At 38.4% G+C, this 144,179-nt stretch overlaps 2 protein-coding genes across 4 annotated transcripts; both read right to left on the reverse strand.

Moving 5' to 3' along the window:
• Window positions 1-1,149: 1,149 nt before the first annotated feature.
• CadN2 (Cadherin-N2) lies at window positions 1,150-93,698 on the reverse strand. 3 transcript variants are annotated; one of them, XM_065868985.2, is made up of 14 exons: window positions 93,647-93,698; window positions 81,174-81,886; window positions 33,323-33,466; window positions 27,982-28,097; window positions 26,221-26,385; window positions 23,398-23,535; window positions 19,447-19,867; window positions 17,595-18,503; window positions 13,483-15,808; window positions 12,436-12,606; window positions 8,298-8,539; window positions 2,897-3,118; window positions 2,646-2,819; window positions 1,150-2,028 (listed from the first exon to the last, which is right to left on the reverse strand). In XM_065868985.2, exons 2-14 carry the CDS (start codon window positions 81,226-81,228, stop codon window positions 1,709-1,711), a joined length of 5,403 nt encoding a protein of 1,800 aa, XP_065725057.2. In that variant the 5' UTR covers window positions 81,229-81,886; window positions 93,647-93,698; the 3' UTR covers window positions 1,150-1,708. The 3 variants fall into 3 exon arrangements, with proteins under 3 accessions (XP_065725057.2, XP_016936589.3, XP_016936581.3); XM_017081100.4 differs by lacking the exons at window positions 81,174-81,886; window positions 93,647-93,698 and adding exons at window positions 40,636-41,095; window positions 58,930-59,040; XM_017081092.4 differs by lacking the exons at window positions 81,174-81,886; window positions 93,647-93,698 and adding exons at window positions 40,636-41,095; window positions 58,913-59,033.
• A 42,692-nt stretch (window positions 93,699-136,390) lies between these two features.
• LOC108013365 (uncharacterized) lies at window positions 136,391-136,510 on the reverse strand. The gene has a single exon (XM_017079230.2). The coding sequence runs from the start codon at window positions 136,508-136,510 to the stop codon at window positions 136,391-136,393; it is 120 nt and encodes a 39-aa protein (XP_016934719.2).
• Between the last annotated feature and the right edge of the window lie 7,669 nt (window positions 136,511-144,179).

The following is a 144,179-nucleotide window of genomic DNA, read 5'->3' on the forward strand; positions in this document are numbered from 1 at the left end:
TTTCCCCTGGTAAATCCGCAGAGAAAGTGGACTAAAAAAGCGGCAAGCTGAACCGAAAAATCTCAAAGGTCACTGCTCAACGCTTTTTACGGCCTAGAAGAAAGCTCATCCAGTCGGCTGACAGCTTCTGGTTTTTCGAAAGAGGCAATGCATGTTGCCCTGTCAAACGCTCTGTTGAACTTTCAGCTTCTGGAGAGGCGCCCAAAGTGGCTTCCTTTCGGCGGCTTCCATCTGGACACCTTTGCCGGGACTTAACGGCGCGTTTAGGCCACCAAATGCCGCAATGTCTGGCCCGGAAGCGGAGGCTCCAAGGATCATTAGGCAGTGTCAACAAGCGGATTGCCAGATTGGCTGACATCCAGGAGTCGTTGGAAAAAAAGAACACTGCATATTGGCATGGAAATTACTTTTTATGGAATTGTATAATTTCGTTTTTATTATTTTTTTTTTTTGGGGCTTTATTGATTTTTAAAAAATTATGCTTAGATGCTAACTACTAACAAATTGTCCATTAACTAACGTAATTGTAATTAACCATTGTTTTCGTGTACGACTCATAATTTAATACATATTACAATGTTATTATTAATACTTTCATTTTCTGTTCTGGTTGTGTAGTTGCTAGTAAATGCAGAAATATGAAATTGGTTTGATCAACACTCGTATTTGGTTTCGGCTTCTGTTAAGTCGGTAATTAAATGTAGGTTTAATTGTAGTTAATTAGTCTATTAGTTGTTTTCTTTTCTTTACGTTTCTTCGCTATGATAGCCATTCATTTAATTGTAGAATTACAGAATTTAATATGTACAAAATTATGTTACAGTAGAGTCTCCCCCAATTACCTTTAATTTTCACCAAAGTTAGTTATGATTTTTCCTCTTATTAAATTTCTACTTTGCTCTGCAAACTTTTGTGGCTGCATGGGTTCGGTGGCAGCATTCGGCGTTGGCTTTTGGGTTTTCAGGTGCCACCTGGTCGGTGGCAATTGGACACGTTCCCCTGTCGGTGGCGCACAAAAGTTGCAACGCTCAACATTTTCTGAGAGGATGGGCAAAATTTCGGTTTAGTTCGGTCCAACTTACGTGCTAGAGAGCTAACGCCGTATTTATACAGGGTCTTTAACTAATATGTAGCAAGTTTTATAAACTCTTTTTCATTGTTGTGTAGTATGCTTAATCATATAATTTTATTCATTGATTTCTCAGTTGGTTCAGTTGAATATCATCGAGCAGATGAGACTTGAAGGGAAGACACAGAAAGTCTTGTGAAAGAAACTGGCTTGGGCAGGTTATAGGTGTACCTTTCCCGTGGATTTTAAAGATCTTAAAATGAAATGGAAAAATTTATATCAACAACCAAAATAATATATTTAAAGGAACAGCATATTAAAACTAATAACAATAAATTGTTCTAATTTCCAACATATATGTATTTAAAATCCATAACCTTTAAGTATTAACAAGTAGCGAAAGTAACATGGGTTCTTCATTGATAACCCATTCTTTATTTGAGCCCCTCAATATCTTATATGTGAGAAAACACCTAAAACCTTAAGTTAGTCTTAAATTCCACAGTTAGCCACATGTACATACAATTAACTCTAACCAGACACAAAAATACACAAAACACCTGTTTCGGTTAGAGGTTTCCACCCTCCATAGTGCTTACAGCTGAAACATCATTTTAACTACAACTTAACTATTTATCTTTATAATACAACTTTGTCGACATCGGGCAGTATCATTAACCCACTGGCGCCTCCGCCGCCTCCAGGACCTGCCCCACTGCCGGTTGCCACCACCGCAAGGACATCGCCTGCAATCCCGGCTCCACCTCCACCTCCACCTCCACCTCCTCCTCCCAATGGCGATGATGATGAGGCTCCTGGTCCTTCCGCAGATCCTCCACCGCCGTCCGATGGAAGCTGCTTGGCTTTCGCCTTATCGTGCACGTACATGGCGGCCAGAGCATTGAAACGTGGACCCCAGTTCTGTAGATAGTTAAAGTCTTGATTCTCATCATCAGTGCCTGCAATTGGACAAGGGGGAGTAGAGAGTTAAAAGGATTTCTGCGAAAAGTGTGGGGAGGAGGTTGGAAATGGCCATCAAATTTAGGGTATTTGATTGAACTAGGAAATCTAGTTTTCACTCAAGAAAATTTCAGTTCTAAGGGGGCAATTTAAATTTTTATATTAAACTTCGACTTTTGTAAAGAATTTTTATTTTGAACCTTTAAAAGAATTTTAATTTTTTGATATACATAGAACTTGCTTAAAATCATAAATTTATCTTTTAAAAGATGTTAAGATGTTATATTATATAAAATATTTAACATCCTGACTATCTTGGTAATCCAATAACACAAGAATAAATTGGTTATTCGCATGGTTAACTTTTAAGTTATAATGTTTCCTCATTTTAAAAGTGCTTTCTAATTGGAAAATAAATGAAGGACCAAGATAGTGCCTTAAATTAGTATGGGTTAGAGTTTTCTGTAAGAGAAAAAAATACGATGGAGATCATATCGTTTCCAGTTAGAATTGAGACTAAATTTCCTTCAAATGACCATCATATCTTACTAAATTTCGTAAGTTTCTAGTTTTGGCCAATTCCCAAGATTTCTATTAGTGTAGAATATATGCTTACCGGAGGCCAGCGAACTCAGCGACTCGGCGATGCTGCCGCTGCCCTCGAAGGTGAAGTTGCGCAGGTCGTCGAAGGGCGGTGCGTTGTTGTCCTTGTCGATGCGCTGCTTCCGCTCCTCCATCAGATAGGCCACGTTCAGCTCCTGGCCAGGTGGCAGCAGCGTCATCACGGGGTCTAAGTGCAAACAACCGCCCAATTACTTGGCCATGTCCCAATGGGGCTGGCGGCACCTCTTTGCCGTGTTTACTCACAGATTATGGGCATCTTGCAGGCGGCGATGTCCGGCGGTCCTCCCTGGGCGCTGATTGGTATTTGCAGTGGCGTGATGTCGAAGGCCGTCATGTCGTCCTCGCCGCCGCCCTCGTCCTCGTAGCTGATTACCGTCTCCCGGACATCCTTCTCGGGGCCCGAGCGCTTCTTCTTCTTGGTCGTCTTGCGTTTGCGGCTGTATATCACGAAGATCAGGGCGAGAACTGAGAGGTAGATGGGTAGTTTTAGTAAAATATTCAATTTTTTATCAGAAAAGGTATTCTATCAATTCTAGAAATAAAAGATGTTTGCATATTACTGGTCGACAGTGTTTTTGGTGCAGGCCATTGGGCATTATACTTATGCATATACTTAGATTTAGATCAGTGGTCGGCACACACATATCATCACAAGTTTGCCTTGCATTAGTGTGAGTGTAACAAACACGAAGTTTGCGCGCGGCGTGCTGTAGCGAGACGTTTCTCTGCTTTGCACTGAGATCCTCTGCCACAGCAACAAAAAAGCGCGCCGAAGTTGAGAAAAAATGACCCGAAGACCCATGCCGAAGTCACACGAACATGTACGTTATACGTGAGCGAGCAGAGGATGGGCAGAACACTTCCCTATGCTCACTAGATAGGCCGCTGCCGACCACTGATTTAGATCCTAAAGTCTGGTATTTGTGAAATCGCTGTTTGATAAAAATACCAACATTTAATTTTTGAATAAATATATCTTCAAGAGTTTGTACTCGATTTTATTGATATCTAGGCAAATAAATTGCTTAGATGCCTGATGTCTGATCATATCTTGAGTCGATCACAATTTTTGGTTTAAGTAGTATTTAAGTAGTCTGTTCAGCCCTATTTACAAAAAATTGTATGTGGTGAACAGGCCTTAAAAATACCAAGAAAAGTATGAGCCCCAAAATATTTTACATGCATTTAGAGAATTTTTTTCACGAATATTTAAGATACTAAACACCATTGTACGTCAAAGGATGGAATTTATAGAATTTTTTTCTAAAATGTACTAATTTATTTGCATTGTTTCTCTACCGCTTTTCATAACTAGTTATATGGGTTGTTCAAGAAATTTAATTTCATGTTGAAGTAGTTCCCAAATATTTACTCAAGCGCTATCCTACTCCTCTCACAGTTTGTCCAAATTGTCTCCTTTTTTGTGGAACATTTCCTTAAATTATACCCATTAAAATGGCCCATAATTTTTCCTGCTCCATTATCAGAACCTCTTTTTTCCTACCATTGTGTTTTTTTGAAAAGGCACAAACAACTAGAACGGGAAAAACTTGTACCTAAAGCAAGGCTGGGAGTCTGTTGGGTGTCTGTTAGCTGTCAGAGCCATAACAACAACTCCATTTACATTTAATGAAGGTAATTAAATGTTGGGAAAAATGTTGTTCTTTTTTGCTTCCACACTTGGAAAATGAGAGGAAGTGAAAACTTTCCGCCTGCACTGGGTGGAAGTACTTTAAAATAAATGTAAGTTTTAATTGCTGACTGGAAACAGTATAAAATAATTTAAAAATAGGTATTGCGGCTGAACTATAATTATTTTTACTAGCCTAAGAATAAATAAATAAGAAAATCAATAAGCTTATGCAAGGGGTTAAAAACAAACAAATAAAGCACTTGGAATTTAAGAAGATAATGATTCCAAGGCCGCGTCCAGTTGGCAACAATTACGAGAAATCAACTCGCCAGTGAAGAAATGTTTTATGCTCTTTTCTTATAAATGAACTTTTGTGCCTGTCTCTGCGAAAGTCAGCTGGCAGTTATTGCAACTAATGAATCCGCTTAGCCCAGAAGAAATGCTGGGGCATTAAAAACCAAAAAATTAAAAAGGCAAGGGATGCAGAGGGTGGTGCATCCCCAGAGAAACATTCTTGGCTGGCTTGTCGTTTTGAAGAAGTCGAGCCAGAGTTTTAATTATTTTTACTTAGCTGTTTGCTTAACCCCACTGTGCCGGAGTCAAGTTAATATTCCTGTCAACTGAAGCGCAAATGATAAAATGCAAGTCTACGAGAGGGATTCTCATTCGGCAGTCCTTTTTATTTTTGTGCCGTCGAGCAAAAGTCCTGTTTACCCGACAAACAGAATGGGAAGGGGGCTGGGAATTTTCCGAGAATATGTTGCAGTGGTTGAGTGGAGGGAAACTTATTAATAACTTTATGCTACTTAAGCAAACTAAAGTAAAACGGCAAACGCAGAAAGGACACAGAACTTAACAAGTTTTCATGCTACGACGATTCGGACGACACTCGAAATGTGCATTTGGAATGTGAATGTTTTTGGCCGACTTGTAATCCGCTTAGTTGCCAAATGACTGTCAATGTGGGGGAGTCTAAAACACCCATTATCCACTAGCCACCATTCACCCCGATTCGAGTTGTCCTGTGTCTTTGGGAGCTGGAAAGTTTAATGCAACAATTACAGCATAAAGTTGCAACAGCAGCAAGACACAAAACCCAAAGCCACAACCGAGTACCGAATTGAACCGAAAATAGTTTACTACTGGTTCTTGGCCATGGCTTGAAGTGCATTAAATTTGTCTCTCGCCGCAGAAAGGAGCGAGCAAACTTTCTAAATTATCTTGCCGCACAAGTTTTGCTATTAATGTGCCCCCATCCAAAAACAGCCAGAAGAAATCTTCGATAATTCGTCTTAAAGCGAAGAACACAAAATCTGTTCCTAAAACTTTCTGAAATCAGAAAATTTCATTAAGTTTGATTATAAATCAGGGTTATTTTTAGTAATTTTGACAGAGGTAAAAGTAAACATAAGCTTCAGTAAAGAAAAACCCAAAATAAAGGAGAAAATATGATAAATAAGTAAAGGATTGGTTATGCTTAAATATAAAGATTATTTCTGTAGAACAAAAAGGTTGTTTGCATAGTGAGATACCACTTCCAATAACCCTTTCTTCAGTTATTAAAATTCAAAAATAAATTGTTTAGGGGTTTTTGGCTAAGAAACGTTGAAAAATAAATTCCTTGGTAAATATTTTCTGCCTGAGAAAAGTTTTGGATTGAATTTCCCATTGAAACGTGCTCGAAAATCCAACTGCAACAAAGCACCTAACTTAATTATTTGCCTAACCAATTTGCACTAAAAATACTTTATCAAAGCCCATTTTAAAGGCTGCAGTCTGTGGATAAAGTGCACAATATTTGGCTAAGCAGGCCAGGGCCAACTGTTCATTCATCAACCTTTAATCAACATTACCACCGACCGACAGGAAAATAAAACAAGAACAAGTTGAAGCCCGAAAAACTACACAACAGCTAGAGGAGAACATGAACTAACCTACATAAAAACTTGCAAAAACAAAGGCAAAAATATCCAGTAAGATGAACAAAAGCCGGGCCGAAAGCTCTTTAACGGCCTTTGTTTGCACTTAACTGTGGAGGACCAAGGACCAAGGACCCGGGTAATATCTTGTTGCTGGCCTGAACTTGCTGACCAGGTCAGCTCATCAAGTCCGTAGTTGCTCCACTTGGACACTTGAAACTTTATGCTAAAATACAGTTCAGCGATTCACAGATTACACAGGAGCTGGCCAGTAGCGGCCGGCAGGACCTCCACAGACAGGACATGAAAAAGCGTTGACTGTAAATAATGTTGGATAATTATTTAGTTTGTCTCTCGCCCCCTGCCCTTAAACTTTACGCCACTTTACGGCGAATCAACACAAACACCGAGGACAAGACAGCGGCTGTCAGATTTTATGTTTTTCGGTTCCTGAGATATTTGCACATCATAAAAAAGCCGGACGAGATGAAAGTACTTTTGTGCGACGGACTTCCTCTCCTTTATTTATTGCGCCTATTTTGCGGTTTAGCGGTTTTATGGCCACTTCCAGTCTTTGTTTTTCCGCCCCGCAGCCAACTGTGTAATTATCTGCCTTAGCTGCGACTAATTAGCTTAGAGCCTCGCCTTTTGTTCTTGCTCCCATCTGCAACTATGGCCAAAGTACTCATTAAAGTCGGCCCAAAGGCCGGATAAATCAGCGTCACTTTTAAATATGGCCCCAAAATAAGCTGGCCAGAACTCGCACAGAAAGGCGTATATAAAACCAGTCTGGGTAAGGGGCCAAATGTTGCGCTAATTGAAAATCCCTTCAAATCCCAGACGAGCTGGCGAAACGAAAATAGATTGTAGCGCATTGCGTGCGAGAAAACGCATTGGGCTGGGAAAAGCGGCATGGCCAAAATATCCAAATGGCCAAAGCCACTTAACACTCGTTCGCAAAATCCATTAAGTGCTCTGAGCTTTCCTAAAATTTTATTCCATTTTCTGCGATTTTTTCCAGCAGTAAAATACATAGCTCTAATTGGTTTGGACAATTCGGTGAAAGTATATTTGTCCTTTGGCTAGAGTAAGATCAATTTAAATTAATTTTTTATCAATATGTCGCGATTTTATTTGTTTATTTTCAGTTTTAATCCGTAAAGGTTTTTAATTCCTTTTTGTTATTAAATCAAAAATATTTTAAAACAGGAAAAAACACAAGTGCCTCGTCCATCAGATACCCATTATTACTCTTTAAATAATAATGCGATTGGTTCGATTCTCATCATTTAAATAGGTATCGATCAATAGAATCAACTTCAATTTACTATAAAAAATCTTTAAAGTTGTGGGTATATATTTATTTAAATTTCATTTAAGCTGTTAGATAAAAATGAAGTGCCTGGATATGTTTCTCGTTAAACTAGAAAACATTACATTTATTAAAATTTCTGAAGTAAAAGTCTTTATCATTGGCTTACAATGGCTTACTTCTTGCTTAAAATGAAATATTTTGTTCCCAAAAATGCTACATATAACTACAGAATTTAATTTCCTAAAAGTCTTGCCAAAATCGTGTAAACTTGTCTCGTATTTTTCCCCAAGCTTAATTAGCCGCTATGCAAATATTTTCGTCGTCCTTTTTTTCAGCTAATCCAACAAATTGCCCCTGTCTGAGCATAAAAAAGTGTGGCAAAAATAAAGCAACGAATACAAGATTTGTTGCCACTTTGTGTTGTTGAAAATGCAGGGGTCCTCCCATGTTAACCCGTTGCCACTTTTATTTTTTTAGCCCCACACGGTCGCGACTGTCCAAACAGATGTCAGTGTCGTGTCGTTATATTTTTTTGGCTTTTTTTGGAGGGGGGAGGAAGGTGGCTTTTCCTACCCAGCAAATTGCATTAACATGGGAAAACAGAGTGAGGCAAGTTTGCATGTGGTGGGGAGTTGGAGACTGGGGGCTTGGAAAGGAAAAATGTTGCTGCTTAAGCCGCTTAATTGACACACATGAATGGGAAATTTCACGGGGCAGCTTAGCGATACAGTGGGTTGATGGGGCGTCTTCACTTGCGGTTGACGACTGTGGACTTACTCAGTATGATAATCAGGCAAACGAATATGGCCCCCAGGGCGCCCATGCTCAGCTTCAGGCGCTGCCCCTCCTGGACCAGTTCGCAGTTCTCGCCCCAATAGCCCTCCGGACAGATGCATCGATACCGCAGCCGGGGCTCCAGATTGATGCAGGTGGCCCCGTTCAGACAGGGCAGGTCCAGGCACTCGTTCCTGTCCACACAGCCCTTGGTGTCCGAGGACATGATGCGACCCTCGCTGCAACTGGAACGAGAAATCGGAGGTTGGTAGAGTTATAACGAATTCAGAGGCGATTACGGCAATGGGGAGGGAAATGTTTGCTCCCACAACGATTTCTCCTATTCTTTTTGCCCTTACACTCGGCAAAAAATGGTCATATAGAGTAATAAATTGTAGGTAATCAGTTGACATTAATGAAAGGGATACATAAATTTCTTTAAGTCCTTCATTTATTACACTAAGCAAAAGATTCAGGTATAATCATATCAGTGGCGGATTCAAAATTTACTTGTAAGGTGGTTATAAGAAAAATGTTACATATTACATATTAACGAAGGAGGGATCTATCCATCATATCCCCCAGTACATCCGCGCAGGATTCATATATATTACTAATTTTTAATTAAAATAATTTTATAACCTAAGAAAATATAAAAAAGGTATTTTATATAAAAAAAAGACTTTCTTTATAAATACCAAAAAAAAAACATTTTCTTGGGTTATATATAAGAAAAACCTTTAAAAACACAACTTATACAACATAAAATTCTAAGTGACCAAATTTAAAAAAAGGAACTTAGAATAAAATTCTAGTTTTGGTAAAGTGCACTCACGTTTGGCAATTTTATTTTTTCGCCGAAATAAAACTTTTTTATTTTCACACAGAGTTGGGCAACCAAGGGGATAGAATATTCCCCCATGAGCTACGCGCCCCTCTCAAATATTTTCCGAAGCGCATTAAGGGCGTGAAGTTTTGGGTTAGACTGCAAAATCCCTGGACAACTCAGCGATGGGGAAATTAAAGCTTTAAGAGCGGGAAAAGTTAAAGTTTACCCCCTGCACACATTGTGCACATTTAAATTGAAGTCATTTCGTATTCCAATTGAGGACAGCTCCTTGTCCGACATCTTAGTGTCCTGGCTGAGTGACACAAATTCCTGCAGAGGCACTGCATTAACTGCTGCCCACAACCGGCAACGAAATTGAGGCTAAAGTAAGCATAATTTATGACACGTCGCCACCTGAAGGCGAAGCGTGTGCCACTATTTAAATTTATCTTGAAAAAAAGGAGGACCTGGCGAACACGTGTTAAGAAGCAGCAGGCCCAGATGTTTCTGTTCCCGAAAGCAAATGGAGCGAGAAGCTCACAGCTGGGGGTGCTTAGTCTTTCTCCTCCAAAAGGAGCAGAAGGAGCAGGAGGCACAGGACATGATGCAGTGCCAGATTGGGTGTCCTTGCTGGCTGTCGTCGGCCCTCGAATGGAGTCACTCCGCAGAACTAATGATGTGGAAAATGTGCTCTGCTCTCGGGCGAGGCAACTGCCACTGCCACCAGCACGGCGACCCATCATCGATGAGGTGTTGCAGAGCAAAAGCACCAGGATCAGGAATCGTGCCCCAGATTCCCAGGCTCCCAGCCAGGGCAGCCAGGCAAATGTAGATATTTCCATGTGCAAACACTCGGAAAATACACATTTTTTCCAAACAATTCGTTTGAGCACAAAGGAAATAATTCTCCTGCTTCCTGACCATAAATTAAGCTTAACTTATTTGCATTTGAAAAATTTAAATACACCCAACTAAAAAATAATACAACAAAAATAGGTAATAGGTAGGTTATAGAAAATTTTATGAAATATAATTTAAAATTGTCGTTAATAGATATTTAAAATATGTTTAGGTCGTTGGGGATTGGTCTTCACTAAGTTTATTTATATATTTTATATTATTTATTTATATTATTGGCTATAGACCAATTTATGAAAAACATTTTTAAATGACAGTTGGTAATATAGATTTAAAATATATTTTGGTGTGATCCCTACTAAGCTTTTTTCATATATGTTATATGATTTATTATACCCGTTACTCGTAGAGTAAAAGGGTATACTAGATTCGTCGGAAAGTATGTAACAGGCAGAAGGAAGCGTTTCCGACCCCATAAAGTATATATATTCTTGATCAGGATCACTAGCCGAGTCGATCTAGCCATGTCCGTCTGTCCGTCTGTCCGTCTGTCCGTCTGTCCGTCTGTCCGTCTGTCCGTCTGTCCGTATGAACGCTGAGATCTCGGAAACTATGAGAGTTACAATACTGGGATTAGGCACGCAGATTCCTGAGATTCCTGCGCAGCGCAAGTTTGTTTCAGTAGAGTGCCACGCCCACTCTAACGCCCACAAACCGCCCAAAACTGTAACTCCTACAGTTTTGATGCTAGATAAAAAATTTTAACTGAAATGTATTGTTCTCATCAATACCTATCGATTGACCTAAAAAAAAGTTTGCCACGCCCACTTTAACGCCCACAAACCGCGAAAACCTGTGACGCCCACAATTTTCATGCTAGATAAAAAATTTTAACTGAAATGTATTGGTCTCGTCGATACCTATCGATTGATCCAAAACAAAATTTGCCACTCCCACTCTAACGCCCATAACGCTTAAATCTGTATTCCGCCGGTAGGTGGCGCATTTTAATCTCGCTTTGCTGCTTGCATATCTCCATATAGCTGAGTAACGGGTATCTGATAGTCGAGGTACTCGACTATAGCGTTCTTCCTTGTTTTTATTATAGGTTGTAAAACATTTTATAAGGACACTTAATAATAGAGACTAAACAAGGAAGAACGCTATAGTCGAGTACCTCGACTATCAGATACCCGTTACTCAAAGGGAAATGGAGATATGCAAGCAGCAAAGCGAAATTAATATGCGCCACCTACCGGCGGTAGACAGATTTAAGCGTTATGGGCGTTAGAGTGGGCGTGGCAAAATTATTTTTGGATCAATCGATAGGTATTGACGACACCAATACATTTCAGTTAAAATTTTTTATCTAGCATGCAAATTGTGGGCGTCACAGGTTTTCGCGGTTTGTGGGCGTTTAAGTGGGCGTGGCAAACTTTTTTTTAGGTCAATCGATAGGTATTGATGAGAACAATACATTTCAGTTAAAATTTTCTATCTAGCATCAAAACTGTAGGAGTTACAGTTTTGGGCGGTTTGTGGGCGTTAGAGTGGGCGTGGCAGTCTACTGAAACAAACTTGCGCTGCGTAAGAAGCTCAGGAATCTGTACGCCAAATCTCAATAGCCTAGCTCTCATAGTTTCCGAGATCTCAGCGTTCATCCGGACGGACAGACAGACGGACAGACGGACAGACGGTCAGACGGACAGACGGACAGACGGACAGACGGACAGACGGACATGGCTAGATCGACTCGGCTAGTGATCCTGATCAAGAATATATATACTTTATGGGGTCGGAAACGCTTCCTTCTGCCTGTTACATACTTTCCGACGAATCTAGTATACCCTTTTACTCTACGAGTAACGGGTATAAAAATATGTTGGTCACAGATATTAGATTTTTACTAAGTTTATTTTTATATTCGTGTTAAATATTTTTATTTCGACTAATGTGATTATCTAGATCCACATTTTAGTGTTTTTTTCTAAGTGCAACTTTTTACTTTTGCGGTTTTGGTTTACATGAGCCAGGACAGAAAGACAATAGCAATGATATTATTTGTTTTGCATTCCGAGTCAATTTGCAGTTTGACATTGTCTGTGTGCCTGAAGCTGGAAAATGGCAGGGAGTCCTTCTCGGAAATATGTTTACCAATCCAGATAGCTCTTACGATGATGACATTTTGACACACAATGTTATGTCCGTGACTCTACATAACCTATTTAAGTACAAAGCCTTACAACTTTATCTGTGAAATAATTGCGTAAATTCAATCTCCTATTGCCAAAGAAATAATTATTGATAGTTGCACCGATTTAATTACACCTTTTGGCCTTCTGACCTCAAAGGCAATCAAAGGGGGGCTGTAATTAAATCGAAAACCCAATAAACTACCATGAATCCGTACACAAAGGAAGCGGCCAGGAAATGAAAATGAAAAGGTGTACTTACGTGCACTCGTATTCGTTCCACAAGTCGACGCAGTCAAAGGGATCCGGGCAGATGACATTCGAGCAGGGCCTATTCGAGGGGCAGTTGCGCTCCAGGTTGCGGGCCATCGTGGCCTGGCCCCACTGGGTGCCGTTCATGGCGGGGGGCAGGGGTAAGTGTTTTCCATCCAGCCTGCCGGTCGGAAAAGCGGGGAGAAAGGGAAACTATGCATGAGTACCGGCAATCGAGGAGCTCTAAAAATGTGTCCCCTTACTGTTTTCTTTGATTAGCAGGGGCAGCTGACTACACTGACAAAAGGTGAACACTTTAAATCAATATCTACAAAAAAAATATATCATTTTATAATGACTTTTTAAAGTAAATGCAAAAACAGCGTTTTATACAAAACTTATTGAATGTTATGATTTAATCTTAAAGTATTTAAATCAAGGTCCAATGTAGTAGATATATGATAGTATGACAAATTAAATTTTTTTTAATGTTAATGAACAAGAAATTTATATAAAATCAAAGTTTGAAATCGTTAAACTAGCTATATCTATATTTAAATTAAATAAATCCTGCAATGGATGAAAATTAAAGCGAAAATATCCAAATGTGATTAATGTGTGTGTTAGTAATGGATTTACTACGTTTTATTGGTGCATGAAAAATAAAATTTAAAAATGTTGTTCTTTGACTTTTATTTTGATATTTTGCCGTTAACTTTATTAACTTTGTAACCTAATTTAAATTACATTATTCTTTAAAATTTTTTATCAAAATTGGTTGAAAAAGTTTCAAAATCAATCAAATCAGAATTAGAATACTTAATGATAAATGAATATGTCAAAATAATTTAATAAAAAATAAGTAAAATTCAAATAAGTAATGTATTTTTCTCTACTCTCTTTTTCTGATTGACTACTTAAATCTATTTTTACTTTTAAAGCTGAAAACATTTTCTTGAAGGGTCCACTTAGCTCCCAAAGTACCTTAACATCTCCCAACAAGAGTATCAGCACAGCACCCCTAGAATGACCCTATTCAATCGGCATTAGCCCTCACCTGATGTCGTCCAAGCAGCTCCTTTGAAAGTCGGACTGCACCTCAAAGGTCTTGATTCCCGTATACTCGGCCTTGCCGCCCGCATAAACACCCTCCTGCTTGTCGATGCTCAGCCACTGATGTCCTGCGAAGTGAAAGGACTCGTTGTACCGCCTCGACTCCCCGCCATCCAGTTCCATTAGAGCCGCCGATCCGTATCGACTAATGCGAATCACATGCCACTGGCCATCGTTCACAGTGATGGCTGTTAAAGTCAGCAGTTGCTCCTCGTTTCTGAGCGAGTTCAGGTTGTAGCGGAATTGAAGATGGCCCCGGCGTAGCTCCAGGATGGCGTACTCCCGATGATGTTGATCACTAACCCGGAAGAGTTCGCCACCCTGCTCGCGGGTTCGAAATCTTAGCTGCAGTTGTGTGGAAAATCGGTCTGGCTCGAAGCTTAGGGCGAATTTCACATAACTCTGGGCCTTGAAAGTCGTCGGAATGGTGGGCACATTGCAACCCGGACCCATCCAACCCGGCTGACAATGGCACTTGGCCTGAACCAGACTGGCCACACAATTACCATGCTCCCAGCAACGGGCTGTATGTTCGGTCTTCAGGCAAACTTCATCGGTTTGCGGACAGGCGGGAAAACTATTCCTGGCCAAGGCGGGAAAAGCCAAATCATAGTGCTCGGAATTATGGATAACATTTCGGATACAACCATCAAAGCCCTTGGAGCTAAAAGCGTACTGCCAATTGTACAGGGTTTGGTCGAAGTGCTGCCTATAAAGGCCACCCAATTGAAGGGGTTGATTCAGATTGAGGGCCTCGGAAAATGGGGGAATTAGTCCCCTCGCCTGACAGGCATTATCATCGAATTCCGGCGGAGTGCCATCCTCCATTTCGCTGACCAAGGCAGTGCGACAAAAGTCCACAACCATCCTGACATTTTCGGAGTCCCAGAATATATCCAAACGATGCCACACGCCATCATCCAGAGTTTTCTTGGTCTTCGCCCTCAGTTCCAGTGTTCCCGAGCCGAAATCGATGAGGAGTCGTGGGTATCCCTGCTCCAGTTCGATGGCTATAAAGTCGCTGATCACGGTTTCTTCAGGTTTAGGTGGGACTATGGGTCCATTGTAGAGTATCAGGCCATCGGCCACACGAGTGATAAACTCCAAACTGAGATGGGATTCTTGGCATTGCTGGAGTGGGGGATACCAGGCCCAGCCATTGCCGCGAAAACTCCGGGTGGACTGCTGACATCGAGGACCATTGTAGCCCACCGGACAGGCCACACATTTGGGACCATTTCGGGTCTCCACACAACGTCCTCCATTATAGCATAGATGGGTTCTGCAGTTGTGATCCTGATTGGTAAAGTTCCTGGCCTTGCAAACACATTGAGCACTGATATCCAAACGAACGCCAACCAAAGCTGTGCGATTAACACTAACCGTATAGGGTTTTTTGCCCAACTCCACCTTGGAGGTGCAAGAACTAGAACCGCACTTTCCCTTACCCTCATGCAAGCACTCATTAATATTAACCATGGTGATATTCAAGCCAACTTCGTGTTCAATCTCCTCCCTATGCATCTGTACCACACCATTTAAGCGAACTGCTTTGAAATATGGTTGCTGAGTTGCAGAACGGGCTGCAAAATGAACATCGGTTAGGGGATAGGAAGAACCCTCCTTAAGCTGGACACTAAATACATCCACGTTATCTCGATCTGTGTACAGCAATTCGGCGAGTTTGTTACGAAATCTTTCCAACTTAGATGGTTCCACTTGATTCTTAATTGGGTTCCAAGTTCTCACAAAGTCCTCATCCGTTATGTGGGCCAACCTCATGGAACCGGCTTGCTGAACCGCCTCTGCTGTTATGTCGCGCACTGTAACGCTCAGATTGGCGGGTATATCCTCTTGGCCATGTTCGCGATCGTAGACCTTGAATTTCAGCTGATAGCGCCCTCTTCTGGTACCCGCTCTCATCGTTAGAATTCCCGTATCCGTATCAAGCTTAAAGCGCTGGTGCTCCTTGATCTCCCAGTAGTATTTCTTATCCGGAACATCCCAGTCATCCGGATCGTTTACATAGACCCTGCCTATCTGCGTATCCTGGGACTGTCCTTGGTAGTTGTAAACCAGTACGGATTTGCTGCCCGGCTGCATTTTATTATCGTTTACATCACCGATCGTTATGGTCAAAGTACTGGTACCCGTCATCGCAGGAGCTCCATTATCCTTGATCTCAATGGGGATGGCATAGGTCTTTTGCACTTCGCGATCAAAGGGACGAAGGGATGAGATGATAGCCACACCATTTCCATTGTCACCTCCTGAAAAATAAAAATAAATCTTTTGGTAAAATATACGTATTTACAAACCTTAGTGGGTACAAATTAAAACTCCCTAGATGGATGACCCCCATTCAGTGCAGATCTACACCACTGCACTTGGCCAAACTAACCAGAAAACGCTAAAATCAAACAACTTGCAATTCAAAACCGAACCACTTCGCCACTTTCCCTCTGCTTTCGGGCACTCCACCCAATTCAGTTCATTCATTCAAGGCAATTGCCACACAATCAAAGTCGAAATCAAACGCTAAACCAAACTGTGTTTGCATAGTAATGGTGATTGAATTATGTTTCAGACAATCAGCATCATCAGCATTGTTTGTGCCACAAAGTTAGTAACCAAAAAAAAAAGAAAAAACGCCTGCGAAACCCAACTGAGAGATAGGGAAATTGGTTGCAAAGTGCCAGGGAATCAGAGATACAGAGAAGCGACGTTACTGTGGACAGAACTTGGCCTCGAGGCTTCGTTTCGGTTGGCGCAGTTGACCATGTCCGGCCGGCTTTTGTTTTCATTGCGATTTGGTGTTTTCCTTTCATGGGCTTTTCCCTAGAGTTAGGGTATGTGCGCAAAAATAAAGTTTTTCTTGGAAATACAGGGTTTTAGAAACACGAGTGGGAATTTTTAAAGCAATGAAGAGGGACAGTCTTGTATAGAAATTTTATTCCTAGAATGTTTATTCAAGCGACTATAAAACTGTCTTTCAGGTATCTTATTTTTCCATTTAAATACATTTATTAATATCATTAGAAATGTTTATTCTGACGCACATTGTTTAATTACCCATACTTCTGTTAACAAAAAAAATATTAATGGGCACATGGAGGTATTGAGAAAAAGTGTGTTACTTAAGTCGGGCTTGGAATATAACTACTCTCTCAATCTTGATTTTCAATTTTTTTCTCCACTCTCCTCTTTTGTAAAATGGAAATTGCTCAACAGTTTTTTGTGTGGCCATTGTTGGGAGTTATTTGAAACAAAAAACCCGAACAAAAACCTTAAAAAAGGAAAACTTTGGAGAGCACCCCAATAAAATCGATCAAATGAAAGAAAATTTGAGGTGTCACTTGAATGCTGCTGCTGACATTGGCAGCAAGTTTTTCAATTTACTCGACCAGTTTTTCTGCCCTGCCAGTTTGAATTTCAGGGCACACTTCTCTCTTGTATCTTAGGGTCCATTCTCATTGATGTGTTTTTATCACTCTTCCTCTAATTTTTTCCCAACCTGGCACGTGTTTGGGTTTCAAGTGTCTCTCCTGTAATCGAATTGACCCAAACGCCTTTGGGGTATTAAAATAAATAATTGATTTTCAAACTCTGAATTAATTATTTGGCCATAAACAAATGGAGAGTCTAAATAAATAAAAACTAATACGCATATTCGCTTGATATTAATTTGCATAATTACTTAAATGAGATGCGTAATTGGTATAAATTGGTGCGACATATCTCTTTGCATACATTTTTAATCAAGCTAATGCATTAAACATACTCCGCATTTTATTTTATAATTTTTCCAAGTGATAGCGATTATTTTTCATTACTATTTTTTTTTGGCACCAATTTGACAGATGTTGGGCTTAGTGAGCGTTTAAACATTTTTTGCATCATTAATTATGCAAAGCGATTTGCCCTCGGCTGAATTTTCTACATGTGTTGCCGATTTCGATTAACATCTAACTATATTTTATTAATACCCAAAGGTGTTGGAAATTAAACTGAATATTTTAAATATTTAAATTCTCATTAAATTATTTAAATACTTACTGCGATCATATTCCACTTTAAAGCCTGCTCTTATTTCATCGCTCGCCAAAGGATCCAATCGAAAAGTAAAGGGCCCACCATTGCCTCTTTGTCGATCATCTGCATCTTTGGCAGCCACCTCTAGAATTTTTTTACCAGACACATTCTCCGGTAATGTCGGCTTGTAGTCCTGGGCAAAAGTGGGTGCATTATCATTCACATCCTTAACTATCACGTTTAGGGTTGCCGTTGCAGTGCGCGCAGGGTTGCCATCGTCAATAGCAAGGATCTGAATGTGATGTCGATCCAGGGTTTCCCTATCCAAAGGTCTTTGTATGCTCACAGCTCCTTTGTCACTTATGGCAAACTGTCTTCTGCGGTTCGTGGATCGAACTATTTTGTAAATCACTTTGGAGTGACCCCCCTGATCGGCATCAGTGGCCTTGAACTGCTCGAGTATAGTTCCCACTTTCGTGTCCTCATAGATGGAGACCTCAATGTGCTCCCGATCGAACTTGGGCACATTGTCGTTAATATCCCGCAGCTTAACCACCACCCAGGAATAGGCCACGTGGTACTTGTCACTTCCGCCGGGTCCATCGTCACCCTTATCGTTGACCTGAATGCGAAACCGGAATCCACTACTTTGTAGCGGATCCTCGTAGTCCAGTGGCTGAATGATTTTCAGCGAACCCGTTCCATCGCCATTCCTCACCATCGCAAATTTGTCCGCCCCGAATCCACTATTGGGCACCACTTTGTACTGGAACGTGTTGGTCTCGTCCTCATCCTGAACGGTCACCGTGAGGATGGGCGTCTCTGGGATGTAAGTGCCATTCGTTTCGTCCACCTCCGTAAACCACTCGTCCTTGGTGAACTGCGGCGGCATGTCGTTGAGGTCCTTGACGCGAATGGAGGCGGTTCCGGTGCCTGCGAAATGGGATGGTAAACAGAACAGACAGGGTGCATCAGATGGCCGTCGATTACAAACAGATGCAGTGGGAAAAATGGGGCCAATGACTGGCGAAATTTGATATATTTCGATAATTTTGATAAATTGCTTGTCTCTCATATAAGTTGGCCATTTAACATTCTCCCTGGCACATTTATGTGGGAACTTGTTTTTATGTCAATAAGATAAATGGTCTAAGGTTGGTCGCAGGTTAGCTTGGAAAATTCTTATCAGTCTTTGTATAATTTAAATATTTTATTTTTTGAGTTTTTCCTAGGCACCGGGTTTCAGGCTTTGCTTTCTTAAGCAATACGGATTTACATATTAATTTTGATTAATTTGTGGGTCCCGACAAACCTTCTATTGCCATAAATAAATATATGTTTGTTATCAAGACACCTAAAGACACGTAAAGGAAATAGACATCAAAATTTTCAAAGCCAAATCTTTTAATACCCGCAGGCATCTTAAGCGGATAAGCGAATCAAGGAAAAAATTCTGTCATCTGAGAATTAAGAAAAATTCTGGGAATCGCTTTTCCCCCACAGCTGTGGTTTTATGTCAAGTTTGTGGTAAAAATGTAATTTACTCTACCCACCATTATGTTTTATTTTCTTTCCAACGAAAAACTGATATGCAAATTAAATATAATTGGTTCGTGGTTTTTGGTACACCATCTTTTGCAATTAACAAATCAATATTTGTGCTCAAGGCCTAAAGGGAATGAAAATAAACAGCAATATTTTGAAAGCCAGACATCTTTGGGCAATCGGATTAAGGGAATCAAGAAATAAATGCCGTCTTCTGGGCATCACAAATGTCTGATAGAGGCCATTATCAGCCACAGCAGTGTCACAGCTAGACAAACAATCTGGCTGATTGGGTTCGAACCCCCTACCCAGGTGTATCCATCACTCTTACCTTTTAGGCCACCGCCATCCATCGCCACCACCTGGATGGAGTAGTCGGGGGTGCGCTCCCTGTCCAGACAGCAGACCGCCGTCTTGATTAGACCCGTCTCCGGTTCGATTTCGAAGATGGGCGCCCCCGTCTCCTCCTCGATGACGTTCTTCTCAATCGAGTAGATTAGCTTGGCATTGGTGCTCTCGTTGGGATCGTCATAGTCGACGGCGGACATGGTCATCACCGAGCTGCCAGCGGTGCCGTTTTCGGTGACATTGCCAAAGTAGATGCCCTGCGGAAACTGCGGCGCATTGTCGTTGATATCCTTCAGATTGACCTGGATGTCCGCGTAGCCCACCAGGCCCTCGCCGCCCTCGTCCTGGGCGAATACTGTGAAGCGCCACTGTGGCCTGCCATTGGGCTGGTCTCGGTCCAGGGGCTGTGGATTGGGGATTACATGTGAAATATTAAGTTATCATATCTTGAAATGGTTATAATTAAAGCAGATTTCCAATTTCCAGTCCTGATTAGCTTAAATTTGTTTTTCTTTATAAGAAGACCATTAAAACAACTTTAGAAACAATTTGTATTAATTTAAATGGTAATGAAATATTAAGAAATGTAGTAATTTAGCTCGAAAGAGTTTTTTTTTTTAAATATATAGTGATGATTTGCTTGAGAATAATTTTTCTTTTTGTAAATAGACCATGAACTTGTTGTCAGATGCCTTACTTTTATATACAAAATTGTATAAACAAGGTATTTTCTTTTAAAAATATAAAGAAATCAACTACTCTTACTCAAAATGATGTTATTATTAAAATACTTATGCAATGTAGACTTTTAAAATAATACTATTGGGCTAAAGGCGTAGTAAATCTAGTTTTCTCCCTAATAAACTATTATTTTCCCACAGTGTCGATTGGGGATTTGATTTGGCAGCTGTTTGTTTGTTTGCAAATTATTTTATGCCCCTTGGTAAACAGTAAAGGAGTCTGAGCCGCAGACCCTTGAAACCCTTGAGCCGTAGGCTATCGCCTGTTGTTTGTTTCTAACCTGGCTTTGATGGCTTTGCGTTGGTAGGTGGTCTTACACACAAGTCCGTTATTAGATTTCTCATTAAATGAGTTATCCACACGAAATTGCATTGGCAATGACAAAATAAAAGCCATCCATCCGATTGAAATGTCCTTCAGTACTCGGTGGTAGTGTTTGTTTTTGCGTTTGTCAGTGTGTTGGCCCTGTCAACCTTTGGTCTTGGCCTGGCCCCTATTCAAATTACCCTTACACATTGCTTGCTCAGCTAATGCATATAGCATACACTCTTACCTTAACGAAATGTATTCAATGTGTTGGTATCTGTGGTCGGTCTGAAGGACAATTTGCTTTTACGATGAATTAATTCTGTAGTCCTATTGAAGTAAATGAAAGCTAAGTCTTGTATTTATTCTAAAGATACAAGAAATGTGTGGGTTGGCTGAAACGAATACTCGAACCACATAAAATGCGATTTCCAAGAGAATATTTGAGTGGTCAAGAAGGTCATGGGAATAAAAGGAGATATAAAATAGGTTTAGGTAAAAATTCCCAGTTTAATAGCTAGTAATTTTATTCGTATCTTCTGAATAAAATGTTTACACTTCAGGTCAGCAGAAAAATGTATCTTGTTACCATCTTTAATTAAAAGATATCTTCGTAAGTAACCTCTATTCAATGTTTTTCTTGCTTTAAGTACTTAGTTTTGTATGACCCAGTTAATGGCTCACCTTTATTTGCCACCCAGATAACCAATTTGATTGCCATTCACACAGCTGTCGGCAAATAAACTTTAAAACCCAGTTCGCTCAATTAAAGCAGGCGAAAAAATGGTTTCACTGCCACGTGACACGTAATGCAATCGCAATTACAAATTAAATGGCGGCAGAGAGACGGCAAGTGGCATCAGCCAAACGAAGAAGCCCCCTCAACCACCGAACTCCAATACTCTGAACTCTTTTTTTACCAAACACCCATTTCCTCGCCTGATTTTACACACAATTTTATGCCAGCCAACCGCGCACCAATAACGAACGACGAACGTCATTTACATGTGGTCGGTTGTAGAGCGTCAAAACCACAAATGCCACATGCTGTCGCTGTTCCGCCCACAGCCACCCACCGCCCACCGCCCACTGCCCCACCCACTGTGCACCCTGCCACTTTGAACCCTATCGCATCAGTGAACTGCCCTATCCGCCGGCAATAAAACAAATAAAGCAAACCGCCAGAGGCAACATTTGAACATTTTATGCAGAATGCAGAATCGGAGGGGGTTTTTTGAGCCTCGTAGTTCGAAAGGCCCGGGATTCCCAGTAGTGCTGACAACTATTTGCCGGATGCAATGGCTTGCCTTTAAATTATAAAATAAGTAAAATGTAAGGTAGGTCTATAGGTTTGAACCGATCTTAAAGCACGGAAAACTTGTATTCCCTTTTTATAATATTACATTTTTATAAAATTAAATTATATGAAATAAGGTAGGTATAACCATCTATAGGAAAACTTTTATTCCCCCTCTTAAAGCATCACTATTCATGATATTACATTTTTAGAAAATTAAATTATATGGTGTAAGGTAGGCATAACTATCTTTAGTTTTGAATCGATATTAAAGAATGGAGAACTTTTATTAACTCTTTATGATTTCATCTTTTTTAATTTTTTTATTTTACGTGTTGATCTGTTTTTAAAAAATAATGTATGTCCGCATTTTAATTTATTATTCGTTGGACCATAGAAATTTTTCCAACCAAACTTACTTAAATTAATTAGGAAAAATATCATCGAAAAAATTACTATTTTCTTTATTTCCACCCTCTCAAAATAAAAATAAACTCCAAACAATGATATTTGATGCTACCACACTCAGCTCTTCTTTTGCAATCCATAGTTAGCAACACTAATGTCCTCTCGCTCGTTTTGTGCCACTTTGACTCGTTAGTTTTTATGGACTTTGTCTGAAATTAATTGGAGTCCATGTATCTGACAACCAATGGTGGCAGTTTTTTGCATCTAAATGACATTACTTTCCGTTGGACCATGTTGCAATGGGTGTGGCATTTGTGCGAGTGTGTGCGGTTTGACACAGTTTTAAATTAATCATACGCCACCGAACCGCGCGGAAAGCTTTACAATTTACAAAAGTCTCGCAATCGCGGGTGGTTGGGGATGACAGCAATCAGAAGCCGACAAAAAGCGTTAAATATTGAACACGTTTTCAAGTCCTTCCGGTTATGAAAAGAGTGTCGCAGTGACAAAGTTAAAATCGATGTTAAGCCGCTCCATGCTTTTTGTGGGCATCTAGTATAAACAATAATGTCAAACATCAAATGATTTTAAAATAGTAGTGGCAAATAATATTTTTAAAATATTAAAAGAATACCAATGAATACTTTTTTGTTGGGGGAACCCAAATTATTTTACCCACCTTTTTTTTAAGGGTCTATTTTTATCAGTAATCATTTAAGTACACTTTTAATTCCCATAAAAAACATAGCGCCTCCCTTAATTTGCTAAAATACTCTGTGACAACAAAGCTCGCAAGGTCATTCCACCCACATGAATTTGGGTAGACCAATTTCAATGGCACTGGGACCCCCTCTTTTTTTAACTGTTTACCCGTCGTCACACAATATAAACTGCGCCTTTGTGCGAGCATAAACTGTGGCTCAATTGTAAACGGCCAAAGCGAAAAAGCCCCCTGTCACAAAAATAGCCCCCCGGAGCTTATAGAGTACCCCCAGCTGGAGCACAAACGAAAAAGTTATTTTCCTGTTTTTGTTTCGAATTGCGCGCCATTTGCACGGTTTGCTTTTTTTGAGGGGGGTCGGCGCGAATTTTCAACTGGCTTTCATTACGCCCGTTTTACGAGGGGTCTCGAAATTGGAATCTGTTTAAAAACGCTAAAAGGCGAAACGGGCGCTCACTTACCTTGAGTACAAAAATATCGCCCGTGGTGCGATTTATATCAAATTTACTATTCGCTGGATTATCAGGGTCAATGCCCTGGCCAGTCAGGAAATATACAATATTTATTGGTCTATCTACATCGCCATCGGTGGCTGTGACCTGCAACGAGATGGAAAAGAGAACGAAAAGCGGTTGGTAACAAAAAATGCATTATAAGGTGGGTATATATATATATGGAACTCGGGTTTCGGGGGAAAACTGGACGCTGCTTACAATATTGGAGGCTATAAATCAAATATGCAAATGAGCCAAATGCTTTAAATGTCCAATAAAGGGCAACGTGAATGTCGAAATGGGGGGGAAATTCGGAAGGGCAGCTGAAAAATCTGGACGGTGGGCGTGGCTGGTATTTTTCCTTTTCCACGCCAGATTGCTTGTAAATTTATGCTTCGTTTTTTTCACTCCTCTATTTTTTTACACAGTTTATTTCGGCCCTCTCGGTTTGACCGCAAAATATTTTCGAACAAATGAAAAAAATGGAAAGAAATGCTAATATTACAGAGATTTATGTAATTATTCAATCCGATTTCGATTCTTCCTTTGTTTTATTTTTATTTTCGCCTTGAGATTGGTAAATTAAATCAGCATTTAGAGGCATTTTATTGCAATATTTGATTGTATCGAGTTTGATTGGGTTCAATAAGCGGTTGGGTAAGTAAATAAAATAAAATAAATGTAAGACCATTGAAGATTGCTCTTAATCTGAAACAACATAAAAGTGCTTGAAATATTTCTATAAATTGCTATGGGGATTTACATGTTTTTGGCTTCTTTGAAGTAATGGCAACAATAAGAAAGTGATTATATTTTCCTGTAGGGCTTATAAGCTGAATGAAAACTTACAAGCTCTTGTAATCGCTTCTTAACAGCACCAATGCAAAGTGAACATTAAGAACAATATTCGTACACACAAAAAAATAATTCAAAATCATAAGCCATTTAATCAAAAAAATAGTTTGCTGCCTGAAAAACAAATTGAAAAAATGGTTTTAAAATTGATTAATTAAACAAATAAGTAACTATAAATCGCCGTATAGAAAGAGATATATTTTTTTTGAAGGTCCTTTTTATTGCTGTGCAGAAAATGAAAATCCCTTTACTAATGGAGAGAACAACGGAATGGAAGAGCCTTCAAACAGTTGTCGTGTCAATTAAAAGCAATAATTGCCTTGTTCAGTTTGCATCTCATCTCCCACTTTGTATCCCTTTTATCCTGTGCAAAGTGGAGTATCTGTGCGGATTGGCAGTGTGGAAACAAAACGAGTTATGCATGTGTGCAACCCATTTTCTATCATAATGAAAGAAAAGCGAGTTTCAGTTGACAATTACAAGCAAACTTGTAGCAATATCCCCTGGGTTCCCCTGGTCCATTAAATCATCGTCACGTGTTAAGTGCCTGCCATTTCCAACCATACCCGTTTTCAACGGCCATCCGATTCCCCTTGCACATTTACAATGCGACAATTTACGTTAAATGTTCAGCACAATTTGATATGACAAAAGAGTTGTCTACGTGCCATCATTGTGCCCATTATTATTGCCCCGCCCATTTTGGAGGCGGAAGCGAGCCTTCGAGCTGCGTGCGCCATTGTCCTTTAGCCAGGACATACGTATATTCCCGCTCTCTACATTTATGGCCATAATTTAAAAGCCTTTGCCACCATAACCCATTCACAGAATCCTCGCAAGTGCAGCGCTTTTTGTAAAAAAAAAATATTTGTATTTCATTTTCCAAGCACAGAAATCAATTTGCATCCGAAGGTGTCGGCGACAGCAAACGCATTCCATTCACCTTGTATCCTTGTATCCTTGTACCACCATAAAAGGGGCATATATATACTCAGAAATATCGTTCATTATGGGACCCGCCGTGACAATGCTCCTCCGGTCGCACTTTGTCCTGCCTTAAATGTGTAATTAAAATTTCGCCCTGTTATTTCATCGCTCCATTTTTATTGGTTGGGGCTACGTCTGCTGAGCTGTGCAATTTTAATTTGTATTTAATGTTAAGAAAACATTAAACAGTTGACACAATTTGAATACTCTTTAAATGTCTTTCTATAAAATTAGTGAAGTGTATGAAAAAAAATATTATATAGGGTAGAAAAAAATATCTTTTAATTGCCTGGTTTTAAGTGCCTGCCAGCATTACTTTTTTCCTATTTATCCAACCATGTCCCGCATTTTTATCTATAAATGGCAGTTTCCATAATGCATCCGTCAAAGTGTATTTAAATGTTGATGTGGTCATAAACTTGGCTTTCTCCTTTCTGGCCTTTATGTTGGTAAATGATGGCATAAATAAAAGTCGCCTGTACAAATATATATGTATAAATATGTAAGTGTTTTTCCTTACATATATGCATGTCTGAATACGTACTCATAAAGTGGTTGTATATATTTGCGAATGTGTACGCTTTTTTTACTGCCGTTGCGAAACTATCACGTTATTATTAATGAATGAGTATTTATTTATATTTACGGCTGAATTGCTCCACGCGAGTGAAGAACTTTTCTTCCAACTTTTTTCCCATTTTCCTCATTTTTCTACCCACCATACATTCGCCACTTAAGTTTCACTGTCTGATGTTCGCCTTCGGCCAGCCTTTCTCTCGTTTTTATTGTTAATTTTTTTGGCTTTATACGCAAATTGTGAGTATTGCATACAACATTGTTTTCTTTTGCCGCTGCTGGTATCAATATTTAAGTTGGGAAAGTCAAAAAAAAGGCATTGAGTGTTGCCCTGAAAAGTAGGCCACATATTCTTAAAAACCGAAAACTTACCTGCAGTATGCGTTTGGGCAAATTGCGATCGTCTTCCTCAGTGATTTGTGTGCGATATGTTTGACGATCGAAAACCGGTGGATTATCGTTGACATCGCGAACGTTGATCACAACGGTGGTGTAATTGTTTTTGCGATTTCGAGTTGCCTCCAGGCGCAGTTCGAACTGAAAAAATTAATATTTACGATATTAATATTTTCAATAAATGTTTTGAAAGTAAAATCTCAGAAATAAATATTCATAAATATAAGTACATACGACACGTATCAAAGCATCATAACTAAATAAGTCCATATAATATAATAAAATTTATTTAAACTGTCAAAAGCAGAAAAGTGTATGCACAAATAAGTTTCTACCTAATCTAGCAAAAACGTTTTAAAAGTTAAAACTACATTTATGGATATTTCCAACGGAAATTTTCGAGAAACGAAAAAATATAAATGCCATCAGCAAAGGAAATTTATTCCGGCCCGACGTTTTTAATGCGCCTGATGCCGACGAGGCTGTCCCGTCGCAATTTGGGCAACAAAAGCCAAATTCGCATGAATGGTCAGTGGAACTTTTTTCAACGGGTAGAACAAAACAAAGTGGAAAAAAGTGGCGTAGAAATACGAAATTGGCAACACATGTTCCGGCTGCTGTGGCTTGTTGTTTTGGCCGTTGTGGCACTGCAGAGCTTGTTGCATGGCTGGATATTGACAGCTACACGGATTTCCAGTCCTGTGGGGGTGCCAAAACAAGTTGCGTATAGGTGATGACTACGCGATGCAGGATGTTGGGGAATTTCTACTTGGATGTCAGTCATGCACATGGAAAAACTTTCGAAAATTGTACGCTTTTCATATTTAAAAAGTTATCTATAAGTTATCTTTCTTCATATAAAATATCTTCTCATCAAATAAAACAAAAATTACTTTGAACAAATTATTTTATTCAAGAACTAAAAGTACTCTATATATTCGAATTATTTTTTAGAAGTGCACATTTTATAAGGCGTTATTTTTACAGACATTTTTGCGGTACAACTTTGCATTTTTTATTGGAGTTTGTATATGTTTCAAAATAGTTCTTCTACCTTTTTTTTTTAGTGATACACAGTGCGTTAGCAATCACGCTAAAAATGCGCATTGGGAAATGTAACGACAGCTGTAGCTGTCTATATCTACATATATCCCTTGTACCCCTCCGGTTCTCTGAGATGAAAATGCTTTCTGCATGTAAGCGAATTTTCCTTTTTTCGGATTAATTTTTTTTATACGCCTCGGCTTGCCTGGTCGAAAGTTTTGCAAACCCCCCAAAAAAGTTTTGCATAGTTTTACATATTTTCCTTTTTTGTTGTTCATCGCCAAAGCAGAAAAATATATAAATTATGCATGCAACAGAAAGTTAGGACCGAGCTAAAAAATAGGACTAAGAAAAATGTGCATCAACTTGTAGACAAGTGGATACACAAGAAGAAATGCGAAGGATTAAATAAATAATGTATATGCAATTTTTGTGAGTTTTTCTTGCTTAAATATAAACAAATGCTCTTGCTTTAATTTAAGTTAAAATTTTTACTGATAAAAATAAAAATGAGTAATATAAAAAAAATGTTAAATGTCGTATGTTGTCAACAAAATGTTTAAATATTTACTCAGTTACCATGAAAAGTAATTTTTAATGTAAAAGATATTTTTCTTTCAGTTGAGACTAGTAATTCAGTTGAAATGAGCCTGTCAGCAGTTGTAGACAGTCCCTGAGCAGTCGACTACTTACCCTTGGCCGCGTTTCGTAGTCGAGTGGACTTGCCACGTAAATGACACCGGTGGTATTTTGTACGGCGAAGGCATTGCCTATGTTACCGCCTGTGATCTGGTATCGAATATTCGTCGCTGCAAAGAGGTAATGAGGGTATGATGTTAAAAGAGATTAAAGGTAATTCAAGGGGGTAATTAAATTGATTTATTAAGGGCAAGGGGCGCACCCGGCGTATGCGTAATTGCAATTAATCAAATTTCGCTCTATTAAGTATTAAAAAGAAGCTGAACAGGGTTGTCAGAGGGCAGAGTTAATGTCATGGCTACAGTGTTATTAAACTGGTAGGAATCTTTGTTAATTGGGTGTATAAAATGTTGCAAAAGTTTAGTTTAGAAAGGTTATTATGCATTCTTATGTAAATATAACTTTTTTTTTAAAATCGTGTTCTGTTTTATTTTTCATTTCTTAAGAATAATAAATACTACAGTACAGTAGAATAAAAGTACATCATATATTGACATGGTTTTTAACTATTATCTTCATTTAAATCAATCATTTTCTTAACTTTTGGTATCATAACAATTTTAAATAAACTTTGCTTTTCAATATCCCCATAAGGAATGGGAACGCCTACCAACTCAAATTTCTTAACGTGCCCCAAGATCAAAAAACCATGAACAAAGTCAAAGAGACGAAAAAGCGGCAGCCAAGGAGGCAGCTGAAATAATTAAGTCCATTAAAAAACATTTTGCACCCACGGGAGAGAAGACAAGGACATGGCCCCAATGTTTCACGAGAATGCCAGGCACAACAGGATGCCATATAATTTACTTATTTCGTGTTTAAACAGCCTGCGAAAGTGTTGTCTTCGCTGGCAAAATATGGAAATGCTCTCATATGTGTCAACCAGGACACGTCTGAAGGGAAACTCGTCTGTGGAAAATGGGGCACAGAATGGGGGAATGGGCGGAAAACCAGGGGCTGATGTAGCCACATTGTCTGTGCATTTATGCGGAAATGTGAAAGGCAAACATTAGCGTAAATTAGCGACGCGTAAATCGCTTAACCTGCTCTACTAGCTAAAGATGGCAGGGGACTGGATGAGCAGGATGTCAGGAAGCTGGAGTTCTGAGGCATTAAAAGTTGGCCACATTTGGCTTTTGCTGTTTGTGGACCCTAACAGCTTTCTGCGCAATTAAGTACTTAGCTGGAGAGCTGGATGAAAAGTTCTTGAAAACATATTTATTTGTAATGGGGATTTTTAAATGAATTTAGAAAGGGATGTTTAACGAACATTTTTTTTGTGCCACATGTATTCCCAATTTTACCACAATCTATATACTTTCGGATAACAGTATTTTGCATAAAGGAACTATAATCTTTTATTAACATAAATAATTTCATTAACAAATTTGTCCACAACTTAAAAATCCATCAACATTTGTAGGCACTCATGTCAAATAACTGGTACTTATTCCACTTTCTCGCTGCATTTGATCGTGAGTGAACTTGATAAATGTATCATATTGCTCTGCCATTTTCTGGGTCAAAGCCACTTCATATTCCTCCCGAACTCTGTCTTCACATTGCTTCATCATTCCGGCGCAAATGGACTGCAACTGTTGAAAGCTAAATAGATTTGTATTATCTTTAATGATCTTCTTTGTTGTATGGATCTGCGATAACTGGAAATCAACTTCCGAATCACTTGAATCGGTATCCAGCAGTACGGGTAAACCTTTTAAAAAATCTTCTGGAACCATTGAATGCTTGTCCTTTTTGGGTGTATCTTTTGGATTGTATTTTCGTTTTGCCTGAAAAAATATAGTCGAATCGTCCTCGAAATATAGGCGGCGCTTAAGGGATGTGCAATTTATTTCATTTGGGTCAATTATGTCTGGTAATTTTGTTGATTTCCTCTCCTGGCGTCTTCGTTTTGCGGAAAAAGTATCCTGCTGATCGTCCTCCAATGGTAATGAACGCTTAAGGGATACGCAATTCATGGCTCTGAAATCTTTTTATACTTTTTTTGATTGAAATATGGTTGATATATTTTGGGTCTGTTCACTTTGATTTCTAAAACGAACTGACCATGTGTTAGAGAAATAAATCAAAATTAGTTTTATGCCTACTGTATAATGTCAGCAGCTCAACTGTTTAGCCTTATGGTTTTTAAAACAGCCCCTCGCTGAAAATATTTATTTACATTTTTTTCTTTACTTAAATTATCTCTCACCACATGAAGAAAACCTATAAAACGCGCTCTCGCCAAAACATATACTTGTTCTTGTTTTTGGTCGTTTTTTATGTTTTCACCCAAACTCTGGCAATAACAACAACAGGAACATTGAGAGTAGCTCAGGCGAGTCTTGTTAAGTAGTCCCCAGTCTTAGACAATGACGTTTACAATTTACGATGTCATGACGCCATTTTTAAATCACTGATAATGATAATAAATTAATATACAGACACCAGAGACCCAGGCACACATGGGAGCAGCCAAGGCAGTAAAAGTCTTTCTCCCTGCCCCTCAGATCCACTGTGTACTTATTTAGCATGAAAAGTCATTTTTGAAAGTGGTGGGGAAAACATTCTTGCTTTTTGCCCTGCTTTTTGATCTTTCTAGGTCTTCATGTGCTTTTTTTTTGCATTTTATTTGAAGGTTGGGGTGTGGGGCTAAGTGTTTTTATGGCACACACCGAAAGGTTGTCAGACTTCTTGTTTGTTTCACGACCACCTCCTTGCTGGGGTCTTTAAAAATGAGCTCTTAAAGCAATGGGATGCCAGGGAAATAAATGAGCATCGTTTGTATTGGCCCAGAAGAAGTTCTACTTCGAACTTCAAACTGGTTCGAATGTGAAAACATTTGGCCAACACATGGCAACCACTCGCGCACACTCAAATAAATAATCTTTTCGGTCATAAATTCGCAATGTGGCCCGCAATGGCACAAAAGTTTTACAGCTCCATTCGTATTTCGAAGTAGAGACAAACATGGCAACGCAAGGGATCGCATAAAAGATTTGTCCTGACCCTGTTTCGTTAGTCTCAGCCTTCAATTCATATTCTATGCGACTCACACATGGAATTGAAATCCGCTCCATTCGTCGAGTAGTTCAAAATTTTCGTGTGCCCATTTATTTTTCCGTTTGCCGGCTCCGTTTTCCTTTTCCTAGAGAGATTACACTGGGCTGCATTTTATTTTTACTAGGAAATATGGGAGAGTTTCTTGCATTTATTGAGAAAATTAAAAAGATTATATTTCACCTTGAAGAACCTACATCTAGATTGATGCTCCCTAAAAAATTAAAACTATTAAGTCTTGAGATGACTTTAAAAATTGTAAGTAAACTTTATCAAATATGTATTACTTTGATTTAAAAATAAAACTTTAATTGAACTTACTATTTTCGGTTTTTTATAAAGTTTTCTACTACCAGTAATAAATTTTTTTTTGTAATATTTACCATTTTTTAATTTCAAATAAGTGTATTTTGATTAAAAAATACAATTTTGAATTGACTTTACAAATTTCTTATTAACAAACTATTTTTGGATTGTTTTTGATTTTCCAAAAAATATATTTTTATATTAATATTCACCCTCACTTAATTTTATTTGAGAAATATTATTCAAGTTTTATGCAAAACATGATTTTGTAGCACTGTGTTGTTGTTGTGCGAGCTGCTCTGCTTTTTTCCAATTCGGGTTAATGCTTTTTTCGCAGTCGTCGCGCCGGCGACAACAAGGACTCGCAGTTTTCTCGGATGTCCTTTGCGAGCTGTTGCTGTTGGGGAGACTGAGCCAAGAAAAGACAAAGTTGGGCGCTTCCATCGGTTGGAAAAAAAGTTGTTAAACGCTTTCAATGAGATTTTGAATGTTTTTCGTGCTGCAAATCGTATCTGCCGCGAAGAGCCGCAGAAGAACTTTCCCCATCCTATCCCTCGCTGTATTAACAATAATAATTTCCGCATGGGAATCAATAGAGAGATATACAAATACGCATATTAGATGCTCACTTGCTCTTCATTTGTGTTTGTCTTCGGATTTTATGGATTTATGCATGACTCTGAGCTGTATCTTCCGCTGTGTATCTTTGGCAACAAAGAGCCTTTATTTGTTAATATTTCGTAAATATTTGCGGTACATGGCCGCTGCCTAATAATATTTGACAATGGCTGCACACTCGCACACATATATTGCGAAGTTATAAAATAAATAAATGTTGTAAATGTCTATTATGACCGCGTGGTGGGGAAAATATTCTGAATCGCCGCTTTAATATTTATGCATAAATTTTGTCTGTGTCCCCATGAGGGAAATGGCCAAATTGGTTTTTCTAAATGTTTATGACATCGTATATATATTTTTTCCCGCATACATTTTTTGTGTGCTTTATGGAAGGAAGTCGTAGAATTCATGACTGAAACTGACTGAAAATGTCGTTGTCGCATGAGTTGGCAAAAATCATGCAAGCAATTATTCTCCGATGACTATGTTATTGCTTTTACGTAACTAAAGGAGGTAAATCAATTCCGGAATTAGTTATCAATGCCCATTTTATTTACATACGAATTTGTTGCTTAATTTATTTCAGACTTTTTATGATTCGTTGAGTCATTTATGAGTATGTGGCTCAAACCGTTTGTTCATCATTTCACAGTTCACTAAGTAACTTAATTGCTAAAATTCAGTTAGTAAAATCAATACGCAGTAAATCAAGAAATCTTTGCAAATAAAATATATTTTCAGTTAATTGTTTCTACCTTATGTACAACTAAAATATTCATGAAAACCATTCTATACTTTTAGCTAATTACATATTAAACAGTCAAGGCGTTTTCTTTATTTAAATGTATTTAGTTGACTTTTACAAATTTGTTTACCATTTGCGAATGGCATGGAATTTAATATGTTATGTTAAATTAACAAATAATGTAGGCCAATTAGTAAAAGCTAAGATGTAGATAGAAGTTACATTGCTATTTTAAATGACTATGTTTAAAATAAATTACCAGTTATTTGTGCCTAATTGCTCAAACAGTTCTTGCATATATATTTACTTAAAGTTCACTGACTTTCAATCCCTGAAGCAGCTGTCTGCATCCAAATATCTTTCAAATGCAAATCGTTGTGACACAAGCACACGCACACACACTCTCCCTTGACAATTGCAATTAAAGAGACACTTAATTAAATCAATTGGCAATTTATGCGATATATATTCTTTTGCTCGAGCGATTAAGTACGAATGCCCATAGCTCGGGCAGAAATCCAATTTAATAGAAGGACAAGAGCACATTAAACTAGATGAAGGGATGGCTTATTGTTTATGTCTGGAGCTTGGGTTGTTACTCACACTCATCGTGATCCTTGGCGTTGACAGTGAGGACTGTGCTCTGCAAATCGGCATTTTCATCGATTTCAGTCTCGTACAGAAATCTATCGAAATATGGCGGTGAATCGTTTTTGTCGGCAATACCAATGCGTACAAATTTTGTAACTGCAAATGAGAAAAAAGAAGGCAAGCCATGATATAGATACACGTACTATTTGTATATAAATAGATTGGTTGTTTGGTTGCATGCTGTTAGTGTATGAAATGCCAATAAGTAGCATTAATTATGGCAAATTTATTGATTGACAAATGGGGCGCGTGCCTGCTTTGCGGTCGAGGCAGTCGTAAACTTATTCGTTTATGTCCAAAACGTGGCAGGCATAAATGAGGGAAATCCCCCCATAACTAGTTCCCATACACCGACAAATATCAGATTTTCTTGGATTTAATAAAGCATTATTTTGAAATAATAAAAAAAACATAAATAACACAAGTTAAATATTACCATTTTTAAGAATATATCTATAAATAAAACAATATTTCAAATAAAAAAATGTAATTAGTAATAAATGTGCAATGCTTTTAACTAGTTTTCTGATAACTATTTTTGTGCAAGCCTATTTTTTTAATAGTGAATACATTCTTAATTCCCGAAAGTTCCTCGGCTGTTAGGTAAATTGTATGTATGTTATCCCTTTGCCAAACCAGACAAAGTCGTCGCTCAAATAGAGCGAACTATGAGAATATGCTGCACAACTAGAACCCAACAAAAATCGCAAAACCATCTACTCAGAGTGAAAAGTTTTTGTCCCCCTTTTGCAGTCGAAAGCAAAATAAGTTTTCACAAAGTGCACAGCGAATTGAAGGTTTTCCGCCGCTCCCTTCGTAAAATGCAGCAGCGTTTGTTTGCCCCGCTTATTTGCTTATTTCCTGCTAATGTCTTGCCAAACAAAACTTTCTGGATAGTTGTGTAGTTTAGTTTTCGGAGCGGGAACGTGCGTTAATGAGTTTTATTCGAGCAGGGGACCCCAAGGCAAATACGGAAGGAAACTGCACTTCACAAATAAGCGTGGATTTTTGCCAGCCCCCCATTCCCAGAGAAACTTTATAAAGTTTGGTAAGCCTGACAATTGTTTTTCGAAAAATATGAAATCCGCCCAAAAGTCGTTCCATCACCATAGAAATCCTCTCAAGCTTTTAAGTTTTCCCTAAATAATTAAGTTCCTGTTCACTGCCTGCAGATTTTCAAGAACCATCTTTTTGTCAACATAACTACCAAAGTGTTTTTAATGTTCAATTTTCCCAAGAGGGCCTCGGGATGGTCCTTTCCTCTGTTTTTGTATCGGTTCCCATGCGAAGGAAGTAATAATCTGCTTTTACAAAAAAGAACAGATAGCAGGCCCAACTTGGGCATAAATATAAGTACGATAAAATGTGTATTTTCAACAAGAGTAAATGTTCTTTAACAGCAAGAGCAAAGTGTTTCAGTCCGGCATTCACACATTGCAAAGGAGAGTGGACGGAAAAAGGAGGAAATAATATGGCCAGCAGGCGCCCATTGCGTATACGTTATATTGAAAAGACGACAGTTGCTGGGGCAAGCCTTTCGGCTGCAAAAGCATTGTATTAAATGCACTCAACTCTTTGCAATCGTTAATCGTTTTAAAGCTGCTTTAAAAATATTGCAATCTTACCAAGAAAAATATGGCTGTAGTATTTCGTAAAAGTGCAATTTATTTATCTCTTAAACTTTATGTAAACAAGGCAAAGTTCTGGCTATGATTGCCTTCGTATTCTTTTGCAATTTTTCGGCAGATGACATAAATTGGATATACAATTTTTGGCAGCCAAGCGGAAGTGTTGAGCAAACTTTCGATATTTGACTGGGCCAAACTCTGCCAAATGCCAAGCAGAATCTGTTAAACTGTTTAATCTGTTTGGCTTTGTTTGCTTAGCTTGCCTTGCTTGTAACTTAATTGAATTTTGTCAAAACTTTTCTGGCAAAGAAAAGTTTAGAAAAATTAATTAAATATTCGAGAGAAAATTAGAAATGCAATATGCTTTCACCCTTTGTCGGTGAAGTGTGTTTATGGCAAGGCCGCTTAGAAATTTCCACTCAAACACATCATTCATTCGTGTGAATGCTCATGTCAAACTTAAAAATTCCTTTCATTGAAAAGCGAGATGAAAAAAATGAATGAACTCCTTGCCTTTCAGGTCTTTTATACTGAAGTGTGGGTTAAGACAAATAGAATCTAATTTAGAATTTAGCCCTTTGCTTTATTTAGTTTGCAGGTAACTCTAGCACGTAATATGGTCCCTTTTTGGCACAGAAAATGAAAGAAAATGAGAAATGAGCAAAATAAATACGCACACACTCGTTTTTCCAAGGCATCAGCTCGGGCGAAAAGCTCGTATAAATAAGACGCCGAAAAAGAAGGGAAAGCGAAATGAGTGGAAAGCGTTTATGTTGGAAAACTCCAAGGACCTCAGCGAATGTGTGCAGCTACAATACACTGAATAAATACAAACACACCCGCAAACACGATGAACAAACATTACTGGCAGTTGAAATTGCATTTCGTTCTGCTTTTACCTTTGGCTCTCAGCTATCTTGACTTAATTTCTTGGCACTCTGGCATTATGGCCAGGTAAACGGAAATCCTGGCTAGGGAATGGACTGGGCAATACTAAGAGATTGAGAGTTACCTAGTTGCAATTATATCCATAGCCAGAAAATATTAATCTTTCATTATTTCTTTATTTTTATAAATATATTTAAGATATAGATATTAATAATAATAATTGTTAGTAAATATATAGTCCATTACCTCCATTTAACATAAGATTCCGATAAACTAAGTTCAAAGTAATACCTTGTTAAACAATTTCAGGTTTTTAAATTAGAAAATATGTCCTAAAAATGAATGTTCTTTGTATCAAAAATATTAAAAAAAAATAAAATCTATTACATTACGATTTTTTCCAAGGTCTAACCTTCTTCTCCTTCAATATTTTCGTTTTTCTTGAATCCCTTGATGTACCCCGTAGAAAAGCTGTGCTGCTGTTTGGTTAAAGTGGCTGCCTTTTTTGTTGGTGTTAAATTGAGCAGCAAAGTGAACTGCGCCCTAGTCATCAGCCAGTTTTTCCGCTTTTCCACCATTTTCCCCCATTTTTCCCACCATTCGGCGGAGGGGCAGTGAAAAGGCTCACTTTAAACTATTAACGTTCTGTTGGTGGCTGAAAGGGGGCGTTGGGGCATGGGGGCGTGGCCCGAGGGCAGTGGCAGGTGAGCTGCCGTCAGCTATTTATGGCCGCATAACTGGCACACTAACAAGCCCGGCCACGCCCCCTGCCCGCACCGCCGCCCACCTGCTGGTGAGCCATATGTCAGTCCATGAATGACTGGCAGCTGGCACTACTCCTTTCTTTTTTCCCTCGTTTTTTTGCACCCCCCGTAAACATTTCTCTATTTTATATGCTGCTTTAGAATTCGTTTTTGTTGTTCCTATTTTTTAGCCTTTTTGTTCAGCAAAGCAAAATAAATAAAAGGGGCGGTGGAAAGGGAGAAATGTGTGTGCAAAGTGGCGTCAAATGTCAGAGCTGTTCAAATCAGCCATGGCAAACACACAGATACACAGATACAGAGACGCAGACTCTTTCGCAAAGCCAGAGATAGTCAAAGTAGTTTTTGCGGAGCTGGAAAAAAAAGGAGGAAGCTACATTTTCCAAAAGGCAACAAAGCGCATCACATTAAAAATGACAGGATGGAGGGGGAAAAAGTGTGGGGCCTTTTCCTTTGACGACTCAAAAGCTGCAGGGTTTCGCTGGGTCTAGATTATCCTACTTTTGGGTGGCATTTTCATACGCCCTTGCTCTGCTATTATATTTAATGTTCGCTTCTCGATGGATCAATTTTCACGTCACGTATAATAATATAAAACCTAAAATATTGGTTTTATATTATTTATTGATTGTATTCGCCTTGTTGAAGAGCAAAATAATTTAAGCACTTCAAAGGCATTATAAATTAAATATGAACGTATATAAATAAATAAAAAAAAGATTGGTGTTTAATGACACCTCTTCACACAAATAATATAAGTTTAAATATTTGTTTTATATCTACACTTATCAAGGCTAATTAATTTTACAATTAGGTAAATTTAACGAAATTTGTTTTGTGTATAAAAACACTTAAAACCCTACAGAATATTTATTATTTAACTTGCTAATTTGTTTTTATTTAAGTACCTACCTAGTTTAAAATGCCATGAAGTTTCAGCCATTTAAGATGTAGTTTCTACTCAAATAGATACATAATTTAATGTTGCTCTTGGCAAGAAAAAACAGCTTAAACTCAAGGATACCCCCATTTAACTCATTAAGTTTCAGCCACAAACTTCAAAGGATATTTGCATACAAAGAAAACCAAAATTGTCTTATTAGTTACCTCGGGTGGTGTATGCTGCCCCTCGGCATAATTCGGTTTGCTGGAAAATCTAGTTAAACAAATGCCTTCACAGTTATGCCGCAAATAAATAAATTACAAGTTTTAATTTGCTAATTAGTTTTCAGGGCGAAGCGCTTGACAACAAAGCAAACAAACAGATAAATAAACACAGTCGAAAATGTACAGAAGTGGAGTGCGCATAAATAACGAAATTGTTTGTGCGGCTGGATTTTAATCCTCAAGGCGTTTAACGGGGCTTAGTTTATACAGAACCGCAAAAAACAATAAATTGTAAGTAAGTTTATGATAATCTCATGTTGTGTTTACCAATGTATGTTGGATTAAGTTTTCGCCACTGCTTTTCTGTGTAATATGCAAAAAAGTTTTCGTTTTCCCAGAGTCTAAACTAATATTGACGGAGATCGATGGTGGGGCTAGAGCGGAAAATACCCCCCAATTGAGCGTGTTAAAGTTGTTATTAGTTTAACGGAACAGGAAGGACGGCAAACAGTGCGTATGCGTGATATCCGTGTGGCAAAAGTTTAAACTGGCTGACAGTTTTTGCACGCCCATTATGTTGATGTATGCACAAAGCCCAGGGTTCAGCTTTGTTTCGCTGGATTTGTCAGCCGAGGCATTCGCATAATGGCAGCCCATTTGACTTCTGACATATATGATCGGGGTCGTGGGAGTTTCGTAATTAGTTTTACCATTAATTTATTGCTGCGGTGGGTGCTCTTTGATCTTGGTAACAACTGCTGTTGACATTTGACATTCGGTTATAAATAATAATGTCCATTAACTAATTAGTATAAAAAACAATGATTCGGTTGACAACTTTTACACTTTTTTAATTTCTGATTTATTATAGGTAAGTGGAATTACTTATTTTACTGAAATAAACCATTCATTTCATTTCTCTTTTTCTGAATAAGGATAAAAACAAATCTCACAATGAAAAAATCTTGGACAGATAAATCTCTTTCGGAAAAAAGTACAATTAAATCCCTTTAATGAACTCGTTGAACCCCTCGAAATTCAAATAGTACCCTTTGGGCCAGTCGGCCATGTATTCAATTCCAATCTTTTTCTTTTTTTGGTATCCAGTGGCAGGCAGCTCATTAACTTTGATGATGGCCAGCGAGAATTTTTTCGGGGCCCTTGGCTTGAGCCTCTTTGTTGGCCTGAAATTTCAATTAAAACCGGGTCCAAGAGCGCGGAATATTTGTATTCATTAGCCGACCCGATGATGATGATCATCGTTACCAACATCCGATGCCGGAAGTGACCTGCACTTCAGCTTTATCCCCTTGGCTTTGGCTCGAGTTAGGCAACACGAAAAAATTGTTAATTAAACTTATGAAATGTTTAGAAGAGGTGTTTTTATTTCTTCGCTGCCAACATTTTGAGGCGCATTAAAATTCCTGTGAGTTTCCTTTCAGCCGGGACTAATTAAAAAGTGTGCGCGGTGGGCAGTGACAAACAAAGCGTCAAACAGCAAAACAAAATAATCCTTAAAAACCGAAAAAAAAGGGGCAGACAGTGTACCGATATAAAAAAATATGGCGCTTTTCTCAAGCCCCCCGCCACAGCGTTGATGAGTTGACAAATATTTTGTCAGCCATAATGAGTTCTCGGGCAAGAAGACACGGTGAGGTGGAGACCTTGTTTATGGGCCTGGTTCTCATAGCTCCCACAGCCGGCTGTTCATTAACCAACAGAGGACGGTCCACTGGCGTGTTAATTACGACCCACATCCGCCATGGGGGGTGGTTTTCCCACTGCGCGGCGATGACAGGGTTAAGGGTGGCGGTGCCACAAGACCAAAATCCGCAATTAAAAAGCTGGTTCGCGTAGAAATTGCACTTTTATCAGTTCAGCCATGTTGCGTATACGCCATGTGCGCGGTGTCATGGCCATTGGGCCGAACTTAAAAGTCACCCTAATCAGAAATTAATTTAAAATTTCGAACCAGTCTGGAAAGTTGCAATTAGAAATCAGTTAGGCTCACTGAAATTTAAAATTCTTGCTGGAACATTTTGTTTGGGTCTTGAAAGCAAGGGTCACAACAAATTGACATTGAACAAATAAGATTTTAAGAATACTAAATTAATGAGATTAAGAAATTTAACTGCATTTTGACCCTGATAAATTAGGTACTTAGGTAATTAAAAACGAATTAACTAACAAAATTGAACAAAATAATGGATTTAAATCTTTACTTTTCACTTTTTTAAGCACTAAAAAAAATATGTATACATGTATATATTATAAAATATAATATTTAAACAATAAGTCTTAAGTAAAAATTTTAAAAAATGAAACACAAAAAACGATCAATAAAAACATACTTATATAACTAGTTATAGTAAGCCCGAAATAGTTTGCTATGCTATAATATATTATCTTTGAGATACTATTTAAATATATTAACTGAATGAGCTTTCTGCTTTAAATCCCCAAGCACTTTTATATAGAAGCAACCAAGTTTACCTGTGCAAAATATCATTTTTTATTTGTGTCCATTTATCCGCAGAAGTGTCGGCTACCTTCTTCATTATGGCAAGAGGAAATCAACTAAGAAAATTACGCTAGGAGGAAACAGGAAACGAGAATGCATATTTAAGCCAAGGAGCAGCCACATCCCCCGAGGTGTCGTTAGCCAGGATCCCTCACGTACACACGTGCAGGTTCAGATTCTCAGAGCCTTTTCACTCTCGGCTCCCCAACAAATTACACTTCATGAAATTTTCACAAGACCATTTACATAAGCATAACGACGCTGGGACTTATGAGTAAATAATCATATGCACTTACAAGTAGCTACACATACGAAAACACACTACAGCTACAGGGTATACGAATGGCCGTGCCTACTTACCCAAATAGGTGCTATTTGTCAGGACCCAAAAGATTTTTAATGGATCGACCATAACTACGCAGTTTCAATGGCGGTGGATAGCTATTTCAGCGGCTGCAAGTGAACAAACTGCTGAAAGTCGCAACGCGTTGAGCAATTAATTTGACTCGATGTTTTGTTGCCAGGTGTTTTGCGGCGACACCTTTTCGCGATTTCCAGTGATTAAAATGATAAGTTTAGCAGCTCCAGCACGGCTTTCTCCAGCTTTCCCGGTTGCCTGTGCCTTTGTTGACTTGCACTAGTTTTAATGAGTTACTGTGGTGGCTGTCGCTTTCGCCGCTGCCTTTGAGGTATTTTTGCAATTTGCGCTCTGCACATTTATGGCATTCACATAAATCAAAACGCTGCGCGTTTTTCATAGTAGTTGGCTTTAATATCTTGCTTTTTCAACTCAAGCTATCATTTTGCACTCAGCGCCGAGCTAAAAGAACCAAGCCACACAAAGTATTTTACACAAATTGAACTTTCACTTCGCGGCCTTGAGTTTGAGTCTCTTCATATTTTTTAAGCGGAGATTTCGAAGCTTTTTCGTTGGTTATTAAAATTTTGTTTTAATTTTGTCCTTGGCAGGGCAATTACAATTGTTCGTTTATTTATGTCAGCAACAATGTCACGCACTCACACAATAGCACCATTATCCCCATTGCCAACATAATCCATAGCTATTAAAAGCTTGTGACATTGTCGAAAACTCTGAGTACGCTTTTCCAGCCATTTCGGTCGTTTTTGTGGCCACTTAATTAGGTTTGGTTAACATAAAGTTTCGTTTCCCAAAAATGAGGAAGCAACTTTTAATGATTGACAAGGTTGGGTGAGGTAATGAAGCTATCTACATGAAAGTTATGCTTTTGATAACATTATTATGGGTTTGAAAGCTTGTAAAACTAGGTTATGATTGACAGGCAACACCCTGCGGTTGAATTGATTCATATTGTATTATTATTTGTTTTTTATGAATTATTAATATAGTATATAAAAAGTTATTTCATTTTTTTGTTAATTACTTTTTTATCTTCCTTAAAATTATTGAATGTTTCTATTAGTTTTTTTATTTACTTATTAAAAACTGCAAAGAGGACTTAAGAAGTAAAAGTGGTACTTAATAGAATATGTATTCGAAATTAATAATCTTTTTTTTTAAATAAGATTCCATGAAATTTTCTTTATAATAAATATCTCATGCGGTGTAAAATAGTCATCCAAAAATTTGTTCATTACTTTTGTTACTGCTGCACTCAAAAAGATTTGTTATTCCGAGGTCTTAGCTGTTGCCAAGGTTCTGCTCTAGATTTGGATGAGCTCCAGGCAAGGTGGCGCCTAAATCTTAGCAATTAGAATCGCCAAGCCTGGAAATTCTCAAACGCTGCTCAAACAGTTGGCCATTAGCTAACTTGGGCCCAGACCAAACAAAAGGCCGTCCCAGGCGGGCCAATTAACGCAGCTAAAGCTGGCCCAAATCCGCCCGAGGAGCTTTTTCGTCATGGGTCACAGCCTTGAGGACAGGCTCCATGGCCTTGATATGAATAATTTGGAATGAGATATAAGATATAGCTAGGTTTCCTTTGAGATGGCTTAGTTTTTCATAGATTCGATTGAATCCCCATCGATTGCTTCCAATTCCATGGATTTAACGTCGCTAGGCTGACATTCGATATTAGTTCAAAATTTCATCATTCCACTTTCGTTAAAAGCTATTTTGACGTTAACTTGACAGACGTTGAACTACATATATTAACTATCAATAATCTCTAAAGATCTGTATTTTGATAGAGAGATAATTAAGGGGGATTTTGGTTGGAATGGAAATTGAAAAACATCGGCCGCAACAGTCGCTTTTTATTCAATTCGATGCCAGTGATGAATACATCTCGGTATCTGATGAAGAGCCGAAGGCGCGGACAGGCTCCTAAATATTTAATTGCTTATGCCATAAAGGGTAATGGCTAATCCCCGGTCCCATGCCCCCTCTAACAATTTACTTTAACAATTTGGCCCACTTGGAAAGAGACTTTTAATGGACAGTTGGCTGGAGGAGGAGCTTCCACTTTTGCGTTGCCGAAACGATTAAAGCCAAGGCAAAGTAATTAGTGACTCAATTGCTTCGCTCTGGCGATGAGTACCGCATACAAATCGCCTGTTTGGACTTTGATGGGTTATTGGTGGTTTTGTCGTAAACCCGTAAGCCGGCACAAGCTGGCCAAATCAATTGCCAGCCAACTGGCGTGCTCGAATATGAATAAAATTGGGTGGAGATCACTGGGAAAAAGATTGGAAATACTTTTAAAAATGAATTCTTACAGATAATATATTGTTTATTTAACACAGTACCAACACCACAGCTTACGAGATCAGAAATAAAAGAAAGGGATTCGATCACATTTTAGTGTTACCAGAGATCTAAAATATTATACTGCTGTTTTTGGAATATTCGTATTGTAATGCGGATATTCTAGTTCATATTCAATAGTTAAGTATACATTTTTAAGTAATTACCATTGATTCTATATAAAAAAAAAATTGTGTCGTACATCAAAAATCAAAGTACCATAAAAAACCCTACGTACAATTTTTTTTTTATTTTTTACTTTGTTTTCTTCCCATAATCCGATTTTTTTTTTGATTTCGAAACAATTTGCTGGCCAGTGCTTCTGGGGGAAAAAAGGAAATTGAGGTCAGGGAAATTAGCGTCAGGCTTGCCGGCTTTAAGTCATTTTGCCAGCTCTATAATCCCCGTTTTACGCAATTTATGCAAATTTATGCAGCTCCTGCTCAAACGGCAGCTGCTGCTTTCTTGCATCGAAACGGGAGGCGGAGATGGGAAATTGAAGTCGGCAAACAAGAATTTTTTCTTGTTTTCGGTCGGCTGTCTTATGCTCCTTTGCCTGCCAAAAAGTTAAACATGCTCATTTCTTAACTTTACTTTGAAACGGACCGAAGAAAAGAAAGCCTCAATGCAGCGCAAATTTCGAAATTGCACTTTTCCGGCCCAAGATGAAGTCGCCCAAAGGAGAAAAAAAAAGAAAAAACCAAGAGGAAGTGGGTAAAACTGTTGCCCAGCCCCGGCGGAAATACAAAAGCATAAACTTTCCGGCCAAAACTAACCGCACACTCTTCGGGGCGGTGAGGGTGAATTCTTCAGTCGAGTGTCCCGGGCCGACATTTGAAAGCGCCAAAATATAAAGCGCAAAATGTGGCGGAAGTTTAATGAATATAAACTTGCCCGATCCCACAAGTCCGTGGATATGGCGGGAAGGGAGGAAACAAGCCAAGTAAATTAGCCAAGTTCACTTGCAAGAAAATGGCAGAAGGAGCAAAATGTGAGACCTACCGAATGGAAGTGGAATGACAAGTTTATGAGGACCACAGGAAATCAACTCGTTTATTTATGGAAAATGCTGCCATAAGTTGTCGACCACCTGCTGTGTCAGGGAAAATTGCCAACAGTTGATCTTTAATGCAGCGATTTTTTAAAGGAAAACATTTGAAATTCCTTTAAATACAAATAAATAACTAAGAATTAAACAAAAAAATGTAAATAAAAATAAAGATAAATTAACAAAAACATGATGTTTTAAGTAATGATGTATCGATAGATGTACGATAGCACCTAAGTCGATGTACGGATGGGATATATCGAAAGAGGTTCTTCTCTAGCGATCATTGAAAAATAAATAAAACGAATAAAATGATGTAAAAAACTACCTGTCACACACAAAAAGTAATAATATTATAAACTAATAAAATCTGAATGGCTTATTTACCATTTTTTTAATGTAATTTAAAAAATAATTTCTAATTACCTTTTTAAAATTCAAACTAACTATTTAATAACTTAAAGCAACTTATTATATATATAAACCATATAAATAACTAAAAGACTTTCAGAATTCATTTTACATATGTAAAATTAGGTTGTAAACCAGCTCCAGAAGTTGGTTAACTAATTGTTTTAGGAAGTCAAGTGCAATTGCATCCCCAAGAGGAGTCCCAATCCCACGATTTATGAATAGTTTTTAAAGCAACCCCGAAGTGCATTTGCATGTCGCAATTGAAAACTTCCCCATGCAATTAAATATATCTACGTAGCTCGGGGGGATTATCTTAAGAATTAGCAGATAGAGCTTAGATCCCTAAGCCCTTTTACATTCCGGGATCCTCTGTGTTTTTGTTTTTATCGCTCTTGTTGTTGCTGCTGTCGAATGCTGTTTGTTGTTGCCCAAACAAATGGCAAAAGTTTTCGCTTTGTTTTCACAATTGTTGACGTGCAATTCAAATGAGTTAACAACGCAAAAAGTGAGTGACCCACATAACGAACGCCAAAGCCAACATCTGGCGAACCAAACTAAAAAATAAAAAAAAAAAACAGTGCAGCTGAATAATAAAAAATAAAAAGCTATAAAAGAGGGGAGCAAAAAAAAAAATATATGGAAAAACATGAAAACTTGAAGTTGTTAAAACAGAGAAGCCAGAACAAGCAGGCAGGCAACATATGTATGTCCTTATTGTTGTTGATGCTGCTCACAGTTGCAGAACAACAAAGTGAATAAAGGCGGTCTGGAGATGGAAAAGTGCCTGGGCGGCGGGCAAACAATTATAGCCAGCATTTCCGGAAAACCCAGCAGATTGCTGCCTGTTGCAGACAAGCAGCCATCCAACTCAAGTGTTTGCTCGCCCGCCGACGCGAAATCCACAGCAAAATTGCATCCTGAGAGCAACTTAGCAAACGCATCAAATGCGCTTAACAATTCAATTAGCAAGACATTGTAAGATGGATTGCTGGAAACTCTGGATCACCGCGCTAAAGTGGAACTTTGTCTCGAGTTTCGCTGGCTGGCTGGCAAACAAATGAAGCACCAAATATGCGCACACGAATTAATCAATCGTCCCAACGGCCAGGGAAAACTTAAATAAAATGTAATTAATTACCGCTTGTTCTGGTTGTTTTCCCCAGTTTTTTTTTTTTTTTGGTCAGAACTTTTGCAGTTAGCTCAGCACTCCCTCAGCATTCATTTAAGATGCAGAGCTGCAGTTGAAGACATCCGACCGCAGGGAACAGGAAGCAGAAACTCTTGTTCAATTTGTTGTCCGCCCTGCATTTGGCATGAGCAATTCTGGGGCTTAAGGGATTTTCCAGCACCACCTTCGCCAGAACATCCTGTTGAGAGCTGCAAATTGCAACGAAGCTCCGGTCCTGCCTTGCTAATTTGTCTAAAACTTCGCACAAAGTCGATATTAAATCAGTTTTGGGCGGGAGATATTCCGCTTTTCGTTGTGCATAGATATAAATTACTATCTGAGACTCGGTATGGGATGGTTTTAATTTTAGTCGCTTTATTAAAAAAGAATGTTACAATGTTTAATATCATATCGCTACGAGTTGGTGGTGAATACAAGATATTTTTCATTAGACGCAAGATTTTTTTGGGTTAATAAATGAAATAGTGTATCAACATAAAGTTTTAAATATGATATTACTAGCAATTTTTAAGAGTTACTAATAGTTTTTATAGTTTATATTAAACAACAATGACTTTTTTCAACAGTATTTTATGAAATTTAAGAAACTTTTGTTACTAATATTTATATTCAATCTTATTTTATCTTTCTGTGATAATATTTTCTTTAGACTACAAAAATATCATGTAAAGATATCATGTAAATTACTTTTTATATTTATGTGGCCACGCTGTGTACCTTTAAAGCTTTTGAGCGATCGAAAACCTATCCAGAAATGGAATTCCACTTAAATCCAATAATAGTGGCAAAACATTGAACATCTGTGGGTTGGTTTAGTGGGCCATAATCGTCTTATTATAAAAGTACGCCACTGCGGCAGACGTGTCATGTTGTCATGGATACACAACAATCGACAGTCGGTGACTAATAAAATGAAATACTACAAAAGCAGCCATAAGGCCGGCGTTTATACGTAATTCAGAGTGGCGAAGGGACAATTGCTGAGATGGTGGGGCTCTTGAGCGCAAAATAACTAACCGCAAGTGGAAGGCACACAAACGGAACCAGGACGAAGGACACTAGAGGAGGACAGTGTGCCAGGATGCCAGGATGCTAGGATGCCAGGATGCCAGGAGCCCAGCTGCAAAGCTGGAAGTGAGAAAATAACATTTTAGCTTTCCCTGGCTTGTGACAGGCTCACGAGATCTCGGGGTCCTTGTTTTCGCCACTTTCAACTGCCTGTCCAATGTCAGTCAGCAGGACTCTTGTTGCTCTCGTCGGGAATAAATATCTATTTACTTATATTTGGGCTGGGGTGAATGTGAATGTGAATACACGACGTACGACGTGTTTTCGGGCGTTGAGTATTTATTGTGCTTTTATTTTGTCAACATTTCGGTTTTGGCCAAATGAAAATAAATTCAAATGATTTATTTACGAGCATTTGATTTATTTGATTTCCAGCATTTGCTTTTTTCATCTGCACTGCAATCGCTGCCACTCCAGCGTAAATAAAATACCACCGACCACGCCCCATGCACATGAAAATGGTATTGTATTTGCTCAGACTCAGTTTTCGGGTGGCGCTGTTTGATATGCCCCGGAATTTATTTTATGCGGAATGTTTATTTGATTTGGCCCAGCTTCATTTTTTTTTGCAGTTTCATTTTCGTTGCGACAGTCAATAAAAATTGCAGTGTATATTTTTTTGCCATACACACAAGTTATTTGGTGCCATGGCGTTAGAGTTCAGTGAAATGGCAGAAAAAGTATTGCCTTTTTCCGACAGGATTAGAGTGACGCAGGCAATGAAATTTATTCATATACGGGGACTAATTCGAAACAGGATTAAAATGCATCGTAATAACTCTTTGAAAACTAGAATATAGATTCGCTTTTGGCCCAACGAAAGTAAGTGGAGAATATAATTGATTTTGTGTGCAGCGTTTAAAATGGTTCTTTCAACTTTCCGTTTGAGCAACTCTCAAGGCCAAAGTGTCAGAAAAGTTTCAATGGAAAATAGAAAACCTCATCAATTTTCAAGGCTTTTATTGGCTCTATTTATTTGCTATGCCGGGGCCAGAAGGAAAAAGTCGCAGCAACTGAGGAAAAAGTTTTTTCCTCGACCAATTCCATTTGGTATTATTTATCTAATGGCATTTGTCGGCGGGCATAAAAATAAATAAATATATATCTGGACCAGACCAGACGCACGCCCCCGGCTCAAGTGTTTATGATATTTTGATTTTATTGCAGACGAAAGTTTTGGCCCCATCCGCCCATCCTCGTCAACATGCATTGATAATAATGACGTGCCCCTTACCCAACTGCCCTGCCATTTTGTCATGTGACATAAACATTTTGTTCTCACGACTTCTTTTGTTAGTGGCCCAATAAAAACGCCTCGCCCGGCACTTTTGTCCAAAAACTTTCTTTTATTAAGATTAAAAATGACAAAGGCACGAAATTAGGGGGAGTTCACGCTCCTTGGAGGCCCGCTGATAAGCGTCAAAGACACTCGCTTGTGATTCTGCCAGAAGACGAACTCATTCTCGCTTTCGCATTCAAGTGGGTGTCACGCATAAATTTCATAAATATAAGCGTCATTATTTCTGCCTGTCATTTTGCGGCTGACGACATCGCGAGGAAAAGCCGAGAAGCTAAAGACGTATCAGCCACGCCCTCGTTTTCCTCATTTCCCAGCCTTTTGTCACGTGCCGAAAAAAACTTTTCCATACCCTATCTCACGAACGGAGGAGCTCGAAGGAAGTCATCTAAATGGCGCAATTGTGCGGGTCTCATGTGGAATTATTATTTTCTACTTGCGGATGACAGAGAGGGGGGAACAATTGAGGCGGAAAATCTCTATTAATAAGGGGGTTTCATTCAAAATTAAACTATAAAATAAAATAACTCTGTTTTTAATATTAGAAGAAAATTGAAAATGTATTTAATTTTTAATAGAATTATCTTTAAATTTAGATCATAAGTTTTGAGAATAAAAATCAACTAAAATAGGATAAACATTTTTGGTGCTAATGTGATTTAAAATTTAAATGACCCAAAAATTATAAACTTTTTCTTAAATTTTTAATGTTTTTATAATAATATAATATGCTATACCAATAAACAATGGTAAACATTTATAAGAATTAAGAAAACACGTTTTTAAAAATAAAACCGTATTCTAAATATTATTGGTTGGAAGTATTGTAATGCCTCCTTTAGTTTTTCCCACATTTTTTTTAAAGATTATCCCTTAAAACAAATTAATTTTGAGACCCTCCCTATTTGTCGGCTATTGTATCCACTCAACTCCGATTAGTTCCAGCAGCCCTTAACTCAATTCAAAGATCGCACTCCGCAAGAGCTCTCCAACTTCTCAGAAGCCAGGGGCTTCAATCATCGATGGCATCGCGAGTCGGACCGACAGCTAAAGTGACATCAATCAAGGCGCCCGGCCACGCCCCTAATGTGTTCACAAACACACTCACACGTGCTTTAGCTTTCCCGTTATCAGCAGCGGAGCATGTAATGCCGATGCCAAAGCGAGTTTGCTGTTGTTTGCTCGTTATATCGGCGCTTGAGCTCCGTACCACGTGGCGTATGAGTGCTGGCATCGTCAATTGATTGACGACGGGGAGGCAAAGTAAATCAATTATTGTGGAACAAAAGTTTCGCATTATATTGCCCTGACAAATTGCTGTTTGTTAGCCAAGCAATCGAGCATTGGGATCATTAAAAAGTTGCCAGTGCCACAAAAGGATTGTGATGATTTTATGCTTCGCAAGAAAAACATAATAAATTTCTTGCCAAACATAATCTGGGTTGGAGCATCAAATTGTCTGCGCAATGTAAACAACAATTTTATTTTATTAGTATCTTTCTCGAGATAGATCAATAGCCAGATACTTGGCTCTCACTTTGTCCAAAAGGCCCTCATTTTTATGACCGGACCCTATTTTGCATTATGGCCCGCAGATTTATTTCGCTTTACAAAACTGTCCCATAAATATGCAAATTTCGCTTCCTAAACAGAAAAATATACAAATAATTCTCGAAAAGCGGAGCGGAGGAGATTGTCAAAAGTATGTGAATAAATAAAAACTGAGAACTCATAAAACTGCATTATTGGACTCTCGAGTGGGAAAAGTGCGGCTCGGAAAATGAATCACTGGGAAAAGTGAAGCAGCTAAAGCTGACCGCAAATCACTTAAACTTTAGCGGAAACTCATTAGTTTCACTCGCCATTTCCCTGCTGCATTTCGCATCTGAGCCAAGAATGATTTCCATTGTTTCAGTTCTAAGTGCGCGAAACTTTTCCAGTCAGTTGGAGACCCTCGAATCGATGGAAATTAATTAAATTGCAGCTCTGCAGTTGATTAAAGATAGCACACTAAATGCAGCTTATGCTGTATTTATTTTCCACTCCATTTTCCCATCTCCTTGAGTGCTCGTTTCCCTGTGAAAAACCCAATCAATGGCCGCTTTTATAGCCCTAAGATGTACAAGCTGTTGCCACCGAGGTGTTGTTATTTGCACTGCCTTTAACTAAACTTACTTTTATTATTTTATTGGACCCCATCTCTCATTCCGTTTTGCCCGTTTTATGAACGAACTACAAGGACGTGCCTTCAGTGCGGCTTGCCAAGGCTAATATAACAAAGAAATTGTCTTGAGGACATGCCATCATTTGGGCCAATGATTACATTATGCGATAATGTAGCTCCATAAAAGGCTGCAGGGTGACAAACAGATAGTGCTCAAATGGGGGCATTTCGTTTGCCATAATAAGCTGTAAAAATGACACATACAGTTGACCTGATTTTGCCATCACATTCCTTTCTCTGCGCATCCCAGCTTCCTTTGCTTAACCCAACTTTAAAATTATACACTAACGATCCACCCACACACGACTGGGAAATTGGTGGCGGGAGCCGGAAAAGCGCAGCATCGGGGGAAAAGGAGGCGCCAACAGAGCAAGGATTAAGTTTGAAGCACTGAACCGTGCGGGAACTAATGCAGGATCCTGTGCACTCGTCCTTGCATTGGCTACAATCACACATCCTCTCCTCTGCTCACAGTTCACGGCGGGAAAATGGGGATAAGCAAGGAAAATTCGCTGCTTGGTTAAGTGGATGTTCAGGGAAAATTCAACACTTGCAGTAAGCTATCAATTGTATATTATTGGTAAATTAAAATGAACTTTAATTAAATGGAAAAGTACACGTTTGGCAATTTTTTGGTATATTATTTTTGGTATAACAGTGCGTGTTATTTATCATTAAAAAAACCTAACAGCTTGGTAGCTTTTTATATTTATTATCTGATTTTAGTTTCTAAATTCTTAAAGAAATCGGTTTATATCCAAGAACAAATATCCCTTTAGATCAGCATTTTTTAGTGAGTATAAGATCATACAAATTCTTTTCCCACTTGCAAAACATTCCTGACTTTGTAAATTAATTTTTCTTTTTAGTCTATTTTCCTGGCTGGTCCTGTTTGGGTTTTTTCTCCATCCTGGCTTTTCCTCTGGAGGATATAAATGTGTGTGGCAAAAGTCCTTTCCGCTGTTGCGCCTTAGTTAACTGAAGGACAACAAAAGTGGCAGTGGAAAAAACCTTGCAATTAAAACGAGAAAATACAATTTTTGCATGGTAGGGCTGATATCCACTTGTTTGTCCACTGGCGCTTTGATGGATTAGCCAAAATTAAAAACCTTCAAGTAATCTGTCATGCCCGGCGGGTTCAAAAGCTGGCAAATATTTATCGAAATTTTCCATTTATTCCCGAGCATCACACGCGCATCTCCTCAGCTCGAGTTGCAAATTCAGCTCAATTATCCGCGAGCTTATCAAATTGCCTGAGGGTAATGTGGACTGAATGCAGGGCTAATTAAATTTATAAGAATTAATTTGCCAGCCATTTGCGCAGCCAGACAAAAGTGCCAAAACGTTGCCAGCGGCAACAGTCAACAAAAATAAAAAAGAATTATTTTCCAGAAGAAATGGTGGACTGAAAAAATATGACGCCAGTAATAAAGTAAGCAGCAACTGACTTAATTAGCAGCGTGCTGTGTTCGGGGGCCTCTTCCGGTTTTCCCGCCAGAGTTTTTCTTGCCTTAACAAATAAAAAAAAAATATGAAAATGGGAGAAAACTTTGCAGTTTTAAAGAAGGAAAAAGGGAGAGGACAAACAAGTTGGTCCCGAAGCAGTGACAATAATTTGAACATGTCTCAAGTTGATCATTAGCATATTTCATAGGCAGGCACGCCTAAACAGGACACAATTTTCTCCAATGCTTTTCCGTTTCCCTTTGCCGGCTGTCAAGTCGGTGGAAAACTCCCAGCCAGCTGCTTGCTGCACATCGACATCTTTGACGCGCCAAAAATGCACTCAGCCGTGTGACCCATTTCCCCGGCTTTTCCGACCCTCCGAATCCCTGGAAAATGGGGCTGCAACTGCCTTGCATTTTATCCCAGCTACTTTTTGATATTTCCCGAGTATGCATTTCGCTTCCTTTTTACCTAGACTACCTAGCCCAACAGAATATGCTCCTTAGTTACCATAAAATTATTTGATGAACGAGTTCTGAGCCCGATTCGGAATTGCCCCAAGGTTTCTCTTTCGTGTTTGTCAGAAAAGTTGGCAAACTCATAAGTTTGGAAATTTCATTTTTACCAGGTTTAAAGGTAGCTTAAAGTTTGTGGCACAGAAAACTTGCAAAGAATGCTGTGATAAGTACACAAGATTACTGGTAAGAAGTTAGTCAAAGTTCAAAGGCGGGTGGTGCAAAAAGTTAAAGGCAGGGAGAATATGCTTCAAGTGTTAGAAAAACTAAGGTATAATTGATTACATTTTTCTTCAACACTTATAAAATTTAATTTAAATTAATTTAAGAAGATATTCCACATTTTTAGCATTACCTTGCATCCCAAAATCCAATCATCATTTAAGTAGCTTATCCTTCGGTAGATAATTCCAGTGATTTTTCCATTATCCATACATTCAATTTATTCATAACTTTCAGGGAAATAATGAAGGGTTCCTTTACCCAAAATCAAGCTGCCTAATCTCTGATACATTTGATACACTCGTAATGTTCTTGGTTAAGGTATCTCACTCAATTAAAATTCGGCCTAAGAAATTCGGTAAAATCTCGTCACGTTTTGTTTTTCTTATGAAACATAACAAAGCCCGTCACGTTTTATTTGCCTTTCCCTGCGGTCTCGAGGATTATTGTTGAAGGAAAAACGCCAGAGGAAATGTTCCCCGCCTGAAGAGTGAGTTTGTTTGACTCGCTTTATTTTCTTGTAATATTTTCTTTATTTGCTGTGTTAATACACTTGAACTGGAGTGCTGGAAAAGGACCTTTTCACTTTGCCTCTCTGTATCTGTATCTCTACCTGTTTGCCACGCCCCTTGTGCATATGCATAGCCCACTTTTGAGGGCAGTTGACTCAGCTGTCCAACTGTGTGGACTCCAGTTGAGCTCCGAATGCCCTGAATGGCCAGCACCTTGCTCCCACTTCTCCGTTTATTTGGGTTTTTCCCGACCCCACGGCTGGTAACATACCAATTAATTTTTATTTATTTTAATGCTGCCCCGTTTTCCTTGGGGGCATAGCACAATTCCCGGTTCTCGGATCGCAGCCACAGTTGCGAGTCCCAGTTTCTGTTGCAAATTTATGCATTACTTGCATTTTATTGACCCACTTTTCTCTATCCATTTCATTTTTATTTTTGTGTGGCACAACGACGGTTGAAATTAAATTTTATTTTTAGCAACTTTATATTTCGGTTCACCGGAAAACAAAGTAAGCAATTTTTACGTTACACCGAAAAACTTTTATTCGCCTTTTGCTCTCAATTCTTTTTCATGTTATATTTACCATAGATGTCTGAGCAAAGTTCAGTGGCAAAGTTTCGACAACAATGCGAAGTTAAGCAAGTTTTTAAATCTTTACGTTTATTTTAAGTTATGTAAAACTGCAATTCGAGTAGCTTAAATTCAGCTGTGTAAATTTAACCTATCTGTTTTCATTGTTCTTTGTGGCTTGTTGGTTAATTAGGAGCTCCATTGGGCTTAAAGCATGCTTTTTTGTAAAAGACAGCGGGAATTGATTGGCAGACAGGCAGAAAGGCTAAGAAAAGTTAAGAAAGTTAAATTTTTCTTGGTAAAACATTCCCAGTTACGTTCTTTTAATTAAAAGTTAATTAAAACTTGGCGGTTACGTCAAATATTTTTTTTGATATTATGATATTAACACATTCTTTTAAAAAGTTATGAATTAAAATATTATATAATCAAGTTAATAATATTACCGTGAAATAATGTATTTATTTTTTCAAAGGCGAAAGCTAATTAATTCAAACAGGTGTAGCTAAAAAGATACTAACTTTTTTCTGTAAATATGAACTTTTTTCCAATTTTCTACGCTTAAAAAAAATTGAAAAATGTTTTTGATGTGAAAAACTATTTTTTTATGTTTAAAATAAAACAGCTTCTGTGCTTTTTCAATACGGGCTGCAAAGTTTAAAGCCCGAGTGGGTTTCCTTTATTTTTTCGGCAGGTGCTCGAAGCCAAGGCAAAGCGTTCGAGTGGCAAAAAATAAGTTAACTCGAGTTATAAAGTTATCCATGGCCTGACGGCTCAGTGGGTGGAAAAATACTGGGGGCGGGGCAGGAGGCGGTGGGCGGTGGGCGTGGCAGGGTAAATGTTACGCTCGAAGTGCTCTCGAAGTGGGCGTGGTTATTTAATTAGGCTGTTCTTTCCGCTGCCACTGTGAATTTCATTAAACTGTTGTCATGTAGTCGTGGCTCGTTTATTTGCGCAGCTCAAACATTTCCGAATAAATTAGCCTCCTTCCCAATATGTAATAGAAATCTAATGAAAAATTCTTGGTATTCTGCAGCTATTGTTGGTGAGATGGGGCCGAAAGCAAAACCTGCAGCTTCTTTCCTTGGTGCATGCAAATTTCATGATTGGAACAGTATTCCTCTTTTCTTTTCACCGCCTTCAATGGCTTTTGGTGGTCTTTCTTCTCCCGCTTTTTAAGTCCCTTGATGGTTGCACTTTGGAAAAGAGATTGTTCCCAAGGCGCTGCTGAAATGTTCCCTGACTTATTTATATATTTCTTCCGCTGCTTAAAATTGCATAAACATTTTGCTCTTGCTTTGCTTCTATGTGAATCGGCTTAGTTTGATGTTTTCAACTTTCCTTTTTCGTTTATTTCTATCAAAAATCAAGAAATTTAATAACAAAAGCAACTCATTAACTAATTTAATCTTGAATTATAAAGTAACTAAACACACCTAAAGTACAACATAAAAAAAAAATAAGGAAAACCTTTTCTTTTATGTTTACTTCTTTAACAAATAATAGCTATGTAAAAATAAAAGCTTCTGTGTTTATTGACTATAAACTTTTACTCTTAGGGCTGTAGTCCTTTAAGCACTTCAAAATTTCTAATTAAATTTTTACAAAATTGGACGACCTTGTCATATAGCTGAAAAATGATAATACAATTATTTGGCTTCTCTTCTACTCCAGTATATAGAATTTTTTAATATTTCAAAACTAAGAATTAAATTTAATCAAAATCGGACTTCTATATCATTAAGTTGCCATAGGAAGGACCGGAAAATTAATGTTAAAATAATACAAAACATATTATCTTAGTTTTCGGTTAAACACATACGGTACTAAATTGAAATGGAAAGTTATCTTAATATTTCTATATTTATTTTGTATCTTTTAAAAAGCTCCATATATACAATTCTCCCATGAAAACAACTTTCAGGGGTTCCTTTCTTGTTTTGGTTTGATTTATTTGTTATAATTTGATATACCATATTTGTATGGTATTGTTAGCTCAGCTTCTGGAATGTGACAAAAGCTTTGATTTGTGCCAAAATGTCCGTTGAAATTGGTTTTAATGGAGTGTGTCCACTTCAGTTTAAATTGATTGACGGCTGGCAGGAACCGCGGACCACAAAATGTTTGAGGCAATTGATAGCATTCCACTGCCATTTTAGGGGCATTTGGACGTTGGGGCATCCGCCATGAATCCGCTGAGGTGTGAAGCCCCCAAATGTTATTGGGGCACGTTCGCGGATCGGCTCGTGAGCAATTAGATGCAATAAATCACAGCTGCTTATCTGGCTGTGAGCTGCGGGCCCCTGATTCGATTTCCCCGGCTACGACTATGAATTTTGGTTCCTCTGAAGGCCCAGGGCTTCTGTTTTCGGGGGTTCTACCAAATTGCTCACATGGCCGCCTTGCCTCACATCCTCCCCTGAATTTCCACCCACATCTATCGAGAGACATTTGGCGGAATGGCAGACCCGCGGCTTTTGGCTTGTGTAATGGCGCGATTTCGCAACCCTGGGATATATGGCCAATTTGTGGCCCAGCGGTGGGAGTTGCAACTATTTTATCTGTCGCAGAACAGAGCCGGCAAATATAATAATTTTATTTTATTGCTGCACTTTCTTTTGGGTATTGTCACGGGGTATAAACTGCAAAGGCGGAATAAATGAGTGCTTAAAAGCAATGCGATTCTTTTGAGGGAACTTTTTGTGTTTCAGATTTAATGGGAATCATTAGTTTAATAGACTATTTTTAATAAAATAAATCTCTCTAGCCTTAATAAGAATTGTTCCAAAATTCCAATTATTTATAAAACAATTTCTCCATTTGTCGCTATTACTCTATGAAGTTTTATGTACCAAATTTGTTGTAATAAAAATAATTCCGATATGGTTCTCGCTTATCAGAAATGTACTTAAATCATCTAAATGATTTATTTTGGTTCGCTGCAGCTCCTCCTTATCATCGATATTAATCGGAACTATTTGTCTTTATCTTCAAATGTTGAATAGCTCAGCAAGTGAAGCAATTCGAGCATACGAACTCAAGGACCGCCATTAAGATTGAAGGCAATCACTGGGATTTATAGCTGTTGGCTTTGTATTGCCGTATGATTTCGCTGAGGATGAAATTTGCGCTCGATACGGCCAAGCTGTCTTAACCTGGCTTAACATTTCCCGAGCCCGGTTCCATTATCCCGACCATGCTGACACACGTACCCCAATCATAATGCCACGCATCGCTTTTTATGTGATGGCATGTAAGACTCAGCCACATGACCTCAGTGCCACAAAAAATAATGACACCGCAGACTCACTTACGGCAAATGAACCCCAGATGATAAATTAAGAGCGGCAAACATTTCACTTGCAGCCAGTGGAGCGAAAGAGGAGGACTTCAGTGAAAGTCAGGTGAAAACTGAGGTGTGAAATAACCGAGATTCGGTGTACTTTCACCGGGTAACTCTCCCCCTAGTGAGGTTTATTACGAAATATAACATACTATGTAGTGCCATCAAAATTGGGCGGGTGAAATGCAAAAATCATGTCTACAACTCTAATCAATTAGCAGCAAGGATATGGGTGAAGAGGATGTCCATCCGGATTATGGCTTGATTTATGCAACTAATTAGCAGAAGCATAATTTCGGGAATATTATTATTTTATTAAGTTCCACATTATGCGAAATGTGATTAGGGCAGCAGGATAATAGCAGCGATGACATATATATCCAGCCATCATCAGAACTCTAATTATGCTGCTGCATAAATCATATTGTTCGTATTCCCAGACTTATATGTATGCATACGGTTGGGGTTAGTTGGGTATAAGATAGATATAAGCCCATCAGCCGTAAACGTCAATTATGGCTTAGTTTTCGGAGTTCCTGCTCCACTTGGCCGTAAAGTGTTGATTGATAAATTGATTGATTGATTGCCAGTTTGATCGTTAGCGCTTCGCAGGAGCGTGTTTTATTTTTTTCGAGTTTTGATTTTCGCACGCTCCTACGGCTGATGTCATAAATTGAGATTAATCGTGTTTCAGATGGGCCTTTCGGTTTTTTTTTTTTTTGGATGGGGATTGACACTGTGTGTACATAACATGAATGGCACTTAAGCCGCTTAGTGTTTTCAGATTTGTGGCCCGAATGCGATGTTGTGACATTGTTGCTGCATTGTCCATAATTGTTTGCGTTATTCGCGCAATTTGTTATATATTTACTCGTTTTCAGTCGCTTAGATTTGTTTGGCTTTGCCCCGGGCCAATTTGTTTATCTTTCACAGTTCATTATACAAAGCTAGTTGGCACTGATACCTCATTTTATTGGGGTGATTTAACCTTTGACCACTAAAATCACTCGTTTTTGAGGTATCAGCATATTTATGGTTTATTTATCGATGTATAGTAAGTGCACCATAATAAATTATGATAATAAATTCATGAAAAGCCTTTCAAAATATATTTTATGCCACACAAATGGTTTTTGTAATATAAATGTTTTGAAACATTATTATCCTAGCCACATATTAATAATGTTTAAAATAGAATACAGCTATTTAAAGGTTGATGCTTTTGTTTTCAATGAATTCAAAATGATTTAAACATGATCCTTCTATGCAGGATATCAGTATGAATATTTGCTGGTTGCTTTCAATTTACTGAAATTATTTTATTTATTTTTTTATTGTCAATTTAGCAGTTTTATCGTCGTCAATGTTGTTTCTTTTTTCGTGACATTTAATTTATTAACATAATTAAATTCAAACTAACAAACAACACTCCACAAAAGTTTTTAATTATATTATTTTTTTAGCCAAAGGACATAAAACATTTAAACTGCGCTGTTTTTTGCTCATAATTTATGTTATGTTATTTTACGATGTTTCCCTAATTACTTTACACACTCCAGTGGTCTGTGCAATTAGTCTTATTACTTTTAATTAAATTTGTGATTGCATACAAATTTATTCCTCATGAGCGGACCTCGAAAGCTTTGCAAATTCTTTATCAAAACTTTTTACACCATTTTGCCGGGCAAAACATTGCTTAATTAATGTGCACGTGCGTGTAAATTCCGTGGATAGTTTGACACCATTCTTTAAGCATTTGCAGTTAATTGATTTCGTATTCCATTAATCATTACAAGGGCATTTCGATGAATATTAATTAAAGCGGTCGCACGCACGCTCGATTGTGATAAACTGGCGCTTAAACGATGCCACATTCTGGCACGCGGATATTTCAATTTAACTCCTGGCATTATTTACTTCGACTAAAAGTGATTGCCATGGAAATTTTTGCATTATCAGCGCGACGCGTTTAAATTCTTCGCTATCATATCACATTAAAATAATTTATTTCCTTCATTATTTTTGTTGATATGTTTTGGGCCAGAAGAGAGCTTGCCTACCAAAATATACACTTTACATTTGGGTGTAATTTTTCATGCTTTTCACAACTCAGCCACTCGGAAACGGAAACGCACACACATATTTTCGGGCTCTCGGATGCCGAAGAACGCGCACACCGCCGTCAACAACTCAAAATGTACTGAGAAGGCGAGACCTGCGACTTCGACATCGGGATGCTGCATTGTACAGTGGGCTCTCTGTACGGTAGCAGTTACAGTGGCACTTACTGCTATGCGAAGGACATTTCCTAATGTGATAACAAGCGATTGCGGGAGAGGCCGCAGTAGGTTAGTAGGTTGCCAGGAGCCGGCATTCAAGGGAGGGATATTTTCTCTTGCCGGTTGGCTTTTGGGGGTTAACAGTTGGCCAAGATGGCCAAGCATTTGCTCTGTTAACTCAACAAGTCAGGTTAACCAAGTTGGTAGAGCTAACATGGGCTCATAAGTTGGCCTTATATGGGGGATATATTAAGAGAGCTTCTTTTAAACTTTTACTTATTTAGTACATTTTTTAAACATATTTCGGTTTTAATTTCAATAAAATTAAAACTATTATTAACCAGATAATACTATTTTATTATATAATATTAAAAATAGTATAATAATACTAATTCAATTTAAAAGCAAAAGACTTATAAAAAAGACTCAAGGCAAAAGAGTTTAACATAACTCCTCCTTTACAGGTAAACTCTCTTAAAATTTCCACAGTTAACAATACCCATAAATTGTATTTTCCCAAAAACTGTGTAAATATAATGTTACATGCTCTTTTCATTGCCAAATAAGCCAGACCTGTCTTTATAATAATGTTATTTCATAATATAGTATTTATAATAATATAGTATTATTAACTCAATTTAAAAACACAAGACTGCCTGTACAGTTGCCCATGGAAAACCAGTTGAACCTAACATTAATTTTCCTCTCTTACAGGAAAACTCTCTTGAATTTTCCACAGTTGACAATCCGAATAAGTGGTATTTTCCACCAACCTCTGTAAATATAATGTTACAAGCTCTTTTCATCCCCACATAAGCCAGAATCTCTTTCTCTGTTAACCCACTGTCAACATTTGTCATGGGTTAAACCCCGAATAAATCCAAATAAATGGCATGTTTATTTAATTACCCATATCTAAACTAAGCATATTGAAAAGTGATCAGAAATTGTGAAGAATTTTCAATTAATGCTGCGGCTGACATTACTCAACACCATTTTTGGGGCTAAGCAAGCGGTTAAAGCTTTAAATTTTCCTACTTGGAAAATGTCACCATAACTCATGGTGGTGTGCGTGCAAGTATGTGTAATATGTGCACGTGTGTGTGTGTGTGTAACGATTGTTGCATAATTTAAGTGCCTCCCAACAAAAATAAAGGAGCTGGGCAAAAATGAAAAAGGAAAATCGAGGAAAAAGCGTGGAAAGTTGGAAAATGATTTAAGCCGTTCCGGAGTCAGAGTGCGGCCGTGTCTGCATGTGTGGGTGGGCTAGGGTGGTCTAGGGTGGCCCTGGATGGCAGTGGCCATTACTTTGTATTTAATAAAACAATGTTGTCGACGCCCCAACCTGAGTGTTCGCCCCTGTCAAAGGCATTATCCCCGTATCCGGACATTGCCGGTTGAAAAATCTCGAATCCCCACCCACATGGGGTACTAAAAAAATGTTGCAACTTATTTATTTAATTTCCACGCTTCACTTTGTTTATTTGCTTGGCAACTTTGACTCTATAATATAGTGCAAACAAAAAGGGAAAGTTGTATTTTAAATATTACATTTTTTGTTACTCACGCTTCAGTGCCTGTCAGTCAAGACTATAGATTCACTTACCTGAAAAAAATGACAGATAAACGTATTTAAATATAACATTTACGGCTTTAATTAATGGCGGAAAATATAATATTTTTGTTTAAAAACTTGATCAGCTTCGTTGCATATGAATAAACAGCACCAGCTGTATTGTGTAAGCCCACAAAATATTGTTCAATACTTTTTATGCCATCAAATGTTGGTCAGTGAATTTATAGTTTTTTCCACTTTCCATTGTTTTTAGTACTCTTTACATATTAAATGCCATGAACACATTAATTTAAATGATATTTGATATTTAAGATATACATATTGGGTTGCCATTTTTAGTGTGGCATCTGGGGAACTTAATGCATATCTAATGGCCAGATATCTGAAGCGCCTTCAGCGAATCCATTAGATTCGAACAGAATCGTTTTGGATCGCCGTGGCATGTTGCACTTGGCGGGCTGAGCTATACCATGCATTTCCGCTCTAGATTTATGGGCATAACCGATTTAGCCCCGAAGTATGCAAAATATGCCTGGTCTTGGCTGGCGGGCAAAACATCTTCAGTTCCTCAAGACGCAACAAAATGCCCCCCACCAAAAGCATTTCCATCCCCTGAAGTCTGGCCAAAACCGCAGAAATGCATTAACCCACCGAAAATTCAAAGGGGCAGGGCCAGTGTTTGTGGATGCTGACTAAATTTGCAGAAGAGAGCGGGCTAATATCAAACGGAAGTGCCAAACCCAGACACACACACAGGGATCGCCTGTCCCCCTCTCTCTGGGCCATCTTTCTTCGGTTGGCAACATCGCTCCGCCTGCACTTGGCTTCTGCTTCCGTATACATTTGAGCATTTGAGAAATGCATGTGGAAAATGCCAGCCACTGACTGCATTTGTAACTGTAACCAGTTTGAGAGAGTTGTGTGCACTTGAAAAAATTTACCACAGCTTCAAAACCTCTAAGGTATCAAGGAATACTTTTAGAATTAATGTTATTGCATCCCTAAAATTTAAAACCATCATACAATATTAATAACTAATTTTGAAACCTCCACAATATCTAAAAATATTTTTTAAAAATCTTTAATGTATTAGTCTAAACTGGCAAAAATTCTATAAATCTAAAATAATAAATTTGGATTATCATTTGGATGCAATTATTGGTAAGGTTTAACATTATTTTAATATGTTTTTTTTAAGGATTTGACTTATAACTTCTTACAAGATTTAAAATAAAACCCCCATAATTTTTCTCTGAGTGTTTACTTTTAAGGACCTGCGTGTGCATCTTTGTGAGTGTGTTTGGCTAAGCGGCGCATTTCCTGGCCTGTGCCATCAACTAAATAGCATTCATTTACGTTGATTTATGCAGAGTAAGGAAACCGTAGAGGCTGGAGTCGGTGAAAGATCTTTTTGCGTGGATATTTATGCCCCAAAAACGACACTTTAAAGTTGCAATAAAAACCGTGTCGTTTCACTTGTGCCCCCCTTTTGTTATTTATAGTTGGAAGTCCACGATGTAATTACTTTTTCAACACGCACATGATGAGGTTCAACTTGCGAATGGGGCACTCAGCCCTCGGGTCAAACGGCAATGGCTGCATTAGTCGTCAGGGTTCGTCGTTGTCAATTGCCAACTGCAATTGATAAATTGGCAATGGAGACGGTTTTCCCCATTTCCCCCCTCATTTTCCAGGGAACTTATTCTTCGCCTGCTCCTTTTTCTGGCATTGACAGTTCAATGTGCTCACTGATGCGCAAATATCAACTCCAATACACACTCTCGGTAGTCTTTGAGCAGCCCTCTTCGAAATTACCACCTCCCTACTTTTTTTCCCAGCTTTTCCCATTCTCACTGCGCTTTTTATGGCAGTTCGTGACCGAGTTGCAGTCGCTTTAAACTAGTTTTCCCAGCGAAAAATACATATATATACTTCGCCCCATCCGATTTTTCAGTTTTGTCTTTTCCGCGGGTTCCTTTGAAATTGAATTAGTGGCAATGGCAGTTGGGTTTCCTAATCTTCGAATGGTTTCAGGAGGTTGCCAAGTAATGGATGTGATAATTTGTTAAGGTTCCATTTGCTCGAATCTCTGGCAGCACTTGGCTTTCGATTTGTTTTCAGTTCATATTGACAGTTCATATAAAAAGGGATGGGATAACTTCATTAAGTATTTAGAGCTTGTATTTTGGGAGAGCTTATTTACACAGCGTTTCCTTCTGCCTGGAATTTCGTTACTTAATTTTCTCGAATTTCGTTAATAATCGACTAGTCAACAAGCACAAATTTACCGTATATCACAAAACACTTTATCGGAGAACCTTCAAATAGATTGATATCGGGTTCCTTATATTCTTCACAATTTACCGACTTCCCTTGACTTGTTATTCACAAATAAATTTGATTAAAAAAAGCTTTATTTAGAAGGCAATATACTCTGCCCCGACGACTTGCATGGAAAACTGAGGCCACAAAAGTGCGCATATAAAAATCTCATAAATTGAAATAAATAAGAAAAATAACAATTTCAACCGCACACACACATGCACACATCGGGGTCATAAAAATAGGGGAACCCCCCATAGAACGTTTCTCCTGCAGACCTTGCCGTAATATTCATAACTCTTTTCAAATGTGGTCAAGTGCCGGGCGAGAGTGTGTGTACTATATGCGATGTCCTGTCCTTTTGGCCATTTCTGCGGCCAGATTCGACAGCTTTTGATATTGCCCGGTTCTAGGAATCCGACCAGAACCAGAATAGCAATAACTACAGTTGAGTGAGCTCAGCTCGCTTTTGAGTCTAAGCCGGCAGAACGGACCCGACTTGAGTTGAGCTTGGCACATTTTATTAAAACCCAGATGGACGATGGAATGGAGTCCGAAAATTTCCACAACAAGATGCAGTATTTGTTGTTTTGCATTTTCCTGCAGCAATGAAGTCCATGTTTGGATGCCAGGACCCGTTTTTGCTTTGTGACTCGTATTTTTATTACATTTCACCCGCTTTCTCCGCCATGTCTGTTGCATTGTCTGGCGATTTATGGATTTTATTTGGCCACTTTTTACCCCCATTGTTGGCATTTGTCGCCTCTTCTACGTTAGCTTGGCTTATTGCAGATACTGCCAGTCTATCTTACCCCAGCATTTATATATAAATATATGTATGTATTTATTTATATGAATTGAAATGGCTGCAATGTTTTCGCACTTGGCAACACATGGAGTTTGGAACTCGGAGAGGGAATTTTGGAGGCTTGGTCTTATGTTTATTGGCCATGAAATGGAGACATTATGGTCAACACACACCGAGCTGCTAGAAACCCAATTTTGGGCTCTTCTGCGAATCGCCTCAATGACATTAACCCACTTCAAAAGCTGTCTGCATGGCTCTCCAGTTAAATTCTAATTAAATTCACACTTAGCCAACCCCGAAAGGCATTCCACACACTTGTTCACTGACCATTTTGAGTGCTGCCACAAAGTTGAAATGGAAGAATGGCCAAAAAGGGGCGAATCCCTTTAATGAAACCGCACACGATTCGGCCACAATTTTAGTTTTCACATAAAAGGCCCCAGTGAAGCACTATAAACCGCGGATAATAAACGATGATAAGACGCTTGAAAGTAATTACCATGAATATTAAGTATTTATGAAACAATAAAACGTTTAGGCTAAGCGGGGGATAAGGAAGATGGCCCAAGAAACAATCATTTTCAAACTCAGCTGGGTGGAATTGTTTGAAAAACTTTTAGGCTCGCTGGGCCACATAAAATAAAGCAGAGTGTAAGCGGAAATAAAACGTTACAAAATAATAAAATGTTGTCTTGCGCCTGGCTACCTCGTAAAAAAGCCAAGAAATAAAAAAGGACAATGATAAAAAATATGTGGGAGTGGAGCCAAAAGAAAAACAAGGGAAGGAAGACAATACTTGCTGCCTGGGGAGCCAAAAATAATTTTCACGAAAAACTTGTATTGTGTTTTGTGCACCTAAAAAGTTGTCTACTATTTCCAGGACTTCTACATCCTTTTGCTAGTGTGTGTGTGTGCCTGTGTGTCAAACGATTAGTGCAGGACTTTCAAAAGTTTCTGCGGCTTTTAGTTAGTCTGGAAAAAGGACCCTTGAAGCTCCACTGGTTGTCCTTTTAACGATGCCGCGAAGCGAAAAGTTTTGTGCAAATAGTTTATGGTTATTGCAGTCGAAATACATGGTATACGCGTGGGCCCTAAGTGAGCTTGAATGGTTTAAATGATTTTAATTGTTATTGTCAACATTAATTGGAGTGGCCTGAAAGTTTTTAATGGCCCAAAGATAATGTGTGCCCAAGCAAATTTATCAAAGTTAGGCAGATAAGACTGCAAAAGAGCTCGTGGAATTTCACATGAATACAGAAATAAGCCCAAAGCCAAAGTGAATCACAACCCTTTCACCTGGTTTTCCCTTTCGAAAAGCTTTCTAATTAGCTGCAAAGAACCCATTTCACTTTATACGAACGTGAATAAAAATATTTTGCCTGCTGAAATTAATAAAAACCCATTTTCTTTTATGCGGCAAATATGTTGTCAAATTCAAAGCGATAAAATATATGTAATACTCAAAGAGGATTTACCAAAAAAAAAAAAAAAGACAGAGCAGACAATAATAAGAAACATCTATACGTGGAAGGTCGGCATAAAATCCCTGGAAAAAACTGGCGTTGAAATACGATAATTATGCGACATTTAGCAGTTTAGCAGGCGGCAGGAGCAGCCAGGACATTCGGGCATTCGAGCAGCTTAATGGCTGTGAGAAGGCTGCTCCCGTGTCGCAGGAGTAAAAGCGAAAGTATAAAAGGGTTACAATCCTGGGGAAAAGGACCAAAAAAAATGGAGAACACACAGCGGAAATTACAAGAGCCGCCAGTTGGCAATGGCGCAAAAAAAAAGGCAGCGACAAGGGCCACAAATGCAAAATGAAATCGAATGCGCAGGGAGTAAATGTGTCAAGGGGGCGGCATGGGTTAACATTAATGGGGCCCTGGATGGGGCGGTGGGCGTGGCAGTGCGTCGCTCGGTGGGTTAAAGTTTTTAAAACTCGTTAGTATGCGCAACGAAACGAAAAATCAACAATTTCTATTTTGATTATATTTTTACCACTGTGCCCGGTTAGTTCTGGGGTTCGTTCCTCCGCCGCCGTTGGCTGTTAAATGGCATATTGGTTTTTATTTTTTGCGTTTTAGAACCATCGAAAAATGAATTCTGGAACTTTGAATAAACCTTTGTTGCCTATGAATACAAAAAAGTACTGAAATCCAAACCAAATCCCATTAGAATGCAAAATGGCTACGGTTAACTATATTTGGAGCATTAATGTAAGGATTTATGTAATTACTATTTTATTTAAAAATAAAAAATTTGATATTGAAAAATATAAAATAATTAATTTGTATTTTCATTACTTCAAAACCAAGAGTACAGTTATTTTCCTTATGGCTCCTTGCTTTGATTCCATTTATATTTTGATTTATTTTTGTTTTTCTATTCATGTGTTTTAGAAATCTGATACAAAAAAAAAATTTTGTAAATGGCTTTTCAATTTGTTTATAAATATACTTTAAGGTATCCCCCTTTCGAGCTCAATCCTTTTAGGCCCTTTTTTGCAAGAGGCCTTTTCCTAAAAACTTAGCCAGGCATATTTAATAAGCATTTAAATGAGGAAAGTTGTGAGCCCGAAAAAAAGTTTTGTAGCTCACTGCCAAACATGAATGTGTTTACCCCGGCGTATGCGTGATTTCCTTCCCCTAAAAAAAACTTTTCAATGGCCGATAGTTCCACTTTCACCTCGAGGCAAATGAGTCTGCCATAAAATTAAAAGGGCTCGCCCCAAAAATGTTACATGTGCCGTATGCGAATCATCGTAAACATTTGCCTCACATGACAGACAAATTTCGGTTAATGGCCAAGGCCATAAAATGGATTTAAAGCCATTTTTTGTGGTCCACTGAAAATCTGCTGACCAGGCCGGCGACCTCAAATCTAAATTAATGGCAAAGCTTAAGTGTTCCCCTCCGAAATGCAGCCACAAATTGCTCAACATTATTCAGAATGTACAAGGTCATTTATTTTTTGTAATATTTAAATCTGGGCAAATCCGGTCCGGGAGGCCAGCCTCAAATAGATAAAATGCAAATTCAATAAGCAAAGTCAGCTTAAAAAGCGGGCATTAAAATGCTTTAGTTTCGATGATTTCAATGAATTATTAAAATCGCGTTGTGCACCTTTTTGGACCTTTCTGGTCTCTGGTAGGCATGTAGGTCAAATTGGGCCCGCTTGGCTGCCTGCTGAAATTTCAGACATTTTGCAAGTCAACTAAGCGGCAAAGGAAAGTCACTCAGGAAGGATGTTGCTAGAACGAAGGTGGCTTTCACTCTGGCCCACCCGTATCGTTGGCCAAAAGTAGGCGGATCCACTCCCCCTATTTTTCTGTTGCCCTTTGTCTGTCCAAAGAGCTGCAAAAATAATTGCCAGAGCCGCAATTTTGGTAGTACTTTTGTTGGCCTTCTAGGCGAAAGTCGGGAAAGCTGAGGCTCAAAAGTGTTTGCGGTCAGATTTCGGAAACATTTTCACAAGGGGAAGTAAATTTGTCGGAAGCCGGTATGATAATAACAAACTATCATCCACCATAATCGGGCTTAATCAGAGTAACTCATTTAGTTGAGCACACAAAGGTGAAAGCCACAGTGGAGAATTTAAAAACAAAGCAAAGAAAATGTACTACCTTTTAATTTACTAAGGTTTTTGGGAAGACTTGCTAGACTTAGGTGTATTTGACAAAAACTTTATGAACTGAAAATTAATTAAAATAACTTATACATTTTTATTAGCAAGTACAATTAATTATTAATATAAAAAAATATAAATATTTTTGAGTGCAGCAGGGAAATCGCTTTTCTTATATCACTAATTCATACTTGATGCTCAGCCTCGGGAAAGTTTTCCCTTGCACTTCTTAGCTGTCACTGGCATGAGATTTGACTTTTGGCTTTTGGTTCCTGGCTCCCTGTCGGTTCACCTGGTTTACCTGGTTTCTTTGGCCCCGCATGCTTGCATATGCATAAGTCAGGGGGTCCGCCTGAGTGACATGGCCAAAGCCCCGTTTAACTGCCACTGCTGCTGGCATACGCTGCGTATGCGCAATCTGCTAAGCAAGTCTTCGGGTCTTAGCCTAATTCCACTTAAGCGCATTACAAGCTCTACAAGCTGTGACTCTTGCCATTAACCCACCAGCAGTGCAAATAATTTAATATCTGATTTATGCGACGATGCACACCGAGTGACTTAAGTCCTGAATTCCCCTGAAGCCGGGAATAATTGATGACAGCAGCTCCCGAGTTTCGGCCTGATTATACGGATTCAGCGGGTTTTGACTGCCTTCGATTAGCATGCCGAAAGTTTGGCCAACTGGCATTTGTTGACAGTCTTGCGAAATGCTCTTGTGGCTACTTTTCTGCCATCGACACTTGGCTGAACTTTTATAGCCAGTGCAGCTGCCACAGGAGATTTAAATATTTCACACAATTTATTGAACTTTCAGATCACTGCACTTTTTGACACCAAATCAAATTAAGGGCAATTATTCATACGATTTGATGCCCAAACTTCACGCGTTTTGGTAAAAGGCACTATGAAAAAAACGGGCACATGCAGATCAATGGTTATTATAATATCATTGGCAATTTACTAAAAATAATTTCTTTTTTAACATTTCAACAAATTATGTTTATTAATTTTTTATAAATCAGAATTTTGAAAAACGTAGAAAAATAATTTTAGAATGATTTGTTCTATGGAACTTAATATTAATAATATAAAATATATATAATATTTTATTCCATGTCCAATCTCTTCCAAGGCACAAAAGCTCCTATTTAAAATCCTCAAATATTATACGGAAGCTCCCATTTAAAATCCTTAAATATTATATGTGAAATGTTTGATTTATCCTGCAACAAAGTGAAAGAAAAAACAAAAACGGAACCCGAGAAATTGCATTTACGCGGTTCGTTAGACCAACAAACAGAGAAAAGAAGCGGGGCAAACGGCTCAAAGGCCAAACCAAGTTGGTCCAGAGGCAAATCCGGGTCGAAACGGGTCATGTTGGGTTGCTCTTGGCCAGAAGCACAAAATTGCAGCCAAACATTTTCGAGTGGCAGTGGCGGCTGCAGTAGCAGCAGTTCCAGAATTATGCTACAAATTTATGAGACGACATAAATTTTGCAATGTTTGTTTTGGCTACACACACTCACACACACACATCCAGTGCCTTCCTGCTCAGTACAAAAACAAACCCAAATATCTAAAGCACACATACATAGGGCGAAAAAGCAGTGGCAGCCTTAACCCTTCCCACACAGCTGGGGGTCGAAATGGTCCTGCTCCATGATGAATGTCATGCGGTGAAATTTTAAGCCAGCAGAAAAACCAACGCCTGCCTGCAAGTGCGGGAAAAAGGGGGCGGTTTTGTGAAAGGGGGTGTGGCGTATAAACCATCGCCTCGTCATCCTAAAATTGAAAAATGCATGCAACTGTTTTGAAGGTTGCCTTTTGCATCGGCAATGGGCGTCTTTTTCTGGCGAATTTTACATGTCCAATTTTTTTGCCGCTTTCTCTGCCTGTCTCTCTCTCTCTCTCTTTCTCTCTCCTTTGGCTTTTTCCCCGCTTTTCCTTTCAGTTTTCACAACCCTCACATTTCCCCACACCACCCATTCATCCGTCTTTCTCACCAGTGTCCTGACAGCCAGCGACCTCCAAGCGCCGGCAAATAGACAGGCATGTAAATTACTGGCACATGTGCGTTAGAGGCAGCTGCCACGCCCATCGGCATTATCCCGCTGACCCCAAAAAGTGCAGAAATTTATATATGTTTGCCCGATCTACACGTCCTGCATTGATGCAGTCCACGTCCACTCCAAGTGCTTCAGGCACTGGAGTGGGTTTTCACCATTTTTTAGGAGCTTTTTCATGGGGCTTTAATCCCGGCGGGAAAAACACTTAGCATGGGGGGGTTAAAAGGATGAGTTTTTTGGGATTTGTTCTGGTTGTTCCTCATTAAGAGGATTTATTGGGGGGTCATATGGCTGAAATGGTAGAAAAGTTCACTCCAAATGTAGGCAACTAATGGAAAAGTCAAGTTAAAAATATAAACATTTTTTATTTCACAAAGCTTTCATTTGTAATTGAAAATATTCCGATAAAAAATATTTTATCGATATACAAAATCGGGCAAAATATTTTTTTACTTTTCAGAACTTTAATTCACGATTTTGTAATGCCAATAAGTAAATAGATTTTAGTGTATACATGTTAACTAGTTGCAATTGTCAAATAAATTCTTAAAACGCAAATGTACTGTTCTTCGATAAATCATTTATCCGATAAAAAATATCCTATCAATATACAAAATCGGGAAATTTTTTTTTTAACTTTTCAGAACATTAATTCAGGAATTTGTAATGTCAATAAGTAAATATATTTTAGTGTAGATATGTTAACTAGTTGCAATTGTAAAATAAATTCTTAAAACGCAAATGTACTGTGCTTCGATAAATCATTTATATCGAAAAGGTTTTATTCATAGGCTTTTGAGTCAGGCCGTTCAATGAGTTACACCCCACGGATTTGGAGTGACCATGTTGACAGCAACTTGCCGTTGCATTCAAAGTGTCAGCTGCATTTTGCAGCTTAATTTTTTGTTAGCTGGCCGGGCTGTGCGGTGCGGTCGCCAATGACAGGAAAATCTCCGATGCAGGAACTCAAAACTTCGCCTACGCTTTTCCCCCAAAAATTCCAGCCCCTTCTGCCCCGATTTTCTGTGCCAAATTGCTGGCGTGTCGGGGGCGAGCAACACGTCACATGCATAAATGCAATTTTTATCCCTCAGTTTGGGCCAAAATGTTGCCCCTTCTCGAAACCACCTATGAATGTCATTCTGCAGGCAAAGACAGTGCAACAGTTTTTGTTCTCGACGCAGCCGTTGCTGCCGTTGTTGGCATTGCAGCTGAAGTTACAGTCATGTCAGCTCTGGCCGAGTAGAACGGTATTTTAGCAGGATGTGTGCCCTGGCAGGATGGCAGGCACATAGCTTTTATGTCTATAATTTCTGCAACGAGGCATGTATGCACTCGTTGTTATTGTTGTCAACATGTTGTCCACCAACAACGGCACAGAACAGCACCCAACGCACAGAAAGCCGTTCGGATGGTAATGGACTTGGCTGCGATCACTTAGGGTACACTGAACGAAATTCCAGTAGCTAAAGCTATTTATATGATTTCAAAAAGGAATTAATGATACATGTTGAGTATTAAACATAAGATAAGATATGCAAAACAGGCAACGATAAAAACCTTTTAATATAAAATTTAACATTTAACTTATTATACATATTACCATGCATATATCCTTAAAAATATTTAATCTTCTAGTAACATAAAAAAATTAAGATAGAGTTATTAATGATTCTTATACATTTTTTACAATAGTTGCATTCTTAGATATATTAAATTTAAACTAAATTATTCTGTTTAACAATAAATTCTTATAAAGTCGTTTACTATTTAAATCACTAAGTAATATTTTTGTGAAAATATTTTTTACATCAAACCTTTTTTCTTTCAGTGCTCGACCTACAGAAACAGCGACAACACTGCCAACATAAAACACATATAACATCCTATAAACTCGCCAATGCAGCACTGGCAAACATTAAAAGCAGCCATGGGCTGGGTCTCTATACAGAATTCGACTGCGGAGGCATAATTGAAAAGTTAATTTCAAGAGCTCTAAATTTCAATTAACTTTGCCGAACAGGAGTTGGGAGGAAAATTTACCCGGGGCGATATGATGGAAAAATGCCGCAGAGGCTCCACATTGAAGCCTTTGGGCCATCGTTATACGGTCACAGACATGCACTTACCACTCGAATGCGTTCTCCTAATGACAATAGGCATTGAGCTCTGGAACGAGTGTAACTATTACAAAATGACCAAAGATGCGGTCAATACGGCAATCCAAAAAGGGGGCTGAAGCACAGGTAGATTGTCAACTTTCCGACGCATTAACATGTCCTGTCTGCCCATCTATTTGCTGTACAAATCAACCCACAAAAGACAAGGGAACAATGCCCAGTTTAGAACGAAGATAAATGCCAATGGCATGACGGTCCATATGAATGATGGGGGAGTATGAGTACAGTTGGCCACAAAATGCACTAATCCAGGGTTGCCAGGGTTCGCAGAGTGACACACTGGCTGCATGAGCGAGTGCGTTGAATATATGCCCTCGAATTTATAATGCACTTTGGGAAATAGGTATTAGTTTGGAAAGTTATGTTTAAAATATCAGTATATAAAGAGACTCATCAAGAAAAACATCTAAAGAGCAACTTTAAACTAATTTATATAAATCAATATAATACAGTTATCAGTTATACATCTTGGTAATTATATTAACTACGCTAACAAACTAGTATTTAATTTTTTGGCAGTAGTCCAAAAGATTAGAATTAACTTCTAAATAATTAATCTCAATTAATTTGCAACTAATTTTCTGAGTGCACTCCGCTCTCATCTATTCTTTTTCCGCACAAATGAATTGTTGTTTATTTGTCTCTGGCTCACGCACACTCTGACAAATTGCTGTTGTATATTTCAAGGCATTTAGCTGCTCCGCGTTTTATGCAGCAGTGAATTGAAATAAAGGACTCTGTTCCGTCAGGCATTCGCATTGGCTCTTATGTGCGGGTGCAATGAACCCAGAAAACTCGGCCACAATTTCCACATTTCTCCGGTTTAAAGCTTAATCCACAAGAGACAAAATTCGATTTTGCAGAGCCAAAGGATTTCAACCAGGCTGACACACGCTCGTCAAGGCAAATATCTTGGCAGGCGGCGCTTTGTGACATCGTTTGCATGCCGAACATGAATCTCAAAGATTTCGCCGCCGCAGCTGACACTCGTTAGCAACCAAAGACGGCCTTGATACGGAAAAGGCCAACCGTCCCTTGTGGAAAACGTGACAAATTGCTAGAAAAAGTGCTTGCACTTTTTACACCTTTACGCCTCCACTATAATAATGAGGTGCATAAATTGCCATGAACTAAGACCTTAAAATTGCATTATTTATTATCGAAAATAACCAAATGAGACGCCTAATCAGGCACGCTCTTCGAATGCCTGAAAACTATGTAAATATGCAGCGGGAAAATTAAAAGCAAAATGCAAATATGGCATGCAACAAGGGAGAAAATTGGGAAAATATTTATGCTAATATTTTGATGGACAAACATGGTGGCAGCATAAATATTCCTCGGAAATTCAACCAAGGGTGTGCTGAATTAAACAGCAGCATGTTAAAATGTGTGCTTTCTTTTTCATGACAGTGAAATGTATCAGCCTGATGGAGAGGCCAAATACGTTTGCTACTAATTGGATTTCAAAACAGAGCGGGCTGCCATTGTTAGCTTAATGTACTTTTTAAAGTTTCAGAATTAATTTCTCGTTATGTTTTGCCATGCTTACAAATAACTGTGTGTAAATAAATGCAGTCCATAGAAAATAAATAGAAATTGATTCAAGGACTTGATCGACAATTAGAAAACCCACATAAATAAGTAACTAGAATATATAATTAAATTGAATCGCCCGCAATCTCATAATCTCGACCAATAATTTTCGCATTTATTCCCTGCTCAACAACTTGTTGACCCCCAAAAGGAATTCAATTATGCAAGCATAATGAAAACTTGGCCAGCCACAAGTAAATAAGGGGAGCACAGGAATCTTGCCTCGGGGATGGGGCCAAAGGATCCACCGACTTGTGTCAAAGGAAGCCGCTGCCAAGAGCAGCCAGGAACACACAAAAAACACCAGCAACTTTGCGTACTGGAATTTCTAATACGCTGGCAAACTGTTTGGCTTTCGAGCTGAAGACAGTTTAACTTTAACTTTTGCTAAACAAAGGCGAGGGAAACTTTTTCAGCAGCCATCAACTTTACATGAGAACTAAATAAGTGCCAGCTTAAATAACTCGAGGGGTAGTGGGGAGCAGAAAGGGAATGGGGAAATGAGCAAGACAATACAACAAACTGGAAAAAATTATTAAATATTTTTAGTAATTAACATTACATTTTAAATTTGAGGATTGTTTTTTGATTAAACATTTTTGTTAGCTACTGAGTTTAATTATTTTATTGACAAAAAGAAAATTAAACTTTAATGCCATTGCATAATTGCAACAATACAAAAATATTAGGGTTAATTGCTATCATAGGTAATACATTTTTTTCTTCAGGTTAATAAATATTAAAACGCTATCCATTATTTATTTTCAACAAAATGTTAAGAATAGTTATAAAAAAAAGGAAATAAAATTTTCTCTGTGCATAAAAAGGTTACAAAAGGTAAAAAGGTTACAGCAAACAATGAAAAGTATGGTAAAGATGGCCATCACAGGATGTGGTCCAGCCAGAGGAAGTCATCTGCCACTTCCTTCGCAAATGACAACCAGGTAAAAGAGCACGAACATCCGATGGGTATAGCAATAAAAGCCTTCGCAGTTGCTTTGACAGCTGCTACTTGTCATTTTGCGATTTGATTTGGGGCTATGCATAAATATTTATTTAATTTAAGCACTTTTGGCCAAGGGCTATTTTCATATCAAAAGACAAATGTTGCCGCCCCCAAAAGACAGTTAATTCACAGTTTATATGCCTTTGCACGCAGCCACCCAAAAAATGGGCAGAAAGATCTTAATCAGAAACTATTTTCGGGGTCCTGACAAATTCGTGTCGCCTGCCTGGACATTTATCATCGTTTAGCCGAATATATATATATGAGTTTGTATGCCCAGATTTGTGTGAGTGTGTTCCTTGTCACAATCAAAAACTCTTGCAATCATTACGGGTTATTCCTGAAAATCTCTGGTTCTCTCGCTGGTTTTTCAACTTCATTTTCATTCAGAGGAGTCAGCAAGTTGCCGGCAAGTTTTGCTTCCGCTTCGCTTTCCCAGCTTTCCCAGCTGCAACTTTTCTCTGCCAGTTTTCTTTTGTCTACCCGCCCACAATTCTGCCCTTCTCCCCGGCCAATTCCCTTGTTCTCGCCGTCTTTGTGGCAGCTGCAAATTGTCGCATTAAAGTTTTTCACTGCGCCTTGTTTGCCGCCTGAACTATGGTACTTTACATTGAGTCGATTCATTTCAATTTAATGCCACCGCAAATTATGCCTTTGTCGCGAATTTCGAACGCAACGTGGCGTATACGTAATCGAATTAATCTATCAGTGGTCCACGAAAAGCCCTGTGGCATTGTCGTTGGAGTTATAATCTTTTGACTTTCCCAGGCAATCCAAAGATTATATATTTTTATCTTGGCACATGCGTAAGTTACAGCGAATCCGACGTGAAGAGTAACCCGTTTCGACAGCCGAAAAGTCAAGAGCCTGAAGATAAAATGCCAAGTGCACGGATACCTCAACAGGATATAAAGCACTTTAATTAACTTGCGGACGCGAGGCATTCCCAAAAGTTTCCGGGCATCAACTTTGAACCGCAAGGTAGTTTATTTTGCAAGGATTACGAAGGGGGGACGCTGCTCGGAGCAGTTGGAATGCACTTGCCCACTTACCGCATTATAGGGCCAATAAGGATACTCAGGTATTTGCCCCCAAGCACCCCTTTCCCCTTTTCACTTTCCACGTTCCACTTTCCACCGGCGTAATTAATTTCTTTGAACATATTTTGGCACAACCAAAAGCCCGCTCATTTGCGGTCCTTGGTTTCGGTTTGACTTTTGCCTTTAGACCTGAGTTATGCACGTGATTAATTCGGAAATTCAAAGATAAATTAAATTAAGTTGAGTTAGGTATGTATGTATGGAGCATTCTTGAGGCCAGCAGTCCTTTGTCCTGTGAAAATATTGTCCCCAAACGAAGAGTCCATAATGCATGGACAAACAATCAAATATGAGAGACCAGGCAGCTGACTTCTACAAAGTATGCAAACAATTTTTATCAAAACAGAAACTTAAATAAAGTAAACAAATTGATGTGACCCATACTTTGAATATAACAAGATTCCCGTCCCTCACTCCCTAAAAAAAGTAACGAAGCAGGGCAGGAAAAACAAAAAATGGTCCAGTATCTTTGGCCCAGAGCACAATTTATTGGCTTCGCATTCATTCATCAGCAGGACGAACTCATCAGACTGTAATAATTTGCTATCAGAGAGTGTCACGAGCAGGGTGCCCGGGGTTCGTCAGGGGGCTTTATAGGGGTTTTATAGGGAATGGCAGGGGGTGGGATCCCTCTTCGAGTAGTGGCAACTAAACGCCTCGTGAATGGATCGATGGGTGGGGAAAAGATGGGACGGTTGGGTGTTCGAGTGAGCTTAGCAGTCAAAGTAAAATTGAATAAAGGCACGAACGACAATAAAGTGGTCTGTGGGGCTAGGCAGCGATTCTTATCCAAATAAACAATATAGGATGGGTGCAAAAGTCATTGGGGGAATACCCTGAAAAAGGATTTTGGGTTTTCAGAAAAAAAAGGTTCATCTAAGGTAAATTTATTGAACTCTTTAAAGACTAAAATGTATTATATCGAACTGAAATTTGTTTTGCATTTTTGAAATTATTAATATTTTTCATTTCGAACTTAAAGTGTTCAGTGTGACCATGACCGTTATAAAAGCAATTTGGGCAAAGAATGCTTAGTGTGACCATGCGAAGCAGATCGAAAAGCAATTTAAGCGAAGCAATTTACGCAGTTCCAATTAATTTGATTATTCTTTTGTCCTCTTTTGCCTTCTAAATTCCGTATAACCTTGCTACCCTATTAAAGGCGAAACAACAAGACCAAAAAATGAAAGGAAGGACCAGAAATGGGACAAATGGGCGTTGGGGCAGGATGTGCAATGGCAGTGTAATGTCAAGTGTGCGGAAGCATAAAACAAACTCCTAACGGGATAGCTAGCAACTCTTTTTTCACTTTCTCTCTCTTTCTCCTTTCGAATGCGTGCTTTCTGGTGAATGTGTGTGTGTGTATTTGTATTTGTCTATGTCAAGTGTCAACATTTACTTCGTGACAACACAAATTGTGGCTGTGGCCATTTTAGCACCCGCAGCAACTGCTCATGTGAGTGTGAGCGGAAAAGCCACAAGTGTTGTCCCTTCTTGGGATCGCAACCCGCCTGTTTTTCCTTAAATTTGTTGCCATGTGTAGCTTGTGCTTGAGATTTTTCATTTCAGATGTGGTCGCTAACTTGCCACGCATCTGCCTCCCTCTGTCTCCCTCACTATAACTCCTCTGTCCCGTTCACTTTGTGCATTGCAAATGAAGCCACAATAATAAAAACCCCAGACTCTCATGTGAGTACACCTAGAAAATATGGGTTCAAATATTTATTAAAAAGTTTCCTATATTATTTCCAAATAATTTATTATATTACTACTTTTTAATTACTAATCCGGTAAGTTTTAATATCGCGAAAATATTTTTTTTTGAATTACTATGTTAAAATATTGTTTATAGAGCATTCCTTACGTTCTACATATAAAAACCTTTTAAGAAAATTTTATAAATTCTATAAGAACTACAAGTTAGTATTATATTTAAATCGTTTTAATTAGATCCAAAATGCACAGATATATTTTTGTATTTTTACCATGAGGAAAAATTGTTTATAGATTCTTTAATTGACTATAAAGCTCAGAGCTATATGACATTACCCTTAAGAAAATTTTTTTTACTGTGCAGCACGCACACATGAGTGTGTTTGTGGCTTTGCCAGACTGCAACAACCTACAAATTATAGTTTTAAGCTGGCTTTCCCCTCCGGGCTGTAGTTTGTTCTTCCTGCCGGAGCCGCAGTTGTACTTGTAGTAGCTGCTCTTATCTTCGGTGCTAACATTCTGAATGGTTTTGCGGGTTAGTTGGCACGGCTTAACCCTCCGCCCTCTGTGCTCTGCCCTTAACCCTCTTCTGCCCCTCGGATGTCATCTCTGTCGCATCGTAATTTCTAATTTGTTTGTATTATTGCCACAGTTCTCGGCGACTTTCTTGCCTTTTGAGTTTGTCTCTATTACGGATGACATTTGTGACGTCTAAATTGAATAATGCTGCTTAAGTGCGATGTGTGAAGTTGGCATCCATTTGCAATTGAGTTAGCATGACATTTCGTTGGTGTTGCAAGAATTTTAACATGTGGTGTGGGTGGTGTCATATTACGTGAAGAATTAATTTATAATTTACTCAACACATGACATTTGAAGGTTCTCTTAGCTATTAGGTTTCTTCTTGTAATATCTCGTATAACACTTTTCTGTTTTCTATAAATTTAAAATACTGGTAGGAATAAATATAGGGATTTTAATCATTGTAAATGCAAACATATATACCAATCATTTTACTTTCAGTTTAGGTAAATATATCCAAAAAAACACTTATATAAAGCTTATGATGTTATATGTCGTATAAAATATCCCTTATACTCGAAAGCTTTTTGAGAACCTTATATTCGTTGTCGAATGAAAAATATTTACGAATATAAGTTTTCATTTGTTTTATAGATTTAAGTAATATAAAATGATGCTAGAAAGTTTTCAAAGTTGTTTTATACTAGTTATTTTCGGGAATGTTTTTATAACGTTAGTATATTATACGAGTACAATATTATAGTACAATTATAAGAAGAAGCAACATTTATAAGATGGTATACCATAAAAGCTTTTTGAAAAACCCTTATACATTCTGCATTTAAAAGCACAGTTATAGGATAAAGCTTTTATGGAAAAACAGCATCCTTCGTTTAGTCCTGTCATAAAGCTTTTCTGGAGAGTTTTTTGGATTTTCACCACGTTCCCCACGATTTTTAAGTTTTTAAAGTAAAACAAATTTTAAAAAAAAATTCAAGAAAGCCGTATATTATTTAAGAGCAGTTTGGACAATGTGAGTACAAACAATTTATTGAGACAGGAGTTTTCTTGGGAAAAGTACACATAGGTAAGGTTAAAAAATATATATATTTTTCATAACTAAAAAATTAACTTTTTATTCAATCTCAACTTCTGGTCGAAACCCCCAAAAAAGCCTGCAACGTTTTTTGGGAAATATTGTTTTTGAAGTAAAACCACACGTCTGGGCCACAAAGGCTCTCGTTAGTTGGTAACAGTCGGATCTTGAGCATCTGTTCACTTGAATAACTCGGCTGGCCAAGTTGTGTGTGCAAATTGCAGTGATTTTGTTTTGACATTGCCAGAAAACCTTTATACATTATAAAACAGTTCGGTCTGCCAGTTTGTAGAGTCCAGTCAAAGTTTAATTGTTGAGGTTTCTGTTTGCGTCTGACATTTGGGTGTTTGGCCCTCGCCCGCTCTGCAAACTTCACTTGCATATATATGGGAATTTTTATGAGCCACTCATTAAGTATTTGGCGCAAAAGTTTTAGCACTTTTATTTCTATATTACCCAGTTTTTTGCTCCGAACTCTATTTTTTGCCGGCGGTGTGTGGTCAGCCAAAGTAAGTCTCAAGTGCAGTTGACTTTTAATTGGGGTCGAAATCAGTGGCGATGGCGTAATTATGCAACGGAATGTGCGGCAGGGAAATTACCACTTTTTTCTGCCAGTTCATGCAGATTTTTAGTATGCGCAATTTAGAGTGACTGCCGAGATGCCAAGGCTTAAGGCGGGCTTATCTGGCTTTTATATATATATAGGAAGTGACTTGGATGTCCGCCCCGAGCGGTTGCAATTTATAAAAACTTATCGATGTCATCAATCACCTCAACGCACATGCTCTTTACCTCGAGCTAAACTGCAGACTCTGGTCTAGATAAATAACTTTATTAAGTGCTGCAAGTCCTCATGTCAAAGTTCCAAACTTGAAGGGAAAAGTGCCCTGGAGGAGGAAAAAATGCAATCGTTCTGGCGCGGAAAATGCGGGCCACAAATTGAAATTGAACTTGAATCGAGAGGCAAGCGCTTTGTGCTCGATATTAATCAAAGTTGATTGCCTGTTAATATGGCGAAGCAATTGGATGGCAATCGCAACTAAAAGTTTCATCCAAGTGCATCAAATTAATTTCGGAAATGGGGTGGAGATGCATTATTCAATTGGGAGCTTCCCTTTTAGCTACACTTTAAAAATTAATGTATTTGCCCATTACAATATTATTTAAAATTTTGTTATTATTAACTAGCCAACAAGGAAATTTGAAAGTCTCTGCAATTACCTTTAATTTTTGTTAAATAATTTTATTGAAAAATATAAATTGATCTGAAGAATTCACGGAACAACTTGCTATGACAATTTAGTATATTGTGTAGGTTCTGTGAAGGGCAATTTTTTAAGTACTCTACATGTTATTTTACCATGGATGAGTGAATTTAGTTTCACAAAACTAACGCAAACATAACTAATTGTTTGTTTATCGACAAAAAAGTAGGCTCTGCTTTAAGCAAATAAGCTAAGAAAATTGGCCTGCAATGGACTTTAGTGCAGCAAATTAATTTCCAAACCGCTGAGCATCTGGTACTTCTCCGGCGAGTTTCGTAATGCAAACTTTTGTTTTCTAATAAACTTGAAAAATACAAGTTAACTAAACGCCCGCAGATTCACCCCAGAGATGTTGCTTCATAATTAAAAAGCTTTCTGGCTGCCATGGAGGAGAGTCTATTCCCGTGGGTTAACCCTCAACAACTTTAACTCGGAAGAAAGTAGGTGAAAGTACTATTTAAACCAGCCTTGCTGAAATGCTCAAGAAGTGAGGGGGTGCATAAAAAAAAATGTTCCACTCGGCGGCAAAAAACTCTTTGGCCAAGTTAAATATGAACAGAAAAAGAGGAAAAGGCGAAGAATAAAATAAAATACAGAAATATGAGAGCGGCAACTTTTAACCCTTTATTCAAAAGAGTTTCCTATCTCTTGGATTTTTTTTTTTGCTTTGTACCCTCACTAAAAGCACTTGTAAATTTGGGAAACATTTCGAGGGCGCTGTATATTTTGGGCTGCCTTATTTAAACGTATTAAATTGTAAAGAAGGTTCTTATTTTTGCAGAGTATTTTGCTATCGTTGTAATATATTTTTATCATTTTTCTTTTGCCTTTTTTATTCAAGAAGCGCAGCGCGTTGAAAGTTTGAAATTAGCATTCAGATTTCCCCTTTACGTGTTCTATAAATACACTTGCCAAATTTTTGAAGATCCTAAGGTAGTTGTAAATAATTCAAGAACTAAAGTAGTCTTTAAAAATAGTCTCCAAATCAAAATTTAAGTATTTAATAAGTTCATTAATATCTGATTTTTCCCTATTAAGTTTCCTTTAATGCTTTTTGGTTTTTTAATCTAGTTTTCAAGTGCAACTTTATTAAGGTCTGCAGAAGTTGGCTGGGACTGGTCAAGTTTTCGTTTTCATCAAGCATAAAATAACACGGACTGGCACTTACCAATTAACAAAAGTTTCCAAATATGCATTTGAATGTCGAATGCGGCTGAGTCCATTCAAATTAGAAGCAGACGATTTAAAAGCCCCGCCACTCGCCAGCGGGCTTTCTCCCCCTCTCTTTCGCTCAGTCTCAGTCCGTTTCTTTCGCTCGAAGGATTGCACGCTAGTCGTATCCTTGATTTTCCACAGGATCTTAGGCTCGGAAGGGCTGTCGATGGATGCGCTCAGCAGTTGGGATTTGTTGTCGCCACGGCGTGGGCAGCATCATCTTGTCCAAAACTTTTTGATTTTAATTGTTGCATTCGCCTGGGCTGCTTTTCTTGCTTTTCCTAGCTTTTCTTGCTTTTCCTGCTCCTTTTTCAGAATAACAGAGGCAATTAAACTTTCAGTTCGTTGGTCTGGGCTGGCAATCGTGCACTAAATGACTGACCCCGTTCGGATTTATCCCGTCTGTGTCCTTTGGTTATCGCCGTCGTATCTCTCCCTGTCACTTCTCCACTTCCTGTTGGCTAGTTGCAATTTTATGCAATTTTCTGGGCAATTTTGGGATTGAGTCTCCGTTGTTTCTTGCCCTGCTTTTTTGGCCCGGACTTTAAGTTATTTTTACTGCCGGTTTTGTGTTCGCTTTGGGGAGATTGGACAGTTTTTAACTGGATTTGTCAATTATTGCGATTTTGTGCTTCCCATTGAATCCAGCTTAAGTTGTTGCGAGCTCTGCAAAAGAAGAAATGGGAAGAACATAAAGATTAGATTTGCTTATTTGGGTTCCTAAAAATGAAAGTACAAGTAATACTTCTTTGAAGAGAATGTACATAATTTAAAATACTTAGTGGACATTGTTTCTTCTTTCATAAATAACAAAAAATACATACAAAATCCCGACACTTAAATATGTTTGCCCTTTGACACGCATTTTTAATAAAATTACGCAGCTTAATAAGATCACAAAAAAGTTACGGAATTGCTATATTAACTTGCTGGTATTTACATTCCCCGCCAGTGTCATTGATTAATTATAAACCCAGTTAAAGGCACAAATTATTGGCATAATAAATATTGAACAGAAGAAAATAATAACATGCCACCACAGACACAAAGCGCGACAAACTGAAATATTAAGTGCGATTAAAAATGCAATAAATGCAGGGACATAAAAGTAAAATTGAATAATTGTGTGACACATTTTTTGCATCGCATATTTAAAGTGTGGTGTGCATATTTGCGAAGTAAACAGGGAAACAGGCAAAAGAGCAAATGAGTTAAACAGTAGCCGCCCCATAATTAATATATTAAATAAAGCTGGAAAATTTGCGCCCAGCTTACCGAAGTCAGACCAATAAAAAATGAGAGCTTATTTTGCATTTATTGTTGTCATTTTGGCTTCGTTTACTCCCCATAAAGGTGTCATAAACTCGAGGAAACAACTTTATCGACCCGAAAATGTAGCCCTAAATTTTTAAGTGCCAGATGAGCTGTTATTATGAGAGGCCTTCATTAATATTATACGCCATTTTATTGCTATTTTAGTGTTACTTTGTGGGAAATATTTTAAGAGGCTAACAAATTTTCATACATTCAAAGTAATTGTAATTTGTGACAATTATGTTTTTAGCCAAACAACTATTATTTGATTAGTTGAATTAAGGTGACATAAATAAACATGAATAAATATATTCAAATTTAATTTAAGCTGCCAGCTATATTTTTTTGTTATTTGTTGTGATGGAAAACAATATATATTTTATGTAAATTTAGATTGAATTTTAAATGAAATCGAATGATTTTTGTTTTTCCTAAAATCCAGCTATATTCATTCAATGTATAAAACTGGATTATTGTGAGGTGATTGTTATTTAAAGGTTGTTTCGAACACTTTGTAGGGAACTTTGGCACATTGTATTGGGGTTCTGGTCTAGTCTCGTCTCGTTTTTCGCGGCCCGTCTCTTTGAGCCATGAATTACTTTCTTGACGTTTTGTTTTCTAACAACCGCAGAAGACAATAAAACTGCCTGTGTGTGTACTCCTCTCGGTTGCCATGTGTGGAAAGAATCGCACTCACTCAGACGCACAGAGGACGGTTGCTATTTAATTTATGAAGTAGAGCGCGTAAAAATTGTGCATTGTGGCGTTTTCACAAGGGGAATGGATAAAGCAGGGACTTATCTTGCACTCCATGCACGCTTCCCTATTTTTCCTCATTTTCCAGTTCCTTTTTTCTGTTTTGTGAGCTTGGCACAACAAAAGACAGTTTAGAAATCACTGAAGGGTCGGGGACCGACATTGTCATTATGTTTTGGAAAAGATGCAAATGCTACCAGTTATTATGCCAAGTGTCTGTCGCTTTAAGGGTGTTTCTTTTCTATTTATGGTACACGAAAGAGAGGCATAATCCTAAAAGATGATCAATAAAAACGTTGCAAACCAAGGGAGTATAAGCAAAATAGAAATATATCTAGCTACAGCATGCTTATGTTTCTTATAATATATGTTAACATATGTTTTTTCGGCAATTCACAAGTCCGTATTTTCAAACTAAACACCACTGGCAAATTTATCCACTAATCACATGCACCATTTATCAAATACTTTGCCCATCCTTTCGAATTAGACGCGAAAACTTTTCTACCCACACGCACAGACTTTCGGGGAAAACTTTGATCGAACTGGTAGCAATTTAACACCATTTTAAGCAGGAATGCTTTCATCGTGGGTGAAAGTTAATCTCCTGCTATAAATCACAAGTTATTAATGCTCAACATGTTCGCTGTAGTGCTCAATTTCCCAGAGGAAGCTGCTGCATCATCGTGATTATCAACAACTGCGACCTCATTGGCATCTCATCACCATGGTCTCTATTAAGTTACCTAATTAGCGGTATACTTTGTTTAACCAAAATTTCACCAACTAGTTCGAGTTGATGAAACTTTGCTTGCAGCAATAAGTACATTACTTGTTGATAACTACACGGAAAAAAAGTTGGAGACTAGAAATAAAATTTACTTAATCTATTTAAAGTCAAATTTATTTTTCTTGTTTTACAGTTAATAAATTTTTGATGATTCTAATATTCTATTTTCGTGTTAAGTATTTTACTTTCTTTTGTAAGCATTTTATTGTATCAGATGCCAGCATATTTCTCTACTTAAAAATATCTATAATGTTAATACTTAAATTCGAAATATATTTTCCTAGGATTCTTAGCACCTATTAGCAAACGTTTTTATCACTGCATAACTGCCGCAGAAACCGTCAATCAGCTCATCCTGAAGCTCTTCTATTCAGCTCATCAACAGTTGGAAATCAATGCCAGGAGTGTCTCAAATTTTCACATGGAACCAAGCAAACTTGCACTTCATTCGGACAATTGACATGACCACTGACACGTGTAAGGCACGCGCTTTTGGCATTCCCCGTTTCATCTCCATACAGTGCGGTTCATATGTATACATACATGTATGGATATATATCTGGATCGACAGGAGTTGAGGAAAAAAAACAGACTAGACGATGGAGGAGCAGCATCTCATGTTTCTGCGAAAGACATGACGATGTCATTGTCATTGGCCAACCAGGCTAAAACTCCAGTGTCACGTCACGTCAACGAAACCAGTGCCAAACCCAAACCCAAACCAAAACCAAAAACCAAATCCTAAAACCCAAATGCGACTACAGATTAAGGCGTGGGGTTGGCACTGGATGAAGGGGGCGTGCCAGCAGATTGGGGGCGTGGCAGGAGCTCTAGACAGATTCGTGGAACAAGAGGACAAAGCATGAGTTATGGGCTAGATATGACGACTATGCTCAACAATTTCTCTCCATGATTCTTTATGATTGTGGTACCGGGTGCTTTTGGGTGCTTCCATTCCAAGTGGGTGGTTTTTTGGTACTGCGAAGCAGTGCAATAGTCACTGTCTGTTCAGCACATGGCAAGCATTTTTTACGAGCGACATGTGTTTGTTCAAGGCGTATGACACAGTCCGTATCGCTTTTTTCATTGGTGGTAAAGAAGTAATAAAAAAAAAATTGTTAAAAAGAATTTTTATGGTAAAATCCAGTTAAAAATGTTAACAAGGAAATTTTTTATTAATTAAGTTTTGATTTTAAATATTTTTTTATTTTAAATATTTTGTTTTAAGACTTAAAATGTCTTAAGACATTTAAGAAAAGAAAAAAAATGTGTAAACAGAGGAAAAAAAAATGTTTTTAATAAAAAATTTGAGAGATATTTTCGATTTTAATTTAATAACTTTCTCTTGCTATTCTCAGTTATGGATTATATAATTTCTATAATTATATTTAAATGTAATATCCTAGTATATACCATTATTATATTTCCCACAATAATTTTCCCTGTCAGTCGGCTATGCCAAACACATTTTAAGCTGCAATTTCGCAGACAGCTGCTGTTGATTTCTTTGTGGCATGTGCTTAATCCAATTTCCAATGCAATTGTCGCTACTGAGATATGCCCGTATTGAGGGGGAGTTGCAACTGACAAAGACCACTTGCCATTCCATCCAAAAACCCAACTGTGCCACCATCATGCATGCGGAAGGGACTCCATTGTGGTTTGACAGTGTTGGGGGCAAAGTTTTTATGTTTACCCCGCCCCAACTATTTTAAGCCAGAGTCAAATAGGAGGAGATGCAGTTTCAACTAGATGACGGACAACCAGTCCACCATGCTCACTGCGGTTGTCGCCGTTATTGTCGAAAAATGTCCACCCGGTGTCCCAAAGTCCCGACATTGCACATCGATGAGCACGAACCGGAGGGATAATTATGGCCATGGAGGAAAATGCCGGAAAACAAATGACAGGTGCGGACTCTGATTACGAATGGGTGGGCAGAGCGAGTGGGAGCGGTGAAAACTCGATGAGTTTCCCCGGCTAAATACACAACGAATTAAACAAGGCTTCAACGCACATAGTGCTCGCAATTTGTCGAAGCATTTCGGATGCCATTGGTTCGGTTTCCTTAGCCTTTGAACTCTCTGATTATGGTGGTTACACTGCACGAACATTGGGTACAATATTAACATCATTTGATTAAAAAAATCTTAAAGTATAAATACGTAATGTATTCCGCAATTTGACTTTTAATTGTGCAAAATACTGGTTTGATATGTGTTTTTATTTATATTTCAATGTCATGTATTGTCATGTACGATTGTGGTAAGAATTAAAAGGCAGTTGTTCGCTATTTATAACATTTTAATATTTAATTGACACTTAAAGTTCATTCACTCCCATTATGTTTTACTAATTATGTTTGTTTTTTTCCTATTGTTACCTATAGGTATATATACATATAAGCATTATTTATTTAGTTGCCTTGACAATGGGAGGTAAATCAACTTTTTTTAGTCATGTTAAAACTAGATTTCTTTCAATTGAAATACACTGATATAAGTAAATGGAAATCATTGAATTTTTGTGTATCACTTTTGTTGCCAGTGTAAGAGCATGATGATCCAAGCGTTGAGCGTGGTCTAGCAATTTGAGAGCTCAATCATGTTGCAGCAGCTGCTCGTACGAGTGGCCAAAATGCTGAAATGCCGAAACGCGTGTTCTCCTGTTTTGGGGCTTTGCAACCCATCCAAATCCTCCACTTTCTCCACCACCACCCACCCACTCACACATGGGCAAATTATGTAAATGACATTAATCCTTATGCCGCACAATAGTTTAACGGTTCGCCGCTTTATTGTCACGTCCCAAAGAGGCAGCATCAACAATGGCAAACTCCGGCCATCCAAATGGCCTCCGACCGGACTGGACCCGTAGTCTGTAGTTTGGAGTCCGGAGACCGGAGACTGGACTTTTTATGCCCACGTGCTGGGGGATTGCGTGCTCCTCTTGGCCAACTTCCCCTCGGTTTGCCCCTCAAATGACAGCTAACTTTTTCCTTGTTAATTGCGAAATCACTTGGCGGAACAGAAACGAGCATTTCCCCTTGATATATATGTTCGTATATACGGCACCCCAGCACACACCTACTGCACAGCTTACATAATCAATTACGTGATCAACGTGATAACCTTCCTTTTGATTTGATTTATGCCCTGGTACTTGTATCTCAAGATACACACGAAGCAGCCTGTGATAGGGGTCTCAGTTAAGAAATGGCTCTTTGTCTTTAATTAATTATGGATTCCTATGAACAAGAGAGTAGATTGTGTCTTCTGCTGATCAGATAAAAAGTATTGATTAATTTATAGCTAACAAGCTCTAATGAAATATATATATGCCTTATATTTTACAACAAAATTCAGTGTAATTTCATCGATAATTGAACTTCTATTAATTTTGTAATTCCCAATATTTCACCACATTTTCCTTTTTATTTATTATTAATTACGTAACAACATTTCACACTCTGCACGCAATATATCACATTGATTGCATGTTGACTCAAGTAATGACGTCCGAATGGAGTTAAAATGCAATGTGTGTTTCGAGTCTGACCATTTAACTGCTGGTTATTAAAAATTAAGTGCTTTTAATGGCCAAAAGGGGTGGATCTAGTTGATTGTTATTAAAGCGCTGGCAATTCCATGCTGAACGCAACCATTGCACATTAAGGGTCAAATGAAAACCGCAATAATCGCTAAAGTAAGGGAAAAAATTGCAAGCGATTACACCTGAAGGAAGGAGGTAAAAAGAAAACCAGCTGCTGGTGTTAATGTCTGACCATTTTCCAAAGTGCTTTTCCCTGTGATGCCCACACTTCATTGGGTTTTTCGCTATACGATTAATTTGTCCGTTGCCTAATTAGAATAATACAACTAATGTGCCCGGATCATGACGCCCCCAAAAAAAAACCCCGCCCACCCACATACAACTTCCTCTCACATGCGCATAATTAGTTGTAGCACTTTGAGCTCTCCGCCTCCTTTTATCCATATCATTAACCTTCGGGCCGCATAAATTTCTGATGTATAAAAAAAAGAGGAAACCGTGGCGGAAAGAGGGCAAATCACAGTTTGGTTTTATGTACACGCATTAACGGGCTTTTCTGGTAGGGGTTGCCCTTGGGACCCCGGGATTTGGATGAGTGCTCCAGGACGGTCGTGTACTTCTGGTTTATTAATTCGCTGGAAACATGCAATCGCCTTGTTTGCGGTAACTCCATGTTGATATTAGCCAGGGGAAGGAGCCGAAAGTGCCTATCGATGGCCAAGTATATTTCTACACATGGAAATTTCTATGGGTTTTCTTAAGTATCGGAAAAAGCTATCACTAAGGATAATATCGTTTGAATTGATGGCCAAGTATAATTCTATGCCTGGAAGTTTCCATGGGATTTTTCTTAAGTATCGAAAAAACTTTTACTAAGGTTGATATCGTTGACATATTTATATACCATGAAATTTCTCAAGTATCGGAAAGAAAAGTATTACTAAGGAATATTGAATATATATATTTTTTTTTTGAAATTATCGGAAAGAAAAGTATTACTAAGGAATATTTTGTATATATATTTTTGGAATTCAGTCTACTCTTTATTATAAGTTAAGAAGATCTAAATCCTCTTTGACATAAGAGTAGAATATCTAAATCCTTTTTGTTTTAAGTTTAGAAGATCTAAATCCTCAGCTAGCTGTTCTTAACTGCAAAGTGCAGTATACTGCTCAACTGGCAGCCTCTTCCCATAATGAAAGACTCCTAAGACATCCCTTCTATGGCCACTTAAGTGCCTTTTGGTGACTCCTGGCAGACACCACTTATGCCCTTTCACAGTGAAATTATCTTTAAATATTTAAAGAGCAATCGACTGGGAGTCTGGGATCTCAATCAGTGCTCGAGAGGCACAAGAGCGAGAAATTAAACATGCAGCTCGTTCATTTTTGGGTCACTCAATTAAATGAGTGCATCTTGAAAAGTCCTCGACAAGGTGAATTCTCCAGCTCCTACTTCGAGTCCTGCAGGATTCGCTTTTCCTCTGGGCCAGCACTTCCACCAACTAAATCGATTGCTGTTCAATGCTCGATTGTGAATGCCCCTTGTGAAAGTCGTTCTCGATTGGATGTCTTTGTTGTTGGCCCGGTCAAGTTGGCTTTTGATTAAAAGGACATTGGGAAATAAAGTAGAGCAAAGTATGTGCTAAACTTTGTTCAAGAAGGAGGGAAAGGAATGAAAGCGAATTCCCCCGGCCCTTCTAGTACGTAATCAGGAGGTATGTAATTGTTAAGTGCTCATTAGAAATGCTCCAGACAGAGCAGCGGTGGTTGTATGGGGGTTTTTGTTGGGTGGCCCCATCTCCTCTTCGAGCCAAGTGCATTTTCAATTAAGGAGAGCAAAATATTTTGGCTGCACTTTGGGCAGAGGGAGCCAATAAACTGTTGAATTTACGGCAGGACCTAATAGCTTTTCGCTCATTTATCCCTTCAGCTCGTCGGTATAACCTGAAGCTGCTCAACACTTTCGAGGAAAATTGCTTTGCCATTCAGTTCACACACTTTTCCAGATAGGATTCCAAAGGGGTATATTTTTTCCATTTTGATTGCTATAATTGTCTTCACTTTCCTTGTAATGTGAAATTTTAAGCACGCGTTGCTGGTCTAATTGGATTACACTTTCATTATCTGTAAATAAGTAGCTTATTATTTTGAAAATTGGTGAAATTGGATCCTTTTGCTTTAATTTTTGATACCCAAATAAAAGTTGTGGACTAGGTAGCTAAGTAAATCACATTATTGACAGCTAATTGAGTAAATTTTACTATTTATTATTAAAATGTATTTGTATTTCGTATCCTTGAATGTTCCAATGCTCTTTGATGCCGTACACAAGTCTAAGCCCGTTCTGAGTTCTAGAACTCCGTTCAATCTCTTGCTTCTCCAAGTTGTTGCCACTTCGGAGCTTACGTTTTGGGACAAATTGAATTGCTATTAGGCACTCATGGCCACAAGTTGCCACAGGAACAACAACTGCCAGCCGTCCAGGGAACTGGTGATGTGTGGCAACCGCATTAGGGCATCTTCCAGTCTGCGAGGGTTTGCCGTCTGATCCTCTGCCCTTTGTAAGTCCTTCTCTGACCCCTTTTACTGCCGAAGGAGCTCCTGTTTGCATTCACAGTTGGCTGACGATGCTGGGAAGTTTTGCCACTCGAGTACATTTTGTTTTTGCAGCCGATTAACAGTCAAAAGAGGGCAACAGTCGGCTAAAAACTAAGACGTTGCAGTTTTTTGCAGCCGGATGTGCCCTTTCAACACTTCGAAAAATATTTGAAGTTAAAAATAGAATCAAAGTTTAAATTCATTAAAAATAAGAAAAAGTTGTATAGAAGTACAACACATTTTTCTACATTTTCAAATATACTTCCTTAAAATTAAATATATTAATTGACTAAATATAATGAAGCCCCTTTGCTTATATAGCCTAAAAGAGTGTTTGCTTTGTATAAATACATTTAAAATATATAAAAAATGCATTCACATTTTTTTGGACTTCCTTAAGGAAGTTGAGTGCATTTGAATCTCCTCATCTTGCTCCACATTTTCCCCCATGCAAAGCTTGCCGCAATATAATCCAACTTGAGAAATGCACAAGCCAGGCGCATATTGACTTCTCTGTTGGCCAGATTGTTTCGGTCCTGCCAGGGCAAGTCTTTGTGTCTATAACATTTGATTTTTACTATCACTTGGCATTGTTATGCGAGCTGTGTGGGCTGTGGCTCATGGGAACTTGGAAGAGATTACAATGAGCATCAGCATAACATCTACCATATTGAATTGATTTTTTCAACAATTTCCGCAGTTTTGTGGCATTAAAATTTGTACTTGCCTCAGTTTCAGTTGCTAACCTACTTTATGCACACAAGTTGGCTGGCAAAACTTAACAACAGGAAGCAGCTGATAGCAGAAAATAACGCACACACTTTATCAAACTGCCAACAAACAGTTTTGAGTTACAGCGGAAGGTGCAGGTTCAAAGCTCTAGGAGAAAGATTACGCGGGTGGGAAAATGGGGTGGGAAAATTCCAGTGGTGAAGGTGAAAGCGGTGGAAACTGCTTTGAGAGCTGCCTGCAAAAACTTCAACTTATGCCTGCACTTTGCACATTTTCATTATGAATATTATGCATGTGTTTGGTTAAAACTAAAATTCCAACGAGAAGAACAAGTCAAACCGAATCTGTAAGTACCCTTTTCTAAGGGCAACACGTTCAATTTTAAGTAAGTTCCTTAATTATCTTAATAAAAACGTAAAGAAATCTTATAAAAATTTTTAGTGTTATAACAATAGGTATTAAAATATATCTTTAAAATTTAAATAAATTCAGAAAATGTATAAAAACTTTTTATAAATCCATGAACCCTAGAGAAGCAGCTAAAAAAATGTTTTCAAATTTTAAGCGATAATCAATCTTATAAGGCATAAAAAAATCAGTGTATTGGTTGCAACGTGAGAAAATCCTTAAGACGCCGGAAAAGTCAAACAGAGTTCCGAAGTTTACTGATATGCGTCTGACGGAAAAGCTTAAAGAATTTTCCCTGTGTGTGTCGAACATAAGTTTGGCAAAGAAAACGAAAAGAACTTTCGGTAGGAAAATGCTATTCCTGTTGACGTGAAAGTAATTTTCTGCAGATGACAAGTTATGCAAAGTTTGAGAAGAATTCAGATTTGAAACAAGATATGCTTTTTTTTGCCTATTTTGATCTGTAAATATTGTAAACTTTTGAAACATCAAATTAAGGTGAAACAGTGAGGGGTCTTGAATCAGTGAAATTAACTAAATAATTGGCGAACAGGAGGGAGGAGAAACTTTTTGGGTGTTGAAAAGCTGAAAATATTTCCGCACATATACACGGCACAAAAGAAGGGATTTTTAGGATGGCAGTAAGAATTTGAAAAGTTGCCAACGTGCAATGTTACATAAATTGGAATAGTTGTGTGCCTTGCGAAACTTGCCAGAGTTGACAATTTTTGCCCTCCTTATAGTTGTGTTTTTTTATATTTAATTAAACTAAACTTACAGGCGGAAAGTTATTGTGCCATACAGATGTGTGAGTGGTACTTTTCTTTTTTTACTGGGCCGAAGAGTAAGCAAAAGTCATTTAAAACTTTCGTGTGCCTGGTCAGCCGTGACTTAGCATGCATATCTCATACTCAGGACTCGAAACCCTTTTCCCATACAGAAACTTTTTCGATATTTCAAATGCAGCGAGTGCGAGATGGAAACGAGGGATAAAGAAAGGGGCTGTGCGGCCTGTAGACAATAACTTTGCAAAATCCAATTACGAGAGCTGAATGTGTTTGGTGTGCCTTTATTTTACTTTTCGGTAGGTTTTTCTGCAGCCTGCATATTAAATTAGCCAGCAAATTGAGTAAGTCCTGCAACCTCTGACCCTTTTTTTTTATACCCATTCCCAACCCCAAGCCCCACCTCAATTCTGAGGTTTGTAATGCCAATTCGAAATCAAATTTTCTTTATCACCGGTTCGGTTTTTCCGAATCAGGTCGAAGGGATGTCCGATTCACTAATAAACAAGTTAACAATGCAGGAAGGCAAGCCAGCCCAGATATTGCGTATACGCAATGTGTTACGTGTGCGAGCCCTGGGGGAGAAAGTCTCCTTTCTCTCCGCAGTGCCCGGGGTTAATTTCATTTGTCAATATGAAAGCGCAAAAGTGATTTACTTAAGTGTAAACTCATTTTCCACTCAACAGCAGAACAATAACAGCAAAGGCTGCTCCATTCATTGCACTTTGTTTGTGCTGTGTGCTGTTGCAAGTTGCCGGTTGCAAGTGTCGCAATATTGCTGCCACACAATGTCGTCGCTTTCCACCTTAACAACATAATGGCAATCAACTGATGGAAATGACGCAGCCACAGTTTCCAGGAAGGAAGGATTCGAGTGGCTGGCGAAGGGAATTGGCGGATGGCGAATGGTGTTGCCATTGCCCCTGCCATTATTCATTTAAACCTGGGGATTGAAAAAAAAAAGTGTTGCATTGCCGCACAATCGACAAATAAGCCCTGGGCAATGTGTATTCCTTTCCAACCACATTTTCCTCGGCCTGCCTTTGGTTTCCATCGACTCCTTTTGCAATTGAGATATTCATCCACACCCACACAAAGTCTGCGGCTTTCGATTTGTTTGCGATTTAGATATACAAATCGTGTGCCTGCCAAAGGTTTCCAATTCTTCTGCTTCTCGGAAATTTTTAAATAAAACCAAATTGCTTTCGATAGACAAATGCAGCATGTGTGTGTGTGCTTTTGAATTGTGTGTCTTTATTTTTTATTGAATTGCCCAGATTTGCGCTGGGATAACAATCAACCAGCCCAACGGCAACTGCTCAAGGTATTTATGGGTGCTCAATTTGAATTGCTCGGAAGAAATAAATTTGTTTTAACAATGAAAAGAGACTACAAGACATTTTCATAAATAAATTAAAAGAAATTGTCTGAATGGGGATTATTAAACGAGCTCATTTCTTGCTCAAAACAATCGGTGAGTTTTACTTACAGTTCTGATTGCTGACGCTTGGTATTTTAGTTCAAAATGTGAGAGCTGTAAAGAAAAAAGAAATAATTTTTTAGTATACCTCTTCAAATAAAAAAATGTTCCACTATTAAATATTATTTATATGGCAAAATCAAAATCAAATTAAATTTTTGCTTGATTTTTCTTTAAATGTATTTAAATATGAATCAACTGCAATTCAAAATAATTTAGTATTCTGTTTGCCCAGCTTTGTCTTGTTATTTGTTCAAATGTATTTATTATATTTACTCGTGTTTCTTTCATTTCCACAGCTTCCTATTTAAAGCCAATTGCCTGCATTCATCTAATGAAATTGCGGGCAATGCTTCCCTGAAATCTTAAATTTTAATGTCACATCACATTTTCTTGTATTTTACCCATGATGTTTCTGTTTTTACTGTTTGCTGGCAGTTTCGCCATGATTGCCAGACATTGTTGTTGTCGCTGTTGCCTTACCATTTCAGATTACGGCCAGAGTTTAGTTGGCACAGAGGGCTTTTTCCCTCCTAGCTGACACATGCCTACAAGCTTATTTATAATAAAAAATCATACATGAGCGCACAGACAATGAGACAATAGACGGCAATGGTTAGTACAAGCGGAAAAGGGGGCGGTGTGGGTGGGGGGAGTGGCAGTGGCTCGAGGGAAACCGGGGAAAAACAAACAACGACAACAACGAAAACGGCATAGAACATTTTTTTTTTTTTGGTAGGAGGGAAAAATGTGGAAATGAAAGGCTGGGCTCGGCTGGGCTCTGTCGGGAACTTGGGCTTTTCCTGCCAGGGAATTTCCAGAGCCGTCATTAACTGTTATGCGTGTGTGGGACTGGTAGTTATATAATACGGGGACTCATACAAGCACACCTCATCTAACCATTCATTGACATCATTTGGCATGGTAGATAACATTCAACCAAGTGCACAAATGCACTGAGACAATATCTGAGGAATTTGTTAAGGAGGAAAATAATTTAATAATATTTTTTTGATGATCATTCAAGTTTAAGATAAAGGAAAATCAACTAATAGCCATCCAACTTTAAGGAATGATGAATTTTTCTTTTTTTTCTTATATTTAACATTTAATTTCTGGTCTCTACACTATAATACTATTTAAATTTATTTGAAATCTAATGTTGATCCATCTGTGTTGGTGAGTCGAAACAAAATGCTATTTTCTCCCAGTGTTTCCAGAAATCCTAGCTGGGTCAATGGGCTGGCATGGTGTGGGGGGTTTTCCAGGAAGGAGGCGGAAGAAATCCTGCCACCTTTAGCAAGTTGCCCCGCACAACCGAACAATGTAATGAAATTTTCGAAATATCTATGATGATTTGCGGTTGCCATGATTGTCGGCCAGAAGATGCAGCCTTCGTTCCATTCCTGTTCCCCCCCTTTCATGTCCTTGTTCTACACATCCTGGCAGGATTGTAGGCCAGGATTCCATCGCATGGCATCGACCTGCTGACTTGCCCGTGGGTTGGTTTTCTGGCTGGCAAAGTCAAGTGACTGAAGTCACACTTTGGGCTGCCTTTTGGTGTCCTCGGAACCTTTGAGTCCTTTGTGGCAGCATGCCTGTGTATTTTTGGGTGGTGGCATTCGTGTGGTTGCCATGCCACATTAAGCCTTGAACATTGATTATGATGATATGGAATTTTAAATCATAAATTGCGCCTGCTCGTAGATGGTATTTTTCAAAGGAGAAAGTTATGCCGGGAAATTCACCAGAAAAGTTATGCGAGAAAATTTCACAGAATTGCATTAATAAATTAGATTTGAAAAATGCGATAAAGCCTAAACATATACTTATCAATTATGTTATTTATGGGTTAGCTTTAAATTTAAAAGTACAAATTCAATAGAAATGTTTTGCATCTCTTTGCTGCCTAACCTTATTATTTAAATTTTAAAGTTATTCTTATAATGTGCTTCTACTATGACTGTCATCATACTCAATTCTCTAAAGTAAATGGTGGTAAATGAAACATTTCTGAGACTAAATGATATGTAAACATTGATATTTTCTGAGAAACCACTGCACAAGGGGTCTTTTTACTGTTCAATAAATAAACGATAATAAAAGCGAATATAGACTGGACTATTAAATTGCACTATTCTCGGATGTAGTCATTCCAATCAGCATTTAGGACATGGAAGCCAGCGAGGAAAGGACCTAAGTATTATAATCTGAAACGTGTTTTTAATGGCATTTGCATTTCTTCACATCCCCGAATCTTGTTGCTCTGCATTTGCAATATTTACTCCACTAGCCAAGCCCCGAAATGGGCGTAAATTCAAACTGGCAGCAGACAATAATTGTATTATTTATGGTGATGACGATGGCGAAAACGAGATTTCATTCCACTTCCCTACGATTCTGGGGCTTCAGCTTCCCAAAAAGTTGTAAGGGAATTATTGTGAAATTTGTGGGAAATATAACGAATATGCGCATTCGCAATGCGGTGAGTGTATGGGTGGGTATGAAAATGTCTGAGAGTTTTGTCGCATGCAAACATAAATTTTTGTGTGCCATGCAAAATAACGTAATAACATTAAATATGCAAATGCCTTTTGTCAGCCATTGCATTTGCACATGACAAACAGTGGAAAAGTGGGCGTGGCAGTGGGGGCGGGGCTTACACATTTACTTGTATTTGTATTCATTCATGACGATTGCAGAAGGAATGAAATGGCGGAAAAGCGGGAAAAGCAGGAAAAGTGGGGAAAAAGGAAAAAGGATAGCGGCAGAGCTGTCGACTTCATCACACATTTTGCAATTTGCATAAAGTGAAAATGATGCACATTTCTGTTTTCCTACGACAATTTGCCTTTTATTGATTTTCTTTGATTTCCTTCACTCGGATCGCACAGTCAAGGCCTCTGCTTTTCCCTGCCCTCCCCCGACTTTTCCCCATTTCCCACGCAATTTCCATGCCAAGCCCAGGGAACTCTCTTCAAGGGTCTCCGACGACTCTACATGTGTTTTGAATGACGTTGAGTGCTGCTATGCAAACATTTTCTAACGAACACTTAGTGCAAATAGATTCGAGGGCTGCCAGCTCATGTGAAGTTTCCCATTTCCCATTTTCCACTTTCCACTTGCTACCCCTCCATGCCGTCTTTGCCAACTTTTTCTCGGTTTTCTTAGCCATTTTTTATTGCACGCCAATTACTTCTTATTTTACGCTGCAGCTGCATCAGCACGGAGTCTTTCAATTTCATTAAAATTCCAAACAATTACATTTAAGCTGACACTATATGCAGTGTGTAGGATTTTATTTACATGTGAGCCGGTTGAGCCAATCAATTTATATGGGTTCTACACAGAGAAAAATGGTAACGGAATTCTTTTTTCAATATTTTAAATAATTAAACCTTTTTATTTGATTTTTAAAGCGCTTTCTTTTATTTAAACTTTTGAATTTACACAAATTTAGATCGATTTATTTAAATTATAAATACATTTTTTTTTGTTTCTTATTTGCGTGTAAGTATTTTTATTTATTACCACAGTTGCCAGTTGCATTATATTTGCTTTTTAAAGCGCTTTCCTTCATTAAAAATGTTGCATTTTTAAAAATTTAAATCCTTTTTTTTAACTATAAATAAATTATATTTTGTTTCGTATTTGTGTTGAAGTATTTTTATTTGTTACCACAGTCCTTTACCTTTTTTCTTTTGCAACTAAAACTACCTAAAGTACACTATAAGATAAATTTAATCTCTAATCTCTTTTAGCTTTGGCTTAATCAGCCAGCTTATCCAGTCACACGACCTAATAACTGTATTGAGCAATTAAAAAATGTCAATTTCAAGCTCTCTAAGCTTTTTGAAGTTTGCCAGAACTCAGTCACTTCCGGTGGATTCCTCCGCTGTGTGCGGAAAACTTGTCCCACTGGACTGCCGGCAAAGTTTCCCATATCACCAAGAGCCACATCAATTGACTGGCTGTCCGACCTAGAATTTTCCACATTTTCCCACTGGCAACTGCTGCACATATTGGTCAATAAAGTGCGCTCAACATATTTGCCACAACTTGTGCACTTTACCTATCACACAAGCTGAAGTTTGAGTTCTGTCCCGCGCTGTTCCCTTCTGTATATGTTGTTAATTTTTGGGTAAATTTGGTCCAAAATGTTTCGGTTCCCATTCCGAACCGCTCTGGTGATTCCATCGAGTTCTTGCCACACATGCTCTATGCACTTTTGTAGCTGGTGTTGCACACTCGCACTTCTGTGAGAAACTTTTAATTGATTCAATCGCCTGTGCATATTTTCGGTTGACTTCAGTTTGGTCTGGCGCATACCGAAAAAATTCAAATCATGTTTTCTTAGATTTTTGGGATTTACGAAATCGTTTTAAGCTAATAAATGAATTTTAATCTTTTTTTCCGGTTAACAGATTTAAAGAAATTAAGCAAAGACATACAGCATAATAATTTTATGTCCGTTAAGTCATATTTTTTTAGATTTTTGAGATTTTTTAAATTAATTTATACAAAAAACAGAATTTTAATCATTTATTAAATTAGTTTATACAATAAACAGAATTTTAATAATTTTTTGTGCAAAACAAACATTTGCTTGCAACAGATAAGATAATGAATATAAAATAATCAATATGAGTATTTTTTAAATATTTAACACAACCAAGAAATAAATATAATATGATATTTTTTCAAAATGATATTTATCATTTATCCATTGAAGAAGTAAGTAAAATTTTTTGAAAATGTACACAAATATAATGAAAACGAATTAGGGTTCCTAAATTTAGCAAGTTCGTTGTAAGCCAGCAATTAAATATCCACACCAACTGTCAGTTGTCGCTGCCCAAGGCAGGGGGTTTCCAAAATCGGAGGCCAACTACCAGGGGAGCTACCAAATATGTGCGTGCTTCTCCCGGCGTGCTTGCGAAATTAGTTAGAGGATTAAATTTGTACTTTAATAGGATTTCTCATTAGGTGGCGCTTCACGATCGAACCGGAATATTTGTTCGATACACACAGGCACCAACCAACACGCACCGGGAACCCTTACCCAATTTTCCACCCCCTGTCCATTAATTTCAAGCCGCACAAATACCAGAATTCGCTACCCGGGGGAAACAGCAGTTAAGTGGGGAAATGTATGCAAAACAGCGTGTTTTCGGAAAGCTCATTAGTTGTGGACTTTAGTCGTAATGGTTGGTAGTGCTCGGAAGTTGAACTGTAGTTGGAAATTTGAAAGTGCCTGAGGGATAAGAACATATTGCTTTTTTTCACAGATTTAACTCTGGAATAAAGTAGATATTTATAATTGTTAGGCAGATTATTTCATATTCAAATTTATTATTTATAAATAAAGCACTTTTTGTTCCAGGAATTTAAATTAAAATGCAATGGCCCAGCGCAGTTGTTTTATTGCACCATTTCTGAGAATTATCTTGTCAGTAGATGGAGTTTAACTTAATTTTCTCATTTCGTAAAAAGCCATAAAGAGCCATTCTGGTGGTTTTGTCCTAGGATTTAGCGCCCAAATGCAATTTTGCGCTTTTCAATCACAGCCCATTTCACTTATAAGCCACCAGCGTATCCACATTTCAGCTCCCAAGCCGCGAATTCGCATTCACAATTAACCACTTGGCAAGCCATAAATTTAAGGCACACACATACACTGAGCGAAACCGCAGCGGGTCACGCACACACATTCGCCCGAACGGAAACCAAATCATTAGCTAGAAAAATTGACCAGGCCAACAAAAGGAAAGGCCAAGGGGGTCAGGATTTTATTGAATTTTTCGCTACTACCAACTTCTGCGGGGAGGGCGGTGAATATATATAGGATATGGGATTTGATGGGAAGCCGCAGGATGCCACGGGGGCTGAATAAATTTCCATCAAATGCATTTTGCAGTTTTGTATGTCCCGGCAGTTAAGCGACCACATCCGCCAGAGGGCAAACCAAAATAATTATGTAACCAGCAAAATATTTCGGACCATATGCCCCCCATCCTGCCATTCAAAGTTCCGGCCACACAATGTAAGCAAACTCGCCAGATTTTTAATTTGTTATCTGTTTGCTCTCGTCCCTGTTTGGGTTTTTTTTTTTTTATTTCCCTGAAATGTTGTCGCTGCTGTGATTTGAAATGGGCTTAGAGCCTGTCGCTCTGCAAACTGGTTTTGTGATTTTGGCACAAACAAAAACATTGCACGAAAGGGACCGAAAACATGTTCGCCAACAAAGCAAACTCTGCTGACAGTATTAATTAATGAATTTTGTTCAATTTGTTTTTAAATTTCACAACACAGAGCCCTGAGGTTTAGGAGATTTTTATCCTTTTTTAGATAATTAAATGTGGTTTTAAATTACTTACATGTAATTTATTGATTTTTGCTAATTTATTATATATTCGAATACTCATTAAGCCATATTAAATAGTTGCAGTACCTGCACTTTATTTCATGCTAGTTTAAAGTCTCCCAACCTCCATATAGGACCTTCACACGGGTCCTTGATTATTAATGAGCAGGCCATAAAGCGCCTTCCAATTCAGCAGTTGGCCAAGTGCGAAGGCGATAATCAACTGCAAGTGGCCAGTAAAAACAACAGGCACTGCAACTGGCTGGCAATCAACGATTGTGAGCTGATTAAAATCGCAGCCATTTCCACAGTAAGGGTGAAAATTAAAACCAAAGCCATAGAGAGGGGGGGAAATCGAGGGAAAGCCAGGGAAAGCGGGGTGGAAAAGCAAAGGGCAAACGGCTAAGATAGCTGAACTCCAAGTCATGACCATATCATCGATGCAGGCACCATAGAAAACAATTGCAATTGCCGGGAAAGCGAGATGTGAACTCAGGACAATGGTCACTGCGGGTGGTTTCAAAAATTGGAAGGGCTTTTCCGAGGGGGTGATCAGGGGAAAAACCAGCATCGCTCCCATGTGGGCCCCGTTAAACGCCGAATTTATGCTTTGTCCTGCAGCAAAAGCTGCAAGCACCCGATGGCCAACACACAGCCCCCTTTATCAGTTACACTGCCTGCCATAAGTATCGCACAAAAGGCATAAGTGCAGAAGCGCCAAGGGGTATATCACATGGGCATGGGCGGCGGGAAAAGGGGGTTTGTGGACACAGGAAGCGGACAGTTTATATTGCCTCGCTGACAATCCCAAGCACTTTGCAATGAACTTCCTTTGACTGGCCTCGCTCTCATTCAATAGCAGGTGCTCCCTCAAAAAGCCCCCTGAAAATGGCTTTAAAATCGATCTTACCCTTTAAAACTAGAAAATTTCACTATTATACAAATAAAAAATAATTAGCGCTTAATATAAAAATAAAACAGATCTATTGACATTTTTTGAGATCCCCCCTTAAAAAGTAGGAACCGGAAATAGAAACTATTAAAGTATCAATTGAAGTTAGTCACTTAGCAAAATTAAATACTTAAAAAAAAGGAACACCAAAAAATCATAAAATGATATGCTTCTACTTGGTAGCTATATGTTAAATCATAAATACAGAATATTTTTCAAGTTGATATGAAAACACAACACATCCATTTGACAAAAAATTATGTGGCACATGAAAAAATTACCTGCAGCGCATGAGTTCACCTGGCAGGGAAAACAAATATTTGCGAATGCTCCACTTATTAAAAGAAATTCCGAGCAGCCATGCAGATAGGAAAATGCCTTTCCCGCTTTCCACAGTCCACAGTCTCAACCAGACTATGAGTTATGTGTTGCGCAATTAACATTTGTAATGCTGGCGCACCCGACATTTTCCTGCATTCTAGTATATTTTTTTTTCGCCGTTGGTAGAGCACTTAAAATTAAAAATTACAATTACATTTAACTTGGCAGACAGAAGCGAAAATTTTGTAGCTCTGCGCCAGAAGCTCGTTCGCTTTTGCCCGCGGAAAATGTCCTCAAGATGTCCTGGCGATATTTTATTTGCCACTCGGCTGGCTGAAAGTTGCCAGTTGGCAAAAGCCAAGAAATGAAGACGCCGAACAATACACAGGACATGGGACACAGGTTTGCCATTTGCCATCTCGGCCTGTTTTTGTCTTTTGCTGGCAAAAAAAAATTTCATTAAGTGGCAAATAGACGCATTATGTTTATTTGTTTTCAGCCTCCTCTTTGGTCCAAAACTTTTGAGTTACAACCCAAACACTTTGTATTTAATGCAGACCCTTTAAGGATAGTTAGTAAATAAGCATTGGCCAATAAACCTCAATGGACCATTGACCGCAAACTTTTAATTGAATAAATTGGCCCACTCAACATATATTTTCATGCAAAATTTTGCACAAAATGCAGTGTTGGTGGGATTTTTCAGGCAGCCAGACGACTGCACTGCAGAGAGCAAGGGGAAAATTTAGAAAATGCCTCGCTGTCATCGACAACAACGGAAATTGAACTAATTATGTATTAGTTTGGCTCCAGGCGGAAAATTTGCGATGCGATGCGGATGAAATTGGCTTTTCAAATGTCGCACGCTGCAGATTTTGAATATAAATCGAGGATGTGATGGGCAACCGAAAATGGTTTCCAAAAAGTGGGGCTTTTAAAATGCATTCGATTAGATTGGCTCAATTGAAAATCAAAATGGAAATCAATGTGCAGGATTTGATTTCGATGTGCCCAAATTTCAGCTTCAATTAGCTGAAATTGTCTGTCCCATCCGCTTTGGCCAATTTATCTAGAACCTCTCGGTGACCGCAATTCCTATGTACAACATGATAAATAGCCATCAGGTTATTGTCATGGTGAAAAATAGCCTGAAAACCGTTGGCACTTGAGGTACATAAACATACACTTCACGCAGATAACCTTGGCTTCATTGTGGGCAAACAAATCATCTAGGATTGGGGAGTCTCGAGTTCATAGAGCTCCATAAAAACAAGCCATTCGCGTCTGGAGTGCATAAGTGAGTAAGGATGAGGAGATTGTATATTATAAGTAGACGGCACATTTAGCAAACATTAATAAGACCGCAAGAAACGTGCGACGAACAAAGGGGAAAAATCGTTACAAATACGAAAAAAAGAAGTTGGGGAAAATATTATTTAGCCCACAATCGGCTGAGAAAAATCTTCGACACACGCAGACACTCCCAGCAGCAACAATCACTCATCATAATGATGCTCAGACATCGGGGATAAAGTTCAGTTTTGGGGCGGAGGTCCCTTTATGAGATGGTCTGCCATGTGTGTATATAATCCTGCACTTTGGCAGGAGTAAATTAATTGAATTCATTATGCCTGATAGATGCATGTGTATTTATAAGCATGTGCTAGAAACGGGCATTTAATCAAATGTTCAGAGACTGCGTTTGTGTTTTGCCAAGAATTTAATGTGCCAAATGGACGGAGTACTGAGCCGTTTCAGTTGCTTGCAAAGGTTACTTTAGCAAAAGCAAATAATGCGATTAAATTTGGATTTTCTACCGTATAAATAATTTTCGGAAATAATATTGACCAAACAAGTCATGGAAATAATTGACTTTCAATGAAATGAGTAATTGACTAGAATAAGAGAGTGCTCATTGAGCTGATTAGTCAGTCTGACTACAAAGTGATTCAATGTATTGCACAATAAATTGTTCAAAGAAGTCACAGATATAACAAAAAAGCTTGATTTGATTTCCCTGAATTTCTGTGCATTATTACAATCACAATTTAAATAAACTGGCTCTTTGAAATCTGAAATAGGCGTTTTTTTTTTATTTGTCTAAAATAAAAATATAAATCTAATCCTATTCAATAAAATAATCAAGTTATAATTAGTTTATATGTTATTATCTGCACAGCTTCTCTAATTCAAAGCTCATATTTAAACAGCACTTTATGATTATATAAAATCGAACACAGATTTTGATTGTCGCGAGCCTTTTAATGTAGATTATAAATCCCATCCATTTCTAATTCATTTGGGGGTAACTAAAAAAAATAAAAGTCCTTTTCATGCTAATATTTGTTCAATCCAAGCGTTTAACCCTAATGGGGCCACAACGCATTCCATCAATAAATTCACCCTGGTTTTTGGGGCTCTCAATGTGTTTGCCATTCGGGCCACGACAGTTTGGTTTGTTGTTTCATATCAAACGTGGATATCCCGTATTTGTATTTTATATGTATATATACTCTCGAATATCCATTCAATTCCGCCAGTCGGTTTGCGAGATACACGCGGCATTATTATTGTTGTTGCAAAATGTTTTCAATGAATATTAAATGTGGGTGCAATTTTAATTTGATTCACCAGCTCAATTTTCTTTTTTACATGCCATTCGCGTGTGCCATTCTGTTCTGTTCATCATTACAAACAAATTACAATAAACATTGTTTTTGAGAGCAGAATGTGTATAGACACGCCCGAAAATAACGCATATTGTATTGGGGATGTAAAATTGTACCTTTTCTTAATTAAGTGACACGCACGTCAGTGGAATTCCAAATATTCAGCTTAAAGGCGTCATGCCGGCAATTCCTCGCTGTCACTTTGATTTCGATTGGGGAAATTTAAAAGGCTTTTACAAGGTTGAAACTTTTAATGCGATACAAAGAGGTATTATACAGTCATCCCCTGGAAATGGCATTCAGGCCATGCTGCCTTTAAACTCATTTTCGCTTTATTTTCCTTTACCTGATTTTCTTCATCCAATAAAAATGGCAAATATGAAAATTAATTAATGTCAATTTCACTTGCGCTGCGTATATGCTCATTACGGCTGCTTATTTTGCCAATTCTACCATTGCTTTACCAAATTATCTTAAATAATTGACGAAGGAGCGAGTCCCTTGAATTACCTTCATTAAGCTGGGTGGGGCATGAAATTAAACATCCAACTGAATATGAAATTAAAGTGGCATGCATATGCCACTCATCGCTAGACCTTTCAATTTGCCAAGGCGAACTGCTACTTAACCTGTTAAGAAAGCATGGCCCACCTGTGTGGGCTGCTGGTTCGCTATTAAGACTCATAAATAAGACAGAAGAGCTCCGGGGTGGCTCCTTTTGCCGTTTCTCGAGAGGCAGACGTGACAGCCATTTAAGCAGTTTGCAGCCCGGCATTGTGCCGACATTAATGGGTGAATGTGGATGAGGATATGGCTGGGTCTGTGCAACACCACCGGCACTTCAATTAATTAATGGCAATTTGCAAGACGCAGCGCGCCACAGACAACGATGGCCATTAAATGCGTTTAGCTGCAGCCGCTGTCAACTGGCCTTCTTCTTCCAGTGGCAGCATTGTGTAAGATGCCAGCATGGCGTATACTTGATGCGCTTTTCCAACGACACCACACGCGCACACAGGCATCAAGTGTACGCCCCGAATGCTGACGTGTTATTAACACCGCGTGAATCCAGCAGATGTCGGCATACCCATAATGCATCCACGCAACGCTGTGCCACGCATAAATAAATGACGATGATACGGCTGCTGATGCCTCAAATAGGATTCAGCATCATGCACGAACAGATTGGCGAGACCTCGGCGACTGAAGGTGCCGGCAGCAAGAGGATTATGCACCTGATGGGATCTCTGCAGCGCAGATACGTATCTGTATCTCATGGAAAGCCGGAGTATGGGATAATGTCGGTGTGATCCCAGGGGAAATAGTGTGCCAGCTAATCGATGCAGTGATGCGACCTAATTAGACACCAGGTGTATGCCAATGATAGGCCCGATGGACGAGATGAGCTATCGCCTTCCCTAATTAAATCGGTGCTTATATGGGTTATAGTGTGGGGTGCTAGATTACTTTAAAAGTACCTTACCGAAGGTAATAATACCATATTAAAATAATATTAATCTTATTCAATATTTTAGTAGGTTTGCTCCATAATTTAAGAACAATCAGCCATGTTCATGTAATTACCATCAGCACCAATTAAAAAAAACATTGTTTTATTAAAACATAATATTTTTATAAATGGCACAATAAATGACAATGAGTTAATCCTAAATTTGCTTCCGATTTCCTTTCATTTTTCTTTTACCAAAAAACTGTATTCAACTCAAAAATATCATCAAGTATCAAAAAATATTTCGTATGTTTACCCAAAAGCAATATCACGATATTAATAAATAATTGGTATATTTAAAAATTAATACATTAACACTTGATATATGTATTATTAACAACCCAAATTATATTCCCAACATTCTTAAATAGTACTATTTTGAATAATACTATGAAATAATAGGATTAATCCTTAAAATGTCGGTTGAAGAGTGTGCCCCAATACCAAACATGTATGATGTTGGCATATACATTTTCCATTTAGCCAGCGTGTTCAAAGAGCCATTAAATTTTACCCTAATTACCACAAATCGCCCGCAACTAATTTAATAATGACAACAGACCGTAAGGAAGGGCGGATTGAGGGCAGCTGGTTGGTAAATGCTGAATGGGAGTGGCAGCTGCATAAACTGGCCTCAATGGCCATTAAAAACTTCTCGTAGTCGGTATGTACTTTCCCCCCATCCTATGTGTACGTATATTTGCGGCAAATTGACGGTTTCGTTCTCGGGCAGCAGTGAAAACTTTCTGCCCAGAACGCTGGCACTCAAAATGGCTCGAAAGTCTCGACAACAATTCGCTCGAGGGGATGGAAAATGCGGTTTGAGTGCGGGGTGGAAAAACACTTTATAGAGACCACTCGTAACCTCAAAGCGCAGACGGCATAAAACAATTGAACGTGAATCGTTTGACGCCAAGTCAAGGCGGAGTATCATAAAAAAATTAAGTGACACTCAAGCGGAGACACTGGGCAGCAGTGATTAATTGGCCCTCGGCCAGCGAATTCGGGAGTATCATTAAAACTTTGCCCCCACCAGCCAACATGCTGTCAATGTTGTCATCTTCATTTGGCATTATGATAATAATTGGGCCACGAACGGGACATCGGGATACCAGGTCCAAAGTCCTGTCAGGTCAGCCCAGGACCAAGAAATGCCAAAAGTTAGGCCCTCGCCTGTCACGGGGCGAATCTTTTCGGAGTGGCAGGACTTTTCGCAAATTGATGGCGTTAGTTGGCTCTCATGAATACGTCAGAGAGCAAATACGCATAAAACGGCCACTTGATTATTGGGGGTCCTTGGAAAGTTTAATGAAATTTGTATATAAAACAGACAGCATGATGAATGAAGTTGTCTTTGCGGATGAGGGCATACGGTAGGTTGTCCTTTGGGCCAGCGTACTTTTGCTTAAATTTAAAACACGTGCCAGCGAAAAGGGTTACGGAAATGTCTGAACTGGATTGCGAGCTGAGAGGAGATAATATTTTGAAGAGGGTAAAATACAGTCAACAGGCAAACAATTTCCCAGGGCTAAATTGTGCTCTTTTGATGCTTAAGAGGGTTAGTATTTCCCCCTTTATCTAAATAATTAAAACATTATAATATGAAAAATGTTTTTAATAATTTATAATAAATTTACGACATGTTTTATAAACAAGTTAAAGCATTAGAATATAATGTTTAATATTCAATTAAAACCAATATGTTTTCCTTAAGTTGCTTAGGGGCTATAATATATCAAATTTATACTCACGTTTAAAAGGTCAGCAGACGATGCGAAGTTGGTCAACTGTAATGAAAAGATATTTAAACTGTTAAAGTTATCTCCTATAAATTTAATTGATGTGATAGTATATAAAGTTGTTAATTAAACAAAGTATTTTTTTGGTAAAAAGTCACTGCTAACCATTTTGAACCTAAACTAAATGAAGAAAAATTGTTCTGTTTGGCTTTTAAATAGTCAGAACTCCATTTTATTTCCCATGGCCTATCTTCAAAGAATCAATCATTATTTAGTTCTGCCTTTATGAGAATCAAACAATTTACATAAACCAATTATTCATTATTAAGCTCTCCACTCCAGCATTCTGAATACATGTCAAAAATCGAATAATAAATCACAGGGCCCAGAGCCCTACTTATTGCATAATTTATTTTCTAAGCCTGATGCTCTTTTGTTTCAACCTCCCTTTTTACATAAATCCATTCTCTATTCTCTTTTTCCTAGGCATATTGTGCCAATTTGGAGCTTATTATAAGTTGGCCATTTTTTCGTCGATTGTTTCGATTTGCTTGTGCGCTTGATTAAATTTGCACTCAACTTTTCAAAGCTTCATTAATCATCTGTTTGAGAGGGAATTTAAGGGGGGTGTAAATACGGCTGATAGGGCGCGGAAAAAAACTAAAAACTTTGGCCGGAAACTTTGTTGTAGTTGCTGGAGACCGTGCAGTTGGCATTGCCAATAATAAAATTTACGCTGCCTTCACAGCAGGTCAGGCAAAAAATTATGAGTTTTCTCAGCGATTTGCCATTTTTGCAGTTCAGCGAAAATTGCCCCACCCACTTTTCCCCGCGGAATGGGAAAATAACTCTGGATTCAGTGAGAAATAAATTAAGGAATTTCTAACAAGCCGAGTGAATAAGGAGAAAACTTTCATGACTAATGACCGCTGCACTTCAAGCTGCCACCCGAAAACGTATAAATACTAAACATGAAATAGTCATTAATATTAAATCTATTAACTGAAAGACAAGGATTAAAGTACTGGGGAAGATTTTAATTATTCCATTCGGCTGGAGAAGTGCATGTCGAGTAAATGAAAGTGGTAAATTCTCCTTGGCCACGTCCAAAAACACAAAGGCCTTCATTTATTCATCATCAAAATGGCGGTCGCGATGGCTAAGACAAAGGCCTCTGTAGGACCCCGCTTTTCCGAGCCCTTTTCCCTCTTTATCTCTGAGTTATTTGTTTCACTAAGGCGGAGAAAGGATTCGAGGGGGCTACACTTGAGAAATTAAGGACAAGCTAGAATTTTAAAGCAATTCATCATTCTTTAACTTTAAAATGTGGAGGGTTCCACAGAAATGACTTAATTCTTGAGTTCACTTCTTAAAAAGCCTAAAAGTATGCAACAAAATATATGGAATGCTTAGGTCCTATGGATAGATTACGGTGTTTTTCCACTGCATACATTTAGACACCTGTATAAGAGATTTGAAACTTCTAGTATGTTTTTGGCACCTTTGTATTTCTCTCTTTTGGGATTCATTAAAATGTATCTATTATATTTATAGAGAGTTATAAAAATGCTATTCCAACAGTAATAAAGATTATATTTGGATAGCTCAAGTGATTTTTCCCAGTATCCTTATACAAAAATAACAGCAAGGACCGCAGTGACCGAGAACCACAATACTCCGAGTGCCTCGAAGCTGTGCGAAAGTGGAAAGTTTTGGGCGGCGGGTGGAAAATGCAGAGAAAAGCGAAGAATGGGTTTTCCTTGTTCATTTAGCAGTCAAACGGAGTTTGCCAGTGTGGAGACATGCCTGTCTCCGCTGGGTTTCCGTTTCCTGTGCCATCTGCAAATTTCATGGCAATATATTTTTGCCGCTTGTGCGAAGAAAGAGGGCAAAAATACCCAGTAAACCAGCGCGAGAGAGAGAGAAAGGAAGCCAACTCTACCATCATCAGTCATTTTGTCTAAAAGAATATATTGCAATTAAAAGCAGAAAATATGCTTTTACACTGGCCAACGCAGCTATAAGTTTGCCGCTCATCCAGCACCACATCCTCTGCCCCGGAACTTCTCCCCCCCTGTTTTATTTATGAAGCGCAACACTTTGGGAGCCACCCACTGCATTTTGACTGCAAAAACATTGGGCGGAGGACCGCCAGAAGTCCCTTTCTTTCCGACTCTCATCTTCATCTTGTTGCAACTGCTGATGTTTTACTATCCAGCCAAGAGCAGCAAATTAAAATTGCTTCATTCTGGCCCTTCAAGTACGCTGTAAGTCACGCCTTGTTATGGCCGCAGCCGGACCTTCAATGGATAAATGGACGGATTTGCTGGTTGGTTGGATGGTTGGATGGTTGGATGTTTGGATGGTCGGATGCTGGGTTCCTAGATGGAAACTCCCGCTGAAGCTGAAGCTGCTCGGTGGGCAGTTTTCAGCTCGACACTTTGTAAATTATGCGGACGGCAGTGGCGTGGGCTTTAATGAAATTTCCATCTCTTAACTAGAACAAAATTAATTTTGAACATTGATGGCGAAATGCTTTTAACAGAGAATCAAGTTTCGCGAATATGCATTATTTTGGTAAATATTTTCCAGCAAAGTATACAGATAATGACATTGATCCTAAGTAAACAACATTACTTCCAATTGTTATTTTTTACTTGGGGAAAGGTAAAAACTTTAGGTAAACGATTTCAAATAAACACAATAAAAAATAGACAACAAACAGCCGGGGCTCTAATTAAATAAGTTGTAACAGTTCCATTCAGTAGTTCAAGTTTATTACCGTTCTCGTTCGCCCTTATGGCAAAATGTCACCTTCACGACTCTGAACTTTTGAGAGTTTCGTAAGAACTTGGCTCAACCTTTTCACGACTCTGCCAACTAGCAACAAGAATTTGATTACTTTTCATTTCGCATTTCGAGGCAGTTTGTGCAGCTTAAGCCATCCGCATCCAATTCAGGGAGTTATTCTCGAAAACTCCGTTTCCATTTCCATCTCGCTGTTATCTGGTCACTACTCGGCTGGCAGCTGCATTTTCATAAGCAAAAACTTTAACAGAGCAGCTGAATTTTTCATTAGAAAACTTTTCATGCACTGAGCGAGACGGACAACACCTGAAGCAAAATCCGGAGGAAATGGCAACTTGAAAGTCATTTGCCGCCCAAGAAGAATGTGTGTGGCGAATGTTTAAAAAGCGTTGGGGGAACGTTGAACAAAAGACCGCGACTAAAATGTCATGTGGGTGCTCTGGCAATTTCGAAAAGGCCGAAATTTTCAGGCCTCATACCCATTCTTACGCCCATGTCATTTGCCACACTTTTCACTCAAGACAATGAGTGTCATCACGGCGGCATCAAGTTTTCATAAGACCACGCATGCTGAATTTCTGATGAGTTTTTTCAGCCCAACCCAGCAACCCTTCTTCAGAAATCATGTCTTCTTATGAAAATTTTATTTATATGCCGCAGCTTTATGAGGCGTGCAAAATTTGGTCAGACGAAGGGAATTTTAATAGAAAACTTTATGGCTCAAAATGGAAAAGTTTCGGTAATAAATTTAAGGAGTTTAACAAATATGATTTTAGATATTCCAAAAGGTTATAAAAAGTTTTTGGTTTGAGATTTGTATCAGTTATTAGAAAATCAATGTTAATAATTTTTTTCCTAACAATTTTTCCCTAAATCTTTTTAAACGAAAATCAGCGTAAAATTGAACTTTAGCTACCTGTCAGTGAAGTAATCATAATTTTGTGATGCGAAAATATCAATCACCCGCAGCTGCTTGCTTAAAGTGTAAAAACAATTTGGACAAACAAGGAAAATTGCTTTTAAAGCCCCAACTCAGAGACACATGTAGCACTTACTTTCGCATAATCCCCCAAACTGAAAGGCGGGGCGGGGAACTCTCAACGAGAATTTAAAGACAACCCGACATATGGGACTGCTGAGCTAAACAAATCACATCAGAACAAATAAAATCCAGCACAAAGGCAACCGCCGGCAAATAGACAGACGCACACAAAGTCTGCGCTCTGACATGGCCGTTAAGTAATTCCATATTTTATTTGCCGAAATAGAAAGGATTCCGAACAGGGGAGCCGACCTTCGAGCACACAATTTCAAGTGTTTGGCGAACAAGTCTCACCCATTTGTTTGCCGCATTCGCACGTGAAGGCGGCCAAGTAAATATGTATAAAAAAAAATAAGTAGGGAGCTCGAAAAACTTGTTTAAAGGGATTGCAATAAAGTGCCTGGCATATTGGGATTTGTCCCTTTTTCAGTCGTCTATTTTTTACCTGCAAATATTTGGCATCTCCCAAATGAAAAGATTTTTTTCGCCACATGCCAATGATGGCCTTAACCCTTCTCTCCCCCTCCTGTCATCCGTCAGTCGTTTTATGTGCAATTCCCTCAAGTGCTTTATTTGGCAACAAAAAAATGTTGGGGGATCCACTGCCACCGCTCACAACATCGTTAACTCTTTGGCCCTTTTTTTAAAACTGTTGCATATAATTTATTGTAACTAAAAGTTAAGCCCCTTTTTTGGAATACCAAAAAATAAGTAAGGACTTTCTCATTTCTTTGGCCCTTTGAATTTTGTTGGTCTCTTGTGGGCAATTTTATAGAGCCTTTGTACATGTTTATTTTTTTGGTGAGCTTAAGATTCCGGTTTGCCAAACATTCGACTGTCAGCAGTGACTTTGGTTGGGATTAAAACCGACATTAAGCTGTGATTAGTAGCTGACTTTCCTTTGACGTTTTTATTTACCAGCATCTCTGGACTTTGTTCATTTTGCCCTTTGAACTAACACTCGAAAAGATCTGGGATTAGGCAGATATGAAGTGTGTTGGCATGATGGCCCTGAATTAAATGATGCTTTAATGGGTTAGGCAAAGTAAAAATACGCTTAAAGCCCAAAATCTGTTACCAGACAACCAGAAAGATTTTAGTTTACAATAGAGAGGTGGTCGTGATTTCACAAAGTTAAAAAAATAGTAAATGATTTTTGGCTTTAAAATTCCCGCAAAACAAATTATGAAACATAAATCAATTTCATAAGTTTGTATCTTATTTTTGATCATTCTGGCCAAGAAAAAATCGCCTAAGGTCAAATATTTGCTACAGAGCAACAGGTTTTCGTTATTTATCGAAAAATTATATTGTACTGATTTTTGTTCTGATATCTTTTAAAAATATTTTAAAATGTTAATAAATGTCATTTTATATTTATTGTAAATTTGTCAATTATTTTTACCCATTAAGGTGATATTTTTCATAGGCACAACATTTTTTGTATATAATGTGGCCTTTGTGGAACATCCAGGAAGAGATGGACACAAACTCACGCGCTCACCTTCAGCTGCAAAATTGTTTAACGAACAAGGGACCTTGGGAAGCCCCTCGACAACTTACGCATAATTAAAATATCTAATTAGAAATAATCACATTAAAGCGGCAGACGGTAAAAAGTATGTTGAAAGTGATGGTAAGCAAGCGCAGAATTCTCAAGGCATCATAATGAGAGCGCCGACTCGCCACAATGGCGAAATTGTTGACATTAATTAAAATGTCATTTAAATGAAATATATAACAGTGCGGAATTTCACTTTATTAAGGCGGGACACTCGGCGCGTCTTTCTTGTCTATGCCACTCCGCATAAATGGGGCAAAAAGGACACAATGTCGGTGGGGACAACGAACCAAAGGACGAAATCTCGAGAAAAGGAGACCCTCACAAGGCAAAAAGGTCCAAAGGGATGCCGAATGTGAGAGAAATTAAGGAGGAGAATGCATGGGAAAAACGCTCCATTAGGGTAATGAACAAGTTAACAGGCGCATATTTCTCATTGCTTTCTTTTTTATTGCTGCCGTGGGATGCAAAAGGGCACAAAAGCAATTTCCATGTTCCCATCCTTGAGTTTACAATTTTTAATTTGACTTGTTTTCTTAGGCCGGACTACCAACTCACTGACTGGCCAGAGTCAGAATCAGAGTCAATATAAAAATGTCGGCAAATAATTATAAATAAATTAATGAAAATTGAACAGGCCAAAGAGGAAAGGCCAAAGTCAATGGAGTGTGCAAAATTGTTGGCAATTTGTTGTCGAGCAAATAGCTTCATGGTCATTATGCTGGCGACTCATTTGCAAATGGCCAAGAATCAGAAGCCGACCCTTGCCCCAAAAATTACTTGGCATCGAAATGCTTGCTTCTGCTTTGTTTATTCAGCTCAGTCTCGCCAAAAGAGGCCAAAGCTCTTTGAGCTGATTCAGCGCAAAAAGATTAATGATTAGACATCGGATCCGCTGCTCGATGGTAAACATTTTCCCATTTCCTTTGGCCCGCCGGATTTTCCTCTTCGTCTGGCTGTCTGGACTTTCGTCGCCTTTGACTTTCATCCAATAAAATGAAATTAAATAAATTTTTGAGCCAAATCTTATTTGCGTATTGTCAGCTTTGTCATCGTCAATGGACCAACGTCCTTGTTGTTGTTCGATACTATATTTATGTGGCCTCGAGTGACTCTTATTTATGGCAATTGTTGGTGAACATTTTCTAAGCCATTTACTCTTGGACTTTGTGCTGCTTTTTTTTGGCCTAATTATATAGTGGATGATTAGAAAGTTTTCCATTGTTGGTTAGATTTAAAGATTTGAAGATTTAAAGGGTGAAAAATAAAATGTTTATGCATTTATTTAAATATTTTCAATATTAAGTTTCAATATTTTAGTTTCTTTAAACTTCATTTTTGTAACATCGAACTTTATTATTTTTAAATTACTAGGCAGATCCCTCTGTTTTTTTCTAGCTTTCCTAATGTATGAATATTTTACACCCTTAGCTAGCAGGAAACTCAAAAAGCTTGAAAACCAATTTCACTGAAGGAACAAAAATTGCAGTTTGCATTTGGTGTATAAAACAGCAACAAAAAAAAAACAATTTTAGCACTGCTGGCTTCGCAATATTTTGCAACTAACTTGTGTTCGAAACACTTCAAAAATCAAAAATGTTTTCTCATATATTGCCGAAATTGTTCAACACCCCAGTGCCCCCCACAGGGGGGGCAGTTAGCAAAAAATTCATCATGGGCCCTGTAAAACATTGAAAATATTTTTCAGGACCATGCAAACGAGATTGATGAGAGTGGTGGTTTAACTGGGTGTTTGGTAGGATAAACCGGGCTATGAAGAATAGGATTCTGGTGAGAGGTCCAATGCAAACAGTTTTTCAGTTGAAGTAAGCAAAAATGTAAGCAGTCCTGCGTCGGATAACATGGTATTAACTGAAAAATAAAAATAGTTTTGGCTGACTGAAGCTGGTTTAATTTCTTGTTTATTTTCTCAATAAATTAAAAATATGTATGTTTAAATTAAACAAGAAAGAATGCTTAAGTCAACGACCTTAAATATTAGATACCCGTTACTCAGTCAAAGGTAGTGCGAGGGAGATGGAGATATGCATGCAGCAAATCGGCTGTTTCCGACATGGCACACTTTATTTGCTTATATCTTTTACATTAATGGTCCGATAGGCGTGGTAGTCGTGGCAACCTGCTGAAATAAACTTGCGCTACGCAGGAACCTCAAGAATCTGCTTGCCAAGTCCCAACTTTCTAACTCTTATAGTTTCCGAGATCTCAGCGTTCATACGGACGGACGGACAGGCAGACATGGATAGTTTGTCTGGGCTAGTGATCCTTTACAACGTTACCTCCCAGTGAATCTACTATATATTTTTACTGTACGGGTATCCGGTATAAAAATAAATGACATGAAGTGCATGCTCAAAAAAAAAGTTTAAAAGCAGAATGTTTAAAATAGAACTCGTTCTTTAACGTCCTTCCTATTTTTCTTTATTCGGAATAATAAGGTCAATATTTTCATACTGCAAGCTCATTCCAGAAAGCCCAGTCATTTTAATGGAATTCCAATTTTCCTTACAACGATTTTAGGAAAACCACAAGGGCTGTTAAGGTAGAGGTAAATGGGGAAATGTCAGATGGGGAGCTGCATTTGATAAGTCGTAAAATAGCCTGTAGAGGGGGAAACCGCAATCACAACGCCCCCAGTCTTCGTTTGCTGGTAATACAAACGACAATTACAACTTGCCTTCAGACGAGCGTACAAACAGATGGACCGCAATCGCAGGAGGGGACACAGGATAAAGGATTCGACTGGGGGACGACACTAAAGCGTACTAAAAGCAAATCTGTGCGGTTAAACGCAAGTGTCAGCTGTCATTTTTGTGGAAAGAATTCCGGCAAAAAATTGCCACGGAGCATAAAAAAAGCGCATACAAATACGACCGAGAACCGAGTGGAATATGCCGGGGCAATAATTCTTGGAGCAAGTGTAACAAGAAAATAAGGGCAGTCACAGTGGCAGTGGCAATGGAAATGGAAATGCAGAGCAGGATAGACGTAATGAAAGCCGAACTGCAGCCAAGAGATGTCAGCATGTGCGCTGAAGAGCTATAAAAAAGTCCTGTTCTTCAGTAATGGACCGATGAAAAACCATGGAAAAGAGATACACAAGAAAACTTTTAAAACTCATATTTTTTCCCTTTTTGAAGTACCGAAATATGTTAAGAAAGCGCTAACGTCTGAACAAAAATGGGAATTAATAAAAAGTTATTTAAAAAATATATCAAAGTTTAATGTAGCAATAAGAAAGATAAAATACATTTATATATGTTTTTTTATAAAATAAATTTTTTATATATATTAAAATATAAAATTCAAAGCTTTCTTAGCTACATTTATTTTTTTTCTGTGTAAAAGTAGAGTTGGGAAATGAAGTGCAAAAGAAGTGCGTGTGGCTAAAAAGCCGGGCAAAGAGGGAAAACGGATTTCCATAAGGCCCGAAGATAGATGGCCATTTGTTTTCTTTTTTGAGTCTACCTTAGATTAGTTTGTTCGATAAAAAATAGTTGATAGTCTAAAGGGGAGAATACGAACCGCAAGACAAAGCTGCAGTTAAGTAACAATCTTCCTTAAGCGCATTGCGAAATTGGTAAGGCAAATTGATGACAACTTTTTATGGTAATGGAAAAGTGTGCAATAAATCTGGAGATTTAAGAAATGTCCTCACAATGCCAAAAAATTTTTAATTAAGCCTCATAAAAATTTCGTTCTTGAGTTATTATATTTATACCCGTTACTCGTAGAGTAAAAGGGTATACTAGATTCGTCGGAAAGTATGTAACAGGCAGAAGGAAGCGTTTCCGACCCCATAAAGTATATATATTCTTGATCAGGATCACTAGCCGAGTCGATCTAGCCATGTCCGTCTGTCCGTCTGTCCGTCTGTCCGTCTGTCCGTCTGTCCGTCTGACCGTCTGTCCGTCTGTCCGTCTGTCCGGATGAACGCTGAGATCTCGGAAACTATGAGAGCTAGGCTATTGAGATTTGGCGTGCAGATTCCTGAGCTTCTTACGCAGCGCAAGTTTGTTTCAGTAGACTGCCACGCCCACTCTAACGCCCACAAACCGCCCAAAACTGTGGCTCCCACAGTTTTGATGCTAGTTAGAAAATTTTAACTGAAATGTATTGTTCTCATCAATACCTATCGATTGACCTAAAAAAAATTTGCCACGCCCACTTTAACGCCCACAAACCGCGAAAACCTGTGACGCCCACAATTTTCATGCTAGATAAAAAATTTAAGCTGAAATGTATTGTTCTCATCAATACCTATCGATTGACCCAAAAAAAAGTTTGCCACGCCGACTTTAACGCCGTCAAACCGCGAAAACTTGTGACGCCCACAATTTGGATGCTAGATGAAAAATTTTAACTGAAATGTATTGGTGTCGATTGATCCAAAAATAAATTTGCCACGCCCACTCTAACGCTCATAACGCTTAAATCTGTCTACCGCCGGTAGGTGGCGCATTTTAATTTCGCTTTGCTGCTTGCATATCTCCATTTCCCTTTGAGTAACGGGTATCTGATAGTCGAGGTACTCGACTATAGCGTACTTCCTTGTTTTTTATTTAATCAATTACAATAAAAAGTTTTTATTAAAATCTATTTAGGTCATGCATGAAGTTTGAAATGCTTTTATATTCCTTAAATATGCAAAATTCCTCTAGAAAGGCCACTCTTTTTTTGCAAACTTGTGAAGTAACCAATTTAGCATTAGCGAAGCTTTTGGCCTTAAGTTTCTTGCCATGGGTAAGCCCACCTTAAGCGGCTTCACATGGGAATCTAGTGGACACAACTGCCGGAGACATTTTCAAGAGTATTAGGGACCAAATCCACTGGCTAGCAAATGATCAACCATAGACAAAAGCTGACGTACGACAACAGGCTGCCTTGTGTCCTCGTCCTCGGATAGCAGGATACACTGCCCCACAGCACCCCTCTCCATCCATTCGGCCCTCTCTAATGCCTGCAAATCGCCTGATTATGGGCTTAGAGCCGGGCAGCCACATATATCGCCATGGCCGGACCAGCTGGACAGGCCAGTTGTTGACGGCAAATGGGAAATGGCCAGGAGCACACGAGTGGCTCGGACTCGCTCCTTGGCCATCATGTTGAGTTGTGTTGCTCAGCAGGATTTGCATGGCATTGCAGCGTTCTTTGGCTTTTTGTTTTCAAGCCAGGGCTTTCTTTTTTTCTATCGGAAGACTCCTTGCTGCGACTTGGCGCCAGACCATGTACAAATCTCTGCAGAACATGTGTGCACTGAAATAAAATATAAGTCCCTAAGTCCTATATACCAACGCAAATCATTGTAAGGAACGTAAAAATATCATTTACATTTTTAGGTATAGAAGAAAAATGTATTATATGAATATCTTTTTTAGTAATAAGACTAAACTAGGAATAAATATTTACTTTTTACTTTATGAAGGCATATGCTAATTTACTAAAAACCCACATTTATCGATCAAGCTAGTTCTTATTTTTATGCAATGCATTTTTTATTGTGTAGTATGCATGCAGGCCATTGTGTTTTTCTTTTTGTGTGTGCGCACTAAAATCATAGTCATGTCCATGAATATCCCTAACTGATTACATGCAAGAGAGCTTATAAAAACAAGGACATTGCCTGGCGACAATGACACAACAGCTGCTCGGAATGCAGGCTAATATCCTTGGCCCTGGGTCCTTCCCCTCCTTTTGTTCTTCCTGGGACTTGACTTGACTTGTCTTGACTTGTTCTTGTCTCTGAAATGTTGTGCATTCCAAGGAAACTGCATGGCTTCCTTGAGGCAGTGAAAAAATAAATAACTATGGTTCAGTGGCCAAGATGCCAGAAGGCAGGGTATGTATGAAAAAATCTAAAATAAATGTGTACTTTATCAATCAGTAATGTATATATCGAACATTTCAACTTTAATACAAATACCTATTTAGATAAAAAATCCATGCAAGTACCAGATGGGTAGGCATAAAAAAAAACTAAAATAAATATCCACTTTATCAATGAGTTTTATATATGTGCTATCATACACATCAAACCAATACCGTTTTTTAAAGAAAAAAATACTAAGAATGCAGTTACAAATTTTCAAAAACAGATGTTTCATTAGAACTGATCTATTCATAGGGATTGTTATGTTTTGCATATATTTTAGTACTTTTAAAGGCACAAGAATCGAGTTCTGTCAGGGGCAATTATTTCAATTTGAAGAACAATTAAAATAAATTTCGCATAATTAACTTGGACCCATTAAAGACCACTCGAGAATATCGTCTCGTGTGGCATTGTGGCCAGGACCACTGAATGTGGATCCTACAGTATCGTAGCGCCAAACCAAACCACTTTGCCCACAATTACGCGCTCTTAATGAATGGCAATTGGGCGACCACGACAAGTTGAAAATTATGCCCCGGAATGGCCGATGACAGCGATGGATGTCTGCCATTGACAGGTGGAAGCGGAAGTGGAAGTGCGGCTTGCAATTTTTTCTGCCCCTTGGCTCGTCACTTTAAACGCTCCGCACACGATTACCCACTTTCCCCAAGGATTCTGGATTCTTATGGCACTCAAAGCCATAATGCAGCCAATTAATTATTTGGCCGGGCTTTCGCCGCAGGCCAAGTGACTGACAGCTGGCCATATTATTATTGTTCCCAGAGTGCGGCATATGTCCAGCACCCCGAATTCCGCATCCTTGGCGCACTGCGTGATTTATATTTTTAATATGGATTGCTTTCATTATGCATTTTTCACAATTTTCTCCATCTCTTTCTCTCTGCCCATTGCCCATTGCCCACTGCATTTTCCCTTTGGCCGTGGTCAGTAATTGTAATTTCTGTTGTTTAAAAATTTATGACCATCAATGGGCCCCCGAAGCTGCAGTGCAGTGTGCTAGAGGGATATATATATATATCCAGCCATATATATCTATATACATATCCGCATGCAGTGTGAAGTGGGTGCAAAAGTAGCGCAAAAATAATTGCATTCCCCTTTAGGGGTACGAACAAATTGAAATTGCACATGGGGTAGGTGGATCGGTGGATAGGTGGATACCCGGCATAAAGTCAAGAAAAATATATTAAGTCCAGGTCCAACGAGACAGTTCATTGCGTCGAAAGCGCCACCTTCTCGGGCGAGAAATTTTTCGGCCAGAGAAAATTGTTGATTTCAGCACATGCCTGGTATTAATTAAGAACGGAACCCAGAGATGAACGGAACTGAGCTGGGATAAGAACCAGGCCACAGCGGTCTTAATCCAGTAACTTAATGCTCATGGAAACTATCTGGAACGACGCCCTGTCAAAGTTATTAAGTCCCGAACAGATTTTCTCACCGGATAAGCCGTTGGCAGTTAACATCATTAGACGTTGGCCGGAAACTTTCTCATGGGCAAAATCAAAATAAATAAAATGGCATAATAAAAATTGAAGTGCGCAAAGTTTGCGACGTGGTAACTATGTGTGCAGGGAATTTCCAGCTCAGCTCCTACGAAACTCACAGTTTGGGCAAAAAGTATCGACACACTTAACTACGTGCGACAGGTGAGAATGGAAAAGGAAAAACAAAAATCTCAATAAATTGGCAGTAAGCGCTAAGCAGACAATTACTTGGGGATTAGCGTCATACTTGGGGCCAAACTTGTTAGGGATCGGAAAACGAGCGAGAAACCAAAGTGGTTATGTCCGCTGGGGGAATTATGAAGGTACTTTCACCTACTAAGCTAAAAGAGAAATTATTGAGTACAAGGCAATGGGTATTTGTGCTACTTTCGGTCGCACAAAATATTTCAGCCTTGAAAGGAAGGACAAAACATTATAAATTTAAATTTTATGCCTGACATCAAGCTCTATCCACACATATGGAAGAAATACATTTAATTAAGAGTATTATAAAGATACATCCACCTTCTTAGCCAAAAAAGAAATTATTGAGAACAAGGCAATGGATTTTTGATCTATTTTCGGTTGCACAAAATATTCCAGCCTTGAAAGGAAGGACTTTATTTTCCACAAAATAAATAAAAGCTATCAAAACATTAGCAACTCAAATTGTATGCCTGATATTATGCTCTATTGTATATTTTATCCTGTCCACACATATCCAAGAAATGCATCCAAACATTAAGCTCGGTCGGAAAATCGTATAAAATAAAATGTGTTCGTTCAGTCGATTTATGTCCAAATATCGTTGAGTGCTCCAAAGCCTGTGTGTTCGGCCAAATGAAAAGCATATATTTTATGTTTATCTGCAAGACCTGACCGATATCGTGAAGACAAATCTCTGAAAAGTAATTCAATTATATTTGCAGATACAGTGCACTTGACCATTATAAATGCATTCAAGTAGGAATCAAACAAAGTCCTGGTCTCTCGAGAATCCCCTGTCCAAGTCCTCACCTTTTTATATATTTTCCTGTTTCTTTTGCCCACAGAGGAAGACTATTTTCGCTCTTTATCTTGGCCATGACATGATTTATATGCAGCTACGTTATCTGGTATGCGCACAAGTGGAATATGCGAGTATCAGCTCAAAAAAGGAGCTCAGGTCCTGCAGTGTAGGACCAAGCCAAAAACACAAAGCCTGCCAGCGATTCACCTATCCGCAGACATACTATAAACTTGGCTGCTCTGTGGTCGCATAAACTTTGCGTATGCACAAAGTCCATGTTATTTAAAATATGCATAAATTGGACTTTAAAATTTACCCATCCAGGCAAACAGGCTTATACCTGCGGCGATTGCAGGATGTTCCTATGCATTTTCGAGATATATATATCCCCAGCAAGAGCACGAGACCTGATACACAAGACATCGGTGAGCTCAACATGACTCCGCCTGGAGCAGGCCATTTGTTGTCTTCCATTCTCGAACAGGGTTTAATGAGTTGTCGATGATGTCTGCTACAGAAACTTACGTCTTCAATACAGAAAAGGTTTTGAAAAGAATGATATTTGACTCTCTGTTGGAAAACACTTAGGGTCAAATCAAACAGAGTTAATAAAACTTTAAAAGAGTAGTATATAGTAATGACCTAATTCCTTCTTTAAATTTATAAATATTATTTTACATCACATTTTACATGACTTAAAATAATACACAGAGTTTGTACCTTTTTAAGAGGACAATTGTTTTTAGATAAAATAAGAACAAAAATTTTCTTTACCTCCATTTTCTGTGGTATCCCAATTTAATGTCTCCCCAAAAATTCCTCATCTCCCCATTTTTTGTGGCAGCTTAGAAGAACTTACTTTGGCTGATCAAAAAATCATCTTTCTGGTAATTACGGCTTGCATACCTCAACGTTAACTACTTTTGGGTAATTAAACAAAGCCGGAAAAGTTTATTAATTCTTTTGTCATTCCCTTTTTTGTCCCCACGTCAATTTTGGCCCAGTCGAAGTTATGCTACCCGTTTTTTAAGCCCACTTGCCACCTGTCTCTGCAGTCACGTGTTTTTGGCTGTGGCGCGATAAAAAAGAAATGCCAAAAAGCACACATCCAGCGAACGTGTAATACCAGATTCAAGCATAACTTTCGGGGGGAGCAACACCAACTCAAATACGCAAACAAACAGAGAAAATACCCGAAGGCCTGCAGTTGGGTTATTTTTGTTTTCTTTTTGCTCAGGAGAGATTTTGGCATGTGGCATATGGCGTATATATGCCATATATGGCTAAAGTATATATGTACGTATGACAACGCAAACTTTATGGCAGGTGGGTGGCTGGTTCCTCAGGGTGAAAGGGTTGTGGTGGTGGACATGTCGGATATTTTAACGAGAATAACAAAAGTTTTCTCCGCTCGCTAATCCATTTGCTTGCCCCGCACGCATTAAATGCATTAAGTTTTTCCGCTGAAACTTTCCCCTCAACGGATTTTTTTTTTATAATTGAATTGTATGGCAGCAGGCCCTGTGTTTGTACTTCAAACTACTCGTATTTGCACACTACTTGGCTCGATGTGCCGTCTCGCTTTCGCCCCCTTGCCCTCTCTTTCTCACTCCTTTGCTTTTTCTGTGTCTGTGTTTCATGTGGAAAAATCTAATTACTTGGCTGCTGTTTAACTAACTCCGGGTAGGAGCACTCAGACAGCTTCCGCTACGAACGTGTGTATTTTCTTTGTTTTTATTGCCGGCGAACGTGGCGTATTCGTAATATATATGGCGTATGGATTTTCCCCGGTGATACATTAAGTGCTTATAATTGGAACGAACGAATGAACGGATGCGGCAACTAACTTATGATGTTTACACATGACTTACAAATTGTTTACGTCGTTGGGTCTCTAGCATTATACATTAAGCGCTAAGCAGCCAGAGCCGCCAGAGCCAATGCAACTGACAAACACACTCGGTTGGCTGAGATGTGGTCTTGGTAATGGCCATGGTTTCGAGGATCGGAGCTGCTGCGTCTGGTTCTGGTGCAGCATTCCCTCGGCTTACCTCACCATATTTGTCATGCACTCGAGCACGTCGCCGTTTGCGGCAAGAAAAGGGTGGTGCATGGAAATGGGGCGTGCAAACGCAGCTGCGACTATTAGTGCAACAAGCCGGTGCTTAGTTTGATCTTAAATGATAATCTTAAGGGGGGCTAAAAATAGTTGGAAGCTTGTTATGGATTTATTAAGGGATATCCTATGTATCCCTTGAGCTAGTAAAACAAAGATTTAATCTAAGCAAAGCTTGAAAAATAGGGTTTTAAAGTACATTTTTCAGGTCAATATTACAATTAATTTTAAGTCCCATTAAAAACTAAATAAAATCTATAAAGGTTTACTATTTTGGTTCTAAATAGAGTTGTTAGGTACAAAAATATTTTCAGCATTAATTTACTATTTTTAAAAATGCCTCGTTAAATCAAAACTCATTCAAAAATCTACACATGATAGCTGACACAAATTAGTCAGGAATTTTCCACAAGAACTACAGGAACTTCCCACTGTTTTCCGATCTATTATTAAAGAATATTCATAGTGGCTATTAGCGGCATTTATTCATGCTATGGGAAGCAGGGAATTAAATATGCATGGCCTACACTTATTAAATTCATCCCAACGGGCGTAAATCTTTCGAAATATTTCAAAAACATTTTAAGCCAAATTTAAATTAATTATGGGAGAGTCTCGCTGTGTTTATTTCTGGTTGCCGGGGAAACTCGCAGCAGCTTCGAGCTGGAAAATTAATTACATGCAATAGCAGCACAAAGTGCTCGACTGATGGAGACTTGCTTGCTATTTCGTCCCCAAAATCAACACTCAAAGTAAACTTTGACAAGCAAGAATGGGGAAGGAATGTAGCAAGTAGAAAGAAACGCAGGAAAAAAGCTGGGAATATACACGGGGTGTAGGTGAAAAGTGGAAGGAGCATTGCGTAAAAGTTGTCAAGTGTTCTGTTTACTTTACTTTTATCAACATTAGAAATCAATTAATTTCGTTTTATATGCCAAAGGGAAATCAATGAAAATTACATCAAATGTGCACGAGTTTCTCTTCCGCTTGAGACTTTTATATTGTTGTTTTTCCAAATTATTTCAGCTTCACTAGGACTCACAATCTATGAATAATTTACTCCCCAGTGATGTGGGAGTTTTTGTCTTGTTTTGCAGCCAAAGTTTTCTAATAAATTCGTTTAAATTTGAGTGCCATTCGAGGTTTAACGTGAGGATGAGCTTGGAATTACCAACAATTCAATAACACAAATTGATTTCATTGATGGAGTTCAATCAGTGGCCACCTGCAGGTTTTTTCTACAATTCTCATGACTGTGCAGTCAATTAATTTCCAATAAAAAACGTCACTGGATTATATTGCTTGATTTTCTTTCGCACGAATTGAATGGTAAATAAATGAAATTATTCCAAATCTAAGCTTACCGAACTGATTATTTTTTGTCTGAGTATTCCCAATGGTAATCCGAGCTGGCCGATTGTTTATGCCATGCATTTAATTAAAGCATTTATTTCACTGTCACAGTCACAACCACGAACACTGATATTTATGTAAACATTTACTTTTTTTCCCGTGGCTTTCAATGTTTCAAAAGCCTAAATTATGTAAGCATTCTTTTATATTTTATGACGAGATTAATTTATATTTTGCTATTATTTTAATGCATGCTCAATTAAGCGGCGCCCACACAAACACACAATTGCACAGAGCTATATAATTTTGTACGTATATTTTATATGGGGAGCGTAATACGGAGCACTTTATGCATTTATATCATCGATTTATGGCTATTTGCCGTTTGAAATTTTGCCATTTGCTATTTATTGCATTTTATATGCATTCCGCCATTTTGTTGTCAATAAAATTGCCGCTGCTTCTTGCCATTTGCATTTTGATCAAATTGCTATATATATATTCCCGATTAACATGGATTTGGGTCAAACGAATCTCGATTAAATAAAGTTTTTATCATTGATTTAATAAGCATATGTTATTCTTTTTCACTTTATCTAATTAGGATTAATTTGAATCAGTTGCTCTGCATTCATTGGAAATTATGAATTATGCACAGATGTATTAAAAACTTTGTTTCATCGCTGTAAACGTTTTATATTTCGATTTTTATTTTGATATCGTTGAGTCTTTCTGTTTTTGTGTCATCCAATTTTTTCTTTTGATCGTTTAATACGGAATTTATTGTGGCTATTCGTATGGTAATTTATTGGATACCATTGAAAAACACACACCTCTAGTAATTTACAAAAAATCTGCTTGTATTCTGGGTTTTATGGTAGTATATATTTCTTTGTTTGATTTATATATTTTTTAAACGTTAGTTGTTGGTTTGTGTGTTGGTTTACAAAAACTATACTTATGCTTTTTATGCTTTCGTTAGATAAAAACCATTCGACAAACTTTGTATGTTGTATCGACTGCTTTGATTTTCACTGCATTAACTTTTATATTTACTTTGATTTTAATGGGCTTTAAGCTTGATTTTAATTTTGATTATTGATGGAAGTTAATTTGATTTTTGTGCTTTTTGTTGTGGTTTATTTGTTCCTTTTTTTGGACACACCTTAGGCTAATTAGCAGTTGGCTCCACCACCTTTTTGATATTTAAAATGGTGCCCCCAACAAACACACACTTCCCCGGCCCTTTTGGCTCAGCTCGGCCTCAACTTGACGTGGATTCGACTGACAGGTCTGTCAATTATGGACACTCGACTTAGCAGCAATTGCGGAAAAATCAAACAGAAAATGTGCCGGTAAATCACGACGAATTCACGAGATTTTCTGCGAGGGATGCGAAGGATTCGCCTGACGAAAGCTGAGGATACTGTGTGTAGTGCTCGGTAACAGCAACGCCGCTTGACTGACTTTTCTGGGATGCTGCTGTCGTTGGCCATTCCGAATAATTTCTTGGTCAATGTTAACAGAGCGACCCGAAGTTCGAATTGTTTGTGGATCGCAATGGGAAGTGCGCATGTCCTGCACATTCCTCTCTCTCTACACATTTTTTTCTATTCGGCTGACACACTTTTTGGCATTCACATTGCTGTAGGTTAGTGCCTCGTCGTCGCCTTAAAGCCAGTACTTCGAAGGCTCAAGCCCTGCGTTACTTAATATGCCAGCCACCTTTGGCTCCAGACTCATTTCATGCTGTGGGTCTGGACTTAGCATGGCATAAATGATTTATTTGGTGTTGCCGCAAGTTTTCATTCATCTTTAATTCTCGGACCCATTCCCTTAGGCCCCCCCGAAAACCCGGCATGCACACACGTCTCGCCACATTAAACTGCAGGTCAGTGTGATTTGGCCATTTGTCTGGGCATTTCTCGCCTTTCGAGGGCAAGGGTTAGGGTTCGCAGCTAGGAACTGGATGGGGTATGGTAAGGGGTTCCCTTCGGACAGCTGCAAATTCATTTATGTTAATTTCGCTTGGTTAGACTTCTTGGCCGCAAAAACCAGTGTCGGTTTCGGACCGGCAGACACATTAACCACGGCCCCCGTGTTGGCCTGCTTTATGTACTCCCGTCTGTCAACACACAACGTTGCGTATGCGTTATTTTAATGAGGTTTTTCTTGGGCCATGAGGATTAGTTTTATGATTGGGCATATTAGTCAGGATCCTTTGAGAGTGTTTGTCTGCACCATCAAATGCTTAATTATGCGTACATCGTATTTCATCCGAGCATCAAATATTTAGCAGTTCCAATTGGGAGGACAAGTTGGACTAAGGAAACTGATGTGATTACGGTTTGGAAAGCACAAGTTGAAGTCTTCATTATCATGGCTTGTCGGGTAGATAAAAACATATTTATAAAAGTACAATTAAGAGAAAAACAGTCAGTATAACAATTATGATTGTATTTATCCCCAATCAACCAGATCTTACCATCTCTTAGGTAACAATCTTTAGCTAGTCATTTAAAAAGATATAGCTGTGTTGCCATGCCAATAAAATTTGTGTTCCTAAATAGAAGAGTTATTCCTCATTAGCTGAAAGCAGCTTAGTGAAACTCATTCGGATCCCCTTCGCCTTGGTCCACTAAATAGCACGCAATCAGGACGCCAGCAGTCCGCTGAAATGCGCATTCATAACTCAAAATGGCAAACTAATTTACGCCAGACTTATTATCTCCCCGGCGGGGCAACGTGTTGCCTAGTCCGCCCGAGGACCTCACACAATACCCCGAGATCCTTTGGAACGGTAGTCACATGGGCCTGGGAACAAATACATTATGGTGGGAGTCATGGGAGGATCCTGAAAGTGGAGGGGCTTTTGGGACTAAGGGGCGGTAATACCAGAATAGCACGTGTGCGCCAAATGCATTCACCTCGCGATGAACACAGACACTCACAAGGACAGACATCGAGACACGGCTGCAGATACAGATACAGATACAGATACAGATACAAATACCCATACGGGGACAGAACCTATGGCATTCTGCATTTATATTTGTTATGCGATTGCATGCGCCTGCTAAAGAGGCGTGGCAGGCGACAATACTTGCCAGAAAGGCGAACAAGTCCCAAAAGACTCTGATGAAGGTGACATACTCTCACCGTTGCTTTCCATTCTAAAAATAGATTTGAATAATAACAATGTGCATCTTTTTAAGGAAGATCCAGTATCTTTAGATGAAAATGAAAGTCCATTACAATTTTAAGGATATTTCCTATTTATAATATGTGTAGTTTGAAGAACACAAATGGATATTCTAATAGTATTTAAAAATATGCATTTATGTATTCCTTAGTTTTGAAGCTTAAGAATTGGTAAGCTTTTTGTTTTCTTTTTAAATTCGTAACTAATATATAATATAATAATAATAATATGTATAATATATATAAAATTGAAATACTCAGAGCATTGAAGTGGCCTATGTGTGGGGTATAGACAGTATAAGCTTTGTTAACCACTGTCATTAATTTAGATCTTTTAGAATATGCAAATGCTGAGCTTGTCTGAGGATAACATCTACTTCGCAGCTTCTTTGCATTTTATGAACATTTTAAGATGCTTATTTTATCCATATGCTTGGAGGACTAGGATATCTAGGATCCCCGTCCTCAGAGTGGCGAAAATAGCTGCTGCTGCAGTCGAGGAGCCAGAAATCGCATTCACCTGCCCCGTTTGCCAGGTGTTCGTGCAGGTGTTTTGTCATTTTGGCGCCGCAGACGCCAGTGGGACGAGCTCCACTTAGAAAGATAAGGTTCATACCCGCCAGACTCATTCTCCAGGCTCCGGGCTCTTGGCTTTATTTACACTTGAGCGAATTGTTGCGCATTTTCGAGGCTGCGATGTGGACTGGTGGACTAGTGGACTTGCAGACTGGCAGACTGGAAGACCGGGAGACTTGCAGACTTGGAGCCACGCAAATGAGTGTTTTGGGTGCCAGGCAACAATGAGTAACACGTTGGGCCAAAACAATACAGACGAATACAACGGAGACAACGACATCGCACCCGTTGTTTTGATGGAAAGGTAAAAACATCTGGGGCTGCACCAAATGAGTTGCCATTTGATTTTCAATGGCATGTGTCTGCTGCCAAGTCTGTGACATGTCGCGTGATTTGAATTGAAGATGCTATCGCAAATGTGCATTAATTTGTCAGGGCTTTGGCAAATGTGCATGCTAAACCCGAATTTGTCAGTCAAATGCGTGAATAATGAGTGAGTGAGTGGATTGGACTGGAGTGCCATATTCGTTTGGTGATTGCGAATTGTATCTGGCCGGGTGATAAGTGAGGGGCTTTGTGTGACACATGAGATTCTTGAAAGACTTTGATGAGAGATCAAAGGAGACTGTTCGAAATAGAGGTTTTAAATAAATATGATACATTTTGCTGATATTGACAGACTGTGAAAACGTCGGCTTATTATAAATTTCATTTGAAGAAAATAAACATTCAAACATACTTAAGTATTGTTGTTTATTATTAAATATATTGAACAGAACATTATTTTGAAGAACACTTTAAGAATTTAAGAAAAGTTATTTTCCTTTCAAAAATTCGAAAAACATTGTTATCCTCATTATGAAAAAAGGACATTTTACTTAAAACCCTTTTTATTATTCTTATCAAATTTATGAAACTAATCCATTTAATTTATAAAACAGAACATTAAGTTTAATGTATATTTTGATACGGTTTTCTCCATACATTTTTAATGTTCAATTATATTTTGTTATAATAAAATTCTAAAATTTAAAAAATCCCAAATAATTTCCATCCTTATTATAAAACATGCTCGTCTTACTGAAATATTACTTTTTTCCCGCATATCATTATCAGCTGCGCTGCGTACTAAAAACGCAAGTTTATGACCTGTAAAAGTTCTATCAGGTCTTCCCTTTTCGCCCATTATCTAATTTTTATTTTCAATTTTTCTCTTGCCCTTTAATTCCTGAAAATGTTCCTTCTGCACTTGAGCAGGCAATAAAAATATTTTAATGCAACATTTTTTGTTTTCCTTGTTTTCCGCCACTCGAATCCTTGCTCTTTACGGTTGGCCATTAAAAGGGCTGCCAAGCACGTGAACGAAAAAGAAGAAACCCCACAAAAAACCCACACAATATATCAAAAAGGTACAACAACGATGGTCGAAAAATCTCAAATTTTTGGAAATTCCCTGCTGGTGAAGTTTTCAGTTCGACCGGACCCTGGCCAGCCGTGGAGCAAACGTAAATGGCGAACGTGGCCATAAACTAATTGAATATTTTAGGGCATTATCTATGCCATTTATTGTTTGAGTTTCGCCTGGCTGGGTTTCATTTGCAGCTGTGAGCCCGGAAAAGGACGAGATGCCCCTGCCCCATAGCGAAATCAGCGCTGGCTCCTGATTTTATTTATTTATTTATTCGCCGCCTCCCTCTTTTTACTACTTTTGGCCCGCTTTAGTTCCGTTCCATGTCGTTTCATGCTGCCGGTAATCTGTTTGAATTTCGTTACTCCTCGTGTATAATTTTTTTCCGCCACACATTTGGCCCGCCCCCAATGATATGATACCACCCTGCTTTCCTTTTTCCTTTATTCCCTTCCGCTTTCATCTATTAAGCTTTCATCATCTGGTAAAAAGACTTTAGTCACCTTGCTCCCTTTTTATATGTGCTTGTCTTTCACAGGACTTGATGTTTCGGCCCTATTTGATTTTATTTTGGCATAAATCCATTTGATTCCCTTAGGATACTTTTAATGTCTGTTTTGGGATTAGATTCACCAAACAAGCTGCTTAGTAAATTGGATTATCATTTAAGTATTGTCTAATTTCATTACTCAATCTGATTAAAATCGTAAAATAAATAAAGTGTTCAATATTCATACAAATTAGGAATGTCACTAATGAACAATAAAATGATTAATGTAAATAATTAATATATCGATTATGCAAAAGTTATTTACTCTTAGTATTCATCAGATAAACTGATTATAAATTAATTTTATACATTTTTAAGTCATTAATAATGTTGGACTTTCAGTTGGTCACACATACCAAGCATGTTTTCAAAGAGTATAAAAACAAAATCTTAAAAAATACCGTGAAAATTCCTCCAAATCCGAAATGTAAACAAGAAATCATTTAAAGCAATTTTCTTTAACTGGCTTGTCATTGCCAAGCGGAAAAAAGTGGTCGAATGACATTGCAAAAGGCTCAAAGCGTTTGGACCGGGCCAACTGGGGATGGCAAGGGACAAATGTTGCTGCAACTTTGCGCGGAATGATAAAAATGGCAAAGGCTGCTGTTCGGGCCAATGGAGCAGTGGCAGTGGCAGTGGCAGGGGAAAAAATTGGCCAACTGAAAGGCACGAAAATCAGTGGGCAAGGGTTTTTTGTTGCCGTCCCAGGGCAAGTTCCCAAAAAGCAGCGCCAAAAATTGTGCTACAAAAATTGCATTTAAGGTATGCAATAAAATGCCATGCATACATTTTGCTCCTGCTGCGCTTTTTACACTCGGGCTGCGAACAAAGGGTCCTGGCCCAGTGAAAAAGGAGGAAAAAGTCCATTGAGGCACAAAATAAGATTATTAACATTGTTAAAGCGAACGAGAGCAGGAAGCTTGGGGTCCGGGACTTTCGACTCGGATGGCCAAATAGGCAAGCCTTCTGATGATTGGCTTTAGCCAGGACAACAAGCGGATGCTTTTTTTTACCATCATCTTGTTATTCTGTGCGGTTGTGGATCGTCTTCTACACCAAAATGCGGAAACTGTAAACTACAAAAAATTTATTTAAGGAAGCTTTCAACAGCCGCACTAGGAGTAACAACAACAACTGCGCTGGGAAAAGTAAAAATGGCAAACAATTTAAGAAAACCATTTGTTGGCTAAGCCCTGAGGGTGGCCAAAAAGAAATGATACAGTGCTTATGAAGGAGCTGAGAAGTTTATATACCCTTGTGAATTTTTTTTTTATTATAAAAGAGAACCAAAGTACCATTAAATAAACGTTAAAAATTAATTGTATTTATAAACCTTTTCTTAGTAAAATTCTAAACTGTTCAAAAAAATTTTATTACAACACTGGTTGTGCAGCGAAATAATGATTAAGGATAAAGAAATTATATTGAGAGCATAATATAGAATATTTGAGAATAATTCATATTTAGCAACATTCATAGACTAAAATAACTACAGAAATGTAAGCTACATTTATGATGTTAAAGATTTTTAAGAATAGAAGTATGTATTTAGAAACTTTTACGGAACCAAACATTTCTAAAGTATAGAAGTGTAACTTGAGAAGTTAAAATACTTCTTCTTAGAGTATACCTCGCAACCAGCCTCCTATAAAATTGGAAAGGGTGAGGCAAGAAAATGGCAAACTAATAACATTTTGGGGCAACACCAAGAGTTGACTTTCGGTCCTGGTTTTGGTCTAGTCCTGGTTTTGCTCCTGTTCCTAGGACTGAGTCTCTGGGCCTGAGCCTGAGCCTGAGCCGGGGCAACTGATAACTTCCGGCCAGCAACAACATCATAAACAGCCACTTGGCACAATGAAATGGCTTTCTCTTGCCCTTTCTCCCAACTCCTGGCCACTTCTTCTTCTTCTTTTCCGGCCATAGGACTCGACTTGGTCTATGCAAAAGCTGCCAAGATGATGGATAGAATGGCGAAAGGCTTGCACTGGCCAGTTTTGATGATGCCTCGCTGGCTGCTCTTTTTGCTACTATAAATTGTAAGGGAGCCGGGCGAAAGACATATGTCTAAGTAGTATCATCTTTGTGCATGTACCTTTAAATCTTCTGGTTTTACGCTCAATATGCTCGAGTTTTCCACCCATTCCCTTCCGTTTTACCCCATTGTCATGGCCTCGAACAGGGTTCATTTGTTAGTGTCGCCGTTGCACTTGGCTGCGGCTTCCCCGTACTTAGGATAAGTCCTACATATCCTTTTAGCAGGAGATCCTGTGCCCCACACTCAAGCACTCACACATACACACTCCATCTAACTTGGTTGGCAGGGCCACATCATCTGTTCAACTAAGCCCACAAGGACTCAGTGATTTAGCCAGTTTGCAGGGGCTGCTTAATTATTTTAGACCATTAATTCTAATCTCGTCATTGAGTGGATTGTGCTGGTTTTATATTGATTTTAAAGGTGCTCTTAAAGCTTATCTACCATTTATATGGTTTCGTTTAATATGAATACTATAAGATAAATTTCAAGGAAAAACTAATCTTATTTGAATATTGATGCTTGCTTGGTTTCAATTATTAAACAATTTAATTAACACTTTAACGAGCAATTATACCCCTTTTTGAATGTTGTAAACTGAAAAAACCTCGACTTTTTTGCCCAGTTTTACACAGTTGACCATCACTTCTGGCTCTTAAGTTCTTTGAGTCCTTTGAGCTTCCCTTTGAGCTGTTGAGGACGCCTTTGCTCCGGCTCTTGTATCCAATTTGTATCGAATGTATCTGCTGGTTACACATTGAAATCCAATTAATGTAAATAAATACAAGAAACAAGCCATCAGAAAGAGGAAATAAGGCAAACAAGCGAGTGAGTGCGTGGTTTCTTTTATTTAAAAATTGTTTGTTGATGTCAAAGGAGGGTAATGCGAAATAGCGAGGGGGCAACTTCAGCTGGGACCACATATGTGTGCCCTCAATGCAATTAACGTTACATTTGTGCGGCGTCCACTTTTGGGCCAGAGTTTTATTTCCCCCACTGTATCTTCTGGCCCTGTTTGCTAATGCTTAAGCCAAGTAAAGCACGTTAATCTGTTGCAATGTGGCCAACACACTCCCCCACTAATACAATTTGCTTGGCCATTTCATTTGCTTTTTTCCGGCTCCTTTGTTGCTTTTCCTTTTTTTTGCCATCTTGCTTTTCCTTTGCACATTTGACAGGACGAATGGCAGCAGAAAACGGCAGCCGTTAAGCAGTTTCGCCTCGTTTTTCATTGCAGCGCAAGATTTGTTTGTTCCCCTACACTCAGACATTGGATGTTTGCCCTTGTTTCCCGGGAAAGTGAGTTTTTATGCCAAGAAGTCTACGCATATGTGCGTTTGAAGTTGATTCCCGGAGTAGCAAAAATTTGACTACTTCATTTTGTTTACTTGGATCTACTTATTTCTATGGAATTTTTAGCCAAATGCACTCAAGAAATATATACCATCTGGCTTAACTTAAATGATGGAAAATATTACCTAAAACAGTTGCCCTACGCGTATATTTTAGATCATATTATCTAATATTACCTAAAATTTAATATATTTCCTTAAGTATTAAAATGGAGGGACAAGTTAATTTTGTAGGCTATAGCTGACAACAGTCTTTTTGAACATTAGTTTAGGTTCTCTCTTAAAATTTATATATTTTAGGATTAAAAGCTAATTTTAATTTACCAAGAAAAAAAAAAGTACTAAAAATGTTTAAAAAATTAACTAAACCATTTTTATTTCTCAGGAAAAAAGTGCACTGTTTGAGCATTGGTTAAGGGATTTTTTGTGAGTTTTGGCCAGGTCTTTTATTTCTTTGTACGTAAAGCTTCGTCAAACTTGGTTGTATAATATTTACAAAAAATTTCCATAACTGAAGAGTATTCCCGAGTCGTTGACTTGGTTATTTTCCGTGATTTTCTTGTTTTTTGTTCGCTTTCTCGGCTGGCAAGTGAAATTGCTAACGGAATTAGCGCACCATCAGCCATGCAATGTTGCCTCTGGTTTCTGTTCCAGTTTCTGTTTCTGCTCGGCATCCAGACTGATATTTCTGTGTCGGATTCTGGTCCTGATTCGGATCCCGATTCCACTCCAGCTGGAGTGTCCTGTCCGTGTTTGGTCTTCTGGAGTTGCCATGGCCATCCTTGTGCCTCACTTTTTTTTGTTCTATTTTTGCTTTGTTTATCTCACGTTGGTCGTGCCGCTATTCCTTACAATTTCATTTGGCTGTACGGCTATATTTTATCTCTCCTTGATCCTTGGGGCGCGGGGCTTTAAAATCTTCATGCATATTTAAATGTTATGTGGCCATTGGCCAATGTGCTTCTCTAAGAGCACCAGCGATATGTGCAGATGGCATAATTGATTAGATGTGAAGTGCTTATAAGCGATGTGGTTGCTTTTGTGGATTTTCATCCGCGGCTGGTGGTGGTGCGATGTGGTTTGAGGGTCTAAAAAAGCCATGGCAATTGTTGGGCGCCATGTTGGATTAAAAGGCGCTTTAAACAGCAGCTGAGTTTGAGGATTTCTCGCTGCCTGTCAGGCTGAGTGGTCTTTACTGGCGACAGGCTTCTGCAAATGGAATTTTTTCTGATACCCTGGACTTACAAACCTGTCAAATTGCTTTTAAACGGGTGTGTTGGTATTAAATACAAGGTCTTTTCATTTATTTAAATTATTAATATTAAGTATATGTAGGTATCTTTTGGAACTTTTGCAAGACTTTATTTTATTTTAATATTTTTTATGTGTTTTTAAATTTTGGAATGTTTTTCAGCAATGTTTTCTTTTTGTTTCCTTTAAATTTTCAATCAAAATATTTATTTTTATTAACATGGTTCTTGACTAATAGTGATTTATTATTTTATAAAGTAATATATTTATTTCCTTGAAAGTCTTAGGTATCCATTTATTTTTATATTCTTTTTTAATTGTCCAATTCCCAGGTTTTTGGGTATATTCCAGTCCTCTCTACTTTCGACTGGTCCTGTCTTATTTCTCGCGTTTGCTTTGAGTTGGCATCACATCCCGCGAACTGTTTGTCATTTTGCTGTGGCATGACACAAGGAAAGCGACACCAAGGACATCCGAAATGGTTTTCCAAGCCGATCCTGGCCCATCCCAATCGCCATCCCTATACCATATGAGGCAAGTGAGCGACAGGACATTCCTTCGCCATGGCTACCCCCCAACCACCCGAATGTCCAGCTTTAGTTTGAGCCGAGCTGCTTGTTATGCACGCGCTGATGAAAGACGGGTTCCATTTTTTCCCACTGGCTCCCTGGCTGATGTTTTGTTTTGGGCCTGGCTCTGGCTTACAACAATGTTGGTTTGTAGTTTCTGGCTACCCGATGTTGTTGGCAATCAAAAGCGTGTTTGGCCAACAGCTGGCATGCGCCATTCATTCATTGTGCCAGAGCAGGAGGACAGGCGAGTGCAATCATTTTTATTAATTTTACCCAAAAGGGAATTTATGTGGCCGGCCGAACTCGGGGTTGTCCGCTCGGTCATTAGTTATGTGGCCAACAGGAACCGGAGCTCATAAAAGTCCTGGCCACCGGGGCGTATACATATATGCAGATCGCTCTCTGCACTAATTGGATATTTTAATTACATTGGGCAATAAACGAAGTCGAAGCACCCACCAAAATGGCCAAATAATAACTGCTCAAATACGCATAGGAACGCCAGAGAGCACTAGATGTGATCTACTAAAGTTTCCTTTCACTGCGAAAAATTACTCGATAGCAAGTTCAAAACTGTTATCAATCTTAAAAATACTTTTGTACATTTAATAATAATAAACACTGAACTCGCAAATGTGTCCTTTTATTACACTTTCAGAAGGATCGGGAGTTTAAATATAAAGGAGATATATTTATTTTAATAATATCGTGAGGCTATAATTATCACGTTTAAAAAGTTTTTATATCAGAACATTTTAAAAAGGACTTTAAATAATCATACAGAATATAAAAAAACGATTTAAGCAATTTTAAAGAAAAGTTTTTCAATATGAGAGAGTTAAAGCTTGCAAAGATTTAAAACCACAGTCCCAAAACCTAAAGATTAAATTTGATATTAACACCTCTCTTGTAAATTTAAGTGTGAACCATTTTGAATGTATTTTTATCTGTAAGTCGAAGCGTTTATTTTCCCTCAGTGAAATATCCGCCATGTAATTTGTTTGCATAATAACAGTTTGCCATCATCGCATTGCCATTGTTGCTGTCGTGGGTGATGGTTGTTGCCGGCTCATCTGTCTGCATATTTCAAGAGCTCCTCAGCTGCTCGAATTCACAGGACACCGCCATCACCACACAGGGAAAAGGACCAGAAAAGGAGCAGACATAACTGCCGGCGAAGGAAAGCCGAAGATTGATTGCCTTATGAATGCGAATGGATATGCATATAAAATGAAATCTAGAAATATAACTCTAGAATATATCATAGCCGGATGCCACGACCAAACCAAGCTGGAAATCTGTTTATATTTGGATTTATTCTAGAGTCAAAATGTTGTCAAATATAAACATACCCCTTGAAAGGCATTTTCAGCGTCTCGTCCTGTGACGTTTTGCAGTGCTGAATTGTTCAAATGGCGGCCAAATAGCACCACCCAACCACCAACACCACCGGCGACAGCAAATGCACATTAAAAAGCAACAATAACGAGCTGGTTGGAGCAAAAAAAAAATAAGAAAAGCAAGATGAAAACAACCAAAGGCAAAGATATACCAGCAATGGAGCATATTCTTTGTTGTTACCAGAAAAAAATGCCGGGAACATAGTCGTTAAAACCAAATGTGCTGATTTCCTTAGTGCTCTCCGGTCTCTTTGGCCCTTCGTCTATATAGTGTTGCTATAATTCCTGCCTGGGGTTCCCCCAAAAAACCGACAGCAGCAATAAACTTTTTGTATGAGAATTAATTTGCGCTTTCGGCTCTGGTATTTTGTTATGCTCTTAGTACTAATGGCCATAAGTGGGCATATTTGAGTACAAACTGCAGCAGGTTCTGCCTTATAGAAGATAACCAAATAGCACTTATATCAAGTAGGAGACACAGCTGGACTCACAGACTATGGTTATAATCGAATTATTAGAGTTTAATCTAATTTAAAGAGTTACTAAAATATTTATATATTGATTTCACACTCAAGACTATTTTTTTGAGGATAGTAATTAATTACAAAATTCCCTTTGACTATATATAATTAAACCTTTTCAAACAGTTATTGAACGATATTGATTTTTAATTCCATTTCCTTTCTGTCTCAAACTTCTAAGTTTGTTTAATTATAAATCTATATATTTTAAAAAGCCCTATGTAGTCATTTTTCTTTAAATACAGAACAACCAATGACTATACCAATTCAATACCCATAAATCCCCCTGAATTACGTTCGCACTAAACTAGAACTTCCGCAACATATTTACGATTTCCAAACTTGCTGACTCTGCAGCTGCTATCTTCGTTTGTAATTGCCAATAAGTTAATATATAGACTTGTCTCATTCTGGCCAAAAGAAGGAATTACGCTTATCGGCATAATCGACCCAAAGAAAACACTCGACAACTGGCCAAATTACACGCGACAACAAAAAGCGGAATGTCATTTCGGTGCCATAAAAGCAAAGTAAATAAGTAAATCAAGGGCGGCTTTTGCCGAGTACCGAGACCAAAAATTATCTGCAGCTTAAATAAATTTGGCGGAAAAAAAGTACAAGAAGACGGCAATGTAAGGCCAAATAAAGAAGCGAACACCTGAGAGAGAAATGGGCAAAGTTCCTCGGCAGCCCATCTTTCAAATTTAATGTCTAATTTAAATGTTGTAACTACCAACTGTGTGTGCTCGTCGGACTTTGTTATGCAAATGACTTGCGTTGCCCGGGAAATGCTGGAAAATTCACACAGTTAACACCATGGTCGAGAGAGGCGGAAACGGAAGCGTTCCTGGTCAAAAGGCCGAAGTGAGTCTGCCGTTCCACTTGCGAATTTGCAGCCCAGCTTCCCGCACTGCCGCCGCTGTAAATATCATTAACGTGATTTTAAGGCCGGCTCATAAAACTGCCAAACGGCTAAAAGAGAGAGCCCTCTCGAGTGTCGGAAATTTGCTTTTAATTTCTGCAGCAGGCGTGGCCGCGGCCACCGTTCCCAAATGCCCTTTTGGTTAATGCAGATTTCCGCGCTTTCTTTTTTATTTATCCCACTTTTGTAGCTTCACACACCTGCCCTCTAGACACGCCTTGATTTATGCCAGTACAAAAGGATGCTCTTTGCCGGCATTTTCCATCTTTGTAGTACAGCCCTAAAACTTTAAGACGCTCTTTATGGGACTTTAATGTCAGACAACAGAACATTTTATTCAAAAATATACTTAATCTTAAAAATATAAACAAAATGTCAAAATAAACTTATATATTAATAATTAAATACTTTTATTTCTGCCTCTTTATGTTGGTTTTAAATAGCCCGCTCTTTAAGAGAAACCTTACTAGTTTTGGCATAAATGTATATTTCTTTTAAAGCAGCACCTATAAATTGTAGTATTTTTCTGCCCACCTCAATTTGTATATTTATATCTCATGACACTTTAAATAACGCAGATTCCAAACTGTACTTAAACTTCAAGACATTGGCACCCCTCACCCAAATTTAAATTTCCCCACCTCATTTCCAAAATCATTGATTTTCAGCAACAAGAAAATTCGCTCCAAAAGCGTGTAAAATAGGAAATATTCATACTTGACAGAGCAAATCAAATTATATGTTAAGATCAAATGCGGCACCAGAATCAAAGTGGTCTAAATTTGGTCGTGACATTTTCCTAATGGCGCATCGGAAATTGGCTTAATTTTTAATGCGGAATGTCTCAATCTAAGAGCTTAGGGTGACAAAGGAAATAAATCGAAATGACAAAAAAAAAAAAATGATTCAAGTATCTTTGATACCGTTTTCTTTGTAAAGCAGCGTACTTTACATACTTGAAAAATGTAACTAATTGAATTTACGACTTCCTTCAGGAACGTTAATTAGCCTGTCAAAAACCAGAGCCAGTGTAACATTAGCCAACTAAAGTTCTTAGCAAATCGCGACATCAAAGTGTGCGTTTAACTGATATAAACCATTTGAGAAGCCTTGGGTAATTTCCTGAATAATTAACCGAAAGCATTCAAATTACATTACATTAAGTGCTGCCGGTGAAAGTGTTCGCCCATCTTTCAACCGCCGCTTGTCTCCGTTGTGGGCGCGAATGGATATTTCCATTAAAATCACTCGCAGCTGTTCGCCGCCGTTCCTGTTTTCACCAGGACTCGGGGGTCAGGACCTGGCCAACAAACCAAAACACAGACCAGACATTGGCTAGCCCTTAATTTCAGCAACAACTGAATAATTTTACGCAATTGTAATGCCCGGCGAATGTTGCTGAAGTGTAAAACGTGACTCCGAGCTCCCCTGAAATTTAATGCCCAAAAATATAAGGTTTCGGCAACAAAGTCACGACCATGGCAACGCTTTACTTTGCTTACGGGGCATTTGCAGCATTTGAATGCCAACTTTTCTCATATTTCATTTGCCTCTAATTAACTTAATTTACTTGCTGGCCAACACAAACGAAGTTCTTGTTCCTATTTCATATGTGAGCCAAGACAAAACAACAAGTCCTGTCCTTTCAATTATGAAATTAGCCAAACAAAGTTGCTGACAAGTTAATTAGCCTAAAACGAGAAAGGTGAATTATAAAATGTTTTATTGTCCATGACAGGGAAAGGAAACATCTGAATAAGTGGGATTTCTATTTCATTCAAAGAAATGAAACTTTTAAAGTACAAACTTTTGTATATTTGGATTAAAGTTTGTTATATAACAGTTCATAAGTACCATAAAAATATAAATACCTGTAGGTTAGTAATACTCAGTAGGTAGTACATATATTTGCCCCCTTATTATTGGCTTATTCTCCAATTAAACACCTCCAATCAAAACGAAACTCTTCTTTGTGGGATTTCTTTTTGCGCATATGGCATTTTAAATAAATTTCGTTACCTCAACGAGACGATGATATTCAATTTGGTTAATGCGCTTTTCAGCTTAAGCGCAATTATATTCAATTTGTCGGGGAATATTACGTGCAATCCGATAAAACCAATGGAAAGTGACAAAGGCGCTACTGGACAGACATACCAAAAAAAAATGTGGGGATAAACGGATATAAAGGGGAACTCGTGACCCATGGGAGGCCAACTTGTCAGCCATCTCCGGGCATCCTGTTAACCATTTTCCCGGCTCTTTACCCCGCTTTTTGTCCCCTTTGTCACTCTCCAATCGGCCGACTGCCACAATAAATAAACAATGCGAACAAAAGAAATCCAATAACAAATTTTTAAACAAGTGTTAACGCTACCTGAGCCCCGTCGTCGTCACGATGGAAATGGGAAAAAACAAAAGCACTGGCCAAATGCAAAAAACCGAACAGACCGAAGCCAAAGAGGGAAATGCGGCGTTTTAAATGTGGAAATGGAAAAATGCAAGTACATAAAGTGGCGACCGGACTGACCGAAAAGCCAGGGATAAGTCCCCACCCGGGATCGGGACCCAATCCGACGGACTGTACAGCCGGAGTTTGGTGGGATGGCATGTTGAACCTGGGCATTGTGGTCGGCTCTGCGTTTCGGCCTGGGCGTTAAGTGCTATGCCAAAAAATATGCAAACAAAAGCCTCGTTTTCCCACCGATTCCATAGCCACTGCCACTGCCACTGCCACTGCGAATTTCCCCCTCTTCAGTTCGTGCGTGAGTTGAGTGCGTGGAAAAATATTTGACTACAGCACTGGGCCATAAATACTGTGTGCCGAAGTGCCGAAACACCAGGTAAATATGCTGCACGGGTGCCCTCGCCATTTTCGATGGTCTGTTTATTAGGGAAAATATTTTTGAATAAGTGCCATTAACCTGGGCGAAGAATGAAATCAATATTATGGAATGGGGGCCTAAGTATATATTTCCTTATGGAAATATCGAAATAATAAATAGCACTAGTTCCCCTTAAAAATGTATAAATTGTTGTCTTTGGTTAATGCCTACATTCGAAAAGAAAATTCTTGATCTTAATTGAATTATATTTCCAAGATGTGCACCCCAAATATGCATGGGATGCACATTAAGACCATTATTTATCCCTTTTAGTACATAGTTCATTGAACTAAAGTGAATGGACTTAAATTAAGGAGTTTTTCCGTGTAAGCCAAATACTATAAAACAATAATTTATTTAAGGACAAACATATTTAAAAAGATGCCTCATTAATTAGGAAGTAGGGAATTATTAACAATAATTTATTCAGCGATATTAAAAGACTAAAGAGATGTGGAAACTATTAAAATTATATATTAAAATTCTTACTTTCGTTGGCAATGAAATTAATCTACCTAATTTAGTTTCAGCAAGTATAGGAATATAATACCACCCTTTGAAACATTAATTCCTTTCGAATCACAGTTGCACAGTCACTTGGGTCTGCATTAATGAAGAAAATTTATGGCCTTGTCGCTTTGTTTTTTTTTGCGGACTTCACAGAACGGAAGTTCTTTTCTTTTTCCCTGTCTGCACTTGCAATACTGTCGCCGACTTTATTCCTCCGATTTTAAAAAGGCTTTTCAGCCAATTAGCTGGTATCAGCTGCAAAAAAGTCTTCAGCATTTTTTGCCTTCCACTGAAGCACAATAAAAAACCAATACTGTCGTCAGACACTTGCCACATCAGACATCGTAAAATTAATTTAGGTGACAAAGAGAAATAGGAGCGGGCTATAACAATTTGATTTAGTGACCGAGAGCTGCCAAAGTCATTAAGCTTAGAAAAAAGATTTGCACAGTCATAGTGCAAAAAGAAAAACTTAGAGCTAGAAAAATAATTGTCCCATAAAAAATAACACTGAAAATAAAGCAACACAAAATTAAAAACAAAGCGAAAAGGCGAAACAAAAAATTGAAGGCGAAAACGCGCGAAATTTATGGGACATCTTTGCGCAGTAACACGCACGCATATAACGGCGAGTCATAACCAGTACACACACACAGAGACACTCGCATACACACATTGGCAGCGGGAGAAAGTGCTTCTAACAGTACTTTGTTTTAGTTTAGGGCACAATGGCCGCCATCGCCATAGCAGGCCACACTTCAGTCAATAAAACGCAGGCAACAACATAAAATGAATGGAACAATGGCGCCAGCAGGAGGAAAATCTGTTATAAGAGGTGGTGAAAGGGGGGTGGGGGGATGAAAAAGGGGATTTCCCTTAGTTAAGCCTAGGCCGTACTGGGATAACCCTAACCCGAACCCCCTCAAAGTTTGACCAAGAAACTTTTGTTCAGTCGTCTATCGGTATCTGCACTTAGTTGCAGCTAATGGCTTAAGGGGGGTTTTTTGGAGAGCGGTTGGCCAAGGGGGTCAAAGGGCATTTGCCCAGAATCAATCATCAAGTTTAAACGCATTACACAGAGCGTTAAGCGATAAGCAGCTTTGTTGCATTTTCTGACCTGCTTTCTTCCTGTTGCAAGCGAATATATCTACGACATGGCACACGATGAGAAGCGTTTTGCTCCTCATCATCAACTTGAGAAATTTTATTGTCCTGCACTGAGAGAAAGGGGAAGATTGGTAATACAAAATATGAAATAAAAATAAAAATAAAATATTGAAAAAGTTTTCCAATGGATAAGGAAATTCTTAATTCTTCAGTCCCACCTTATAATTGACTTTCATTTTGGAGGTGTCAGAAACAAGTCTACACATTTATTAGCAAACTAAAAAAATCGAATATTTATTTATTATCAAAATATTTGTTATTTGTAACATATAGCTACACACAAAAAAACATTATAATAGTAAAACGGTCCCAACCCATCGAATAGTCAATTTGACCAACTTACCAATTGATGGTTACCAAAGCAATATCAAAATGTGCGACACTAACATTTTTTACAGTAACGTACGTAACTATCCGTATTGGTCAACTTTACCCATAAAATGTATAACATATCATTTATAATAATCTTTATTGTTTGTTATAAAAAAGTATATTATTATATTCGACTTTTTATTTATAATAGTATTATATAATGTTAGACTTTTAATTTCGATAGTAAATAAATCCCAAAAGTATAAATTTAAACTTTTATTTTTAATTGAAAAACTATTTTCCCAAGTGTGGACTCCCCGAATACAGAAATAGATACAGCAAGTAAGACTGAAGCAATAATACGCTTGCCTTGGCTCGTCTTTCCCTGAGTCGCTTATATTGTAAGGCCGGTGATATATACACTCGTGCTATCCCTCCGGCAGGATTTACGATGCCAGCAGCAGGAAATCAGCAGAAAAGCAGGAGCGCAGAGTTGTCTCTATTTTCAAATTGCCAGGGAGCCCGAAAGTGCTCGATTGGAACAATTGCCCAAGGGGCTGAGCTTAGGAGGTTGGTCTGGGAAATTGAGTTTGATTCAGGTGCAATGCAATTACTAACCAGGAAAGGTGTTATTCTTATATCTATCTCCCCCAGATCAATATAGTTAGCTCTCTAAAATGGAATATTCCCTTCGATCTGGTGCAAACAGTATACCCATGCCCATATAATTGGGCACTGGGAAGCCGTTGAAGCGAGTTCTATGAAATTGGAGTGGTGTTTGCTGCCACACATTCCTGTCTGCCTGTTCCGCCCGCCTCTGTGCGGTTAGAAAACTATTTATTTAGTTGGTCATTTTGTTGTTATTTGTACATGTAATAGACACACACATAAAGTGTAATATATACAGTATATGCCAGATATGGGGCTCGCTCCCAACTATTTCCCCTATCTCTCTGTTTCTGTCACCGGAGAGACGCACATCCGGTCAGATCTATAAATTTCCTGTAACTGTATCTCTGTCCGTGTGTGCGTGAA

This window comes from Drosophila suzukii, chromosome 2L (genome assembly GCF_043229965.1).
Source record: "Drosophila suzukii chromosome 2L, CBGP_Dsuzu_IsoJpt1.0, whole genome shotgun sequence".
In the NCBI taxonomy this organism is placed as follows: Eukaryota; Metazoa; Arthropoda; class Insecta; order Diptera; family Drosophilidae; genus Drosophila; species Drosophila suzukii.

What these genes read in the sequence shown, in the direction of transcription:
- LOC108013365 (XM_017079230.2), bottom strand. Translation starts at nt 136,510, where the DNA reads ATGCAGACAGATGAGCCGGCAACAACCATCACCCACGACAGCAACAAT.
- CadN2 (XM_065868985.2), bottom strand. Translation starts at nt 81,228, where the DNA reads ATGGACTCAGCCGCATTCGACATTCAAATGCATATTTGGAAACTTTTG. An exon ending in AGCTGCTTGGACGACATCAG is followed by an intron (nt 12,607 to 13,482) that starts GTGAGGGCTAAT and finishes TCCGACCGGCAG; the next exon opens with GCTGGATGGAAAACACTTAC. An exon ending in CTGCAAGATGCCCATAATCT is followed by an intron (nt 2,820 to 2,896) that starts GTGAGTAAACAC and finishes GTTTGCACTTAG; the next exon opens with ACCCCGTGATGACGCTGCTG.